Here is a 120,288-nt window from a genome sequence, read left to right on the forward strand (position 1 = left end):
TTTATTGTCACAACACATTACAAGTAACATGGGTGAAATTTGGTTGTGCAGGCACTCATTGCAATTACGGGGATAGAGACGACAATCAGAGTTACACCAGCTGCAGCCATATTTCGGCGCTGCTATATACTTCTCATAGCATCATCATAGAAAAAGAAGAAGAATGGGGGTGGGGGGGGGGGGGGAGCATAGAATGGGTGAGGGGTATTGACAGAGGGAGGGGGGGGATGGAGACATCAAATCACATACATTTGCATTGTGCAGGCACGGAACTTGGGAGCGGGGGTGGGGGGTTGGATTTTTGGATCTGCAACAAAATAAAAAAACTCTGATCATCACACAACACCTCGATAAGAGCGGCTGTCTGACGGCAGGAAAAAAAATTGTTACACTCGGGCAGCAGGTGGAGGGGGGGGGGGGGGGGGGGGGTTGGGTATGTGGGTGAAGGCGGTGTGTGTGGGTGTGTGTGTATGGAGTTCATTGTCTGTAAGAGTTCTTGTTTATGTAAGCGTATCCTGGGTTGCTCTCGTATCTGGGGCCCCGGGGTCGCGCTGTCTCATTCCAGATAGTAAAGGAATAACAGCCATGCTGTGCAGACATAGCGGCCTTGGTTCTCAGGCGAAAACTCCACAGTGGATTGTGGGAGAGGGAGGGTGGAGGGGGGGGGGAAGCGCGGGGGCACGTGTATCCTTTCCGTTGCCTTTCGTTCAAGAGCCGAGTTTCAGATTATGTCGAGAGAGAAATGTTTTATTTTCTCACTCATCTTTAGAATTAGAGTTCCACATTAGAGTTCCTTGTATTCCGGCCTGCCTTTCAAGACAGACCTCCAGCCTCTGCTCCACGGCCATGAGTCTATCAGATAGTCTTTGCAAGTTGATATCCATTTTCCGAATCAGCTCAGTGAAAGCCATGGACAAGTTCCCCGTCAGTCTCCCAAGGTCATCTATTGTGGTGAGCGGCTTCGGAGTCTCACCGACGTTGTCGACTGCTCCCTTCGAAATTTGGGCAATTTTCCGGTAGATCAGGGTGCCGCCTAGGCCACAAAACAGCCCCTTCACCACCATAATTCCAATGATCCAGATGTCCTCAACGTCGACCACCGTCAGTGCAGTCAGACAGAGGATAGACCAATTATCCTGATAATGGTCTCTGACATAACCAGCAGGGTAAGATCCCGGTGGGCATGTTGGCTCCCCAGCACCGGAGTGCCTTTCAGAAATAATTTTGTCGAAAGCGCTCAAGGACCAGCTAATAAGATCCATTTTTGGTCAGAGATCAGACGAGAGGCAGTGCAGAGGGGCACGCGGTGAGGGAGAGAGATAGGGTTGTAGAGAGAAGAAAAGATGCGACCGCCTCCTTCAGAAGCTAAGACATAATATTGATACTAGGGTAGGGATGTCATGTGGCATGTGTTTGGCTCCCGATCCGATTCCGATCATTTGAAAATGATGTGATCGGCCCTGATTTCCGATCACCCGATCCGATCGGGACATCCCTAGCCGAAATGTATAGGGTGGAGTGGTTACTTTTGTAATAATTAGGGATGCACCGAAAATTCGGCCAACCGAAAATATTCGGCCGAAAATGGCTAAAAAAATATTTTCTGCCTATTCGGTTTCGGCTCAAATAGGCCGAAAAAATATCACAGAATAGTAGTAGTGGTCCTAAAGTTGTGAATCGATATAATTCAACTAAACTGCGGGAAAAACACAGATGTACAAGCCCAAAGCGCTGTGCATTGCGACGGGTAGATAACTTGAAGATCTGCTACTTCCAGCGCAGGAAGGGCGCATGCTTATGACGCTCTTTGACTATGCATCAGCAGCCAGCGACGCTGCGACAGTCACAACACACGAGCAGCAGACGGGATGCACAGACAGATCCTGCTGCGTTTACACGGGCAGACACAAAGACGAATGGGAATATCATTTGGAGCTTTAACAATGAATGATAGACTGTATCGTTGCGTCTGCCCGTGTTTAATGGTCAGGGTTTCCCTGTCCACAGCAAAACTATGCACTTACCAAAAGTCAGAGACATGCCACCACCTACACTCCTACAGTATAAATTCAAACCCACCTCTGGAATATTGCAATCTCATTCCACTTTAATTTATTTTATTCCATAGTCTTAGTTTTTCTCTAATAAAGTTGTTTTTATTTGTCTCCTTGAAAAGTGTCTTTAAGTAATCAGAGAAGCATTATATAAATAATATTATTATCACTATTATTATTACTACTTGTTTTATTGCCTATGCTTACGTATGTAGAAAAAAAAAGCTCACTGCTCAGGTCAAATAGGCCTATTGATATGCGATTAAAATGTGATTAATTGAGATTAATGAATCACAAAGCCTCCAATTAATTAGATGTTTTTTAATGGACCCATAAGTGTTCATAATTTAAGTTTGGTTTTGCCATAATCATGTCTTTTGCCATAATCAGGAAGCTTTACAACAAAGATCTATTCGGCTATTCGGTATTCGGTTTTCGGCCAACTGTTTCCTATATTCGGTATTCGGTTTCGGCCAAGAAATTCCCTTTCGGTGCATCCCTATAATAATTACACCCATGTGAACTGAGGGGCGCTCTTATCATCATACGTCATCTCATTCCGGCCAGCCATTAAAAGTCCATAGTCTTGGCTGCCATATGAATGATGTCATTTCCGAAAGCCAGACCTTGGAGGGGCTAGCGCCGCTCAAAAATACCTCAAAACTATACAGTACTTGATGAGTAAATGTACTTTAATTAATTTAAGTTTACACCACTGGTACCTCCAAAAGCCCTTTCACGTTTGACCATAGGGGCGCCACAAAAGTTGATCCTGACAACTGCGACCCATAGCCAAAAAACATTTTCCTTACCTCATTCATTCTCATTCTTGGACATAAATCATGCAATTTATGAATTCCTGTTCTCATTCCAGGCATAATGAATGTTAGGAATTAATATCAAGCTAATGCACAATGCTGCCACCTCACCACTTTGTCTTGTCATCGTGTTATTGATAATTATTTTTATTGCAGAATACTACGAATGGCACTATAGGGCATAACAAATTAGAAATGCTGTCCTACAGGGACCTACCACGGGTAACAGACAAGGTCAGAGAGAGCAGGATTAGGCTGGCTGGGCACTATAGCTGCGGCAGGCAACTGGAATTGGTGGCAAGCAAACCGACACTGTGGGCATAGCCAGAAAAGGGAAGAATCACACCACCACCTTTTTTTACGGGGTTTTCTAGGTTTTGCCCAATTGCATTCTTTGGGATGGAAATGATTTGCTCATCTGGCTCATTTGGGGAGCATGTGGTTATGAGTATGACTGTTAAAACAAAGCACCATGACTCCCAGGCTGCTTGTGAACAACAGAAGCCGAAAATCTCATTCCACAATTTTGTAACCCATTTTCACCCCTGTGTCAATTATCTAATGCAGGGATATTCAATTGGCGGCCCGCGGGCCACATGCGGCCCGCGGAGCGCCCCCTTGTGGCCCCTGGAAGAATTTTGGAAAAATTATTGGAGAATAATAAGAGGGATAATAAAAGTTACAGGTGTGTGCGATATTAATTGTTAGATTACCATAATGACGGTAATCATTAAAGGACCACTTTTCAACCTATCTTCATATAATAGGTCCTCACTAATAATCATGATAGAATGACACGTTTTTTTCTACTCGGTCTGTGTCACATAGGAGGGCTGTGGGCAGTTCAGAAACCCACCCAACAGTGACATCAATGGAGAATCCAAGCTAATAGAAACTGCAGGCTTTCTAGTCCTGAAAAGTTGCAATGCGAAAATGGAAGCCATCATTCTCACAATAATAAACCCTGTTAGGGTCCATTTGGTTCCATTTGTACACTCTCAGAGTTACAGACCCATAAGGGTCCATTTGGTTCCAAACCATCATTTCCCTGGGGACCCCCTGGAACTGCCTCCAGGACCCTGGGGGTCCCCGGACCCCGAATCCCACTTTGGGAATCACTGCTCTATGTAATCTGATCTTTATAGTCTGATAAACTATTCTCACGTAAATAAATCTTGTTTAAAAAACAATCTGCCTAACGATGATGTCACTGGTGGTCGTGGACGGGTTTCTGAACTGCCCACAGCAGAGTGAGTGTGTGTGTGTGTGTGTCCGTCCAGTCGTTAATGTCAAAGCAATGCTGTTTATGCACTGTCAAATAGGTCTAGGCCTACATCTATACTAAGGTGGCATATACCTGTATAGACATATTATCCTGCTCATTACTGTGCGGAAATATACATAAATCTTCGTGTTTGAGCACAAAAAGCATTTTGAGAACCCACAAATTTCCGCGCTTCGCACGCACACTGTGCGGCCCCCCACACACAATCATTCTACAGTTGTGGCCCCCGGCCTAATCTAATTGAATACCCCAGATCTAATGTGATCCTGGGTTCTGCACACCCTCCGCCAGCCTAGTCCCCATATATGGGGGACATGGGGAGAGCAACGGACTTGAACTCATGCTTCCTTCATGCCTGGGTGTCCAAGTTGCTCCTTTGCACCTGATAGGGGGTAGTTTCCCTGGTTGGACCTAGCGCGTGGAAGGAACACGTTATTCCAACCAGTTCCTTTCCCCTCCATCAGTCGCCCTGGCTGGCCAGGGGGAGGCAGTTTAGAGACCAGGATTACTGCATGTTTTTTGTGGGGGTACCTACCTACCCTAGGGGACACGGGGAGAACATGCAAGCTCCACACAGAGGGGCCCTTTCGCCAACCCCGCCTCGGGTATGGACACTGATGACGCGGAGGAGGAGACACGCCGCCAGCACCCACGACGTCCCGAGCGGGAATCGAGCCCAGGACCTTCTAGCTGTGAGGCGACAGCACTACCAACTATGTCACCCTTTGGGCCCCTTTTAATGTTACATTGTGGATGATGAACAGACAAAGGTCAAAGTTACACTGAAAATATAATTCAGAGAATGACAGTCATTAGAGAATGACAGTCAACCAAAAGTCAATGCTACTATATGGATATGTAAACGAGGACAGTTTTCGAGTGACAAAAAGCCTCATTAAAATATGTTTTGTGGGTGGTGTCAGGTGGTACTGTCATTTGGTTCACTGAAGTTCCATGTCTTCTGTCATGTCTGTCATTATTTCACCATCTTACTGCACCCTAGCTCCTGCATCGTTGAGATAATGTCTCTTTAGACCACTTTTTTTGTTATTCTATGTGGTTACTTCTGGGTGTCTGTGTATATAAATAGTAAATACACCTTCAGGCAGACATCTGTTGCTGGCACAGCGCTGTTGGTTCCTTGTGTTGAGTGAAAGCCTGACAGAGGCTGCCATAGCTTCAATGTGTCAGTGGGGACTCATTAACTGAATAAATCATGTGTCACCATTTCATTGTCCAACAAAAGTTCCATGTAACAAATGAGTGGCAAGTAAACAAAGGACCAAATGATCCCACCCAAACAATCCACTAGGCTAAAGATGGATTCAAGTGTGTATGTGGCCAACCATAGGACAATCAATTAAAGGACCACTTCACCACTTTTCAACCTATCTTCATATAATAGGTCCTCACTAATAGAGCACCGAAGTCCTGACGTAACTCGCTCATCCCGACCATTCCCCTGGTTCGCGGAAGTGATTTCTCTATGGAGAATAACATGGGGTGATCTTAATATCGTCTACTATAAGCGTTGTGGTCCAAACATAAACAAGCTGTCTCGGCGTTATTGTCAGGGAGGTGTCTCTGTATCGTTTGCAACAGTCAGTCACTCATATATGATACAGTCTGCTTCTAGCGAAAATGTAACTAATTCAGTAGCAGTAACATTAGCGTTTTCTCTCAGTCAGTTGATTCTTCATATCCATATGAGTGAAGCGGCCGGGGTGACATGTTTATTTTTCAAACACAGTTGTTATATGAGGCGATGTCAAATCGCCTCAATGGGGATTACAATGCAACTAAACAAATACATGAACCTGGGGACTGACGCCCTCTACTGAAAGTGACGTCAGACTTCGGTGCTCTATAATCATGATAAAATGGCACAAGGGCTGTGGGCAGTTCAGAAACCTGTCCACCAGTGACATCATCATTAGGCAGATATTTTTTAAACAAATGTTGACATTTTTATTATCGTGAGAACGATAGCTTCCATTTTCACATTGCAACTTTTCAGGACTAGAAAGCCTGCAGTTTCTATTGGCTTGGATTCCCCATTGATGATATCACTGCATGGTGCCCACAGCCCTACTATGAGACACAGACTTGAGTTGAAAGAAATTGTGCCATTTTATCATGATTATTAGTGAGGACCTATTATATGAAGATAGGTTGAAAAGTGGTGAAGTGGTCCTTTAAGAGAGAGGGCTGGATTTACTAGATATATATAAGATACTTGAACAGCCCGCCCATCTGACCTTTACCAGTACCATAAAGAAAGGCTATAGCCATCGATGGTGCTCATGAGCAGTCCTTAACCACACCAATAAACGTAATAACGGTGCCTAACTTTAATTAAAAACCTATTAATCCACACCAAGCCCATGCCTAACCCTAGCCAGCTGCAAGCCAGTCCAAAAATATGGCACTGATATTGATGGTTCAATATCCACAACGTTATGAAAGAAATGGAGGCAAGGACAGCCATGATGGAAGGAAATGGCAGAGGGTCAGAGGCAAGACATTAATTTTCTGAAATGGAAGCGTGTGTAGTGTCTTGTAAAATGCACAGTGATGCGGTTTAAAGGTGTTAAATGCACATTGGGATTGAGTTGATAAGTTAAATGTCACTCGTCAATCACATCCCAGTGTCTTGTTGGTTGAGGTCTGTATGATTTATGGTTGACATTTCCCTGCACACTGAATTTGACTTTTACTCGAGGCCAAGAAACTCATTTATGATGAGACGTCAACCCTATTCAAACACTGAACTTGAAGAGGCAGCTTCCACCAGCGATGTGGAATGTAACGCTCTTATTGTGGGTTTAGCCAGAAGTTATTTAATAGTAGCCTAGTCACGAGGAGAAGAGAGGCATTATTGGAAGTGGTGGAAAAAAGTACTCTGATTTTTTATTTTTACTTAAGTAGGCTAAAAGTATCAATATTGAAATACTCTAGAAAGTACAGAAATTCTACATTTACTTGACTAAAGTACAAATGTATTGGCTTCAAAAGTACCAAAAGTACTCCCATTTAATGTTTTCAAATGTATAATAAACTTTAGAAAAAAGCAGATCTACAAACTCACAATGTGCCGTGATGCATTGTATTGTGAGCTTGTAGATCGTCAATTTTCAAATGGGCGAAATGTATATACCAATAAGGCACTAAGGGCAGAAGTGGTTAATGTATTTGTATTTTTACTATTTGTGTTTTGTAATAATAATCCAAATCTACAAAGTAACTAAAGTTTTCAAATAAGTGTAGTGGAGTAAAATAACAATATTTGTCGTAGTGGAGTAGAAGAGAAAGTACTGAAAATTGTAAATACTTGAGTAAAAAATACATCAAAATTGTACTCAAGTACAGTACTTGAGTAACTGTACTTCGTTACTTTGCACCACCGATTATTGGGCATCTCTGACATTTTCCATGATCTGGGAATGTTGGAATGACATTGCTGATACAGACAATCATGACTGGAGAGGATAAATTATTCCCAACATCACATTGCTAATGCAGATAATCACAACTGCAGAGGATCAATTATTCCCAGTGATTCTCACTGGGATCGGCAATAGGCTATTAGTTGAACCAATTTAAACCAAGCCAATCTACAAGCTTGTGTCGTGACATGTTGTGAGCTTGTAAATCTGTAATAACCAAGCCAATCTACAAGCTTGTGTCGTGACATGTTGTGAGATTGTAAATCTGTAATTAAAAAAAAAACACATCTTGTATGTGGGTCAGCCAAATTGCAGCAAATTAAAATACATATATCAATCTGGGGGGTCCTTGACATGAAAACATTTGAGGACTGCTGAATTTTACTGATCATTCTTGATGCAGAGTATAAACAATTTGGAGGCGATCAATCATTTTGATCATTTCCAACATCACGTACTGATGCAGCGAATCTGACTGGAGGGGATCAATTAGTCTCTCACAACCCTCTCACTCACAGACTCAGGCCTCTTTTAGACGGCGACGATCTCCATATAACACGTCAAAGTCCCGTTGCGTTCTCATTTTTTCTTACCCTTTACACGAGAACGCACACGTTATGATATGATGTGCTATTATGCTATACTGTCGCTAGGTGGCGATAACGGGCTGCCAAATAGACAGGTCACCCACGTACAAGAAGAAGAAGCCCTTCAAAGCAGCGCAACACTGCTCTGGGCGCGCCACGGGATGGTATATATTTTATAATACATTAGGCTACATAAACGCTGCTGCCGCGGCTGCCGTCTATCACAAGGCTTTTTATTTACATCATGGTTTTACATTCAACATCGCTGATGAGCATCACTTTGTAGGCGAGGAGGGAGGCTTGTTCAGGAACTCCATTATATCATAATGATATGGCTCTGCATCAATGTAATAAACATATGCGCTGTGAGCCAACGTGAGCCATGATGTCATAAGTTTTGCGGATTCACCGTTTTGCCTGTTTATATGGAGACCAGAGGGAACGGCATTCTCAAAGATTTCCACTCTGGGAGGTGGTTTCACTTCGTTGCGTTTTCATCTCCTGAGAACACGGTTCTCGTCTAAATGACAGCAGCAAACGATACTTTATTTTGACGTTTTATATGAACACCATCCTCGTGTAAATAGCACCTCAGTTAGGCCTACTGCTTGTGACGTAACGTTCCGCCAGAAGGAATCTAACTAGCAACTGCTTCTGGCGGAATGCTCCATCTGATAAGCTTTATTATTGATATCAAACCGGATCGCTGATTTCTATTTTTTCATTATTATTTTGGCTTGGCCTTTTCTTCTTTAGCGATCCTAAACTGGGTTGCGCAACCACGCTGCCGTCAACCGACCGGACGCCGACAGGCTGACTAAAAAGCTGAATAACTCCTAATCTACGGAGCTCTCCATGGTTTGGATAAAACGTGCGATGTTCGGAGGTCTTTGCTGATTATCCAGGTGGTCTAGATGGCGCTTCCTAGAGCAAGGATGGCTATATTTTAGCTCGCCAGCCTTGACGTTATTTATTTAGCATTAAGATGGACGCCCAAAACAGGATATGGGTCCTGCGTGTGCAGCCCTTAAATCGCCTCGGCAGTCTGAGGTTGGCTGTGCGTCCAGCAGGTGGCAGTATATGAGTTAAGAGATTCTTTATATTGTACCTCTGGTGTTTTCTATTTTTCCTCTTCTCCTCAATGAAGAATGTTAATGATGCAGTCAAAGCTACGTATCAGAACTCTCTCTCTCTCCCTCTCTCTCTCTCTCTAAGCAGGGAAGTCGTGGCAAAGTAAATAGTGGATTAATTACATTCTCCTCATCTAGCCTGGCTCTCTTATTACTCAGTCGTCCGCAGCCGCAGTGTCCTTGAGCAAACACGGAATACATTATTAACTGGGGTCCCTGGGTTGTTTATTAGGTCTCACTTCAACTGTGTGTGTGTGTGTGTGTGTGTGTGTGTGTGTGTGTGTGTGTGTGTGTGTGTGTGTGTGTGTGTGTGTGTGTGTGTGTGTGTGTGTGTGTGCGCGCGCGCGCGCGAGCGAGAGAGATATTGTATACCCATTACCCACCCGGAGGGACTATCTGTCACTCACGATTCAGTTCATCTGTCACGATTCATTTCATCTGTCTAGTCAATCTTCCTGTTACGGCCGCAGGCCTATAGGTATGTCTTTGCGTGCGTGGTGCGCACAGTGCGCGCCACCTTTGCCTAACCCCTCCCTGTAGATCCGTCAGCGCAGCCATTGGTGGGGAGCATTACCGTCTCTCAGCTGTTGGTCGCCCGCTCCGCACCTCGCTCCTCCAACCGACGTCTGCACCTGCGCCCACCTGACGGCATAAAGCCGTCCTGCAGCCTTCACTCACGGCCGCTGTCCAACAGTCACTCCAGAGTGGAGCAGACTAGAGGCAGCGCGCCCTCCGTGCAGAGAGAACATGCACGGAGTAATGTAACGTATAGCAAGAGTTGCTACATGCGTGATGAGTTTGTGTCACTTCTACGTTCTGAGCACCTGGCCACGGAAGCCTGCTTTTTGTACAGTTTGTTAGATTAGAGTAGAGTAGGCAATGGTAGGGTACTGTTGTCACTTTATTTTCGGTTGTTAGTCAGTGTGTCTAAAACTTAAGAGGTTAGTTTTAGTACGCTTTTGATTATTTCCCTTAGTTGCTCCGTGTGTCATTTATGTTTGTCAATGATAATGTAATTCATATTGAATACACTTATGTAAATATATATATTGTTCCACCATAATTTGTATGCCACGGAATAAGCAATAAAACAACTTTGGCATTTTACCACCTTGCCTTCTTAACCGTCCTAGACTCGGTGAGTCGTAACATATGGGGGCTCGTGAACTTAATTGGACCTGGTTATAGTGTTCCCGTTTATTCAAGTGGCATACAGTTGTGGAAACGTGGTGTAGAGTGCTCTGTTTTCTTTTACTTCAAAATATTTCGTAAAAAGCCCGTTGGTTTAATTGGCGCTTGTGCGAAGAGGACTTAAGTAAAATGGCTTTCTATTATAGGATTCCCGTCCCGAAGGTTGCAGGTAAGGGAGTGCTAAAGACGCTCATTTGTTTGGTTTGGTAATTAAGAATATCCTGCTGGTGTTGTCTGTATGGCGATGTGGTGAGTATGTCCCAAGGCGAGACGAATGGTGGCGCTCGAGTTGATGCTCAGAGTGAAGGAGGGTGCCGAGGCGCCGATCCAGCCACAGGTATACAGGTACATGGGGGTGGTCATCCACTACCCGATCCAGATGGATCCAAGGTCCAAGGAGGACGCAGAAGTCTGTATTGCACAGATGAAAGCAAACATGACAAGCTGAGCTTGAGCAATATAGCTCCAGGTAGAGAGACTGGAGATTGAGGCAACACTGCCGTGCGAAACAAATGGAAATGGACGCTCAACGAGGGGCTCACACCGCATCAGATTCAGGTATGTCGGCGGGTGTTTCAACTACTACTCCAGTCATTTTTGATGTATCTAAGCATCTTGCTTTAATGCTGCTTTGGGGATCGAGTCTTACGGTGGATTGTTATTTTGCTTAATTTCCTCTACGCTCAAGTGGACAAAAAGATGCGCTGCTACATAGTGCATAATTCGAGGCCGTGTGGTCATGGCTACTCTTTCTCTATACAGTCTAGGGATATACAGGCTGCAGTATGCAGTATGATTCAGTTAATAGTGACTTAAGTAAAGTGCTTTTGGTATATCCTGTTTTGTTTTTGAGTGAAATATTACAGACTTAGATTTCGTTCTGTCAAGAAATCTGTCGACCAAAATGTGAATATGTTTGAACGTATGGCTAATGCAAAGCTCCTGCGTGGGTGTTTAATTGTTTCGTTAACCAGTCAATCTTGTGTATTCGGCTCATTAGACGGAATATGCGGCAGTATATGTATACTATGAGCGTTTAATTATAGTATTCGTTTTGAGATGATTTGGGGTGTTTGTGACCCTTTTGTTCATTTCTGTCATGTGTGCTGGGGAGAGCATGCAGCAGAAGACATGGGACATGTGTCCTTCAGGGGTCATATATCTGACCGTCCCCCTCCCATCCAGTTGTCATGTATTTGACTGTCCAGTGATTGTGTATCCAATCGTGTGGTTTAGAATGTCCCCTGTTTTTGTGATTAATTAATATGTTCAGGTCCCACTATGAAATGATCGTCAGAGTTTTACATAGGCCTACTCAATTCATGTAGCTTTCCCGATAGCGCGGCTATTTCGGTTATTGTGGGAACATCCTACGAAGGTGTTTTTTTTTTATATAAAGTGGATGTGCTCACCATTATGAACAAATGTTTTGGTATACATTCGAAATTCGTTTTACTTATTACTTTGTATATTTGAGAACTGGTATTTGGCCAGGCCAGCCTTTTACCCTCCATATATAATTCAGTCATGTGTTTATTGGCTTCTGGTTTTGCAATATGCCAACACTTGCCATTGCACCAAAGGATGGAACGGACTAGTTTGCGTGTTTATTTTTCTCCGTTCTATATTATGTTATGCATGCCTGAGCATGTTGTAACAGTATTAAATGCCGAGTGGTAGCCTATAAGGAGAAGCAGATTCTAAACATATTGTTAAGAGGACTATAGAGAGTCTAGTCTCATATTGAACTTGAGTGAGTTCAAATGTGTGTTCGTCGTTATGTTAAGAGGACTGGAGTCTAGTCTCGTATTGAACTTGAGTGAGTTCAAATGTGTGTTCGTCGTTATGTTAAGAGGACTGGAGAGTCTAGCCTCTTACTGAAATTCGCTGTGTTTTCGGTACATGGTTTGTTATACAGAGCGGCTGGATAATCTAGCCTCGCTCTTATTGAACTTGAGTGAGTTCGATGTGGTTCATATTCAAAGCTAAAGTCAAAGCGCTCCTCAGTGGAGATGGAAAGCAGCTCCGCAGCGGAGATAGGGATGTTCTCAGTAGGATCCCTGATAGGATTAAGGAAATGAAAATAATATGGTTTGTTTTGTGTCATCTAACTTTAAGGTATGCATTTGTGTAAGATGAAAATTAAATGCAAACGTACTCGTATGGGTCCCTGACCTTGTATGTTAATTCAGTTTGGTTCTGTTCTGGCAGACGTGCAGCGCTTGCGCCGCCCTACAAGCTATTGTATAGCGTTTCAGCTCGAGGGAGCCGGTGGACCGCAGCGGTCCTACCGTGGGAACGACTGGAGAGAGCTTCATGAGGTGGTTGTTACCAGAATAGCTACTTTAGCTTGAGATTGGGTATGAGAGTCATTATTCGATCTTCCCTTTTTTTTTTTCATGAGGTGATTCGTTAGTATAGCTGTGTGCAGTTTGTATTTGTATTATTCCCCGTGACAGTTGGTCTGAAAACTTAACCTAAATGCTATTTGGGTATGTTTGAAAGGTAAATATTCTATGATGTATTTTTGGTTAGTAGGGGTGCAGTTGGTTTAGAACAAACCAGCTGGTTTGTTTCTTGAGGGTGGGGGTGTTACGGCCGCAGGCCTATAGGTATGTCTTTGCGTGCGTGGTGCGCACAGTGCGCGCCACCTTTGCCTAACCCCTCCCTGTAGATCCGTCAGCGCAGCCATTGGTGGGGAGCATTACCGTCTCTCAGCTGTTGGTCGCCCGCTCCGCACCTCGCTCCTCCAACCGACGTCTGCACCTGCGCCCACCTGACGGCATAAAGCCGTCCTGCAGCCTTCACTCACGGCCGCTGTCCAACAGTCACTCCAGAGTGGAGCAGACTAGAGGCAGCGCGCCCTCCGTGCAGAGAGAACATGCACGGAGTAATGTAACGTATAGCAAGAGTTGCTACATGCGTGATGAGTTTGTGTCACTTCTACGTTCTGAGCACCTGGCCATGGAAGCCTGCTTTTTGTACAGTTTGTTAGATTAGAGTAGAGTAGGCAATGGTAGGGTACTGTTGTCACTTTATTTTCGGTTGTTAGTCAGTGTGTCTAAAACTTAAGAGGTTAGTTTTAGTACGCTTTTGATTATTTCCCTTAGTTGCTCCGTGTGTCATTTATGTTTGTCAATGATAATGTAATTCATATTGAATACACTTATGTAAATATATATATTGTTCCACCATAATTTGTATGCCACGGAATAAGCAATAAAACAACTTTGGCATTTTACCACCTTGCCTTCTTAACCGTCCTAGACTCGGTGAGTCGTAACACTTCCCTCTAGTGTCCAATGCACAGAAATGCATTCATGTTACAGATGAATCGAAACACTCATTTGTAATTCATGTAAAGTGCAATTGAGTAGTACCCTGAAAAGCTACTGAAAAGACAATTCAGTCTTTTCAGTAGTCAGAGAGTGCACACTGAGTGTAGTATATTATTACACCAGCCACACGCTTATAAAGGTGAGTGGCACTGTGAAATGAGTGTTACGAGTCCCAGCATTTCACTTAAACGAAAAAGGTTGACATGCTTCAGATTAATAACAGGTTTGCAGGCATTGGAGCAGCAGGGAGATTGAGACTGTAGAAATGGATGGAGGGGGGAGAGAGAGAGAGAGAGAGTTGGATTTAACAAATATAATATTAAGTATTATGAAGAGCTTGTGACTAAATAATAAGTACATTTGATCCAATGGAACACGTGGTCAGTAACAGTTTAGGACACAGTTTAGGACACTTTTCTGCCCATCAGTGACGATTTGCCGAGTCCATCTGTCCGATTTCAATTCAGGCATATAGCAGACATTCCTATCCTGTGCTACTAACGGGTGCAAGATCGTAATAGGCAGAGTAAGCACGAGCTGTCTAGAGCATGAGCCGACCATACAGGTCTGCCCATTTTCTACTCTGTGGCCTTTGGTTCTTTGAGATGAGATTCTGGTCAGTCCGTTTCATATTACTAGCCCCTCCCTCTCTCTCTCTCTATCGACTAATTGGACCTTGGATGAGGATCATGGCGTCTCTGTGGTGCTCCCGCCGGCTCAGACTGAATTAAAATGGAGGAAGGGAGAAAGTGAAAAGTTCAGTGCTTCTGACGTGCACTCATTAATTGGCGAGCATGTGAGGTCAACCCTGTCTCCCAAGCCTAACGTTCTGTATTAACGTTTCCGACAACATTACATTACATTATCAAGTAATGTTTTTCTCAGTGAAAACGCTGGGGCAAAATTTGCTGGTCTGGATTCATACCATCTCCATAATGCTTTCCTCTCAGGTTGTGACCGACATGGGAATGTTCCAGAGTGAGGGAAGTGATGCTAATGAATCTGCAGTGTTTCTGATGCATGACGATTATGGGATGCAGACCCTGACGCTGAGTGTGCAGAATTGAGGGTTCGGTTAAATACCCAGAGGTGGTGGAAAGTAAAATTTACTTAAGTATTGTACTTACTGTAAGTAAGTACTTTTACTTCTACTCCACTACATCTCAGAGGAATATATTGTAGGCCTACTACTATTATTTGGAAACTTTAGTTACTTTGTAGATTTGGATTATTATTACAAAACACACTAACCACTTTAGCTCCATATATATTCCGGCCATTTGAAAATAGCAGATCTACAAGCTCACAATGCATTGCGATGCGAGGCATTGTGAGCTTGATCGGCTATTTTCAAAAGATTGTTGATACATTTTTTAACTTGTAAAACGGGGCATTCTGCACAATGAGAACTTCTACTACTTTATCCCACGATTTTGTAACCCATTTTTCACCCCTGTGTCAATTATCTAATGTGATCCTGGGCTCTACACAACCTCCGCCAACCTAGTCCCCATATATGGGGGACATGGGGAGTGCAACGACTTGAACTCATGCTCTTTCCGGCACCCCAGAGCTTCTATTTTGAAGGACTCCCGGCACCGACTGTGTTAAAATGGACTTTGAAAGTTTGAAGTTACAATGGGAAGGGGACGGGGCAGCTAAAATGAATATCAAATATCTAAAACTGAATCAACTTAAAAACTGCCTGAGTAGATGATAAAATGACCAAAAGTTTTTGTGAAAGTGAAATACCCTAAAGTACCCTTTACGTAAAATAATGTAGTACTTTTTCCACCACTGCTTATAAAACCCCCCAGGGGTCTGTAGTTCCCCCCCCCCCGCCTTTTTCCTAAAAAAATACCAATCTACAAGCTTCTAGGAGCTTGTTAATCTACAGTTTTTTGCCAAATGTTCACCTATTATAGCATCCCCCCCAAACGACGTGTGTCTCGGCTAAGTATTCTGTGCTGCTGAAAGCGTCCGAGTCTGATAGACACCGCTGTCAGCTGTGTGTTAATGTTTACGCCTATTTTAAGCGATGCTTATGCACATTTGCTGCCAGGTAACATGAACAAATAGCAGCGCCCACTGACTTGTCACCATGGACTTCTTGTCCTTTCCGCAGGGAGGACTTAATTGTGGCATTATAAAGGGAACAATAATTTTCTCTTTCATTATCCTTGTGACTGTATTGATGGTATATTGTATCTGGTTTAAGTCGACTCAATTGACCTTGTGGCTGTGACTGATGGCGAGAAGCCCTTGCTGGTGACAGGGGTTTAGCTATAGAGGTTAAGAAAGAGCCTTTATTATTATTATATGCTCTGTATGAAAGCCATTATCATCAATATTCATGTTACTGGGGAAACTCTCCAGATAGACCAGCTAGGCTTATATTAGATTCAATCTAATTATCAGAATGCATTCATTGCCCCAGACTCACACATATTATCAATCTCTGCTCCTGATGAACAGGTCGGTGCCTTAATTGGTTATATTTCGTCCTCCCTCGCCTCGGTGTGTCTAATTTATGTTATGCCCAAAACCCATGTGTGATTGATTCAGAATTTAACCTTTGTGCTTGCATGGTGCCTACCTTGCTCTGACATTATCTGCCATTTAACTATCAAAGTTGGGACACGAAGGACAGGAGTTGGACATGCGCTAACTTGCACTAAATAGGGCCCCTATAGAGCGTCGCAGTCCCGCCCCCTCGAGAGACCCGGAAAATAAATCCCCGTTCATTTTCCTCATAGACTTTTCAGAAAGTATTTATTTAAAGACGTTTTCGCTGTGGACAAAGCCAACTCATGACAACAAACACAATTTTAGAATTAGAAAGTAGAAAAAAAACACTTTTTTGTTGTTTTTCTTCTTTGTAATTATTTGTTTGGTCCAAAATATTGTGTGTGTTGTCATGATTTGTCACGACAAGATTTGGCTTCATACGACGCTTAAAAGGTCTTTAAATAAATACGTTTTGAAATGTCTATGGAAAAAATGCATTGGGATTAATTTCCTGGGCCTGGCGTCGTCATGAAAGGAGGCGGGACTGCGACGCTCTATACAATCTGACACACTCCATTTTAGCAACAATCTAACAATCTGGAGGGCAGACTTTGGTTAGACATAGCATCACCCATTTCTGACCTGTCTAATGATGATGTCACTGTTAAGCGGGTTTCTGAACAGTCCTCATAAATATATATATAAATAAAATCACACTTGTGTGAAATTAAATACATCATCACATTCCGGCCAATCACTTTTTATCCTCACATTCTGTGCTCAGCCAATCAAATCATCGCTATGGGGTACACACACACACACACACACACACACACACACACACACACACAAAGCTGGCCATAGGAGGGGCTAGCGCTCATCAAAAATGTTACCATTTTATCATGAGTGGGAACCAATTATATGAAGACTAGACCTGTGCCCGTCGGCCACCGCCCTACTTAACTACTACAAATGAACAATGCAAGTTGGGAACCTGTAGTATGCAATACCTATTGTCATAGCAACCGTCTGTCTGAGTCACATAATATGGAGATCTCTGTATCAGTCTGTCTGCCTGTGTCTGAAGAGTGCATTTGACTGTGAAAAGTGGACTGGTTAAGTAATAAAGTTCTGGACAACCGTGTGTCCGACTGACTCAAAGCTGGGCACTGCACTCCCTGTGGGGGTGTGGAACGCGTGTGTCAAATTTGAAGTCGGTGGGGCGAACGGTTTTCGAGTTACATGGATTACAGACGTACAGTACACACGTATGTACATACACAAACCGTTAGTCCGACCTGTGCTGCGGGTTACAAATCAGAAATCACCTGTGCTCGGGGCACCCGCTGGCCAAGTGGTCCAGGCACATGCTACATATAGGATTTTACCTGACAGCGTGTTCGAGTCCCGTTTATGACGACATTTGCTGCATGTCTCTCCCCTTCTCACTCTCCCTCTTTCCTGTCAGTCTGTTTTTTTTAATCTGTCGGACTAACGGGAGATCGAACCAATGCCATGCTGGCCACGGGTTATTAATCCTAGAGGTGCAACGTCATAAGACTGCACCAGGATTCTCTTATGGAGACATATTTATATATAGTCTCTGTCATGGGTGGAAACCTCATATGTCCATTGTCCAAAACTGTTACTTTTCAGGATTCAAATTCAAAAGTAGCTAAAGTGGCCTGGGCCCTGGCTCAGCGGTCCAGGCACCTTGGCCGGTAGTCCGAGTCTGGCAGTGTGCCGCGGGCTCGACTCCCGATCCCGACGCCCCTTACTGCATGTCACTCCCCCATCTCTCTCTCTCCCCCATTTCCTGTCAGCCTACTGACTGACAAAAAAAGAAAGTACCAAAAGTAACAAATCGACAAAGGTCTTCGCTCCGCATTTCGAGCTTGTGGACATGCTACTTTTTAGGCTTTTGTGTAACACTGTACTATGATCAACTAGTGTCATTAATGTACAGGGAGGAAAAAAACACAACAAGTTAGAATATGGAGATTTCTGCAAGACAGCAACGATATGTTTCATTGCTCTGCTGACTCTGTCCGTGAAGCACCAGCAGCTCCATGGAGGTATACAGGAGGACACATTAAAGAGGAACTCTTTAAAGAGTTTCTCCTCCTGTTCCGCAGACCAACAGAACCGTGGCTCATCAGACAAGTCAGACTTGGTACTGGTGCTACCATATTTCACTCCTGGATGATACCAAATACCACTGCATGCACTTTAAACTGAGCATAACCTTTGTTACTGCCTCTTAGATCCTCTAGCTTGAATTTACAAAAGGAAACCGCAAACTCACACATAGGATAATTGAAGTGACAGAGTCACCGAGAGCCACATACAGTACTGTACACAATGTACGTGCGGTATACCTGTCACAACTCACCACCTTCATCAGCAGAAACAAAACAACATACAAACTGTATATTTACCTCAGCATTAAATTCCAGAGCCAGAAACAGTCACTGAACATGTTGCATTGCCACCCAGTCATTGGGTCCCAAAATGACAGCAATAGCTTGAATCACATATACACACACCGCATACAACACAAGCAGAAGCAGCAAAAAAAGGGGGCAAAACAAAGAACAAGGAAAACAAGGAAAGGTTCCTACCTTGATCAGTTGTGTAATATAAGTGATGCACGATCAAACTCCTGGAAGCTCCTGGTGTCAATTGCAGTGACCAACCGACCTCATTCTTCTGGCTGCCATCTTCTCACTCCCAATTGGTAGCCACTAGCTGGTGTAGCTGACTGTAGCACATCAGTGGCCAGGGACTTGACTTCAGGGTCCAGCACTCACAGCCGAATAGGAGAGAAGAAGGTTTTCTTGGCAAATATCACAAGGCAAACCTTATTGGCACACTCCGACACAACTCTGGTCAGGACAGGAGCACTGTGCCTTCTCTACATGGTCAAGCAGTTGCCATCTGTAATGAATAATCTAGGTCTGTTAACAGTAGTGAAGCCAAGTTCTTCCTCCGCTCCACCGACAGTCCAGGACTATAATGAAGAGGAACTTAGGAAGAGGGCGTGGGCTCCTGCCAACACCCCTGCCACATTGTCAAACTCTGCAATGTTGTCATCTTTGGTCATCACCGTGGCTCCTGTAGGAAAGAAAGAAAGAAAGAAAGAAAATAATTCAACCACAGAGCCTCCTAGGGGCTATCAACAACGTACGCAACTTAATGGAGCGTACGCTGTCGCTGTCGACGGGGGCACCAGAAGATTTCGCCATTCATTTTTCCATTTCAAAAAGTATTTAAATACCTTTTAAAGCCTCGGACAGAGCCAACTCAAATCATGACAAACACATTTTTTTGGGCCGGACAAATTAGAAAGAAGAAAAAAATTAAGAAAATAAGTGTTGTAGACTTGTTCGGCCCAAAAAAATGTCATGATTTGTCATCATCCGAGTTGGCTTTGTCAGAGTCTTAAAAGGTCTTTAAATAAATACTTTACTACTATGGGAAAATTAATTGGAAATTCGCTTCCGGTGCCCTCGAAGGGGGCGGGACTGCGACACTATCCTCTATGTTTATTGAAGTATTAGGATTTAGTAGTATTTTAACTTGCTTCTAACAGACTATCAGGTCTGACTACGAAATCTACATTGTGCAGGGGGATGTAGTCTATAGGTGTATATGTGAAGATTTCTCAAAACTTTTAATATGTTGCCTGAGTATTTTTACATTTGATGTTTTATGCATAGAGTAATTGTTATATAAACGTATACCGGTATACACATATACAAAATAAAACGTCTCCATATTTCAATTATATTTTTTATTTTCATAAATTGCCCCACTTTGGTGTCTCAGAAAAGTAGCAAAAGAAGAAAACAGCCTATGAGCGTGTAAATCTGTTATTTCTGCTACATAATGTGCGCACGTGCACACACACACACACACACACACACACACACACACACACACACACACACACACTTTATAGGCAGTTAAGCTCTAGTACAGTACAGTATAGTTTAATGTCATTATCAATCAATGCTATGTTCCAAGCAGAGCTAAGCTAAGAGCTAAGCTAACTCACCTGTCCAGTCCTGCACCAATCAGTTGGAAAGAAAACTCCCTAGCAGTTTGTCATGATGATGATATAGTATAGTGTTGTCTCTTTCAACTGTCACAAATGTGTTTTAACTTTTAGCAGTACGTTTAACTCCCTGACAATAGGCCTATACTGACAGTGACAACTATTCTCACCTTCCATGATGAATGCTACATACATAGGGAGGGAGTGTCTGAAAAATAACCTACATTGACAGACACTCTCTAGGGAGTGTCTGACAATAATTATTTATAATAAATAACAACTAAGAGAAATACTTTGTTTTAACTGAGCAAAGTTTGTTCAATTCTAGGAAACAAAGAGACTTCAGTCAAAGTAAAATAAGACATAATACACTATATAAATTAACTTTGGGGGTGCTTGACGTGTAAAAGGTTTAAGAAAGTAGAAACACTTGATTAATAAGTCTGTTGTCCTAAACTGTGTAGCCTACTAGTCAGCGGCGCAACAAGGTAGGGGACGGGGGGTTTCGTCCCCTCCCAACGTCACATTGGTCCCCCCCAAATGAGTTGGGGGGTCCTTTATCCCCCCTGGCTCCAAAGTTATCTTAGGAGTAATACTTTTGAAATCCTGCGTTCATAAACGCAATATATTTTGAAGGATGTATTTGGTCCACCCCTGTGTAAATCCCAAAATGGTTTGGCCCATCTACCGTGTTCGGTTGTTTGGAAGTTGTTACACCGCCATCAGTGACCCAATGTGCTTTGCACTCTGTGGTGATTGCGTAATGATTATAATAATACAGGAACAGGATTCAATAGGTCACCACATTTGGTGTCACGCACCACTTTTGGTAACACGACTAGATCGATAGGAGATGAATGGATATAATATATCCATTCATCTCCTATCGATCTAGTCGTGTTACGCTACGGCCTGGGCCCATATTTTATCCATATTATGGATAAAATATGGGCCCAGGCCGTAGCGTAACGGTCTGGGCACCGGACTGGTAATCCAGTCGCAGTGTGCCGCGGGTTCGACTCCCGGACCCGACACGGCCCTTACTGCATGTCATCCCCCCATCTCTCTCCCGTTTCCTGTCAGCCTACTGTCTGTCCCTTCAAAAATCAATAAAAGGCGTAAGCCGCAAAAAAAATATCTTAAAAAAAAATATATATGGACAAAGCGTTCCCTGGGTCTAACATGAACGTAAAATGAAGCCTGAAATTCCTTGCACTGTAAGTTGCCATCTTTGAAGATCCGTTTGGGCCCAGCATGGCCATTGGCTGGCCCAGACAACGAGGCGGGACTTCCCCCCTTCTTCTTTGTTGGTTTTTATTTTGACTCGAGCGGGGGGTGGATCGGGTGGAACCCCCCCAAGGGGCCAGTGAGGCACTCCAACGTTGAAGCACTGGGCCCTAGTGGTAAGAGGAAGGACTGCAGGCGGACGGTCGCGGACCCGTGGATTCATGACGAGGAAACCCCGTGCAGCTGGGCTTTAACATTGAGCGCTCGGTTGCACTTCCGCATGCTGAATCGGCGAAAAAAGGCGGAAATAGACGGTCCTTCCGGGTGCTTCAAAACGCCACTGAGCAACTTCCACTGACATGAATAGCGGGGGGGGGGGGAGCTTCGTGCCGGATCAGTCTCTATCCTTTTAATACTCTATCTACTCTATATACAATTTACAATTTACAATTTAGGCATTTAGCAGACGCTCTTAATCCAGAGCGATTTACAATAATCAGGAACAAAAGCATGGGAATACATCACAAAAGCATTTATCATAAAACATGCGTAAGCTAAGAAAGTAACAGTGGAACATCTATATTATGAGACTATACATATAAGCTATATATATATACTACTATGCTATACAGTACATATGTACTATGGCGTGCTATGACTATATACAATGCAATTATAGTGCCGTCTACATAACATGCAATAAGTCTGTATCAGATGCTATCTAAGTCTACAGAAATGCTATCTAAGGGGGTAGGGTAAGTGCTATGGGCCATGATGGAGTCTAAAAAGGTGGGTTTTCAGACTACGGCGGAAGATTGGGAGTGATGCTGCAGTTCTGACTGCAATGGGAAGTGCATTCCACAGTTTTGGAGCCAGAAGGGAGAAGAGTTTGGGACGTGTGGAGCGTTGTCCCGGCGTTTTTAGTGAGGGTACTTCCAGCTTCCCTGCGTTGGCTGATCTGAGTGCGCGGGAGGGTTTGTAGGGTTCAATCATACTTGCAAGATATGGGGGAGCCATACCTTTGGTTGCCTTGAATGCCAGCATCAGAGTTTTGTATTCTGTGCGGGCAGCGACCGGGAGCCAGTGGAGGGAGCGGAGCAGGGGGGAGACATGTGAGAATTTTGGCTGGTTGAAGACCAAGCGAGCTGCGGCATTTTGGATCAGCTGGAGAGGCTTAAGTGCACATGCTGGTAGGCCAGTAAGGAGGGAGTTACAATAGTCGAGTTTTGACAAGACTGTTGTCTGGATTAGGAGCTGGGCTGATTCCTGGGTGAGGAACGGTCTAATTCGTCGTATATTATAGAGTGTGAACCTACAGGATCGAGTGACAGCTGTGATGTGAGCTTTGAACGAGAGCTGACTGTCCAGGACAACACCGAGGTTCCTGGCTGCCTGACAGACGTTACCAGGGCGTTGTCTACGGAGATAGTTAGCTCCCGCATAGGGCAGGACTTAGCTGGGAAGAAGAGAAGCTCAGTCTTGTCTGGGTTCAGCTTGAGGTGATTGGAGGACATCCACTGTGAGATGTCAGCCAGGCATGCAGTGATGCGCTCTTCCACCTGAGTGGCAGAGGGGGGGAAGGATAGAAACAGTTGTGTGTCATCGGCGTAGCAGTGGTAGGATATATTGTGAGCAGAGATGATAGTGCCAAGGGATTTAGTGTACAGTGAGAAAAGGAGAGGACCAAGTACCGATCCCTGTGGGACCCCAGTTTGGAGGGTTCGGGGGGATGATAACAGACCTTTCCAGGAAACCTGGTAGGTCCGGTCGGTGAGGTAGGAGGAGAACCACTTTAGTGCCGTTCCACCGATGCCTAGGTCCGCTAGGGTTTCTAGGAGCAGCTGGTGTCAAATGCTGCCGATAGGTCTAGGAGAATCAGTACTGCAGAGTGGGAAGCAGCTTGGGCAGCATGCAGTGCTTCTGTGACTGCCAGCAGGGCAGTTTCTGTGGAGTGGGCCTTCTTGAATCCGGACTGGTTGGGATCCAGCAGATTGTTCTGTGAGAGATGGAGAGAGAGCTGGTTGGAGACAACACGTTCAATGGTTTTAGAAATAAATGAAAGGAGTGATACCGGTCTGTAGTTCTTGACATCTGAGGGGTCAAGGGTTGGTTTCTTGAGGAGTGGTGTTACTCTGGCTGACTTGAGGGCAGATGGGACGCAGCCTGAGGTTACTGAGGTGTTGATGATGGAGGTGATGAAGGGGAGCAGATCAGGTGCGATGGTCTGGAAGATTGGGGACGGGACAGGGTCAAGAGGACAGGGTCAAGAGGACTCTAACAAACAAACAAACTACAAAGAAATAACTTGTGTGTCAGCTCCGTCAAGACGATAGTTTTGTTATCTTCATACAAGGTCAATTCAAAATTGTATATTTAGACTTAGCGTTCGGTCAGTGTTGCGCCACTGCTACTAGTTATTATAATAAAGAGTGTCCACTCCTGAGTCCTGACCTCCATTAGTGCATGCATGCACTGTGACAACAATTCGAGGCACTACTAGGCTGGTTCATTATAGGCCAAAAAGCAATGATAATTATTTTTCCTCAAACGTCAGTGGTAGAAGGGCACCATGTTGGGGTCGTGGTTGTATTTAGTATTTTTGTCTTCCTGCTCTTCTATAGAGACATTTAGATTGTGTCAAAGCTCAAAGGTCGTGTGCTCATGTCTCACCTACATACACAGGATCTGACCAAAACAAATGACCTGATCAAGAGTCAAGAGTCAACGTATCCCCTGAGCAAGCAGGCAGAGCTCAATGGTAAAACATTTCAGCACTTGCACAGGAAACCGGGTTCAAATCTGGCATAGAAGAGGAAAGTCATATGTGTGAGTTGTTAATGCACACTATGATCCAAAAATGCTGCATCTAATTGGCATTTGATTAAATCATTTTGTTCTGACTTCAAGCTACAGGGAGAAAAATATGTTCTGAAAATTGGAGAGATTCAAACATCATTTCCCAGGGACACACAAATTGAATAAAAGCACATAGGCCTACTGGCCTTTATTAATTTCTATTGGGCGACAGAGGTAATTTAATTCAGCCTGGAGACCATTTTAGATTATTTATGACTGCTGCACTGGTACAAACATGGACTGCAAAAGCCTATTTGATTATGCATGTCTGTGCAACCATGACGACCAATGCAACTATTGCATGGGCGAGCTTGAGGACAACATGCAGGACTACCGTATGTTGTATGAGAGATAAGAGGACTACTTCATCCACTGACTGCTGTAAGTAAACTGTAGGTTGTTGACGAATGGGTCTGTGGCTTCACTCACACCTTCCCATCTAGCATACAACATTGTTGCATGCTAGATGTAAACAAAGGGTAAGTGTCATGGCCACCCCAATGCATTTCCAATGGAAGTCACATGGTTTGACACAACATTTTTGTTGTACGGCTTTCGGCTGTGTTTCGACTGCCCCCCTCCCCCTCATGGTTTGACACAACAAAACTGTTCTGTCAAACCATGTGACTCCCATTGGAAATGAATTGCGAGCTTGCATCAGTAAACAAGTCTCATGCATCAGCTATACAACAATCTGTTGTGATGGTGTGAGTGAGGCCTAAGGCCTGACTCACACGTGCACAACAGATTGATGTATGCTTGTATACAACATCCCTTATTAAATGCTGTTTGAGGTTCCAACAGTACCTGGGCATCTCACTCTGCTTGTTAAAGTTAGAATTACAAACTGTTTATAAAGCTAGTTTAAAACAAATGCTGCAGTCTCTTATGTCAGTTGCAATAGACTCTGTACACAGCTATAAAATTATAAACTGTTAAGGCAGTATTGTTCAAATGCAGGTGATACATTCTTTACTATACATGGAGAAGACTTGTATAGTACTATTGTCATAATGAATAAGTAGTCTCGCACTGTTTTCCTTTCTGATATTCGCACGCATGCACGCACGCACATTCTCATTTATTTCTCTAATTGCATCAAAGTTGTTTAAAAATCAATGCTGAGAACATTTCACTGGGGAGGCTGGATGTTCAGCGGGCCTCATTTCCACATTTATATGTTCACCTCTGTCCTTTCTGTGCAGGATTCAGGTCGCAAGGAAGGTCATTCAACCACTTAAACCCCATACGGTTGAGGAGTCCCTCAGGGCTCTATATTAGTGTATTTTTGTCTCCACCAGTGACCAGCCGAAGGCAATGGGGAGAGTATGTTATGCACTCTGTCTGTGTGTGTGTGTGTGTGTGTGTGTGTGTGTGTGTGTGTGTGTGTGTGTGTGTGTGTGTGTGTGTGTGTGTGTGTGTGTGTTAGGGCTGCACAATATATCGTTATCATATCGTTATCGAGGTATGAACATGCACAATATCAGTATCGCAAAAAGGCAACGGTATCGCGATATAGATATATCGTCGACATATCGATATATTGTCTATATCGACAATATATCGTCCACTTCTAAAGCCAGCCCTCTATTTTAGCCTGTGCCCCTCGGAAAAGAAACCATCACTCGTTTGTCCCTCTGTCCTGTTTTAGCCTGGCTCCAGCCCTGCATCACTAGCCACGCCCATTAAGAAAATATGTTCTGGCGATTCAGGTCTGGAGTCTCTCCCGACGACGGTGTCAGCTAGGGCTGCACGATATATCGTCATCGTATCGATATCGAGATATCTGCCATATATATCGTGATATGAAGTTTTGTCCATATCGTGCAGCCCTAGTGTGTGTGTGTGTGTGCCCGTCCGTCTTTCCGTCCGTCCGTCTGCGGGCAGCTAATCTCCGGCACCGTTGACCCGGTCGATGCCAAACTGTGCACACATACTCCCTGAATGCCAACGACGAACCTCTGCCCCAAATTTTCCAAAACGGCCTGTTATAGCGCAAAACACATTTCTTTATATTACTCGTACACATTTTATCCATACAATACGCACATCTGTATACACAATCTCTATAGTCATGTGATCAACACAGATCTGCTTTCCCATACTCGTGGGAGAGTGGAGAGTGGAGAGTTCTCTTATTTGGCCTGTACCAAAGATACTACTGTATGATCCCTTCAGCAGTAATATTGTTGGCTATCATCTTTTCTTTTCTGTATAGTGGCCAGCTCTCTTGGGAGACAAATTTATTTTGAGTTTTTGTTGTGATTCTGCCATTTCCCCCCCTTTCCAGAAATGACATAAAAAAACAATTGGAAGCAGTACAGCACCGACCATGACGGATTACCTGAGAGGTGCACTGGTGCAGGACACTGCATCTTACAATGGCAATGTGCCAGTGTCCACTGATGTTGCTGAGCATGCATTTTGCCCATTGTGACCTGAGGCCCATGATATGTTGACCCCGATCTCAAAATATTTGGTTGGGATCCCCAGAAGCAATGATTTGAGTTTTTTTTAATTGCTTTAAGCTTTATATATCTGCTATTTTAGCTAAAATGACACATGCTTTCCCAGTTGTAATTCATTAGAACAACAGCTGGCTAACAGAACCTTTGATAATGGAGAAAAATCACATTTAGTTATTGACTTCATTTTATGTCATTGGCCACGCATGCAAATGAATGCATGGTTGCATTCCAGTGGGGATTTTATTACAGTGTTTATTAGAAATGACCTTTATTGCATGAGGGACATTCACTCTATATGAGGAATCTCCATAGCGTTTAATACGTTTAATAGCGTTTTATTATGAATATCATTCTGGATACGCAGGGTTTAACCATACATCTTTCCTTACACTAAGGTACGTCGACCAGTTCCCCTGTAGTGAAAATGGAGCAAGATCCAGCAGGACAAAAGTCTCACCATCTCTGGTTTACTTCCTGTATCTGTGTGAAATAAACTTTTAGGAGACCAGAACCAGGTTCATTGGATTACAATGGAAGAGTGAACTTGAACACAGCTTCTGAACCATTATTTAGCTCCATGCTCACTGAACTAAATATTGGACTTGAACGTCTCAAGCCACACAATATTTCCAAGATTTTCATACAATTTTATTTTTCAGAGGATGTCCCTCAGTGAATGAGAATGACTTTTTTTCGCCAAAACAAGCCCAAAGTTGCTTATTATAAGTGAACATGGCAACACTGAAACATACATGGCTTTTTGAGTGGTGCAACCACTCCTACAACCAGCTTGCAATGTCCTCGTACTTGTCTGTGTGTGTGTGTCTGTCTCGTACTTGTTTGTGTGTCTGTGTGAGCATGAGTATGTGACTTAATAATAGCAGTAGGGGGCGCCAGAAACAGTGAGAGGGGTAGTGACTCTAATGAGAGAGAGTGAGAGAGGTAGTGACTCTAATGAGAGAGAGAGATAGAGAGAGAGAGAGAGAGGTAGTGACTCTAATGAGAGAGAGAGATAGAGAGAGAGAGAGGGGGGGGGGGGAATTGCACCACTCAGTTCACACGTGTGTGATTTTTTTTTCTGTGTTCAGCAAATGTTGTTGTCCAGAATCTGTTTAGTTGCCTTTTTTCCTCTCCTTGAACAATGGAAAGCAGTCAGCATTTACAGGGAAGTGATACATCATCAGTATAGCATTTCAAAAGAAAAGCAAAACCACTTTCCCTGGAACTCTTTACATTGGTCTGTGTCTATATTTTGACCACTGAAATCCATCTATGAGATTGAGACCATAAAATGCTACATTTTGAAATCACAATTATAAACGTTATGAAGGAAAATTATTGAAATGTAGCGCTCAACACACAGTAGCACTCAACATGCTGCATAACTAACCAATCAGCGAACTGGGACAATAGGACATTTACAGTCACCTGTGTGTGATGGTACTTCCTCTCAGGCTGCAAGTAAACAAATTGTTGTCATGTATTACGGAGTGTACCTCCTCAAACAAAACCCTCACCACCAATCAATTTAATGCATTTAAATTATGCTTACAGGGTCCTTCCATCTGTTCAGCGCTTCAGTTTGGAAGTATGCTTGTGATTTCATGGTGTACAGATGGCTGTGCTGTGGGGAAGGGCCGTCCCCTGGGGTTCTATAAACTTGTAGGGTTTTAGGTGACATGATTTTCTGTGGAGGCCGACGCTCTGGAGACAGACACTGACAACAGCTGACTTGACATCATGCCGCGATTACATGGGAAGGGGGGGTAATTGGATTCACAAATCAGCTGACAGATCCTGGTTTATGGTGACACTGGGCTTCAAGGGTCGTACATCAAGCCCTGGTGGGGGGGGTTGAGAGGTGATGGGGAGCTGGAGAAAGTGGGAATCATAGAAACTGTTTTAATCTTTAGAAAACAACACTTGTGAATAATGAGTATACTTTGATTGATTGATTGATTGAAATATTTATTAACAGTTTGCAGAATTTACAGTACATTTCAAGCACAAACTCAATACAAAGACTGTTAACTGTGAGTGGACGACCCAATTAAGCATTACACTTGTTTACAACAGGGTCCACATTGTTCAATTCATCAAAACATTTAGAGACATACAAATAGACATTTCTATGTAGCTAAAGAACAGAACAGGAATTCATCATATAGGAAGCAAAAAGGGAAAAGATACATATACAGTGAGGGGAAAGGGGGGGGGGGGGTGGGGTGGGGGGGATTCAGATCTTACAGAGGCCAGTTTCGAATTGCAGCCATCCATAGGTGCCCTTTGAGAGCGGTTTTGAAGGAGTCAGGGATTCACATGTCTTAATGACTGTTGGTAGGGCGTTCCACATTTTGGTGGCATAGGAGCGAAAAGAATTTAGTCCCTTGTTTGTGCCGAATCTGGGTTGTACATGGTTTGTTGCACTCCCTCTGGTGTTGTGGGTGTGGACTTCGTTTACATTAAGGAAGTATTTAGACAGGTACATGGGTATCTTGGTGGTGTAACGAATCTTGTGGACCAGACCCATTGCAAGATGCTGTACTCTGTCGTTGACCCTAAGCCACTCAACCATAGAGGAACCAGCTCTAAGTCACTGACTGCAACCATAGGCTATCTTTACATAATTAAACCCTTTGTGTCAAGCCCTAGATTAAGCAATAACAAAAAAGCATGGCATACATCACATACATAAAAACTAGTTATCATGAAACATGGGTAAGCTAAGAGCGTAACAGTGGAGTATCTATATAATGAAACTATATATATAAACTATGCATACTATACTATATTATACTATATGTACTATAAAGTGCTATGACTACATAAAATGCAATTCTAGTGCTGTCTACGTAACATGCTATAAGTCTGTATATAAAATGCTATCTAAGTGTACATAAAGTGCTATCTAATAGGGGATTCACACTATGGTCCCGGGTGCGCACTCGGGACCACTTGGCAGATGTTGTGGTAGTGTGAATGATGCATACCGTTCCCGGGAGCGGATCGCCCAACCTTCCCCGGGACCGCTAGGGGGGCGGGTCTCTGGACCGTTGAAGTGTATTCAGATACGGATCGTTCCAATGTGAATGAATGCGTACCTAAAGAAGGAAGTGGACTGTTTTTTTTAAAGAACGTGACACAATCTCTAGTCGACGAGCCAAGCCTCAACAAAAAGAAACACAGCCGCTGCACGACGCGTAACACCAGCGCATTTCTCAACGCCGCCCGTCTCCTGTTGAATCTGCGTATACGCGCAGCACTGCAGTGCACGCTGATCTTATTCTGCGGACTACACGTGGCTCTTGGGCTTTGCTTGGCACAGTTTCCAAAGTAAAACAAAATAATAATAATGCTGAAGTAGAATCCATAGCAAACTAATACACTGGAGCACAGAACTGACTGACACAGTGAATAGCAGGCAGGCTGACAGTGAAGTAGTATAACGGCAAAAAGCCAAAGAGGCAATGCAATGCAGTGTGTCTGGATTTATTTGAGACAATGTCGCACAGTTGATGGTCAGTGTCCGTGCGCGCCAGCCATCAAACAAACCGCCGTCTGGAGGTAAAAGTGTGTAAAAGGTAAAAAGGTAAAAGTGTGTTATGCAAGTGTACCCGGGTGCGCTGTTGAATCTCGGGCAATGTGAATCATGGCCATCGGGGACCAGGCAACCGTATTCGGAAACGGTTCCAATGAAACGGATTCAGTCCGTCTCAGTGTGAATCCCCTATAAGGGTCTAGGGCAAGTCCTACGGGCCATGATGGAGTCTGAAAAGGTGGGTTTTAATAGGGGATTCACACTATGGTCCCGGGTGCGCACTCGGGACCACTTGGCAGATGTTGTGGTAGTGTGAATGATGCGTACCGTTCCCGGGAGCGGATCGCCCAACCGTCCCCGGGACCGCATGGGGGGAGGGTCTCTTGACCGTTAAAAGTGTATTCAGAGGCCCAGGCCGTAGCGTAACGGTCTGGGCACCGGACTGGTGATCCAGTCGCGGTGTGCCGCGGGTTCGACTCCCGAACCCGACACGGCCTTTACCGCATGTCATCCCCCCATCTCTCTCCCGTTTCCTGTCAGCCTACTATCTGTCCCTTAAAAAATCAATAAAAGGCGTAAGCCGCAAAGAAATATCTTAAAAAAAAAGAAAAAAGTGTATTCAGATACGGATCGTTCCAATGTGAATGCATGCAGTCGACGAGCCAAGCGTCAACAAAAAAAAACACAGCCTCTGCACGATGCGTAACACCAGCGCATTTCTCAACGCCGCCCTTCTCCTGTTGAATCTGCTTATACGCGCAGCACCGCGCTGATCTTATTCTGCGGACTACACGTGGCTCTTGGGCTTTGCTTGGCACAGTTTCCAAAGTAAAACAAAATAATAATAATGCTAAAGTAGAATCCATAGCAAACTAATACACTGGAGCACAGAACTGACTGACACAGTGAATAGCAGGCAGGCTGCCAGTGAAGTAGTATAACGGCAAAAAGCCAAAGAGGCAATGCAATTCAGTGTGTCTGGATTTATTTGAGACAATGTCGCACCGTTGATGGTCAGTGTCCGTGCGCGCCAGCCATCAAGCACACCGTCATCAGGAGGATTAAAGTGTGTTATGCAAGTGTACCCGGGTGCGCTGTTGAATCTCGGGCAATGTGAATCATGGCCATCGGGGACCAGGCAACCGTATTCGGAAACGGTTCCAATGAAACGGATTCAGTCCGTCTCAGTGTGAATCCCCTATAAGACTACGGCGGAAGATTGGGAGTGAGGCTGCAGTTCTGATTGTGATGGGAAGTGCATTTCATAGTTTTGGAGCCAGAAGGGAGAAGAGTTTGGGACGTGTGGAGTGTTGTCCCGGCGTTTTTAGTGAAGGTACTTCCAGCTTCCCTGCGTTGGCTGATCTGAGTGCGCGGGAGGGGGTTCGATTATACTTGTGAGGTATCATCTCCGTACGGTCAGAAAGAAGTTGTTATCCAGCCCTACAGTATGAACACATACAAGGACATGTATATAAGCTTTAATCTACAGTTCAAGAGTTATAGGCCAAAACCTGAAGCAAAATGTTATAGCACCACCATGAGGCTGATTCGAAACATTTCGTATAGAGGTTCTTCCTTGACCTACTGGGAGTGTGGGAGCAAAGCTTCACACTGATGGGTCGCCGGTCCTGAATATATAGCTACAATAGGAATAAAAGTAAAAATGTAGCCTAGTTCTTTTTTGACTGTGATGAACAGCTATTGGATAATTGGAGTCTGTCTCCTTTTGGCTCTTGACTTTGACTGTTTTCTCTCTTCTAATCTTCTTCTACGACCTGATAATGAATGGTGTTGTGACAGAGGAGCCGGTGGTCCTTAATGGAGTGGATGCATTTGTTTACACGACTTCCACCTTGCTCTGCTCTGCAGTGTCAAATTATAAAGCCTTCTCTCTGCTGTTAATTCCGCCAACATAAATGAATTAGACTAGAGCTGAAACTCCTGTAGGGGCATTCATTATTATGCTATTCCCCAAGTCTTTGATCAAAATGTATGCGGAAAATGATAGTTTATGCATAGCAAGAAGACCCCGAAGATAAATGGACCGGTTGCCCGGGACCCAAATCCATTATGAATTAACCACTTGTTAAGCACTATATTTAATAGTGAAAACACATTAGTAGATCTGATCTTTTTTTTTCTTTCTATTTTATTAAATTATTCTGAACTAGTCCATATCCGGGGATGTGAGTACTCGGGTGAAAGTAGCCGTAAAAAGGTATGACACAAGTATTCCACCACTATATGGCGTGTAAGTAAGCCAAGTTAGTGTAGCCAGTCACTATAGAAATGTCATAGCCTCTGAGGCTGTAACCATGATGACAGGTCGAAGTCTAGCCTGAATTCCGAATATCCAGTGTATAGGCCTACAAAAAAAACCATTAATAAACAGCTTACTGTAGGTCTACATTCTGGGAAAGTGAAAAACAGACTTTCTCATGGTGTCTATATGCTAATGGTCAATGCCTGTGTGCAAGTTCAGATTGTGGACTGTGACTGACAGACAGGGGTTTCCTTATTTATAGGATAATTTTTGAAAGAAAATGACCCAAAGATGGGTCCCGACCCACTGTTTGAGAAACACTGAGGTATAGTACATGTATACAGTAGGTGTAAATGCATTTGTATTCCTGAGTTCATATTTATAATACAAACTTGACCGTGACAGCAAGACATAAACGAAGACCATTTGCCTGGATACGGTATACATGTATGCTGCTCATCCATTATCCATCAAATTGCTACAGCGACCCGTTCAATCCTCGTTTCTTGACAAGTGACAAAGGTTACTAGGTAGCCTGCAGGGATACAGAGCAGTGTGGAGATGAGAGATCTGCCCAGGGCAGAGCTGTTCCTGCAGGTAACTAGCTGTTCCCCACCGGAGGAACAACCTGTCAAAAACCTTTGATGATATGAGCTGTCAGCCTGTCAACATCAGCTGGGACCAGATTAACCCACAGAGAGGGAACTAGCCCTTTTCCAATGCTGGTGGAGAGCAAACTGAAATTACCATATACCAGATACGTGCAGAGAATGTTGGAGGGAATTTCTAAAGCAGAACTTTTAGCAAAGGCATGACAATAGCTCATCGAAAGGTCCCACGTGACACAATGCAAGCTTGTACCTTGATCAACTATTTTTGCTGCTCAACATTTCTTCGCTCAACCAAATACAAGGACATTTTATTACTGTATACAATAGAGACATTTTCATATCAGTGTGTCGATCGTGAGTTGACCTTTCCAAGTCATGTGATGTGACTCCCCAATCACCCATATTCAGGACAGCTGTGACACCTGGCTGACTGATTAAAAGGGAGCCACAAGCTGGCTGGCTTGTTGTGGTGCGTTGGATCCTATAGGTGCAAATGACAGTATGATGGTATTGGCGGTACGCAGTATTCACAGTTTCATGTGTTTTGGTAAATGTAAAGTTTAGAGCTAAATGTGAGAGTTCCTTAATCTTTCAGCAGACCGGTCTGCTGACAATATATATAGGCTCTCAACTCAACACCAAAAAAACCTTTGTTTCGCAGAGTAAAATGATTATTTTCACTACAGTTTAGACATAGGTAGACTTTGAAAATCTTATCAGTGAGGGAATACATAGTCCCTCACATAGCATTACAGGGATGGACCACAATTCTACAAGATTATAACATTTTAGATATGCAAAACGTTTTTAAAAGGACTTTTTTCCTTTTTAATTTAAATTAATTCTCTATTTTATAATCGATTAGATTGATTATTTTGCCTAAGTCGGTACAGGCATTGTCGTGGGAGATATCGACTAGATCCCGAGGCAGTGGCACACTGGCGACTCCCCCATGGCCGACCTCATGGAACTGTATGCATCGGCCATGTGCTGCGTCAAAGCGATGGCGTACTCCTGCTGTCGATCCGGGGGGCTCTTCTCTCTCTGCCGCTCTCTTCCTGCCGCACAGAGGTAGAAGATCTCCAAAGTCATCTGACTTTGGCCGAAGGCATGGGGAGAGAGTATGTTTTGCACTCCATCCATCCGTCCGTCCGTCCGTCCGTGTGTCCGTCCGTCCGTCCATCCGCCGTTAATCTGGTCAATGCCAAACTTTGCACACACACTCCCTAGATGCCAACTATGAACCTCTGCCCCAAACTTTCCAGAATGGCCTGTTATAGCGCCACCAGGAGGCCGACTTTTGTAAAACATTTTTTTTATATTACTCCTCCATATTTTGTCCAAACATCCGGCAAATCGTTACACAGTATCTCTATAGTCATAATTATGCTCAAGACAGATCTGTCCGATATTTCATATTCCATTCTGATTGGCTAATATTGGCTTTCAAAATTTGCAGGATTGGACCGTTTTGAACAAAAAGCCTCAAATCATGAACTAGGCTGAGGAATATATCCCACCCTTTTTTTGCAAAACACATTTTTGGAACAAAATGCTTCAAATCATCCAATTGCCATCCAAGGCATAAGAAGAAATGACACCCTTTTCACATTGGCTTATTATAGCGCCACCAGGAGGCCACAACCTCACCTGCCCTGGTGGAGACCTGTGCCCCGAGGGGCACTTTTCCTAGTTTAACACTGAAATGTAACTCTGAAAGTATCCAAATTGAGCCCTGAATCTGGAATGTTAATTTTAACACTATACTTTTTAAAGGAGTAAATCCTTAAAGAGTAACTTATTACACTTACTGAGAACCAACACTGGTTAAACGCCTTTTCTGTGACAACCTTGTGTCTGAAGGAAAAAAAATACTAAAATGTAAAATGTCATGGTATCCGAATTGGGTTTGCTGGACTGGAACTTAGGGCTCAGACTCACGGAGAATGACAAGCAGCCGTCTGGCTAGCTCTCTCCCCATGGAAATTACTTCAAACGAGAATGCATTTTCTTGTTGTGCACTTTTTGGCACTGCTGCTAAAGCATAAGATATTGTATCTGCCCATTATTACAAAATAAATATGATTAGTTTTGGGGAATTTATGTAGGCCTATAGGACAGTAGACTGGCAGGAAATGGGGAGAAAGATGGGGAGTGACATGCAGCATGCAGCAACGGTTGACCACCGGCTCCAGGATTGGGATTCGAACCCTCAACACGCTGCCTAGGTGCCTATTATTGACAATGTTGCTAAAAGATATTGTATCTGCATTCTGCACATTATGGACACTGCTGCTAAAAGATAAGTGTATTGCAAGACAAGACCCTAACCCTAACTTTTATTTGTATTGCAGTTAAAATATAAATATTTTGAGATACAGGGGAGGGTTTGTGGGAAGTGCTGCTGGAGTATGGGGTGAGGGGGACCTTGTTGAGGGCCAAAAGCTAGAGCTGTTCGTGTGCTCGGGAGTAGTTGGTTTCGTTTCCGGTGGGGATTGGCCTCCGCCAGGGCTGCACATTGTCACCTATCCTGTTTGTGATTTTCATGGACCAGACTACGGATAAGCGGTTGAAGATGGATGGATGGACAAGGCCCAAACGGCAACGATAATGCAATAGCCTATACTGTAGGAATGAACTATTTTACAGTACAACATCATCCAATGAACAAATTACAAATTACAAATTATTACATCTGAACAATGCAAGATAATAGTGTGCAAGATAGTCATTTCAAGCCAAATCACATAAGGGATTGAAAACATATAAGCCTCATAATGCTGCACATTTATCACAACGTATGTGTGTGTACTTTTACTTTGTTTATTTCGACGGGACATTGCATATTAATGGCCATTACATAGTTTACAAGTTTACATCCGCAGTCCACACAAAACAGGTACTGTAGACTAGACAGTGAAGCACATATTACACTTGGAAACAAAGCATAAAACATACAAAGTACAAAGTGCATATATACGGTTTTGCAGCATTGTTATAGGGCAATACAGATTTGTAACTAAAGTGTGTGTGTGTGTGTGTGTGTGTGTGTGTGTGTGTGTGTGTGTGTGTGTGTGTGTGTGTGTGTGTGCTAGGGGGGTTGGGGTTTACGACTCCCCTCTTCCCAGCTCCAAAGAAACACTAAAATCATTATCTTAAGGTCGCAACACCGGTCATGGTCACCAAATGTTTACCTATGAGATTCTAGGTGAACAACTTAAGGTTTCTACTTCCGTGTGTGCCTCTAAATAAATAAATGCATGAAATTCTGAAAAGAATATCATATATCACAAGAGCTTATAAAGTTTGGGTATTAATTATCCTCAGAATATGTACAGTAGGCCAATAGGCTACTATAAAATCATTGGAAAACAAATTGACATTCATTTTCATTCAGGCTGATCAGGGCCTGCAAGCCAATACACACCCACCCATCTTTAGCCGAAACGCTAAATGGAGCAGCCAGGCCCAGGAGGTTGGCTCGGTACGAGAAAGTCATTCAGTTGTCTTCTGGGACAATCCCTATACATAAACCTACCTGAGCAACTTGATGCTATCACAACAAAATGAAGATATTTACAGACGTTATGATCTGTCACAGTACGAGGCAGGAGAGTTAGGACCCAAACGCAGACAGTCAAGTCGAGACAGAGGAGCTCAAATGCAACCAGTTTATTACCAAAAGTCAGGAACATACAGAACACTGCTGACTACAATAATGATCTGACAAAGGAACTGAAAGACATGGGGAGTATATAAAGGCAGGGAAAAACAGGTCACAGGTGAACACAACTGACAATCAACACTAGGATAGGCTAACAGGCAAACAGAACACAGGTGACTAGGGTTACACTAATACAGGGAGGTGAGTCAAGTCAGGTGACAACAAACAAGGCAGACAGGAAACACAAGGAACAATACTACAAAATAAAAGCACACAAGGGAAACAACAGAAAAGTAAAACACCAACTAAAAGGAACACTATAGAAAACATAACACATGTCTCGGACCGTAACAATTATCAGGAATTCTGCCGTTGTTGAGCAGGTAAGACAAAAACAATTAGATTGCTGTCAGGCAGAAACCCCTTATCTCCTTATTGTAACTTTTTGTGGGTTTTTTTTTTCGTAAATTAGTGGAGGCTCATTAGGCCTATAGCCTACTACAGTGTCACTCAAAAGTAGCAGATCTGCAAGCTCGAAACATGGTGCAAAACGACACAATTTGAGCTTGCAGATATGCCACTTTTACTATTTTTTAATATGAATACTGAAAAGTAAAGTTTTTATGGACATATGAGGTTTGAACCCGACAGAGATGTTAATGTCTTAAGGCACTGTACTGTAGCTAAACGTTACATGCATATATACAGCCATTATGGTCTTAATTGCACAATAAAATGTAATGAAACAGGAAAACCCATTAATAGCTAACACAATCCTATTTAAAATGTAAATTTCCATCGAAAGGTGTCAATCACTGCGGTGTCCTCTCTGTCATTGGATTGTACAGTGTTTTGTATTTGTTGATGACATGTATTACTGTGTTAATTTTTTAATGCTGTGTGCTATGCTATGTGCACTGTTTTCATATTGCTGGATAATATGGATAATATTCATATTTTATATTGCACGTGCATATGTTTTCAGGTTTGATGATGTAGTGCTAGGCCTACTCCTACATGCATCTTGCATCACCTTGACAAAACAAAAAGATCTCCTTCTATCAGCGCATTGCGGTAGGAGAGGAATCGCAGTTGCCGTACGAAATGTATTCATTTTCATTTATTGATAATCATTAGGCTTATATGTTAATTATTTTAAGAGAATAACCCATTTTATCATAAACATAGGCCTAAATGCAACAACACTTTGTTGTCTGAGCCAATCAAAGTGTTGCATCTGTTCGGACAGATTCCCGGAAACACTCTCCTCCGCGTCAGTCAGCCGCGGGGGTGGAGCTTCTTTTCCATACACCAGCTGTCTAAAAAGCCGGAATGACGTCGGGCGTCAGCTTCTTCTGTCCGCGGCTGTGCGCTAAGGTGTGCCTGTTCTGTAATCAATCAGGTGTGTTTAGAAGAATGTGTTATCATTGTTTTGGCTTGGCATCTATTGGTATATGCCCATATGCTGACCACGGATATGCTCTAAAAGTAGGTACAAATTGGGATTCTGAGTGGTAGAAGTTTGGGGACTCCAATCTTGGCTAGGACATAACATGTACAGATTGCAGCTTTGTCTTTTAAGTATAAGTCATATGAGACTTTGCTATCTCTAATCTCTGGCAGGCCGAAAGCATGTGCACGCATGCACACGCGTGCACGCACACGTGCACGCACGCACACACACACACACACACACACACACACACACACACACACACACACACACACACACACACACACACACACACACACACACACACACACAGAGAGTTGTAAACGCATGCATGCACAACTGTGTTTGTGAGGCCTTGGCTAATCTCACAAATACTAAACATTTCCAAAGTCCAGCCTGGGGCCAATCGTGGAAATGAGGGCAGATTTTATATGGCCCGCCATTGCCAACTACAGTATTTATGGCCCACCTGTTAAGGATAACGAAATTATGGACGTAACCTCCTTGCTCATTCATGTTTTCATTTCCGTTCATTCTCAGGCCTTTAAGTTCAATCTAAAAAAATGTTTACTCAACAAACCTGTGAACATGTACATGTCTAATAGTATAGTGCACTTTGACAGCGTAACTTGAAAGCAATACTGCACTTCATGTACAAGTTACCTTAGTTACAAATCTATATTGCCCTATAAAAATGCTGCTAAACGATATAGTAGTAGGCCTATATAGTATAGAATAGATTTTTTTTGCATTGTTTCCTAATGTAATGTATTCCACTGTCTTGTGGTCTGTTTTGTTTTTATGTTTTGTGTGGGGAGTCCCCTGGGGACTGCAGATGTAAATTAGCGTCTTTGCTAAATCCAGTGTATTTATGTTGCATTCAGATGTAATGTCCATAATTACGGGCAGTGTCCCGTCTAAATAAACAAATAAAGTAAAAGTGATCCGAAGAATTAGGAATTGCGCAATAGAATTTGTAATGATTCCTAAGTGTATGCCGTGTTCCTGTTGTACTCATCCTCAAGAAGTGAAAGAATGGCTGTATTATTACTGATACAATTGATATCGCACTGATATCTGTTGTAAAGTGATGCATTACAACTACTGTACTACAGTATGAGTTTGTTATGGTCCAAAAAGGTGAAAGGTGATTTTCACCTTCGATGAAAGTTTGCTAACGCAGACCATAGCAGTTGAGACAAATAAACATATAAGTCCAAACTAATTATCCATAATGTATAAATCATGAATAAGGGGTCAGGGCAGATAGGCCTTTTCGGGGAGGGATCAGAATATACTTATATGTTTATTCATCTCAAATGCAATTGTGCATGTGCTGCCGTTAGGAATTGCTGCCGTTGGAATCCCATTGTCTTGCCTTTAAGGCAATTCTATTCAACATGTTGTATTTCTGTTTAGAGTAGAAAAGTTTGTGAATACTTACTGTGAATACTATTGTGAAGATGTGTACCACTACTTTTATTTTGAAAACTCTATTTAATGAGTCACTTCCTGTTAGCACCAGCATAGAGAAGGCAGACCTGCTCAGAGCTTGGCTTGGCTTGGGAGCATTTTAGATGCAATGTCGTAAGTTGTGCTGGTGAATCCAGTTATTGTAACTTTCTGTGATATGTTTTGTGAATGTTTATTTGGAAGTTTGGAATTCTAAACAATGTTTGCTGCTGTCTGCAGAGCAGTGCATGTGTATTTCATCTTGCTAATTACACTGCAGTGTGTATGTGGTTTAGCCACAGTGATTTTGCTAATTGCCTGGGTGTGCAATGCTGTCAATTTAGAACAGACACTGAATGTTTGTATTGTTTTATTATTTTACAGTTGTTACCATCAAGTCATCAAAGAAGTATGCAAGTAAACTGTCAATTCCAACCTTGATTCTGTCTTCATTGGCTGTGGTTTAGCTTGGTGTTAATTGACAGTCCCATACACTGCTTGAGAACACTACACCCATTATTCTTCACATCATTCTTAGGGTGGCTACCATTTTACAAGACTTTTAAATTCCCAGTTCCTGTTCCCAGTCTGGTATAAAACATTCACACAATGCATTAACCAATAACCAACACCCTTAAGCCTTCACCCCCATTGCCCTGTGTCTTTTCATGCAAGTCGTCTCTGCCGGGTGGAAACATCATTATGTCCAACGTTTTTCAGGACCGAATTCAAATGTAGAAAAAATCTACATGCTGCGTAATTCAAGCTTGTAGATCTACTACTTTTGATGCTTTTATGTGGCGCTGTAGTATGATCAAGTAAGCCGGGCGTTGATTTATGATAAAAACACAAAAAGTTTGAATATGGAGATTTCTGCCCAACAACGGCAAAGTGCACATAATGCCAAAACATAATGTCATCACATGCACCACACCCCGGCTCCACTCTGCACCCCTTTCCAGTTTGAAGTGATTTGACTCACTGAAGACCCGATTGTTTTTGTTTTCTTTCTCACACTGCTGGTGGATAATTGTTTAATCCCCATCAGGTGTGTTACTGAGGTGTTTGGCCTGCCTGCAATCCACACATAATGCATCCCATGTTCTAATCAATCAGCTAACTGACAGGATTAACAGGCACCCCTCAATCAGATCTCCAGGCACCAATCAGCCAACTATACACGTACTCTCTGATAAGAACAATAAAGCGCTTAGTTTCAATATCAAATGACACAGATCATCCCCTAGTATCGCTACTTCAAACTCATGCCATCTGGGTGAAGGGATGGTTTTCTGTGTGTAGTGGAGACTTCATTCATACAGTGTCTTGGTGTTGTGTCGTATGATGTTTTGTGCTATTTGGTTATTTGTCTCATTTTTGAGTTGTGCAACTACTCCTATAGACAGCTATGTGTGTCCCTGGGTCTGTCTGTCTGTCTGTCCAAGCACGAAAAAAGCGTTATAGCGTTTGTTCACCCGCAAGTGTCACTGTTGCACAGCCTAACACACAGACAGACACACACAGGCCAGGGAGGAGGGCCAGTACAGTACAGTACCACTCACTTCAGACGGGTCTGTTGTTATTGTTTTTGAACAGACTGTGGAGACTAATATCCCTTTGGGGAAAATAAAGATTCTTATTATAACTACACAGCAAGCTTCCACAGGCTGCTCCCCCCTATAACAGATGTTCCTGTGCAGATGCTGACTCTAAAGAGTCTCTTTAATAAAGAGTCATGCACAGCAGAATGTGCAACTTCTATGTGACTAGGAATCTACAAGACTTGTAGATTCCTAGTCACTTAGTGACAAGCATAACATGCATTTCAATACTCTGAACTTAAACATATGGGTCACCCATTCCCTCAGGACCCCCATGTTGACCATAAGGATGACGATAAACAACGTGAAAACTGGACGAATAAAAGGGAGTACATTCTCTCTATGATAGGATATGCCGTTGGCATTGGCAACGTCTGGCGTTTCCCCTATCTGGCTTACAAGAATGGCGGGGGTGAGTGTTCATCCTTATTTGTTCTATGTTCCCTACTTACCTACCTTAGGGTTAGGGTAAGGCTTAGGTATAGACCGATTCCGTAGCGGGTCTCATGGTCGCAGCCTACGTATTTCCTGTAGGCGGACTCGACGTAGCTGCGGGGGTAAAACCCTCACCAGGCGCACCTCTTCCACTACAGTGAACGGCAGAGTGACTGATGTTAGTTTGCCTCAAACTTTACTCCTTTACCTGCTTTTTTACTAACACTAACATTACAAAGATGCCCAGAACATCGAGATGAACCTGTGTAGTTATGGCTGCTCCAACAGTAGTGGCAACATAAAAAATAAAAAAAACGGAATGTCTAATATCCACCGCGGTGGCGGAGACCAGAGCCATTGAGTAATGTTTGAGACAAAGCAGTGAAAGATACATAACGCAAGTCTTACCCAATACCCAATATTTCTGTTTTATTAACACAAGGCTGCTGCACTTTATACCTCATACTTTAAATGCTTAGTATGAGGTATAAAATACAGCAGCCTTGTGTTCATAAAACAGAAAGATTGGGTAAGACTGAAATTATGTATCTTTCAGGACCCTTCACTGCTTTGTCTCAACCATTACTCAATGGCTCTGGTCTCAGCCACCACGGTGGATATTTTGACATTCCGTTTTTTTTTTTTTTTTTATGTTGCCACTACTGTTGGAGCAGCCATAAACTACACAGGTTCATCTCGATGTTCTGGGCATCTTTGTAATGTTAGTGTTAGTAAAAAAGCAGGTAAAGGAGTAAAGTTTGAGGCAAACTAACATCAGTCACTCTGCCGTTCACTGTAGTGGAAGAGGTGCGCCTGGTGAGGGTTTTACTCCCGCAGCTATGTCGACCGCCTACAGGAAATATGTAGGCTGCGACCATGAGACCCGCTACGGAATCTGTCTATAAGATATATATTTTTTCTTTTTGTAGGAACCTGAACCTAATTTGTTCCCTGCACCCCTTTCAAACCTCATTGTGACTGGCAGGTGCCTTTCTCATCCCCTATACTGTGATGTTGGTGGTGGCTGGTATTCCTCTATACTTCCTGGAGAGTGCCATTGGACAGTTCTGCAGTCAAGGCCCCATCAACATCTGGAGTGCAGTGCCATTATTCCAAGGTGGGCGTGCACACACACTCTCTCACACACACACACACACACACACACACACACACTAACCACTTATTTCTCTGCTCTAGGTGTTGGAGTTGCCGAGGTTCTGGTGACCGCACTAGTGTCCATTTATTACAACGTGATCATAGCCTACAGCCTGTACTACATGTTTGCTTCATTCCAGTATCCTCTTCCGTGGAGTGAGTGCTTCAGCTCCTGGGCTGATGCCTTCTGCGGTACCGCACCTATAGGTTCGACTCAACTCATCATTTAGAACCCATTACGAGCTGAAATGACTCGCTGTGAGCTTGTCTGCTAGAGTTTTCTGAAAAATATATGTTGCTATATCTATATCAACCCTGTCTGTTGATATAGATAGTGTTCAACACTGATATCAACATATCAACTTTTTTTTAAATGTCTGTTTTAATGGACCTCTGGGACCCCTGGGTCCGATATTGATTGATTCATATCTATAGCTAGAATCTAAAATCACACATGCTCCACGGTTTTAACAGGTTAGAAGGCCGGGTATAAAACATTTACAGTAGGTTGCAGCTTTGACAACAAACTTTCAGGTTTACAATTATTCTAGCACGGTCCAATATTTACTGCAGAAATTATGCCTTCACAAGAACGTTTTAAATTAATGCCTTTGTGTTTTTGTTGTGTGTACTTGATCAGAATCTGCTGTAACCTTGCTGTTGATCGCCTTTTTTCTATTCTTTTTTTTTTTCCTTTTTTTTTTTTTTAGATGTGTGCCATATAACTGGTCAGCCAGTGACCAACGGCACTCTGGAAAATAGCACCTGTCCAGCAGAGAGCATTGGCAGCATTCCAGCTCAGAGTCCCAGCGAGCAATACTGGGAGTAAGAAATAACCCTAACCCCATTACATGCAAGAAAGATAGACAGTACGCCTATATATTCGCTGAGTATTGTCAATTTGTCCATTTGTAATTCTGGGAGTATACAAATATAACCAAATGGACCCCTACCTCCAGTCTTAAGTACATAAAAATTGCTTTCAAAGTCATGCAAAATAAGCTGTAGTTTTGATGAGGGTGCATAGAGCCATAGAAGACTGGTGTAGTTATTATGACATCCAGACTCTGATGACAATGTCATCAAACGTCAGTGAAAGTCACCATAGTGTCATCAGTCAAGATGTTTACCTGCTCCCAGAAAAACTGCTCCCCTCAGGAAATGCCCAAAACAGGGCCTGTTTACAGCTCTTTAAATGAACACTGACTGACTAAGGACCCTTTATGACAATAACAGTTAAGTCTCTCTCTCTCTCTCACTCACCTAAGTCGCGTAACCCTGCAACGATCCAGTGGTCTTGATGACACCGGGCCCATAGTCTGGCACCTGGCCCTCTGTCTGCTACTGGGTTGGATCCTGATCGCAGCAAGCCTCTTCAAAGGCATCAAGTCATCAGGCAAAGTATACAGCTCATCTGCTATCTATCTGAGAAATACGCATGCTGTGTTTGACGTGTGGAGTGAATACAGGTGGATAACCATGTGCTGCTGAGCTGCTGAGTTTATTCATTTGCTCATTGCAAGTATACCTTCCTTGTGCTGGAAATCTGAAAATGTATATAAAAAAATGTATGTAGGTCAATAACGTTGCAGGCTTTTGCACATTTCTCTTAAATCTGCCAGGCAGTGCAAAGTGCGTTTGGAACCTCTGTGCTAGTCCTTGCTGAGAGAACGTCCATCACTTCACTGTATATACATGTGCTTCTCCTCTCCACCACCAGGTGGTGTACTTCACAGCCACGTTTCCTTATGTGGTGCTGCTCATCCTGCTGATCAGAGGCGTGGCACTAGAGGGCGCCAGAGATGGGATCGAGTACTACATTGGTTCTCAGTCCAACATGACAAAACTTGGTGAAGCAGAGGTGATATAGGGCTGCAAATAGCCTTGTTCAAAAGTTGTCACCATGAAAATAGCGTTTAAAACTGCTATCTATTTGCTCTATTGTATTGAAGGTGTGGAAAGATGCAGCGACCCAGATCTTCTACTCTCTGTCCATTGCATGGGGTGGAATCACAGCCCTGTCCTCCTACAATAAGTTCCATAACAACGTGTTTCAGGACACTCTGGTTGTAACCCTCACCAACTGTGGCAAGTACTATATGACTATACTAATAAAGAGCATGCCTATGTAGCAATATGGGCAGTATGTGGAATATGCTGTCCACCATGGCTGAGGGAAGTAGGGGTACTACAGTATGCTATGCTACGGCAGGGGTCTTCAATGTTTTTCAGGCCAAAGACCCCTTAGCTGAGAGAGAGATGACACAAGGGTCCCCACTGGCCCACTGTACCAAACTGTGTAGCAGATTAAACTTTTGCATTGTTTCCGTTGACTGCTTCATAGACTTGTTGGACAGCATCAGTGTAAATTAATGTTCTTTTAATGTGCATTTTCACATTTATCCACTTATAGACACTCAATACTAAAGTAAACGTGATCCTTTTTTCGCCGTACATCAATTCTCTTTTTTCAAGTGGTTAATGTAAAAAGAAAAAAAGTGACTACCGGTATCTCACAAAGATTTGGTGGCCTCCCTGTAGTAACTCTGAGGACCCCCTAGGGGTCCCAGGCCCCCTGTTGAAGACCCCTGCACTACGACAAGGCTACCATCTGCAGCCTCCCAAAATGGTCTTCCTCAAGGAGGTATGAAATAGCCAATAGAATGTAGCAGATCATTACAAGTTATCCAAGGTGGTCATTGTGTCAGTAAAGGATGTTGGTTGATATGATCGATATGATCATAATAACGCCCGATTGTTTTTGTGTTTCATCTCCTCCAAGGAACCAGTGTGTTTGCAGGCTTTGCCATCTTTTCTATTTTGGGCCACATGGCTCACGTCTCTGGGAAGCATGTTTCTGAGGTTGCCCAAGCAGGTGAGTGAATAAAGTATAGGGGGGGGGGGGGGGGGGGGAATGAAATCTTGTCTTCTGGCGGGTCCCTGGCACAAAAACACTTCCAAACACGCAGCCAAATACATATAGTTTTGGGAGTCCTTGGCATGAAAACATTTAGAGAACTATACTAATTTCGAATGCGTTTTGTAGAATTGGCCTCAGGTCTTAATGGGTTAAAATTATGTCCTCATTCCAGCTGTATTTGTGTGCAGGATTTGGTCTGACATTCATTGCCGTACCAGAGGCTCTGGTCCATTTACCCATCTCTCCCCTGTGGTCCTTTCTCTTCTTCTTCATGCTGTTGACTCTCGGTCTGGACTCCCAGTTTGCCGGGATTGGTGAGTTTCACATTTGGCCAATGCATGACGTCAGCTGGAACTTCAGCCATCAGACGTCATTGATCCATCCTTGTCTTTAGTGTGTAGAGAAGAGCAGTGGGTCCCAAACATTAGCTTGAGACCCAAACAATAAATGTGATCTCTCCAGGAGACTCCTTCCGGGTGCTTCAAACACCAGTGAGCAACTTCCATTGAAATGAATAGCTGGGGAGCAGCTGTCCGCTCTCTAGGTTTATATAACTCTGTGGAAACAGTTGACTAGAGTCATTATGAATTGCTTCCTGTCGTCAGAGGTCATCGGAACCTGCCTGCAAGATGCCTACCCGGAATTCTTCAGATCCAGGCGCCCCCTAGTGACTGTGGTGACCTGTACTGTTCTCTTCTTTCTCGGCCTGCCATGTGTCACAAGGGTTAGTCCGTTTATAAGTGCCATTTTATGTCCCCCCCCATATATTGTCATTTTACCCAATACCATATACATTGTGCTCTTTACCTTGTGTGTGCGTGTGCGTGTGACAGGCAGGAATATACTGGGTGACGATCATGGACAGTTTTATTGCTACCTGGGTTCTTCTAGTGGCTGGCCTCTTGGAGATCATTGGCTTCTTCTACATATATGGTACTGTACATGTGAACAGAGGTTGAAGAGATGTATAATAAAAAAGGTGTGAGTGGAGGTTGCACTCAGTGTGTGTTTGTGTGTGTTTGCGTGTGTGTGTGCGTGCGTCCGTGCGTGCGTTATGCTGTCCAGGTGGTAACCGTTTGATTGAAGACATAGAAATGATGATAGGGAAGAAGAGCTTCTGGTTCTGGCTGTGGTGGAGAGCTTGCTGGTTTGTCATCACCCCCGGCATCATCCTGGTGAGTAGAGTACATATAGTATGTCTCTAGTCCCTTTATATTACCGTGTCGTTGTCTGGCAAAACCTTTTGTATTTGTGCCCTACTACTACAGCGTCACACAAAAGCATCTGTACATCTTTAGATTTTTGGACATAAGAGGTTTTGGACATATGTCCAAAACATTGGGTGGAAACCTCATATTATGAGGTTTCCACCCAATGTTTTTAGTTACATTCTATTATACCACAGCACCACAAAATAACTTATCATAGTGCATTATCCCTTATTTAAGTGTCATTGTACTGTAGCACAATTTGTCCTTCCTGACGGAGGTCCTCAGGGATTGAAGCAAAGACCGAGGGCTGTATTTTGCGTGTCTTAAGTACCAGGTCCCGAGTCTCTAAGAGCATGATGGTCTTTAGCATGACATCTGTCTGTTAATGCTGCTCTCTTTTTTCTGATCTGTCCACAGGCCATCCTGATTTGGTCTCTGTCACCGTTCGTTCCTCCTACCTATGGAGACGTGGAGTTCCCAGCCTGGGGCCTGGCGCTAGGCTGGTGCATGGCTCTGTTCTGCATCATCTGGATTCCCATCGTCGCCGTCTATAAACTGCTCAAAGCAGAGGGCAGCCTGTGGAAGGTGAGTTGTGTCGTTGGTGATTGTTTCTGTGCAAAATTAAATGATACAAAAGGGATGTACTGCAGTGGTTCTCAAAGTGGATGTCTGGGGACCCCCATGGGGTCCTTGGGGGCGTACCAGGGGTCCCCAGCAAAATGTGTTTAATATAGCGTCACAATCATTTTAACCACTTTAACCATATTTTATACTTTGGCTATTCACAAATAGCAGACATACTAGCTGATAGCGTATCACTTCGTGCCGCACTTGTAGGTCTGCTATTTCTGAGATATGTGTGCCAGTGTTCCCTGACCTTTGATCTCCATGCTCCCACAGCGGCTGAAGTTTTTGTGCTCTCCGTCTGACGACTGGCATCCCTACCTGGACGTCCATCGCGGTGAACGCTACCAGAAGTACAGCCTACTAACGCAGTAGTCATTGCGAACACAAGTTTCTTCTGTGTGTGTGCGTGTGTGCGTGTGTGTGTGTGTGTTCTCTTTGAAAACAAGATATTTAATACAAGTTTTATAGGTTGATGTCTTTGTGTCCATCTCATTTGTTGATTCATGATGAAAAGATAATCAATTGTATAATGTATTGTAGATTTTAATGTTGGTACAGTATATTGTTTCAAGCAATGATGATCAACACTAAAATGGAATCAGAGCCCTTTATCTTTTCAGTAAAATGTATATGCTATAATGCAACTTACAGTATGCAAGTCTATTACTGCTATGGGAACCGCTCCATGCATAACAGTTAAATATAGCATTCACTGGTGAAAATACAGTAAGGGATGGGTTGTGTTTGAGGCACAAAAATAAAATCATTCATTCATTCATTCATGCATTCATGCATGCAAGAGCAGTAGGAATACTTCAAGGACATTCTGACATTCAGTGCACGTTTTTTACATGCTGTGATCCAGTCACTTTTTACAGCAATGATCAGGACCGACTAGATCACAGGTTTTTGCTGTTTGTTTCAACAGTGGTTCTCAAAGAGCTTGTAGATCTATATTTGTTTGCTTCTGGAGGTCCCTGGCAAAAACAAATGTTTGAGATGGAGGGTCCACAGCAAAATACATAATTTTGGGGGTCCTTGACATGAAAAGGTTTGAGAATTATACTGTATTGTATATAACATGGCACAGAGATAGAGGAATAATGAGATGAAAAATGTGGGGTTAAAAGCTGACCGCAATGGAATAGAGTTACATGTGAAAACGCAGGTAATATGATAGGAAACTGCAGACTGCAGAACTAGATGCCAGCTTAGCTTTATTCAACCCTTGAAACCGAGTTTCAAAACAGATATTTAGCATAATTTGATGATTTATTTTCCCCGACTAGGGGATGGAAAGAAATAAAGAGAAAGCATGTCCTTTATTGGTAGAGACAGTCACATTAATACAGTGTTTGCTGAACCATGCGCTTCCCGAAGAGTTCCATGTTCCAACGACCAGTGATGGATGAAGTACTCACATTTTTGACATAAGTAAAAGTATCAATACTACACAGAAATATTAGTACAAGTACAAGAATTTACTAAAGTGAAAGTACAAAAGTATTGGCGTCAAAATGAATTTAAGTACCAAAAGTAAACTACAAGCTCACAATGCGTTGCATTGTCTATAATGGTTAATGTACAGTATGTTTTGTACTAATATTTAAAATCTACGAAGTAACTAAAGCAGACAGCGGGAGTTTCATAGCTGTTTTAATGACTGGTAGTCCCTTCAGGTGGTCTATGTACCTTGCCTTGCTGAGCTCATATCTTCCACTGGTGTTTCTATTCATCCTTGACAACTTTGCAATTAGAACTGCAGACTCTCCCAATCTTCTGTCGTAATCTTAATTTTAAGTGCCAGGGACGTAATCCCGTATCCGATACGTCTTTGCACTGAGTGCCATGCCCGTAAAGACGTAATTTAAATATATATATATATATATATATATACATTTTTTTTAAACGCCCTCTTTTTTTTATAATGGGAGAATTGGCACTCAGAGCCTAAACTGGTGACCACCAGGTGGCACTGAAGGAGTTTTAAAGACCGTGCTTACTGTAAATCGCTCTTAAGAGCATTTTGTTCAATGCCAAAATTGTAAATTGATACAGAGATATATATGTCTGCACTGTCAGTTTTAATTGGTGGTATTTTTTTACAGCATGCTATCAAGGGTTTTCATGTATAATTCATCCTTCTGTCCACTCTGGCTATATTATTTTAGTCCACTGAGCATCAGCCTTTATACTTGGAGCAGCTACAGGCTCCACCTCCTATTAAGCCTCCTCCAATCGGGTCACCTCCACCTGTATATAAAGCCCATCCAACCCACAGTTCTCCCTCTTTTCTCGTTTTCGTCATCCCTCCCCCCATCCTAATTCTCATCCTACTCCCTCTAACATCTCCTAACAGGTCCCTATAAGGGGGGTTCGTTGTGCCCGGGAGCACGGCGGATCCCCGGAGCCTCCCCACCTCGGCTTCAATTTCCCGACGTCCAGCTGGATGGCCAGACGACCCGTCGCGGGTCATCTTCGTTCTGTTCATCGTTCGTTCCTTCATCGTGTCATGCAACTTTCGTTAATAAAATCTGTTAAATGTCCTCATTGGACATAAGAGATAAGACATTTCTTCCCGACACCAAAAATATGAACACATAGTGCTAGCCAGGCGGGACATGGAGAGAAAGGCTGATGCAGACAGAGTGAAAGAGGTGTGTATGTACGGTGTTCTATGGAACTCCTCCAGACAGGAGCTCTACAGAGACTTCCAGGTGTGGGAACGTACATGCTGCTGCTGGAATGCACAAATACTTAGGAGAGTTACCCATCTATATAATGTCAGAAGAGGCTTTTAGAAAGTCTCATGTCATTGAAACCAAGAAAGGTGGCGCAGACAAGCTGTGAACTGATGTGTGCAGTTAAGTTTGTGGTGCCATGAGGTCAGAGAGACATGACTGCTCATCATTCATATAAAGTATTCAACTGCCTACTTTCAATTGCTTTAGGAGTAAGCATTTATAAAGAAAAATAATAATACCAATGTATTAATTCAATTTCTGTTTTATTTACATAAATTGTGAGAGTGACATTTAATCTCCAAACTTCTGTTTTTTTTAGTGGTGCAACCACTCCTACAACCAGCAATGTCCGTGTACACATATGTACCCATGTGGTTACTGTACCCATGTGGCATGAGCACCATTATGACTATAGAGTACCAGTAGGAGGCGCCAGAAACAGAGAGGGATAGTGCTGCAATGTTGCCTGCTAATGAGAGAGATAGAGGTGGGGGGGAGCTGCACCACTCAGTTCACACGGGTGTGATTTGTTTTCTTCTCTGTATTACAGCTAGGTGTGTTCACTGTGCAGTTGTTGGTACATTTATCATATCGTTGCTGTCGGGAGGAAACCTCATAACTCCATTGGACCCTCAAACTGTCTGCTAAAACATCTAACTCACACCAACACCAACTTTGATGAGGCAGTATTGCTTTGTTTTAAAAATAAAAAGTTTTCTTAATTTCCTGAAAGTTTTATATTTTTCATCGGAGTTAGGTGGTTTCCTCCCAATAGCAGAGATATAAACATTTCCTCAAACTCTGTGCCCTAATTGAACCTGAATACTAACACAAGAGAGTATCATCATTCTAGTATCCCACACTTTAAGCCTGGCATCCTTTTTTTGGGCATATTATTATTGGTAAAAATAGTTTTCAGAGATTTTAAAAACATTTCAAATTTATATTCTTTAAAAATATATATTAGCGATAATAACACTGAGATGCGTTGTGAGCTTGTTGATCTGTGATTTTGTTAATTCGCCCCACAATAAAGAATATAGGATTTAATGAGATTCAAATGTCTGTCTTTCACATAATCTGTTGGATGGTAAAAGAAAATAAAAAATAAAAAACATGCAGCATCCATGTTTGTTTTTTTTTTACCATGAAACAGCTTGTGAAAGACAGACACATCGTATGCTTACAGATCTGGGGGCAGAGTATTAGAACCAGCATACTCTCTATCTCTGGATGCTCGGGGCATGGAGACAAGGGATCTGTTTAATCTATGATTAAAAGGACAGATCTTAAAAGATCTACAAACTGAGACTGGATTGTTCTCATTGGTGTTTGTTGATCAACCTCTACACTCATTGTGAAATGAATAAGAATGTTGCCTGCTTTGCACAGCAGTAGTCATGCGGTAGCATGAACGATAAAACTCTATAGCGCAGGCAGGGGTCTTCAACAAGTTTCGGGTCAAGGACCCCTGCAGCTGAGCTGTGAGAGAAGAAGCTACATACTGTATGTAGTCTTTCCCCCGTGTTGCTGGTTCACAGTCGGTTCGAGCTGGATGAATCAAACCAGGCAAACATATCCTAATCAACGCTGATTGGCTGTCAGGTTGCAATGGGTGTAGTGGGGGGGGAGCGAACGTTGGATTTTTCCAACTGAGCGAAGATAAGCTATATACTCCATGAAGCACAGACAACAAAATGACATGACTAGAACAGCGATTCCCAAGCCTTTTAGCTCAAGACCCAAGATAGAAATGTGACCCAAACTACTGAAAATAGCGGATCTACATCAGAGGTCTTGATGTTGTGTGTCTGTTGGTTGGTGGTTTGTCTCCAGTCTCAGTCAGATCAGGTCCTCTGGAGACTTTTGATGGAGCACCAACTTCATTAGCAGACATATGGATGTAGCTTCGTTAAGGAAGCATAATGGATACATTCATCTCATTACACCTGACCTGACACCTTATTGGACACGTGGGACATCTGCAGATTCTGCACATACACACACGCACGCACACACACACACACACACACACACACACACACACACACACACTGACACACACACACACACACACACGATAAGAAAATATAATCCTTGCTCCATTGTTGGCTTTCTGTCATACAGTTGATGTGCATGAAAGACAATGCAGAGTACTGTGTAGTCGTGACTTTGCCCTGGTAAAAATGGAGGCGCTTAATAAAACAAGGTAATCATTATGTATTTCCCCATAATTTATTTATCAGGGCTTTTCCTTTTTCATTAGGTCTTTTAACAGAGACACACCGATGCATACTGCACACACTGACTAGGACGGTAGAACCCCCCAGATTGAGGACAGATTTATGTATATTGCCTAGCTTAAAATATGTACCAGGGACCCCCTTTTAGGAAGATTTGTGTTAATTTTCTTTTCATCAAAGTGTCTAAGGAATGTGACACATTGTGAGCTTGTAGATTGGCCATTTTTAGTAGCCGATACAAACTAAAGGCATTTTATAGTTTGAGATCTTCAAAAATAACAGATCTACGACCTTATAGCATGTCAAATAACGATAACGAGCTATATGAGCTTGTATATCTGCTATTGTTTGAAGTCCAATAACTCCCACTTTGAGAAGCACTGCAATAGATTAGAAACTAAGGTGACATTCACACCAGAAAGCTTTACTGCGATTAAAACGAATCCTGCTGCACATTGTCAGAAAGTGTGCTTCGTTTGGCAGGTGTGAAACATCATTCGAAACCTAATGCGCATCAAAGAACCGCATTCTACTCCGTCCAAAAACGGGGGTTTCGCTTCGCTTCCAATCGCACTTGATTACGATTCAGTGCAGGTGTGAATGAAATCCGCAGCAAATAAAGGAAATGAAGCAAACAATGTGGCGGGTGAGGAGCGAAACACAGTTGGAGACAGAGAAGGCATATTTTACGCAGCGCAAAGATGATGGTCGAAATGAGGACGAGTACATTAATCAATTGCTTAAGGAAACACATAAAAACACTGCAGTGTAGCCTACAGAATATTGTCTGTTTGTGCGTAAACATCAGCGGCGGAACTACCGGGGGTGTAGGGGGGGTGGTCACACCCCGGCCCGGACCTCCTGAGGGCCCGGGCTGTCAGATGATCGATGGACGATTTTTTACACAGTCACTCACGACTGATAAAACCAGCGGGCCCCCCTGCCAATCCCGCATAGGCTCCCGCAATTAACTAACTAACTCCTCTTGCTTCTGAAGAAGTCGCCGGTCGCTTTCTTCTTTTTCTTTTTTTCTCTGATGTAAAGAGAAGTTTGTGGCAGCGCGAGCTGCGCGCGACCCATGCTGCTGCGGCCCGTGCACTCAGCACATCGCAATTTCGTTTTTTTCTGCTGCTGCAGTTGGAATTAAAGAATGACAAATAAAGCAATCTTGAATCTTGAATTAACCAGATACAGAGCCTATATAGCCTATTATAGCCTACACTTTAACAAAATATCATGTCTGTCTGATGAGAATTTACCGCGCTGCCGAGAGAGTCGCTGTAACTAAGCGGTCCAGCCAGGGCTACAAAAGTGGCAAGACCTGTCACTCATTAGTAGGCTAATCACTCTGTGTGATTCCACAACGGACTGTTTCGATTCTAAACACCTTCTTGTTGCTTTTCCCTGTGTGCGATCACTCAGCAAAGGTGAAACAGAACACAAAGATGAGTAGTAGCCTATTTTTTTTTTTAACACGCAGCACCTCTCTCTCTCTACGTCTCTCTCTATACGTCTCTCTCTCTCTCTCGTGTGTGTGCACTGCTGCGCAATGTCACAGACACAGACGCGATCAATAATATATAGCATAAATAACAGGCAAAATATAACACTTTCCCTCTATCTGTGTCTGTGACTGTGATCATCTCCTCACACACACAACTCCTCTCTCGTTCATGTACGCCTGCTCAAATTAGCAGCAACTGTTAGCGTAAATGGTTTTTTCTTCCCGATCGGGGGAGGGGGGGGGGGGTGCTGTTGGGAGTCATGTTCGGTGAGGCCCGGTCGTGCTATCTCACACCCCGGCCCGGCCCAATGTTGTCCCGCCACTGGTAAACATGGAGTGCTGTCTGTCACTGTGTGGGGACTGGGGAGTCGACTTTCATCTCGATAAACATCTCTATGAACATTTAGCACTGCTGTCTGTTCTCAGTGCGCTCAACGCAGAGAGGTCCAGTCCCCGACGCCACGACACATGCACGTTATGAGTATAATTTTAACACCACAGATTTCACTGTGTAGGCTAGTTTATGAATGGAACACATTGATAAAGGTCCCCCCTGCTGCGTTTCCAATTGCTGCGAATGACAGTGTGAAGGCAAACCGCATTAAATATGCAAGAATCCCAACTTCTCCACCCATTCGCATCGAGTCTACCTAAGTATTAGGTGGGAATGTGACACCACTGGACCTGACAGAGAACTTCCACATCAACTCAAACTCAAGGAAAGACATGGCATTCACACACGACCCAGTTCTTATAGTGTCTTGAGCCAACCGTTAGCCAACCTAGTTCATCTGGTCCTCACAGGTGATGACACTCAGGCTCATCAAGGCTACAGGGAAAGGAGAGTGAGGGGACCCGTTTTCCGCGCCACTAAGGGAGGGACTTTCCCACGAAAGGAGGGGCTGAAAGGAGTGCCACGGCTTGTGATTGGGTGAGACGGCCGTCAGTGGGGTAGGGAGTGCTCCGCTGTGTTCATTGTAGGGGGGCGGGGGTGAGGATTTACTACTCTCCGCCATATTGGGTCGCAACTGAACAGGGCTGAGTCGTCTCGAGCGAACTTGAGCCACGTGAGACACCACCGAGCTAAAGCGAGCGAGTTGCCGCGTTGAGGCAGGGGCTCGAGTCTAGCCCCTTTGATGCACATGCCTGCCCAGCTCACACAAAAGCATCTAAAGTAGCAGGTGCACAAGATCGTTTCAAGCTTGTAGATCTGCTGCTACTATTGCTGTTTTTGAATTTGAATCCTGAAAAGTAACAAGTTTGGACATATGAGGTTTACACCTGACAGACATGAAGATACAGTTATATATGAACTGCTCCTTTCTGATGTAATGATATTATGTAATGATATTATCACAAAGTTGACATCATCATCCGACTCGACAAACTTTGTGGAGGTTCCAAAGTAGAGAGAAGGCTGGCTCGTTCAACTCCATCATTTACTACTTGGCTAGAGAGTGGAGGCCTGTGAGTTATTTTCACCCTGCAGAGTGCAGACACAACATGCTCTGGAAGGACGATAAATAATTAGTTATGAGATGTTTCTCTCTTCATGCACCTGCCCGAGGACCATAGCTGCCATTGTAAAAAATCCAAGCTGAAAGAGGGTAATTTTTCTGCAGCTTTTATTTTTTATTAATCTGAAAAATGTTCTTTCGTTTCAGACCCCCCTGCTTCCCCTCCATGATAAGCCAAAGGCTTGTGGAGAGAGTGACATCTTTGGATTTTTCTTTTCAAGATCAAGATCAAATGCAGATTTCACAGATCTCGCCCAAGCAGCATTTTGTTTGTGTCATAAAAGGAAAGTGAAAATAGGTCTCTATTTTCTCAAAATAGCCTGCAGCAGAGAATATATATGTTCTGAGCTGGTTGGACAGCAATTCACAGCCATAGCCCACAACAGCTGTAATTAATAATTATATCTATGTTCTTCTTATCCTGAATCCTATACTACTAATAATAATAATGAATTGCATTTTTATAGCGCTTTTCCAAGTGCTCAAAGCGCTTTACAATGGTTCATTCATTCATACATTGGGAGGTGAAGCGGCGAACAGTCGACGCCAGCGTCCTCACTTCCCACATTCACACACCGGCGGTGGCAAGCTCACACCGACCGACTCATTGGAGGCAATGTAGGTTCAGTGTCTTGCCCAAGGACACTTCGACATGTGGACAGGAGGAGCCAGGATTCGAACCGCCGACCAAGGGATCATTGGACGACCTGCTCTACCTCCTGAGCCACAGCCTACTATCATGTTGTCTCTGTTTACTTGATAGTGGGGTTTTTTTGAGGGGCGCTAGCCCATCCTATACCCAGCTGTTGGTGTGTGTGCACAAACTTTGTCCTACACAAACATTAATATGCCATTGATGAATGGACAATTTTGAGTGTTAGTGTAAACACAAACATTGCGTAACACCTTTGCGTAATATTGATGACGAAGGTGAGGACGCAAATTGTGATTGGCCGGAATGAGATGATGTATGATGATGTACGATAAGATGTTCTTTTTAGTAGAAAACAGCACTTGAGTACCTAATCTACCTATATACTTAGTTCAGTTAGATAACTCACAAAGAGATTGGACCAATACTGTATATTATTATAGAATATGGCTCTGATAAATTTTTCTCCCTGCTCAGGACAATTATCAGGGAGAAAGATATACAAATGAGCATTTGCGCCTGTCGTAGACATGCGCAGAGCAAGTTCAGTCAGGGAACCTCAGTCAGCGCGCCGGCCGTTAATTGGGCCACCGCAGCATCAAGCTCTCATCCACATGATTCACTCAGCCAATCACACGCTCACCCAATCTCTCATACCGGCTACTTGAACCAGAGGTTTTGCAGTCCTCTGCCTTCTTGCTTGCTTACACTGCTGTTGTATCAACGTGCTGTTGTCATACAACCTGCGCTCAACTCTGCTTGCTTATACTGCTGTTGTATCAGCGTGCTGCTGTCATACATCCTGCACTCATTCTGCTGCTGCTGCTGCTATACTGTATACTCGTGCTGCTGTATACAAGTACTCAATTCTACTACTGCTGCTAATGTCACCAGTTCGCCACTGCTGTGGCGTCTGGGCGATTAGGCTATGCACTAAACGTTGCTTTCATACAATTCTGGTAAGTCAGTGAGTTTAATTGGTTGGAAGAACGTGCACTGCTTTTGTTCACCGACGGAAATAAGTTGAAGCTGCTGCTTAAATGTTCTCTTCTGTTGCTTTTATCGTTGTGCCTCGATCACACCGAGATCGCGTTAGCCAATGCATTTCACGTCGGGTCCTGTCCTGCTCACAACACTAGTCAAGGAAGCATCTTACCTGCCGTCTGCTCTGCTTTCCGCCGTTCTTCACATGTAAATCCAGGCAAAGTTTATAATCAGTTTTATGACGGTGGTCACGCTTGGTGCGCATTCTTGTCTCGGCTGCTTCTAGTCAATATGTGGACGTAATATAGATTCAAGGCAACGGGATTAAAAGCATACATTCGTCCACAGCGTGGAGTAGGAGAGTGGCGACACGCTTTGTATAGTTCCAACATTGTTCCTTTGGCTGGAAGTTGGAACTATCCCTTGAGATAGAACGAGCACTTCCGCATTCCATTGTTGCCAAGTGAGTCAACACTAATGTCGCCACTATTACTAGATTACTCGGGAGTATGTCCGCATCGCGTCTGTCAGGCATGTTGCCACGTCTGCACATTATAACAGTCAACGTTGTTTAAACCCGCGGTTCATTTGAGGCACCCTCAATTTTATATGATGATAAACTTATTTGACGTTGTTGGATTGTTTTCATAATGATTCAAGATAGTTTGTGGCTTGTTTTCGTTGACCCAGCTGCTTGTCTCCTCCATATTGAAGGGTTTGCCGTCCACTAGGGGCAGTATATCTTTAGCTTTCCTGTTCTGTAGAGTGTAGAAGAGAGCCGTCTTGTTTGTTGTCAGTTTCATGTTCACATTCAGAGATGCATGTTGTGTTGTTTGGAGGTTCTTCACCTAATACTTGTAAGTTTGTTTGTGTTATGCATATATATGGAACTATGATATAGTTTTGCCTCTTTCTTTTATTTACATTATGTGAGTAAATGTTTGCTTGTACATTTTCTTATTTTAATTAGCCTGCTTATTTTAGTTAATGTTTTTCTATTATTGTTTGTTTGTACTGCAGTGTATTTTTCTTCACATATGGCAACACAAGTTCTCTGATCAGAATGAAACGTCCAATGCAGCATCAGTTAGAAGTAAATGGAGTTGACCAGAGCAACTGAGAGAGCAGTGAGGTTGCTCTTGGTTGCATAGGCCCACATGGCACCTGGGTCCCAAGGAATATGTCAGTGTGAATTGTACCATATCATGCACCTAGTGTTGGGCAGAGCATGCTGGATATTATTATTTTCATTTTGGCTGGAGGAATCAATATCATGCATTGATTCATGCTAACTACCTATAAACTAATTGATCCTGCTGTTCAAATAAAGGATTTACCTGGCTATAAGGTGGATGCTTGCACATTCAGGGATCTCAATTATTTTTAGTAGGCCTATTATGAGGTATTTAGGATGCTAATTGATAGTGGGTGCCCCCCCGCCCCACTGGCCCCAGTGCGGGAGCGCACTCGTCCATTTGTTTGCATTGCACAGTGCGCTATTTCCGAACGCGCCCATTGTGTCAGTGGGCGCTTCAGGCCTCAAGCACCCACGACTCGATGCCTATGCTTGGAGAAATAGGCGGCATGGGTTGCAGCAGAGCCATCTAATAGAAGAGTTACGATGAGCGGGCAGAAACCGAGCATGTTCATGCAGCCTGAAAGACGGACAAATGGAGTTTCGAATACATTGTTTTCAACGACGGCAGTGCAAATAAGAAGCCATTTAGGCATGTGTGCAACATGACATGTTTTAAAAGTATTATTCAGGACGACTAAAGTCTCTGTAATGTGTTTGTCATACGATTACTACAAACAATCTAAAATAAGGGATTTAAGAATACTAAAGCTGGGCTGTTGCCTGGGTCAGGCATTTCTGCCTACTTCCGCCCTTCTACCCATTTGTAGAAGAAGAGCCACGCCATTGAACTGGCCCCATGAAGTGAACTGAGTTTCGTAACTCCGTCTTACTCTATGGTTCTGTTTTACAGGTAAGTACTTATGGTGCGCCAGGGAAGTGTTTAACATTAAATTAAACGCACGGTCTGTCTTTAAAGACAGGAATTGGCTCATTGCTAACATTTCTGCTATGCTTAGCCCAGGAACAGAGGCGTGGTGTTTTCCTATGCTCAGCCAGGAAAAGAGGTATGGCGTTACCACGCTGCTAACACTGCTGCTAAATGATTGATTTGAATTCTATCAGTGTTACGGCTTAGATGATACTACACCGTGACTGAAGCTAATTTGCCTTAAAGTCAACTTTAGCTATATCCATGTCATTTTAAAGCGATTCATAGCTGTTCTCATGCTGCTTCTGTCTCCATTTCCTGAGCGACAGCCCTTATACTGATGAGATGAACCTTGGATGCTGGGAAGGTCCTCCCTGTGGGTTGCCGCATACAGTCTTCATCGCAGCTGCAGCCATTATCGGATAGGCTCACATTGGTGGTATACGCGGATCTGCTGCTACTGAAACCATGAGGCAGGTCATCAGTTAATCAATCCGCATCTTCACCTAGGCTGCTTTTGTTCTATTAATTCTATATTCACATGCAGTCGCTCAGCCACCTAAGTAGTTTTCGGTTGAAACATCTGTATTCTTGATATGTTGACATGGACGCAGCTCCATCTACGGTCTTGGGGGAAGAGTATGAAGGGAGATGGGTTGCAGATAAATGGCTGAATTTAATACTTGCCGGCAGATGCAAGTCTTCCGTGTTATTTGGGCTACCTTATAAGCAGCGGTAGCATGCTTTTGGTCGGATAAAACCTGGAATGGGAAACGGATCAGTCATAATGAAGGAATCAGCATCACCCATCAATAAGGACGCTCCTCTGTTCCATCTATCGACACGTTACTCAGTGGTATAACTTGGACCTGTGTTATGGTTTATTTTAGTCTAAGAGCTGTTCTAATTCCAGGTTTGTCAACATAGAGATGCTTGTCCTGTTTAATTTCATGTTCTAGCTCAGAGGCCATGCTGATGGTTTCGAAGCTGCCTGGTAACCTTAAATCAAACCATGGTAAATTATTCCTGCCTTCTCTTAATGCAGCTGCAAGCTCATGAGGTTACAGTATGTTGCAGGGTCCTATTCATCTTTCCAAGTTGCTTTCTGTGTATCCTATCATAGTAGTGCTTTTAGTTAATTGTTTAAATCTCAAAGGCATTATAACTGGCGTTCAGCTTACTCCAGATCTTCAGTGAGTAATCTACTGGCATCCTATAATATATATATATATATATATATATTTTTTTTTATACTTTCTATGTGGTGAATCCTATGCATGATATTTCCACTTCTGACTTTGCTTGGATGCCCACCATAAAATCACTCAAAACAACTAATTTCATTAAGGTATATCTGTGACAGAAACTAACACTGGTCTTTGTCCTTTCTCTTCCATGCCTCGTTTTCTGCCATGCTGTCCATCCGCAATGTCATGAGCCCCTATTCATGATGGATTCCGGGAAGCCATGGCCGGTCCTGCAAAAGCTGCTTCTTCTGTGTCAAGGCTGTGGGCTGCCTCCTAATCGCTACACGTCACTCTTTAGGATCGGCTCAGCAGCACCAAAGTTCCAAATGCTACACTCTACAAGCTTGGGCTGGTGGTCTTCTGCAGTTGTTGAAAGCTATGCTCTGCTAAACTCGAATGCTTTTTCAGGCTCAGAACTAATGAGCTCTGAATTATGTTGGTTACATTGCTGCTGCTACATATTTTCATTATTTTGCTCCTTATGCTGCAGGATATTATTAATACTCTTAAAACTGTTTTTCTGCATGATCTTTCTGTTTCTTAGGCCGGTGGTCTCTGCTGCTTACGAAAGCTATGTTAGACTAGTCTTGAAAGATATTTTACAGGCTCAAATACTAACTAGTCGCGAATAGTGTGTTATTTGCTACAGATTTTCTTGCTTACCACAGAAGTACAATTAATTCTTAAAACTGTATTTGCATATTACTGTGGCAGAACTTGCAGCATTGCCGCATCATGATCATGCATGCGATCATGTTGCAAGCTAAAACTTGAAGCTCCAGGTGGTAGACTAACTGGGTACTGATTTCAGATATTAATGATAATGATAGAATGTCCCTTTCGGTGATCCTGGTTGGGTTGGGTTATTTGTGCAGTGGGTCATGTTGGTTTGCAGCGCGCAGCGAACCAGGACACCGTTTAGGACTCCTGAATTTCAGGGATCATCAGGCGCTGTACTGTTGAACACATTGACCTAGTCATCACATAATGCTAGAACAGGCGCTGTACTGTCGAACAGGCGCTGTACTGTCCAACACATTGACTAGTCATCACATAATGCTAGCATGACCTATGTCTGATCCATGTCCTATGACCCTTGTCGCTGCGCGGAATGGATATCGGTATGGTCTTCCTGTTACAGGAAACAACAGGTGCTCTGTTGTACACATGTATAGCTTAGGGTTGGTGATGATCTGCTTTTTGGGGGTTTCGGATGTTTTGCGCTGTTGGGGGATTCAGAGTCCCTATGGTTGGGACTGATGCGCTTGACCTGAGTACCTAAAAGCAGATCCAATACATCGCCAAACCATAATAAATATATTGCATTGATTATCTTATATTCAATAAATATATATTACATCCTCCTTGAGTTGTCTGACTGAAATGAGCATTTGCGCCTGTCGTAGACATGCGCAGAGCAAGTTCAGTCAGGGAACCTCAGTCAGCGCGCCGGCCGTTAATTGGGCCACCGCAGCATCAAGCTCTCATCCACATGATTCACTCAGCCAATCACACGCTCACCCAATCTCTCATACCGGCTACTTGAACCAGAGGTTTTGCAGTCCTCTGCCTTCTTGCTTGCTTACACTGCTGTTGTATCAACGTGCTGTTGTCATACAACCTGCGCTCAACTCTGCTTGCTTTAGCCTACTGCCGTTGTATCAGCGTGCCGCTGTCATACAACCCGCGCTCATTCTGCTTGCTTATACTGCTGTTGTATCAGCGTGCTGCTGTCATACATCCTGCACTCATTCTGCTGCTGCTGCTGCTGCTATACTGTATACTCGTGCTGCTGTATACAAGTGCGCTCCCACCTCCACCCCAGCTACCACCTGTCGTTTTGGATCTACTATTTAGGTACGGGGGATTCAGAGTCCCTATGGTTGGGACTGATGCGCTTGACCTGAGTACCTAAAAGCAGATCCAATACATCGCCAAACCATAATAAATATATTGCATTGATTATCTTATATTCAATAAATATATATTACATCCTCCTTGAGTTGTCTGACTGAATAATGTATAGGTGTCTGGCCTGCCAACGTATGAAATGACAGATACTTTCCAGGTTTAACCGGTTTCCGGTTAATTTTCTTGTTTTTGTTTGGTAAGGTTCTATAATTGATTTCAGACAGGTGGTGAAAGCCAACAGAGTTTAGCACTGGGATGTTTATTTGAATTATTTTGTAACCACCGTGGTCAATTGACATTTCATTATCTTTACTTTGCAGCAGGGAGCAGGGTGGCTGTCCAGACTTTTATGCTGGAAAGTACTTAAACAGAGCACAGGAAGTAGTTTCTGTGACAAAGAATCATCCTACTAGCCTCTTGTGCCATATTTAAATAGCTTTGGTTTCTTGAAGTACCCTACTCAGGCACTGTTTTGACTGGCTTCGAGATAAACAACTACTTTCCCACAGTGATATACAGACACATAAAACAGAGTAATGCAAAAAATCGACAGCCGCACTGCCGACACGATACCTAAATTAGCATCCAGTCCATGAATGATGAGCTCATTAATTCAGTAAAATTGGATACAACCTCGTGGAGTCTGCATGCATACGGCAAACAGTGAATCGTTTTTATTTATGCCGAGCTCTGACCATATTTTTAATTAAAAATCTTCAATGACATGTGATCTAATTAAAATGAGCTAATGAGCATTGTCCACCATAGATAGATGCTGTTCCTCAGTCCAGCGCGGCGGCAGCAGCTCGGCGATGACAACAACCCCCCGTCTCTTTGAAGTGTCAGTTCATGTACATTGTGAAGGCCGCAGGGTATTCTAACATGATGATGTTTGGATCTACACAGCGGTGGCTTTGTTAACAGCCTTTTAACATTCCTCTGCATGTAACAACCTGAGGGCTGAGTTCACCCTCAAGTGTGTTGTTGGTAATAAGGGTCGTTAGTGCCTTCATTGTGGAATGTGGACGTCAAATATCAGCGTCAAATCTTCCTCCTTCAGAGGCTGGCCTCTTCCACGAGGGACCAGAGACAATGGCGTGCAGGCTTTGTGACACTGAGCTGGACTAATGACGATACACGAAAGCAGAAACCATCACTGCTGCTTAACAATGCAAATTAAATCAACGTGCACACACACCCAAACCAGTGGTGGAAAGTATAAGTACAATTACTAAGTGCTGTGCTTAAAGGACCACTTCACCTGCACTTTTCAACCTATCTTCATATAATAGGTCGTTGCTAATAATCATGATAAAATGGCACAATTCTTTGTCTCATAGGAGGGCTGTGGGCAGTTCAGAAACCCGTCCACCAGTGATGTCATCGTTAGGCAGATTTCCTTTTTAAACAAGATGTTTTTACAAAAAAAAATAGATTATTATCGTGAGATCGATGGCTTCCATTTTCGCATTGCAACTTTTCAGGACTAGAAAGCCTGCAGTTTCTATTAGCTTGGATTCCCCATGGATGATGTCACTGGAGGACGGTTTCTGAACTGCCCACAGCCCTCCTATGAGACACAGATCGAGTAGAAAGAAATTGTGACATTTTATCATGATTATTATTGAGGACCTATTATACGTATGAAGATAGGTTGAAAAGTGGGGAAGTGGTCCTTTAAGTAAAATTTTGACATAGGCCTACTTTTACTTTCCTGGAGTATTTCCAAATTTCAAAACTTTTACTTCTATTCCAATACAAATACAAATTTCAAACTTGGTAGATTTGAATTATTATTACAAAACATCCATTAACCACTTCAGCCATATAGCCTATAAATTTCAGACATTTGAAAAAAGCCCATCTACAAGCTCACAAGGCACAATGTGTCGCATGATTCGCATCGCAACCGTAATACAATCAGATAGGACTTTTCTGTTTGGATGTATGGGCTGTCAATGACAAATAATGGCACCCTGCCATTAACTTAATGGCAAGATGGCCACGGTCTGCATAAGGTCTATGAAGGAAGATTTGTGTTAATTTTATTTATCAAAGTGTCTAATTAATGTGACACATTGTGAACTTGTAGATCGGAATTGTTTTAGTAGCCGATATAAACTAAAAGGTATTTACTTGCGCATGCAAGGCGCGAGTTGGCATCTCGAGATTCTCGACAGAGTGCATTTCTAGTTTTAGTTTGAGTTCTTTAAAAATAGCAGATCTACGTAACCTCATAACACACTTTTTTTTTTTTTTAAGTCCACTAACCCACACTTTGCAAACCACTGCTCTAGAAACTAAATCACCACTGCATGAACCTGCTACATCTCACGAAAAGACACAAATTCACACAGCAATCCAGAGCTTTTATAGTGTCTTGAGCTCGTTAGCCATCCTAGTTCATCTGGTCCTCACAGGTGATGACATTCAGGCTCATCAAGGCTTCTTCAGGCCAGAGGAGAGTGGCAATAAGAGAGGCAGTGAGAAAGGTGACAACTGGTCCGTGTGTAGAACAAATGTCCATGGACATTAGTCAGTCACAAGACTTGGCAAATTAAAGATTTAGTTTTTACATAACACCATCATGTTTTGATCATAAGACCTAATTACTGAATGTCATTCTGCAAGTTTTCTGCGCTGATTTATTATGACACTATGACACTATATTAATCTAACAAATAATTTTAGGACGAAATTGGCGCAGAAAAATGCCCTTGTTTGGTGACGAAATTGGTGCTGTGATTGCCTGGAAGGTGTGCCATTCTGCGCTGTGATTGGCTGAGCATCGCATAACGGGTGTGCCATAGGCCCTATGGGATAGGGCCCGGGAACACCCATTACATACAGTATAAGTGGCAGATAGAGTGGGGGTGAGAGATAGAATAGGTCATATCCCCGAACGAGTATAGACTAAACTAGAAATTCACACTGTTGAGCTGCCAACTTGCGCTTTGCACACATTGTGCGCGAGCAGAGCGCGCAACCTACTGCTGACTCCTCAACTTACTGTCCGCCCCTCTTTAAAATATAAAAAATAAAGACGAAAGCCATAAACAAACATTTAAAATAAAACTTTCACCAATAGAAAACTTAATTATTTTCCTACAACTGTTGAAAATAAATACTTAGAGAATTAATAGGTTCTTAATTGCACTTAATATACTTTCCACAACATGTGTTGCATATAAATATCTATACAAAAAGATACTGCAATGCTAGCATGTCAGTCAGGCAAATCAAGCAGGCATATGTACACAAGGCTTCAATATAATATAACTGTCTATATAGAAGTTAGCTCATAATCACTAACTTCTGTGCATACTTCTGTGCATACCCTTTCAGGAGTGGCTTTGCTGTGGGAGCATTCGAGTTCAACGCACTTCTACTACTGTAGCTCCCCTCCGAGTCCCCTTCCTTCCCAGCTGTCTCTGTCCCTTATACTAAACTTGGGTGCGGGATTTAATTGGCAAAATGGGTAAATAGAAACAGACAGTATCAGCATCCATGGACTTTTTAACCTATGTCAAATCAATATAATTTGCCATAAGCAGACTCCAATCAAGTTATTGAAACATCTGAATCATGTCTACTAGACTTGTACGTGCCCGTCCGTCACTGGCCTACTTGGGAATAATGCAACTTGGGAACCTAATAATACCTGTGGTCAACTTGCCATAGTACCCGTTTTAACTATCTGTCTGTGTCCCTTTTGTGCCCATACCAGATATCTGTAGTATGCAATACCTGTTGTCATATCACCTATTTTTATGTTACTGTCTGTCTGTGTCCCACATGGAGATCTCTACAAACATACTACATATATAGTTACGTCATCAGCCAATCCCTGATTGGCCGAGCGACGCCACCAACATACAGAGCCAATCAAATCGGTCGAGGGGGCCACCGACATACGCAAATGCCAACTTGCGCTCCGATTGGCCGATCAGCGACGCCACCAAAAGACACAATCCCTGTCTGATTGGCCGAGGAGGGGACCACCAAAAATTCACAATTCCTGATTGGCCGAAGGGACCACCAAAAGTTCACAATCCCTCATTGGCCGAGGCAGTCACCGACATACGCAGCCGAAAACAGTACTTGCGCCGCTCTGCTCACGCAAGTAACTAGACACTACTGTTCCTGAAGAGCGAGGGCTCGATAGCTCCCTACTCGATGATGATGTATTGACCCACATGAGGTCCCTGCTCTGTCTAACTATTCCCACGTCACGGCCCAGCAACAAAACGGGCCTGGGAATAAAGATGTACGAAAACAATAGTGGGCTCGCTAGTAGGCCTATTAAGCATTTACTTGATTATCTAGTGTCTGTCAGTCAGACATTTTGTGATCGATCAAAATTCAATTAGCAACTTACCAACGATGGTGTCACGCATGCAGACCTCTACGCTCACAACAGTGGCATCCGCGATGCGATGTGAACTTTTATATCAGCTGTTCTCTGTGCGCAATACTGTTGCGCTTTGAAGTATAAATGTCTCCTATAGGGTGCACCTCACGAGCCAACACACAAGAGAGGAGGTTGAATGAATTGAAACCAGCGCTCCCCAAAACAACAGCTTTGGAGATCTGTTGGGAATTGATTACATGAAACAGTCACCTGTTAATTGGTCTATACAACGTGCACAGGTCTCCGCCAGGTCACGTAACCTTATTGTGGCCTCCTGGATCCTGGTGGCGCTAATATGCCAATGTGACAAGGGTGGCATTTCTTCTTCTGCATTTTACGCCAATAGTTCATGATTTGAGAAATGTGTTTTGCAAAAATCGGCCTGCTGGTGGCGCTATAACAGGAAAAGGGTGGCATTTCGGCCTTGTGGGAAATTGTGCACGCACAATTTCATGGCAATGATTTGATCACTCCTGATTTGACAACAACATTACAACATTCATCTAAATCAAACTAATATAGTGTAGGCCTACATGTGTGTTCATGTTTACAGTAAAGCTCTGACTCCGTTGATTTGTTTTTTAACAGACATTGTCGCCCTCATGTGGACAAAAGGTATGCAAGTGGAATTTGTTAAATCCAGTATCCATGAGTATCAATATTATATCCATATCATAATATTAGACTGGAAATTGTCTGTGATTTGGGATATTGTACTATTGTGATATGGCATAAACGTGTTCTATAAAATATAAATATCGGATCGGGTATTGGCAGATGCTCAAAATCAAATGATCGGAATCGGATCGGGAGCTAAAAAGCGTCAGGGACATCCCTAATTGTAACCACTATCAAAAATTGCAGATGTACAAACTGCTAGGTTGTACATCTGCTATTTTGGAAAATGTTTGAAAAATCTTGAAAATGTTTTTTTTCTACAAATCTGATTCTGGGGTCCCTAGCACACAACATTTTCAGATGGGGGTCCGTGACAAGATATATATCAATTTGAGAGGCCTTAATTGGCACAAAACAGTTAAGTGAGTGTACAGTTGATTATGTGACATACTGTACTGATTGAAAAGCCTTTATTTACATATATTTTTAACAAGAAAGCAGGGGTCAGAAAGTAGGCTTTCTAATGACACAACCCGCCTTTGTATTGGTGAGTAGAAAAAAACGTTTTTTATTTACGCTAAAGACGAGAGGCTGGTCTTCATTTATGCGAGCCCCGGAAGTCATCTGTAACATAGCTCTAAATGCAACGGTATTAGAGCTATGGACCAGAGCCAGCTGGTATAGGCCCACCTCAATTTACATATAAATCAACATACAACGTACCTTTAACATATCTTTAACAAATCACACTCGTGTGAAGTGAGGGGTGCTCTTATCATCATACGTCACATTCCGTGCTCAGCCAATCAGCTGAGCACATTCTGTGCTATACAAACACTCAAAGCTGCATAGGATGGGCTAACGCAGCTCAAAAATCTTAAATTGAACTGAGGGCATCTATGAAGGTATTTTATGATCAATTCTACATATTACAATAATGTCGATCGACATAGTACACAATTAAGCCCATGTCATTACATTTATATTGGGATCTACTCTTTCACCATTATTAATATAATCTATTTTTATTTTCAGACGAATGTGTAATCTAATCTAATCTAAGAGATGTTCTGACCCTGTTGAAGCAGTTCACTGGCATTCTCATCGCACAACAGAGTATATGCTTTCAGAGTGCAACTCTCTCGTCATCTTTTTCTTAGCTTCAGCTTTCCTCGCAGGGAAATCCAGCGCTGCATAGTTCAATTCTTCATCGACATCGTTACCATCCTGGAGAAAAGAATTATCGTACCAGAGATCAGGGACCAAGTCTGGGCCTGGCTTGCAGGGTCTGTGTTGTCTGTGTCTATCTAGTGTACCGGTACTCCCCTGTTTATGTGTTTCCACCACAGTCTATTTCAAAAGTGGCTTTCAAGAAGAAGGCTATAATAAATAGTAAGGCCACGAAGGTTGTGGTTCAGGCCTATCCTCAACCCCTGAGCCTTCCTGTACCTCCCCTTCTGAGATTTTCTAAACTTCCTTTTTAAATCAAGAAGAAAAAAGGGTAAATATATACCATAAAAATCACACCTGTGTGAAGTGAGGGTCGCTCTTATCATCGTACATCATCTTGACGTAACAATCGTAACATGTCTATTTGCTCAGACACTGACGTAAAATTATCCATTCATTGGTCACAAAGTCATTGTTTACAGTACACTTTGTTATTCTAAAGTTTAAACTTGACAATAACGATGTGTGTTTTCAGTAACACTAGCTAAACTTAATCCACTGGCACTTACACTAGGAACTAGCATTCTTCTGAAAGTACAGTATGCTTTTTGTGTTATTGAGGTATTACTATTTATTTTATTCACATAATTTGATAAAATAAAATGTGTGTTTGTTTATTCAAACACATGAAATTTTGAATAAAGATCAGTGGGTTTTGACAAAAAAATAACATAGATAACAATAATAAATGTCACAATGAAATGTCTAGGCAGAGCCAAAAAGCGAGTTCTACCTATCACTAATATCAGTACGTATCAGTAGTCGGTATAGGAAGGAAGAAAGAAAAAAAATCATAATGTTACACTAGGCTATTTAATCACTTATTTAATTAAATAATAAATAAATACATAATTTTGTTGATAACAAATGCATGGCCTACTTATATCCAGCTTAGTTCCGTTGCCAAAGAGCATCGCCCCACATGCAGCCACGGCACAATAGTACATCCCAGCGTCAGAGTGGTGGACACTATCCTTGTGGAGGCTGTAGACACATCTCTGTGGAGCCGAACCTGCCACGGTTCTATTTTCACATATCCTGCTGTCTGAAAAAACCATGCCAGGATGGGAACCATTCGATCGGAACCAGAACACCTTGCGTCCTGCAGAACACCGCGAACCGTCTTCTCTCCCGGGGAGAAGCCAGCACTGCAGTGTCAACGGGTCTCCCAGAGGGACTGACACTGGTACCAAAGTCTGGTGGACCGTCCTCTCATGGTCATAGTCTGGATAGAAAAATAATACAAATATACTATGTCTGACAATATACAACATGCCTAAATACTAAATACAAATACACTCCAGTTCATGTGTTTAAATTGTGTGGAAATACAACAGCAGAATTGATGAGACATAAAGTGGTAAAGATATCAGAAGAAGACAGACTGAATGTGACATACTGTACTGTACGTACCGTTTACAACCAGATATGTGCCTTCTTTAAATGTCATTCTAAATAATGTTCCTTCTGCACAGAAATATGTTGCTTCATCGTCTTGGTTGATATCTCTCCCAATCTTCCGCCGTAGCCTGAAAACCCACCTTTTCAGACTCCATCATGGCCCATAGCACTTACCCTAACCCCTTAGATAGAATTTCTGTTGGCTTAGATAGTATTTGACTTAGACTTATAGCATGTTATGTAGACAGCACTATAATTGTATTGTATATAGTCATAGCACGCCATAGTACATATGTATAGCATAGTAGTGAATATGTATAGTTTATTATGTATAGTGTATGTATAGTTTCATCATATAGATATTCCACTGTTACCTTCTTAGCTTACGCATGTTTCATGATAAATGCTTTTATGTGATGTATTCCCATGCTTTTGTTCTTGCCTAAATGTAAGTCGCTCTGGATTAAGAGCGTCTGCTAAATGCCTAAATTGTAAATTGTAAATTGTAATGGTTAAATTGAATTCAGCATTGCTGAAGTCCGAGGTGAAACGTGAGTTGTTAAACTCTCCCTGTAGTTCTGTTTGTAAATGGGCTTCAGAAACCAGTTGGAGCACACGTCCAGGATGTTGCTTATACCAGAAAAGAAAATCTGTTCCTGTATTGCGTGGGCATCGTAAAGTGATGGTTTCACTGATTTTGACAATTCTCAAAGGGATATCCTGGGGAACTGGTATCATGTCTGAAAAACAGAGGGCAATTATAGTTCCCAGGAAAGTAAAAAAAAAAAAAATAAGATTGGAGAAAATAAACATTATTAGTAGTAGTATTTTGTATTGAATTGCCAGTTAAAGCAAACACCAAACAAACAGATAAATAATAATTAAATATAAATGTTGTCTGGTGTCAATAACTTCTCTTTGTAGAAAATCTTTCTTCTATGTTTTTAATAATATGTAATTTACATATAATGTAGTGGAGCTTGTACAGGTACATATGTTAAGTTATCTAAGTTTGACAGCAGAGTAGAATAGCAGATGTACTTACACACTGTTCTAAGAAGAAGGAGAACAAATAATGTTTCAGTCATTGTGTTTAGACGGGAAGCTGGAGTGAAAAGTTTTATCTCATGATCAAGGTTTACTAAGAAGATGCATGCGACTGGTTGGAACATGGGAGGTGCACTTCCTGTGAGACTTGGCCAGCCCAGCACATTGAATAAATTGATTTGATTATTTACACATATAAAACAAATATATACATATACAATACATAAAATACAGGACAATTGAGTAGAAAAACAAAATGGTCTTGTCAACAAGTCATAATTATACCAAAGAGAAACAAGAAGAAGCTAATAACAATCTTGGCTTAAAGCAAAAACCACCACCACAACAATAACAAACAGATATAGATGTAAAATAGTGTGTGTGTGTGTGTGTGTGTGTGTGTGTGTGTGTGTGTGTGTGTGTGTGTGTGTGTGTGTGTGTGTGTGTGTGTGTGTGTGTGTGTGTGTGTGTGTGTGTGTGTGTGTGCTGAAGTATCAGCAGCTAATGCAGACCATCTCACAGCTAGGTTACAGATGTAAACTTTTAGTTTTTATCTTTGGCAGCCTAGGGCATGTGCATAAGTTGGTTGTGATGGGCTTACAAATGGCCGGCCTTTCCAAAAGGAGAGCCAAGCAGTTAGCAAGGTATTGCTCAGTTTCAGCCATTATAGGAAGCCGCTCAATTAGGAGGAAGCGTTGTTTCCTTTATCCATGATTTATGTCTGCTGCCCTGTGTCCGACATGTCAGCTGTACTTTATGTAACGATGCTTTGCCGTCCATGCACGTTTTAACTGGCTGCTCTCCCACTGTCAAACTGCACTGGCAGTGTTTATGTCCTTTGTACAAGGTATTCCTGTACTTCTCATTATGTGGACATAAATAAACATTTTAAATGTGTGTGTGTGTGTGTGTGTGTGTGTGTGTGTGTGTGTGTGTGTGTGTGCGTGCGTGCGCGCGCGCGTCGCTCCTATTTATGTTGATCAAGGGACAAATGCTGTAATTTGACAAACTCATTCTGAAGTAGTCCGGCAGCCGACAGGCTTTTTTATTGGCCTAAAATATTGTCTATAGCCTAATATACATACATTCATTCACTTGCAGTATTGGGCTTTTTTTCTTTTTCATTAACATATATGGCAGGAAGATTTCTCAAAAATGTCAAACTTTCCTTATGCTTTAAGTAGCATGTGACACGTCAAACTAGGGGGTTTTCATGATTCTGACGGCCATAGACGTCATGACAAATGTGATGAGGTCAGCACAAATGTGATGAGGTCAGCACATTTTGGGCACAAGTGGCTATGGCTGTTTACATTCTACTTAAAGCAAAAGGCTGCCATAGGACTTAATGATAGGGTCACAAGAAACCACTACAAAAACATTTGCCCAATATCAACAGCCGGTCAGCAAGTGGATTCATGAATATATATATAGACAATATTTTAGGCCAATAAAAAAATACTATAGGCCTATACCAAATTTCCCACCCGTCCACCTCGACTGCCAGACTAAAGTATGTTTACTCCAGAATTAGGGTGTTTGTTGTGAAACAACTTGACTTCCACTACCACATGTTATATTATACTTGTCTGCAGCAACATAGATGGTAATGGTAATTTATTTCTTGTGCTTCCTGTCTCGGTTATAAGTTTCATGTGAGACTTATACACAACTTTTACACTATTTTATTATATCTCACTCTCACTATGGGTCTATATATGTCTGGGGTTTGAACCCTTTTCATATCTCAAGCTCAATTATTTAATCAGCATTTGAGCCACGGTTCACCATTTAATGAGATTTAAATTAGCCTGAGATTTAAATAAGCCAGCACTTCTCCCCGGGAGAGAAGACGGTTCGCTGTGTTCTGCAGGACGCAAGGTGTTCTGGTTCCGAAATTAGCTCAGCTTTTTGTCCACAATTCCATACTGTATGTGGTGGAGAGATAACAGGCAAACATTGGCCTATTGTAACGGGGGACAGCTCCCACGTGTTACCAGCTGATACAGACAATAAGCCACTCCCGACCTGCTTCTAGTAATATTCCACTTGACTTGTTCTGGAAGAGATCTAGATAAAGAGAGTAACACTGGACAAAATATGTTCCCATATAGATTGTAATTCTACTTATGGGCCTATAGATATTCCTCTTCACATGGGAGGGCATCAGTTTGACAGTAAAAACCCACCATACTCTGGGGGAACGCAGGCAGAATTCAATTTGTCTGAACCCAGGAACTACATGACACTATCATGACTCTCCCTACGCCTACAGGAATCACATCCAAAAATAGCAAAATAAGTAGATCTACAAGCTAAAAACTAGTCACTTCATGCTGTGTTTTGAGATTGTAGATCGCCTATTTTGTTATACTTTTGTGTGACGTTGTAGTATGATCAAGGATTATGAACAAACACAAAAGGTTAAAATATGGAGATACTGAGGTTTCTTCTACAACTCGATAATATGACCTTTTTTCTCAGAGATGTGTATACTCTTGTATTCTTGCAGCACGCGGTATAGTTTGCATGTCAAGAAAGGAAGAAAAGCCATGTACTGTAGCAGATCAGAGACATAGGCTGCGGTTGGACAACTAAGCCACCGAGGCAGTTAACAACCATGCATACACTGAATGTTGTGATGTATAACAGGATGTGTAGCTCGCTTGCAGAGGCCCAGAATGGGTATATTTTAGTCAGGAGTGGTTATACTGTCTTACTGCGTTAGTTTCAGTTCCCAGGGCAGGGCAGGAAAAGACCCCACACGTAACTGTTTGTTCCTCACAGACAGTGGGCTCTAAGCAAGTACCTGTGCAGTATTCATAAAAAATATTGTATTTGCTGTGTGCAGGCATGCATGCATGTGTGCACATGGTTTTGTGCATAACAGTCTCCTAAATTTGGTCTAAAACTGACCAAACATATAAACAAAATATATTGCACACACACACACACACACACACACACACACACATATCGCGCCACCGAGTGGCGCGATACGAGCTTGTAGGTCTGCTATTTTTGAAAAATCGAAGACACTTTTAGAATCTGATCTCAGGTCAGAATGGGTTAATAATGAAACTGTCAGGATGTAATAGACATTTTTAGAATCTGATCTCAGGTCAGAATGGGCTAACTGGCCGTTTCTAGCTGGCACACCTGAACCCGACCATCTAGGAAACACTGGGGAAAAGGAAGTGTATTCACCTTGCCCATCTTTCCCCCCCCAATCTCAAATGTTTACAAATGTACAGAGCTCATAAACGCCCTATTCCCGTGTTCACAGCCACCTACTTTGCCAGAGGAACCGATTGCTTTGGATAACCATGATTCAGCGCACTCCAATCAAACGTCTGTTAGGGCCAGATGGGTGTGTCTCAGTCAGGCCTCCATCTCCTGAAAGGGAAGGGAGGTAAATATTAACTAGGGATATCAAATCATAAAGTTGAACTGTGCTGCTCGTAGTCAACTAGTCACCCAGAGATACATTTCTTCACCACCACACCCTGTTTGTGTGCTTCTATTATAGTAGGCACCTGCTCTGGACACTCCCTCTGTGCTTCTTAGAGAACAAGCACCACCACACGCCTATTTTAAGTTGTAACAACATGGTGATACACTGGCAGAAAGTCCTTGTGTGTCTGTGGTGTGTTTGCGAGATCCAGAGGCGTCATGTTGGAGCTTTCAACATGGACACAGTCACCCAGAATGTGCTGAAGAGGAATGGGGATCCAGGCAGCCTGTTTGGCTTTTCTCTCGCCCTGCATCAGCAACTGAACCCAGTCAACAAGAAACTGTGAGTTGTACTGCTTCGAAGTGAATAATAATATAAGTGAATAGCTCGCTCTGCTATTGCCGATGTCATTGAAGTAGTAATAATATTGAATGGGGGGCAGACAGGAAAATCTCTTCAAAAGAAAAGGCTGTTAATCCGGGGGCGGCTGTGGCTCAGGAGGTAGAGCAGGTCGTCCAATGATACATGGGTCAGAGGTTCGAATCCCGGCTCCTCCTGACCACATCGACGCTGCCATCGACTGTTCGCAGCTTCACCTCCCAATGTATGAATGAATGGACCATTGCTTTGAGTAAGCATGTAGCGCATAGAAAAGCGCTATAAAAATGCAATCCATTATTATTATTATAAATCCTATTACATACACTGCCTTGTGACGTTTTTCCCCCCCAGAAAAGGGAGTTAAAAGTTGTTCTGTAAAGCATGCCAACATCTCACCAACCCACATTTGACTTCTCTGCAGGTTGCTGGTTGGGGCCCCACAGTCAAGGCATCAAAACCAAGGAAATGTCACTGGTGTTGTCTACCAGTGTGGACTGAACGCCAAAACTGAACGCTGTCAACCCATTGAGTTTGAAAATGATGGTCTGTTTGTATATATAAATTATCAAATGCGCATGTTTATTTTTTTATTTTTCAACTCACTGTGGCGCTACTGTGGCGCTACTGTGTAACTGTGATCAGGCATTGTCGACTTGGATATATAATGTATGTATGTTTCTCCCTCAAGAGTTTCTGGAGAGTAAATACATAAATAATCAGTGGATGGGAGTTAGGGTGACCAGCCAAGGTCCTGGGAAAAGTGTAATGGTAAGTAGCACTTTCATGGATTCATTATTATTCATTCATCCATTCATATATCACAGGACAATTGTAAGGTCCCCATGGTTTCGAGCCTTGTAATCCGTACTCTTGACTGAGTTGCATTTGGATATCGATCTAGATGAGAGCATTCATTAGATAGATACTCTACCTAGATATGAAGCCTGATTTATACCTGGTTGCAAACAGGAGTCTTGTACCGGAAATAGCAGATCTACAGATCTTGCTGATTGTATATTTTCAGTAAGTATAACTCAGGCTTTAGGTTGATTGAACAAACATGTTATCCCTTTTACCCAACAATGTTGCCTGTTCTCCCCCCAAAGACCTGTGGACATCGATACCAGCAGTGGAGTCCCAGCCCAACCCTTTACATTCCCCGTCTGGTGACTGGCCAGTGCTACATCTTAGGAGAGGACCTCCGCGTAGGACAGGCAAAGCGGACATGGAGGAGGGTGGTGTGTGATGCTGAACACCTCAACAGGCGTCAGAAGGACCACGAGTGGTTTGCATTCTGCCAGCAGGGTCACGGCGCATCCTTTGCCAAGGACAATAGAACGGTGTTGTTTGGCGCACCAGGGGCTTACCAGTGGAAAGGTACAGTAGTGGGAAGCTTAATAGGAGCGTCCAGGTTTCTGGTTATTATTTTGCATGATGTCCACTTGGTCTTGGACCATATATATACACATACTCTTCCCCCAGGTGTCCATATATTTGGTGGGGAATATAGCGTGAACCTTCACATGTGTAAGTGTTACACTTTCCATGTGATGCTCCTCACTGTCAAGTGGAAAGGAGTAACTGCAAGGGCGTGCACAGACATTTAGAGGGGCAGGTGCTCAAGTGAAAAAAAGGGCACCTTGTGCAGCACATTTTGGTGCTTTAGCTATTGAAAAATAGCAGATCTACAAGCTCATAGCGCGCCACCGAGTGGCGCGCTACGAGCTTGTAGGTCTGCTATTTATTTATTTTAATCGAAGATCCACTGGCATAGAAACATAGCTTTAGATTGTGGGGGGCCTAAATAATATAGTAGAAGCGTTTTTTATCAAGATTTGATCAATGTCACTGCATGGTCCACACACTACAAATTAAGAAAATAAATAAAACTTTTAATTTATTTTAAAGAGCACATTGCCAAAAAGGGCAGGGGGTGCTCTAGCACCCCCTAGTGTCTATCTGTGCACGCCACTGAGTAACTGGTGTATCAGAGGAGCACCCGAGAGGAGGCATGGGGTTGTTTACACTCTACACTACATGCCCCCTGCAGTGCAGTTTCTTTGATTTTCTTGACCTTTTCTTTCTATGTGGATCCAAACAAAGATCCAAGATTTAGATTGTAAACCAATAGTTTATCTTCCTAGAGACCAGGCATATTTTGGAGGCTTTGAAAGTTAGGATAATAAAGATGACTGAGGTAGTTATCACCAGTTATATCGTTTTACCCTCAAAACAGGAATTGTAAGAATGGAACTTCTGGACAACCTGGCGGTCTCCAATGAAGAACCTCGAGAGACTGGTGATATGGACCGATTTGAGCCCAGACTCATCCCTCTGCAGAACAACAGCTATCTGGGTCAGTTTAATTCTGTTGTCACACAAATTGGTTTGCAATGAGACTTAAAAGCCCATGATGTGCCTGTTCGCCAATTAAGGTCTTCCAATTTAGCCCTAGTTTAGTTCCGAAAACAAACCTGGTGAGGGGGTTGGGCCTTTGCAAGTAGGGCTCCCAGGCTTTGGAACAGCCTGCCATCGGACCTTAGATTTGTTAGCTCCTTAACTATTTTTAAAACCAAATTAAAGAAGACCCACTTTTATAGGAAAGGCTTTTTAAACTCATAATGATCTATGTTTTTTTTCTTTTTCACTGTAATTGATTGCTACTGTATGTATCATGATTCACTGTTGTTTTTATATTGTTAAGCACTGTGACATTGCCTTGCTTTATAAATAAATTTTATTATTATATTATTATTAAAAAACACAAGCCAACCATTGTCAGGTTTACAACTTAAACACTTTTTAAATTGCTTTATGCCTGTTTTACATAGTTGCATGCGGATACTGTGCTCCGAAAATAGTTGATCAACAAGCTCACAATGCATCATGCTGTGGCATGTTGTGAACTAGAACTAGTAGATCAGCAATGCCCAACTGAATATAACTCAGGCTTTATTTGCATCCCTTTACCCAGGATTCTCCACAGACTCTGGGATGGCTCTCATTAGGCAGGGGGAGCTCACCATAGTCTCAGGAGCTCCGCGCGGAGGATACAGTGGCCAGGTGACCTTTCTGAAGACGGACCCTCTGGCTGAGAGAAGTCTGTCAGTGGAGCTGGTTCTGTCTGGTCCAGGTCTAGCCTCCTCATTTGGATATGACATAGCAGTGGTGGATCTCAACGGAGATGGGTAGGAGCTTCTTCTCACTATGATGTTGATGTATGTAAAGACATTTTTTCAATAAATAAAAATATGATTTGTTCCTGAAACATTATGGGTTTGCACATTTGTACAGGTTTTGATTGTCACTTTAATGGTGAATATGTTGTGAAGATAAAACATCTTTGCCTGGCGAGGTCACTCCAGACAGAATTGATACCCCTTGTGGCATCGTATTTGGTTGCTGCGGTAGCAATAAATCTTCTTTAGCACTACTGTGTAACACGTGGTCAATGTTTAGTCACAGTGAGACTTATGTTATCCAGGGGTCATCGCCATGCTGACTTGTGTGGTGGACATTTTTGTCAAAATTACATCTTTGCCATGTGAGTGGACAATAATATTACCTACTGTACATCCCTGTGTGAATGTTACCGTTGTTGTTCCTCTGTGCTTCCCTCTGCAGGTGGGAGGACCTGGCTGTGGGAGCACCTGAGTTCTTTGTCAAAGATGGTGAGATTGGAGGGGCCGTCTACGTCTATATCAACAACAAAGGGAAAGACTGGGACCAGCTCCATCCCATACAGCTCACTGGACAAAAATACTCCATGTTTGGCCATGCAGTGGAAAACATAGGAGACGCCAATCAAGATGGTTACCAAGGTTGTTACATTTCTATATTATTGCTATATGTGCATTCACAACTTAAGTTAAATCAGTGGTTCTCAAAGTGGTTCCAGACTGTATGCAGTATATTTACACAGTACATTGGCCATTTGAAAATAGCCTGTTGAGAGCTTGTAGATATGCTATATATTTAAATAAAACAACAACATTGAAACATTAACAACACGTGTTCCCCCACCCCCATACAACACTACCCCCATACAACACAAGTGTTGTATGGGGGAACCTGCATAGAGAATGATCTGATAGTGGTCTGCGGCCAATAGAGGGTATGCGCATGCATAAAGTGAGTGTCAAATCCAGTGTCAAAGTGAGTGGCAAAGTGAGTTTAATGTTGTTTAATGCAATCAAATAGGACTTTTCTGTTTGGATGTTATGGGCTGTCAAGGCCAGAAAGTCGTCTTTTGCCACTCAGTAGGCGTTCACACATAACTTCCGGGTATGGTGATGATGTCATGTGCATATACCCTCGATTACATATTACTGTAACTCCTTGACAAGAACAGGTTTGAGAACCACACTGACATATGACATTTATTTATCCAAATTAGCGACAGTCTTTTATAGGTCTGTGTGTGTGCGCACGTGTGTGTGCGCACGTGTGTGTGTGTGTGTGTGTGTGTGTGTGTGTGTGTTTGTGTCATGTGAGCTTGGATATTAATAATATCTCTTAACAGATATTGCAGTGGGAGCACCGTATGAGGGTTCTGGTCGAGTGTACCTCTATTATGGCTCTTCAGGTGGCATCAATACAAAGCCAGCACAGGTGAGGATGATGTGTCAGAATGCCCAGGTGAGGAAGGTTGACAACTTTCAATCCCCAACCTGGATCGGAAAATCGAGCGGCAAGGACGGAGTTCTCTGTTCAATCAATTAGTAACGCCCAATTCTAAGCAAAGATTATGTGTTAGACGGCCCATCACGGTCCCGTCGCTAGTCGCGTTAGAATTAATCATACCCCCCGTTGTTGTCTCGGGAGTGTTTTGGCTACATCAAGCTACTTCAGCTACATCCGGGATATATAAATCGCTGGGCGCTCTGATTTAATGGATTAAATAACCCCAGGCGTTTGGTGTGTTAAGGGAAGGTGAGATGGTGATGCCCTCAAATCTATCAATAACACCCACCAGGCACTTCCCCAGTTGTGAGTGTGAATTTGAAAAAGCTAAAATGGTGTCTAAATATTACAATATGAATATTATGTTATTATTACAATACATTATGCCAATTCATGTCATGTCCCAGTCTAGGGGTGTCTGAGACACAACAAACATTTTACCGCCTTCCCCCACTCCCAAATAGCCACCCAAACATATCATTCAAAAGAAATAAGTATTTATTTTCCAAAATAGTAATTGCAGTGAATAAAGTGAGGAACATAAATAAGATTTGTGTGATAACTGAGGATGAGCAAAATGAAAAGCCACGTGAATATGGTCTTTGTCTAAACATTCAGCTACAGAACTCCATTGAAGTCTTCTTTGTTGTATATTGTGTGCTGTACTGTAGGTCCTCTCCCCAGGCCAAGGTTCTAATGGAGTAACTCTATTTGGATATTCTCTGTCTGGAAACCTAGACGTGGATGACAATCACTACCCAGATCTGGCTGTTGGGTCACTCTCAGATTCCGTCTTTGTTTACAGGTCATTTTACCCTGGTTGAATTATCTCACTGTCGAGTTGTAGATATAGTATTATTAGGACCAGTTCCAGTTTTTGGGTGGAAGGAAGGCATTTTATGAGGCATCATTTATTTATTTCTCGTTTTACTTAATCACTTTGTGTCATGCACTGAACAATCATTCTACAATAGAGATCATTTGAGAGAATAGAGATTATAAATCCTGTTTTAATGGATGACAAAATAATGGTCCAAAACATACATTCCTTTCAGAACGGCTGTCACTTGAGCCAACGCTACCTGTCCTACAGTATAACTCGTCTTTCTCTCCTGCAGGGCACGGCCAGTGGTCAGTGTCACCACTGACCTGACGCTAACTCCAAGTCAAGTTGACATGGATCACTGTGATAAACACAGATGGTGAGATGTGCCTTTTGTTTGTCACGAAAAATAATCCATGCACATCCACATTCAATTCTAGCTTTCCCGGTCCAGGTTTAGACACCTAGAATGAGACAAACGTCAGGTGAAAGTCATTAACTTCCTAAACTTGTTTATTAATCCTGCATGTTTTGGTGTGCATTCGTACAGCCATTTCACAGCGCGGGCATGCTTTGCCTTCACCACACATCCAGCATCCTTCAATCCTAAACTGAGTAAGTTCTCACACTATCCTTTTTTTCTTGGTTCAGAACCCCTTTCATCTCAATTCCAGGTTGGCTCTGCCTCTGAACCATTGATTTTGCTATACGTTTTATAACCTTGTCAATTAAAATCAAGACTGTTCAGTGTTCAGTTCCCCAGTCTACAGGAGCCTTGTGGAACCTTCTCAAACAAATAAAGGGGACGTTTTTGACAATTTAAACTTGCTGCCCTTATTTTTGGGAATGTCATTATAGGTGAACATTTTCAAATGTTCACCTATACACTCACAAAAGTATAGCCTAGGTCTTATTCGATGCACGTCAAATTTAGAATTAAACAAATCTAGTAATAAATGCTCTATTTAAGCAAATTTAGAAAAAACTAATCTAGTAATAAATGCTCTATTTAATCAAATATAAGTCAGTCCAGAGCTTCAGTACATTAACTCAGACATGTTACTAGCAGTAGCAGTGATGACGTATATGTTTCCTCTCTAGCTCTCAACTTTTCCTTTGAGTCGGACGCTGAGATGAGGAAACAGAGACTTCCTCCTAGGGTGGAGATCACCAGCCCATCCAGAGGACTTGTAGATCTATCAGGGCAGGGCAAAGGAAACTGTACAGAGATCAATCTCAGGCTCCAGGTACTGTGGTCCCTGAATTCTTACCATGTTGTGTGGTTTTGAACGTGGGAGCCACTAGGGGGTGCCAGGGTATCCGAAAATGAATTTCAATCAACATTTTCATTACTGTCATTATTACAAAACATTTGAAAATTTGCAAAATTGGCAGATGTACAAGCTCACAACTTGTCTCATAGATTGTGAGTATTGAGACGTAGATTGACTATTTTCACTATTTTCATTGTAGATAAAAGTTTCGCAATAGGCATGGCATGTTTTTGGAACCATGTGCACTATATATATGGAAACGTCTAATATATACATATATATATATATGTCACCACAAATCATATCAGGAACTGTATACACATTTTATACATACACTGGCTTCCCAACATGTATACAAAATGAGCAAATCTAATAGAACATGAAGTCTTGACATGAATGACAGTGTATTGTGTATTTCATTCATTTTGAATACTTTCTGCACTTTACTTGACTCTGCTGTAGAGAGAGATCCAGGACAGACTACACAGTATTCCTGTCTCCGTCTCGGTGTCCTTGTTGAGTTCCAGTCACACTACCGGGCAGACTAGTGACCTACCCCACATCACCCCTGTCCTCAACCACTTCCAGCTGAATAAGAATATATCTGAGGTGTGTGTCTGTGTTCATGCGTGTGTGTGCGTGTGCGTGTGCGTGTGCGTGTGGCGCGCACATGCATACAAATACTATATTTACTGTACTGGTTTCATTCTCAGATAGTTTTCATAAACAAAGGCTGTGGCAGCGACGACATCTGCCAGAGCAACTTAGAGCTGCAGCACAAGTTCTGCTCTAGACAAAGACAACACAAGCAAGATGTTTTCAAGTCGTTGCACAGGTCAGACGAAAAAACTGTTCACTGAATGGACGCATATATAAACATCTACATTTTGGATTTAATGTGTTATTTATAAAAATATAAATACGGTATAGATACTGTAGCATTTAAACAATACACTGTCTACTGCCAAAGTTAAGATTTGATATAAAATCCTCATACTATATTATATTTAACCATTTCAATGATTTTTACTTGGTCCCTCCTTATTTCCCCATCTCTTTCATGTGCTATTTCTGCCAAATTATGACATGCCCTAAATTGTTATAATACGATTCATGTAGTTAACTCGTTAAAATGTATGTATGGGCCTACCCTTGTGGGTCCATTTTTACACTGGGGATGTCACTGTGTGTAGTGAGGATGGCATGGCTGTGATAACTCCCTCTGATGAGGACATTGCCTTGGAGATCACTGTGACCAACAGAGAGGGAGATGATGCTCACCAGAGTCACCTCATCATCTCACTGCCCGACTCACTGCTATATTCTTCCTTTATCGACAGTAAGGCATCCGTAAGTAATCAGCCCTTTATATATTATAATAACAGCTGATTTATGTGGGACAACAAAAGTAGCTCGAAGTGCTTTACCAATTGCACTAAAGATATTATTAAAACATAGAAACATACAAGTAAAATCAAATCATATTAAACCATACCAGCCAGAGCAATTCCAACATGCCACAGAACAAATATAATAAAAACTAAATACAATAAACCGGGGGCTAACGGCTAAGTGAGACGTTTTCAACGACAAAGTTTAAAATAATCTAACCATACTCTGTGTGCCTCTCTAATGTCTTTAGGCAGGGTGGTCCATATTTTATGAGCATCATTTATATAAAAGCAGCACTCACCATTTTCTTCTGGGTGCCCTTGGGCATACTGAGAATGTCCACTGTGTAGAGGATCTCATCTATAACAGAATACAGATTGACCATTTCAATGTCATGGTGGTTTCAACCTGGAGCCAGCTAGCTACCCTGCTGGCCTGGGATCAAACCACCCTGAAGCCTGATTTTATATTTTGTTGTGCAGCATTGGCACTGTACAGTAATTTAATAGCCAATCTACAAGCTTACACATGTTGCATGAGCTTGTAGATCGGCTACTTTCAGTGTGTTGACAACACCATTGTGTGTGTGTGTGTGTGTGTGTGTGTGTGTGTGTGTGTGTGTGTGTGTGTGTGTGTGTGTGTGTGTGTGTGTGTGTGTGTGTGTGTGCGTGTGCGTGTGTTGTGCCAACAGGAAACAGAAATTAGATGTACAGCTAATGAAAAGGGAACATTAGTAGACTGTGAACTGGGAAACCCATTCAAAAGGAATGCTGAAGTGAGTATTGTATTTTAACGTGTACGTGTACGTGTACGTGTACGTGTACGTGTACGTGTACGTGTACGTGTACGTGTACGTGCACGTGCGCGTGCGCGTCCGTGCCAGTCACTGTATGCAATGCATTATTGATATTTGCTTCCATTTAGGTCACGTTTCATGTGATACTATCAACAACCCGCATCTCACTGAGTACAACACACATTAATGTTACCCTAAAACTTGAAACGTAAGTAGGTACTGTATAACTGACAAGACTTGAAACCTAAACATATTAATGACCTGGGGGTTTGTAATTCTAATAAAGTCTTATTTTCATGTGATGCGCAGGACAAGTGTACAGAGTATAAAACCAATTGAGGCATTTGCTAAAGTTGTATTCGAGCTACAACTTCAAGTATTTGGGTAAGTATCTACAGTATAAACACCATCCATGGCTTGAAAGTCTGGCAACATTTAGCTTTAAAGCTATAATCTGGCCTGTATACCATCTGTATAGCATGGTATAGTTTGTTGATCCAATATAACTGTTCAATTAGGAGATTGTGTGCACGGCCTACCTGTATTTAGGCCAGCTGGATCAAGGCAGGAATCAAGCAAAATAAGTCAAAACATCCACACACTGGGTTAAAAGCTCTCAAACAATTGTTTCAAGCATGCAACAATCATTGGGTTGTCATTGGCTAATGACAATATATAGCACCTGTGCTGTAAATCAGAAGAAAAGCAACCTAGCTGATAATCCAATCACAGGGGAGTTCAAGCTGTCTCTCCAATGCCTGCATAGAAAATAGATTATAATCAATGGCAAATAAATAATAAAAAAAATAAAAAAATGGTGATAGAGGTTTACAAAGATACTAGTACTAGAATGTACGTGCCGCATGAGTGGAGCTTCTTTTCCATCCACCAGCTGTCTAAAAACCCTGAAATGACGCAAAAGACAGCTTCTTCTGTCCGCGCATGGAATCTTAGGTGTGCCCATGCAGACCCTAAGAAGACCAGTTATAGGCCAGAATAAATATTATGTCTATGAGGGAATAAAAGTAAACTAAATAACATAAATAACAGGTGTCTGGTTGGACACAATTGGTTGATAAATGACAAAGTCAATCAAGTTATTATAAATACGCACCGGATTGATAACTATATGACAGCTTTACTGTGTGTGTGTGTGTGTGTGTGTGTGTGTGTGTGCGTGTGTGTGTGTGTGTGTGTGTGTGTGTGTGTGTGTGTGTGTGTGTGTGTGTGTGTGTGTGTGTGCGTGCGTGCGTGTGCGTGTGCGTGCCTGTGTGTACGTGCGTGCTTATGTGCGTGTGTGCGTGCGTGCGTCTGTCTCAGGCTTGCTTCCCCCTCTCAGGTGTCTTTTGGGGAGGACATCATGGGTGAGAGTGCCATAAAGACAGATGATGAGATTGGAACCCTGGTGCAGTATGAATTCAGGGTGAGATTGGAACCCTGGTGCAGTATGAATTCAGGGTGAGATTGGAACCCTGGTGCAGTATGAATTCAGGGTGAGATTGGAACCCTGCAGGATGAATTCAGGGTGAGACCGTGAGATGGCATCTGGAGGATCCACGTCAGTAAATTCCAATAGTTTAGAACTGGGTTCCTCAAAGTGGGTGCCATGATGCATGTCCAGGGGACACGCCGCCAGCGCCCACAGTGTCCCGAGCAGGAATCGACCCCAGGACCCCAGGATCTTCTAGCTGTGAGGCGACAGCACTACCGACTGTGCCACCGTGCCAAAAATAAAATTTAAATCGACACGCTGTGAGCTTGTAGAAAGCATGGACGAAAATAGAGCCCTAAATCTCTTTGCCAAAAGTAGCTGATCTACAAGCTTGTAGAGAAGCTATTTTTGTCTTATTTCCCCCCAAGAATAGGGATGATGGGGTTCAAGTGGTAAAGTCAATTCTAAACGTATTTTCAGCCTGTCCTATAATGCAGTGGTTCCCAAACTTTTTCATGTCAAAGACCCCCAAAATTATACTCATTAGCCTGCGAAACCCCCATTTGAAAATCTATGCCAAGGACCCCCCATAAGAGAAGATGTTTTACGGCTCTAGCAGTGATTCTTAACCAGTTTAATTTCAAGGGCCCCATAGTTTGACCTGAATTTAGGCTACGGTTCCCCATTAAATGGCATTTCTATCTCTGGTACCCCAAGAGACCCATAAGAGCTGGGGACCCCCTGGAACTCTCTCAAGGACTCCCAGGGGTCCCTGGACCCCTGCTATAATGGAAATGGATATTCTATGTGACATACTGTATCTCAGAGTTTTACGTAATATTATAATGTTATCACTTTGTCCTCCTCAATAGCAAAAACAGTGGCCATGACATTTCTGTGCTGTTGTGGGTACACAGCTAAGGGTTTATTTAACTCAGAATCAAATCACAACTCCAGATGTTTTTCTATGTATGTTGTTAACAACATATGGAGATCGCAAATTGAATCACTTTTTCACGGAAACCAACCACAGACAGACCGCATTTTTCTCAAAGTGGGGTCCACCAGGGACCTTCAGGGTTCCTTAGGGGGGGTCCAAATGGACCCTTGCAGGTGGCATGTATACCTCTGCTTTGAGAGTGTACAAATGGACCCACATTTGTACACCGTCACTGTTATGGGGGTTCTTGAAATTAAAAGGTTTGAGAACCACTTGTTTTATAGTAGCCTACACATAGAGATGTAAAGCAATGCTGCCTTGGTCTTCTTCCCTTTCTTACCAGATAACAAATTTGGGCCGGCCGTTGAAATCTTTTGCCAATGCGTCACTTAACATCCTCTGGCCCAAAGAGACCGCCACAGGCAAGTGGCTGCTCTACCTGGTTCAGATCAGCAGTAAGGGAATTCAGCCAGTCTCCTGCTCACCTGTGAAAGAAATCAATCCATTAAAAGACATAAAGGTGCTAATTAAGCTCTCATTTTATTTCTCCTATAACTTTGAGTGGAACATGAAAGCTGTGTAAAATTGTGTAATTGTAAAATGTACTTTTAATTTTTTTGTATTGTTTCTATCAAGGGATGGCATGAGACATTGAGGAGAAAGCGTGAAGCGGAACTCGAAGATTTCTTCTCTGATGGCATCCCATTCCTTTCCAAAAAAAGGACATACAAAATATTGGTGAGTGCTATTTGTTATTATTATAAACGGCAAGTTTACAACACACACACACACACACACACAGTCACACAGTCACACACCCACACACACACACGCACACACACGCACACACACACACACACACACACACACACACACACACACACACACACACACACACACACACACACACACACACACACACACACACACACACACACACACACACATTTATGATTCTCTCTCAGACATGCTCAGATGAGGTGAAATGTGTGGTGATACGTTGCCCTCTGCAAGGCTTGGACAGTACTGCAGTTGTATATCTCCGCTCTCGCCTCTGGAACAGCACACTGGCAGAGGTACTTCTTTTTTTTTAAACACTGTACTCCCAATCTCCATAGCTTTTACTTTGTATCACCATTCAACAGTTGAGGCTCACTGAACATCTATATTTTTAAAGTAAAATGGACTGAAGTAAAAACACTTGAGTTAACTGAGGTCTCTTTTCTGGACAGGACTACAGTTCGCTGAACTATCTAGACATTGTAGTGGATGCCAGCCTTAGCCTCACTGACTCCCCACCCAATATTGAACTGAAACCACAGAAACCAGTAACCCAGGTAAGGCACAAGGCTTCGTTTATACTTTTGGCCAATCACAGAGAACCTGTACATGCATACTGTAGTAATGTATATACTGTAGTAATGTACCATTCAATGTCTTTCTACCTTTTAAAGATTTATATTTAATTATTGATCATTTAATTACACATAATATGTATACATTTACTGACAATAAATATAGTTATATGTAATAAACTAACACAAGATTATGGAACGTTATACACATGTAGCAGTTTAGGTGTTCAGACTTTACAGCTCCATCCCACATTATTACTGATAATATATTTCTAGGTGAGGCTGACTGTGTTCCCTGAGAAGAAGCACGTATACTTCACCAAGGTGGCCTGGTGGATCATTTTCCTCACGGTCATCACATCACTCCTGCTATTGGTCGCACTTGGCTTCCTGCTTTGGAAGGTATCCAAGCATGGCACAAAAACTTAAATCAATCAATCAACCATCATCCTGTTTTACTGAAATCTGCTGTCTGCCCGCTTTTACATGAATGTAGCAGGGGTGCAAATTAAGTGCAGTATATTTGATTTGGTTTGAAATGGTCTGGACTATTATGACACCATGTAAACTATCTCAACACATACATTCGATTCTCCAACTGTGATGACGTCTGTTTTCTGCCCATGTTCTTCCCAGTGTGGCTGCATCAACTGCCCAGAACATGCCAAGAAGCGTGATGAAAATGTAAACACACAGCAGGCACCATAAGGCCTGACAAGAAATGTCATTGAGGAAAGCTGACGGAATGTTTTTGAGACCTGCAGCGCTCCTGTAGCCAAGCTTGAACAAAGGACGAAGAAAGGTGCAGCAGTTTCCCCACATATCTGGTGACACAGTGGGCTGCAATGCTGCATGTGGCGAATGCCATGCACGGGTAACGTCATACCATTGGTTTGAATGCAACTATTGAACTGTGTTGAACATTTGCCTTTGCTTGACCCCTTGAGTTTTGTTTTGTGTGATTTATACTTTTTCATAGTTTGCTCTGTGGTGTTGGGGTGGGGTTGCAGGTTATTGGGTAAAGTAAATTATTAAATTGTGGTGTGTGTCGGTCAATAGTCTTTCATAATTTAGGTCTTCTACACTGTAGAAGACCTGTAGAAGACCACAAACATTTAGAGTTTAGCGTGAACTAAACATGTTTGACATTGTGTGGTAAACCTGTTGCTCCTGCATGTGTTGAAATATACCTTTGCAATTTTGATGTTTGACAGCGGGCATGGTGCATATTTTAACCATCAGTCTCATTAAATCCTAGTGGAAAGAAAATAATTTGCTGAACCACAACCTTTGTTTTTAATGTAGAAGAAAGTCTGATGATTTAATACAAAAAAACTGTTCAAAAAAAGAATTGTGCTTTTCATTACCATGATACAATGTGCTTATAGTGGGATTGGAAGAGATCAAAGTGGTTGTACTGAAGCGTTGATTCTCCGCCGCTCAGTAGGATATAGGCCTACATGTAGTCATTCAAAGTTTATCTTTATCCTGGATCAGATCTTTTGGCAGGCTGCTGTTGGATTCTCACCCAGTGGTGGAGAAACACAGCAGGATAAGTAATGCTCAGTTGATTTATGCTCCGGCATACGACGATGTCTGGCATCGGCCAAACATACCCCATCTACACACTGCGGATGGAACGAGTTATGAGCTTGTAGATCATCTATTTTCAGTGCATGTCATGTCACCATTGTATGACTAAGTGTAGTGTAGTTTTTTGCCGTCATTTGTGGAAGAGTGACATTAGAATTGCCATCTCATACATTCATGTATCATTCCAAATGTTACCATCCATCATTTACAAATATTTGGCATTGACTACTTCTGATTGGTTCTGGCTCAGCCATCATAAGCGATTAAAATACAAAATTCAATTTCAGACAATATTTTTTGTAGCTTTTACATATGAAACAACTAGTATCAGTGGATGCCATCTTTCATATTTCCCATCATGGAAACGGAAAGGCTAGTGATTTAGAATGAAACTTTCCACCAGCTATTCTACTTCGGACAAACATGTAAAGTAGATGTATTACAGACCTAAGAATGCATGCTCATTCAACAACAAATGTTGTTGCGTCACATTTATACATTTTCATTGGATTCTCCATTGGTTTGTTTCTTGCTCATGCGAACCTCTTGACTGTAGCACTTCTTGTCAGTCCCTTTTCCAACAACTTCAGCTGTGTTCTTGCCTTCTTTTTCTTTTCCACATTTCTTTATTCCTTAGCATGTGTCTTTCTCCAACACAAATGGAAAATGAAGAGCCTACACAGCTCCTCATTTTCTTCCTCCTTGATAGCCACCTCACATTGCTATATTCACAATCATTTGATTCAACCCATCCTTCCACCACACTCCATGAGTGCAGCGACGGCTCCCGAAAATTGTGACTGGGGGGGTTATGGGGAGGGGACTTAGGGTGGGGCTAAAATCACCCTTCCACCACCCCCGCCTAACCCAACCCACCGGTGCCGTCCCTGCATGAGCGGCCAACAACATAAATTAAAGTACAAAAGTTTAAGTTGTGAACAGTTACAAAAAAAGACCCCAACACAGTCTCAGTTTACACAACATAGACGAATAATACAAAACCATCAAACACTTGCACACTCACCCCTACACGTATGCACGCAAACATGCACACACACACACGTGTGCTGCTGCACACGCACACACACACACACACACACACACACGACTAACAATCCATGGTATACAATTATTCAAAATACCTGTGGAATAAAAATATAGCTGGTTATGTGGCCCGATATTATAACTAGTTTTCATGTGATTGAGTCAATAACATTCAAATGACATGAACAAATAAAATAATATTCTTCAAATTGTTTTTTCTTTAACAGAAAATTATTTAAAGACTAACCAGCAGAAAAACTTCAGGGCTGTGTTTGGTCACGTACTCCATTCAGAGGATAAGAACACTTTCATCAAACCTTGCCTTTAAAAATAAATACAATCAAATATTACAGAAATATAAATAAATGAAAGGCTTTGTCAATATATTACATGGATCAGTCAGATGTCATACATGGACAGTCCAAGAGAGGGCATCCTATATGTACATTCCAAATAAAGGGCCGTCCGCACCAAGCACGATTCACGACTCAATTATAATAATTATGTTGTCTGGTGTTGACTCTCACTCTTATCAAAAGGTGCCAACCAACGGATGAAACAATAAATAATAAGAGTATAGCCGCACACTCATAGCTGCCGATGCAAATTTTGTGGACACAGTCAGAGACAGAATAGTGATGTTTCGGAGAGACTAAGCTGCCTCCTTCAGTGACTCTCTACCATCCACTTGCGTTAGAATCTTTGTTTTTAAACAATATATTTATGGTTATTGTTTCATTTTCGTGCTTAGTGGGGACAGCCCATAAGGCTTCCACGTGGTTTCAGAGGTGTTTGAGACATGTACAGCAATTTTCCATTAATATTGTGATTGAAACATTAGGTTGCAATGCATGTTTTTGTCTACATAATATAATTTGTGCATGGGGCCCTCCCCATGCTGTTACTTGAGTCATTTTAAATCAAATGAAAACTGTTCATAAGAGATCATAAGAGACTTTGATTAACTGTTGCACACAAATTTCTCTTTTCACATTTTGTGAACACTAAAAGAAATAAACTATGCTCGTATTGCATTTCACATTCCAATCACTATATGTAGAAAAGCAATGCAATGTGAATTTGATCAATGTGGTGCAGCCTGTTGCTTGGGTTGGGGGCGGGGCTGCATTTTACTTACTAATGACACATGACACATCCTTGACTCTGTCTTTGGGGTCTCCTTGGAGCCTCATGAACTCCTGTTCCCACACTTTCAAAGTGTGAAATTATTCTCTAATTATACAACAGGTCGTTTCGAGGAAGCAATCTGATTGGTTGAAACAGCTTCTAGCCGTTCCTTAAACCAGCGCAAAGGAACACCATTAAAAACAAAGATTTCAGCTGTGCTTTTCTCCCAGTTCCCAGCAGACCAGTTTCTTGGGACATTTGTGGTCGTATAGTGACTACATCTTAAAAAAAGAAATCTGCGATTATCTTAGTTTTAAGGGTAACTGTTGTATATTATATTGCAATATTACACTCAAGGGGGTTCTTTGTCATTAATGAACTTCTGCGATACCTTTCAGAACCGCAGGCGTGCATTAATGACGATAAAGAACACCTTTGAGTGTAATATCTCTTAATTATTCCTCCTCCTGAGCATTAATATTACATACCAATTATTATTATATATTTTCTTAATAATCATTTAATTTAATGGATGGCAGTATTATCCCCTGTGGCTTGTAAAGGAGGGGAAAATAAACTATCCAATTTGAATATTGTATGCAGTGAGTGAGCTGGTTGTCTTCAGTTATTGCTAACCCATAAATGTGTCTTTAATTAGCTTGTCAATATTTTGACTTTCATCTGCTGGCGTGACCAAATAGACTTATTTTTAGAAATCATGTGCTTATACCAACAAGACCCAAATCCCCCTCCACCTCTTCACCTTCAATCAACTCTTCTCAAGTTGCAGTAAGCAGCTATCTCCACACGGGGGCAGCAATGACCATGACGGACGAAGGCAACAGCATGGAAAGCACAGACAATGCCAGGCGGCTGCTGGACGATTTAGCTCGTCCGTGGCCATTGTTCCTGTTCCACTTGGAGCTGTTTCTTTCTCTAACACGAGGGGGCTTGCCAGGGTTGGTGGCTGGTGTTCTTGGGGGTTTGTTGTAAGGCGGGGAGTAGGGCCCGTAGCCTGGCCAATCATCGTTGTACCGCTCACCTTGGTCTAGGCCCCCTGAGCCGCTCCCTTCCTCACCTGGAATGAGAATTAAAGAGGCCTAAGACTGCGTTGTGTACACAAGTTAGACACAAATGTTACTTGTACATCGTCACTGCCAACAAGAGTCTACATTGAGGGTCAACAATAGTGGTAGTTTCTCTTTGTGGTAATTCAATAAATGGGGGTTGGAGTAAGAAATAGAATGTATGAACACAGTGAGATATGAGAGCGACCAAGAAGAGAGACAGGCCAAGGAAAGGAAACTCCCTCCATCATAAAAGTTCCTTTAAACATTAGAATGTCCAAATGAGTGACCTACCTCCCTGCACCATTCAGTACACATAATATGCATGCAAGATTACAAAATAAACAAATTGAATCAATAACTTGAGTACCCGACTTTATTGTACTTTTTCCACAGAGGGCAGTGATAATCCAAATATATATAAATATTATATTATTATACATGCTGTCTGCTCGATATCAATGGCTTCTCAGTGTTTTCACCCTTTACCTGTACTATTGCCAACTGTATTTTCTATTTTAAATTACCATCTTGAATCAGTGACGAGACGTGTCAGCCAGATCAGAAACAGTTGATGACTGTGTAATTCATGACATATCTCCTGCTGCCAAATGTATACATACAAAACAAATTTCAATTGTTGTAGTTGGGTGCATGTGCACATTTGTGTGTAAGAGTCAGGTAGAAGAGCAACTAACTGTCTATGAAGTCGGTGTCCTGGCCGGCCTGTGCATGTCTCAGTTTGTTGGTGACCACCCTCAGCTCCATGATGAGTTGCCTGGTCCTGACGTCCGGCCGGGCGATGTCCACCTCCACCTCCGGGTTGTTGATCTGACTCACCAGCCCGTCGCCCGTCACGTCAGGGAGGTACCTGGAGACACACATAGCCTTATTAAATGCATAATTTTTTCTTTTCAAGGACCCCCAGTTTGCATAAGCATTAGACTTTGATTTGATTCGATACCATTTTGTTTTTAAATCTCTGAGACCCCAATCTACACTGCAAAATCACAAAAGTGTTCATTTGAGATGAGTTACAGAGCCATTATGGGTCCATTTTGTCTCTGCTGGTCCCTGCTTCAACTTTGAAAAACAGTAGCATGCATGATGTACAGATAATGCAACATTATTTAATTATGCTCCATTTCTCACTCAGATTTATTGATTGACTGAAATACTTTATTAGCAGTTTGCAAAAAAAGCAGACAAAAGTACAGTTCATTACAAGGTTTGGTAAGATAAAGGCACACGCAAATGAATGCAAAATGTACAAACTGAATTATTCATGCGGTCCTGGTGTTTACTTACACACCCACGCAAGCGAACGTCCTCAAACACTTCCATGTGCAATGCTGTTACCCAGAGCTCTCTCGCTCCCAGCTCTCTCCTAAGCACTCATGGGTGAATGTCAAATAAACCGCATTTCTCTCCACCCGTTTATATTCTGCCACCTTTACTTGTCCCCACCCCAACCCGTATTGCCTCTCCTCCTAATATTCTCTCACACACGCATTCACACACATGCGTGCACACAAACCTCCCACGCGTCTGGCCATTCCAGCAGCGCTCCTCGTTGGTGATATCGGCGGCCATCTTGTCGTCATTACAGATGGTGTGTGGGAGGGACACCCAGAAGCCTCGCATAGGCCGCAGTCGCTCCTTCAGCTCTGTGACCTGGAGAATGGAGGCGGGATGAAGGAAGGATGAACTGCTGTTGATGACTCACAGAGGCTTATTAAATCACTTTCTTGCTGTGTTTGCGGGAGTATGAATGCGTTGGTGCCAAGAATGTAGACAGAAATGACTCTCTCCTCCACCCACCAGTCGATCCAGGTTAGTTCCAGCGGCCGTGGTGGGTTTTTCCTCAGGGCTGTAGGTGTGGAAGGGCCTCCTGTTGGTGCCAGGCTCTTTGGGGGACCGCTTTGACCGTCCCGGAGCTGGCCGGGGGCTTCCACAGCCTTGGAACACCTGGAGGGAACAACAATAGTGGAAAAATATATAATGGACATCGGGGTGGTTCACCACCGTGAAAACTGTGGCTCGAATCCTCCACAGTGAATCCGGTGTGTATTCAAACAAACAAACAGAATTGGCTGGGTAAGGACAGTATGTTCCTTCCTATAACAAAATGTTTGGGATATTTTGGTTGATTGGAACATGGACAGTGATTATTGTCGTCATGGATTTTGTTATGTACGGTATTCCACATGAATTTCAATAGCTAATTAAAGTAGGGGTGCACGATTATGAAATTATAACCGATATCCGATCTCCGATTATTTGCAGGGTCATATCTGCCGATACCGATTCTGACCGATTCCGATATTATACAGAGGACCACAATGGAAACAAGCCTAGGCCCTAGGGGGGGCTTGGCCCAAAGCTTGTTAATAAAGTATTCAATCAATCAATAAATAGGCCCAGGCCGTAGCGTAACGGTCTGGGCACCGGACTGGTGATCCAGTCGCGGTGTGCCGTGGGTTCGACTCCCGGACCCGACACGGCCTTTACCGCATGTCATCCCCCCATCTCTCTCCCGTTTCCTGTCAGCCTACTTTCTATCCCTTAAAAAATCAATAAAGACGTAAGCCGCAAAAGAATATCTTAAAAAAAAAAAAAAATCAATCAATAAATAGCCTATACTCTTTTCCAAGTGTCTGTTTTCACAACTGAATGACTACTGAATGAGAGTACACAAATTAAATGTAGAAAAAGAAAAGGCTTTTCTTCTAGACTAGACTTTTGATATTTTTGACATTTTTCATTAAAGAAAATTTAGCTGGTGAAAAACGATGAAATAATATTTAGTATTTTGAGACTGTTCCGATACCGATATGGCCAATTCCGATTATGCTAACGATTAATCGTGCATCCCTAAATTAAAGACATTATTCCAACCTAAAGTCTTATACTGTAGCTGAGTGCAGTAAAATTAAAATACTGATACAATATCTATATTTATTACAGTTAAATTAAATGTTTACATACATCTACAAGCATCCATTTTGTCTGTTTCCTCATCCGTCCATTTCTCTGTTTCGCCATCCACCCTCCCATGACACCCCATCATCCCCCTCCCTTTTTTCTCTCTCACTCCAACCATTCATCTATTCATCCTTGCCTTTGTAGAGATGGTGACGCTGTTCTCCTGCATGTGCATGATAGCTTCGGACACCTTGACAGAGATGGAGTCTGCAGCCAGCTCAATGTTGAAGGGCCCCTCCAGCTTCTCTGACACCTGGTATAATGCATCTGAGGGAGAGATAGAAGCAAATGTTGAGGGGTGAGGAGAAGAGGTAGAAAGAGAGACGTCTCTCTAGTTTGTTTGCAGTGCAGTAATAAAGCACAGAGAGACAGTATACAGTTAAATCCATACATTTAAAATACACAAGATTTATGTCTTACCCAGGATTCAAAAAGCTAAATAAATGTCTACTGCCGAGCTAGGCCAGAAAGCCTGTTTGGGCAGTGCAGGATATGTATTTTCTTTGAGCTTCATGCAATACCTTTTATTGAGTAGCGGTCCATACGTGACCAAATAACCACCCTGTAAGAGCAGGGAGACAACCTCTAACCACCACAGTGTGTGTAGGTCTGGTCTGTCTGTTTAAGCACTGATTGTCTGTTTGTACCATGACCCACACACAAGGAAGGAGGGGTAATTACAACCCAGGGTCAATTGGTCACACACACACACACACACACACACACACACACACACACACACACACACACACACACACACACACACACACACATAAATAAAATAGACACTTTTTTCTGTATATCGTCCAATTTTATAAACAGCTAGTGTAGTGTCTGAACACAAACATGGATGGAGAATTTACGTCATATGTGTCTGAGCAAATCGGCTGGGTATGTCGGTGGCCACCCTTGGCCAATAAGGGACCTAACATATACAGAATTATGCTAAATAATGCAGTGAAAGACAACTTATGAAAATATCTTACTGCAATGAACAGAGAGATAGAGAGAGAGAGAACGAGAGAGGTGGAAAACAGAGAGAATGAAAGCAATGGAGAGCAGGATGAGTGGTGGAGGGAGGAAGGGGGGCTCATTGGAAATGGAGCCAGTGGTGTATGAGGAGAAGGAGGGAGCATTGTGGAGGCAGAGAGGACATGGAGGAAGGCTGAGCTGTTTGATGAAAGCGCGGAGCAAACGCAGGAAGACGGATCAATTGTAAAGGAGGAGGGAGGCATGAATGTTTAATGAACGGCCAAATCATTAGGGGAAGGAGGACAGACACCAAACGGAGCACACCGAGAATGAAAGAGACAGCACCAAAGGGGATGCTAGTTTCATGTGTAGCAGGGCTCCACACTAACTTTTTTTCACCACTGTGCAAAAGTGAATGTAATCCGTCCCCAAATTATTTAAGTTATTAATTAATTATCATTATTATTTGTTATTTCTAGTGAAATATGCTTGGAAGTCCTTTAAAACGATAAATGACTTTTCTTGTAACCACCGCGCTCTGACTTCTGGTGCGCTATACACTTAGATCAACATCAAGAAATAAAGGTACTGCGTCGCACACAGTAGCAAGAGTGAGTTTTAACTTTTTTATAATTTTTTATGACAGTTTGTGACGGCCTTATCACTTACCAATAAAGTTATTCCATTCAGTGTCAAGGTCAGCCTGATTGGCTAGGCAGCCCTTCATGACGTTGAGGCAGAGGCCGTGACAGGGGCGCAGGGTGGGCATGCCCCGGCACAGCGGACAGTACCACTGTCGCATCAGTGCACGCACACACTCTGAGCCTGCAGTCAACTGGAATAACAGGAGGGTGAATGGAGAAATGTGTGAAATAATGAACAGATGACTAAACTGCATTTAAAGACATTTGGTGACACCGTGACCTCTGGTAGCTACGTTCGCTGTTAGGACGGCGAATCCAAGAATTCCGTTTGAAACAAAAACAGGGACGTACTGCTTCAAAACGAATGCTGCAGGGCCCTACCGCTGAGGTTATTTTGGAAGCAAATGTCAGGGGGCAGTGAAAATGTATATGTGTTTAATTGTAATTTACATAATATGTTGTCTATAACAATGGTTCTGGCAAAGAATAACTAAGGCCTATCGTGTGAAGAGCCAGTAAACAGCAATCAATCAATCAATACATTATTTAAATGGTGCCAAATCACATGACAATTTGTCTCGAGAAAAGAGCAGGACAGTTGTTCTCAAAGATCCAGGGGCCCTCAGGGTCCCTCGACCTTTTAATGCTTGACATTAAAAGGTTTGAAAACCACCAACATTCCCCCATGAGCAAGCACTTGGCGGCAGTGGTATAGGAAAATCATATGGATGATAGATCTCGGCATCCACAAGGGAACAGCTTGGCTCCAATGTGGCCAATGTGACGTCTATGATGTATCTGTAATATATATGACTCTAAATTTGGGCAAGGTTTCAGCTCGATCCAAGCCCCTTTGACTTCCGTTATAAAATGTACATTAGATCAAAATTCAGAAAGTATAAAACCGTGGAAGTGCACTTCTTTGGCATACTGGAAGTGTGCCTATACAAAGTTTGCTTGTGAGATTTCCCCTGGATGCACGCACGCACGGATGAACGCACACACGCACGCACGTGAAGATGGATTTATCTGTATTGTCAGGGAGGAACTTGGAAGATGAGATTAACAATCTCGCCTTTGGTTGTCACTCGCCAACCATGGTGGCATTCCCCTATAACCAACTCAGCCAAACATCCATTACAGATCACCAGACACCACTCGTGGAGCAACGTACCTTTGTTGCTTTGTTCACAATGTCTCGACCAGTGGCTAAGGCTTGAGACAATGCTCTGGCTGCAATAAAGGCCCTGGACACCTGGACACAAATAAACAAAGACAAGAACAAAGACATTCAAACATGACAACAATCTTCTGAGGGAAAAGAGCATAACGGGATTTAATCAATCACAGGTAGAATTGTGAGCGATGAACTGCCAAACAGAAACAGTTTTCAGTAGTTCACACAACATCACACACACACACACACACACACACACACATACACACGTCACACACACCTGTACGCGTAGTTTCCGCGGCACATCTCCAAAAGGCAGCAGCTGTTCAGCATGTTTGTTGACGCACTCAAGGTAGTCCTCGCTGAACTGGTACTGAGGGTTGACTAGAGAGAAGACCCGCTCCACTAGTCTGGACCAGAACTCGGACAGAACCTCGGCCAGACTTACACTGCCCCCTAGTGGATAGACGGAGTGCAAATGAACACGGTGAATTAAACTTTCTTCCTTCTGAATAGGGTCACATAATGCAATGGAATTCTTAGCATATATAAATAAATAATGGAAAAGGTCCATTACTGACACAAACAAAGTCTGTGTTCATGACATGTGGCATATATAGCTCCCCAACACAAAATCATGTCTGATATGCAAGACATGTTCTTTTCAATACAGCAGACATTAAAAGGTGTTTTCATTTTATAATCATTGTGATAATTTAATTATGAGCCAATTCAATTATGTTTCAAATAAAGGCAGAGGGGCTGTTCAATTATGTTGGGCTGTTCAATTATGTTGGGGATGACAATTCAAACTGGTAGCCAGATCCTCAATTGGTACCTATCCATTATGAAGTTTACAGTGTGGGCTCCACAAATAAGCCTACACGTGCTGTTTGGCAGACAGTAACAGGTTGACTAGCAGTAACAGCCTGTGACTAGGCTCGCCAGCAAGCTATCATGCCAAAACAACGCAACCCTGAACTGAAATAGAAACAACCTGGCATCCATGGCTTTCCAAATGTCTATCTTTCCATGGTGTTCTAATTCTCCATGGCATTCTACTTGAAAGACACTGCTGCTACTTTGACAACATTGGTCATTCCCACTACCTCAATAGGGATTTGGAGCAAGGCTATGCAACCCTAGAGAATCTAGCTATGACCATTCCTGGAACTAACAGTCTTTGCTAAATGTTTTAAATAGAATAGAGCACCAAAGACGGTTTTTCGCTGTCATGGTAATTAATTTGCTCTCAGCTAAATTAATATAAATTATAATGAACTTCTACTGTCGCTCAACCTTGTGTCCAAAGTTGGAAAGTGGAAATCTCACCCATCTTGGCAAATTTGTATTAATATGGAAACATAATGCTACTGTTCCAGAATGTTTGCAAATGTCACAGAACTCCTTCCCTTGTAATTACCTTCCACTTTGCACCCTGTATGAGTGAGTCTCACACAGCACTTGAGACACAATGTAATGTGGTGTATGATGGAGGTGTCTTGGACATGTGGAGGATATGTGGACTACTATGGCATCAGGAGTGATGGACACAAAGTCACAAACATTAAGATGTCAATATGTCAACTGATTAACTAACCGGAATAGTAACGACGCAGTTCCACAAACAGCTCCTGGAAGACGTGAGCGTTCTGTGTGAAGAGGCGTCCGTAGGTCTTGGTAAACATCTGGTTCATCGACTTCTCTGACAAGTCAATGAGCTCCCTGAAGAACTCTAACAGAGAGAGGACAGGCAGAACTGAGTCTATCTCCCACCCACTCCGCTCACTTTCCTCACTAACATCCATGCCAAGTTTCTGCATTTCTGTTGTGTTGACCCTAGCTCAACAGCGCAGGGGATGGTTACGTGATAAGGGGTGGATTTGTAAATCAGCTCTCCCACACTCGCTCAGTGTTATATATGGTAGGCCTACTTTGGCATTTTAATGAATCATCAACAGTTCCGTTACATAAACAGATGGAGGAGGGAGGAAAATAAGACGTATTAGAAGGAAGTAGAATTGTGATATTAATAAACATGTAGTCACACTGTAGTCTTTTTTCAACACTGCATTTATGGTATGAACAAATAGTTGAAAACAAGATTCCACTGTAGTTTCTTGTTAGTACTTGAATGAAATTTGAATGAATTCTCTTGAATGAAATTAGCTTTATTTGCAGTCACGGATTAATGTGTGAGTGAATGCTACAAACTTCTCATGCACTCACTAGTTTACAATGTGAAAACTAGCTGTGAACACAAGATAGCTGATAGCTCACTTTAAATTAATATTTCAGGGATTCTGCACATTTTCTCAACCACAGGGCTGATTTATGCTTCAGTGACAAACTGAAGCATAAAGTGTCGCTACTCACTAGACAAAGCAAAATATCTTCAATTGGCAAAAGTGTTGCCTCAAATGCCTCAACGGCCACTTTCACAGTTTTCATTTGAAGTTATGCTGCATAACACAGTCGGGGCCCTCACCATCAAACTTGCGGTGTCTCTGGGTGAAAGTGGTCAGAAGGAACTGGCTGGTATCCTCCGTGGCTTTGTGGAAATCTCTCTCACTCTGCAGGGCCAGCGTTTCCTCCATCTGGCTGGAGCAGCAAGTGTAGTCTTGGGGACACAGCCGCAGGTGCTCACCTGGTACAATGGGAAACCATTAGACCACAGCCCCAACTTCTACAGCCAATATAGGACAACAAAGGCAACGTAGATAATGACACTGAATTCTAAGGTAGTTGATCTTATTGTGATTGTATAGTTGTGTAGACTATTTTTGAGGGGCACTAGCTGCTAGACCCTCCAATGCACGCATGGCTTTTGAAGATAACGTCATATGGCAGCATTTAGAGCACTTATGACATACATTGAATGGCAGCCAAGTCGATGGACTTTTAATGTTTGTTTAGGGCAGCAGTAAAAACAAACATTCACGATGTGAGACGTCATGATGTGGCCGATATAAATACAGTGGGTGTCCCTCACTTCAGTGTGATTTTTCCGATATACAGATTCTCATATTTGAAATTGACAATATGACTTAATGTATGGCAACACAAACATTAAATGCCATTGACAATGAAAGGAAAATGTACGTCATATGCAGACGAGCAAATTGGCGAACCAATCACATACATTCAGCTGTTCATGAGATGATGTATGATGATGTATAATGATAAGAGCACCCCTCACTTCACACGGGTGTGATTTATTTATTTATACTATAGAACCTGCAGCACCGATCCAGCCAATATGTCTGAGTCATAGTGACATCATGCCTAGGCCTATATACAGTATTGGCATATCAGGTTTGTTTATGATTATGTCTGAGTCAGAGTGACGTCAGAGGTCCGCCAGCCCTTAAGCCAATTTTAATATAGGATTCAACACTTTGATACTCATTTAAACATGAGCATGTCACTTTCTACACAGTCGTATAGCACTGCTTTCACTCCCTTCCATAGTTCAACAAAGGACATTCCACTGATTCTTGATTTGACCATTTGGAAACACACACACACACACACACACACACACACACACACACACTTGTATTGCAGTTTTACACAATTAGATAGGCTATAGCCTATACCAGAAGTAAATTGTCTTTATTCTATTACTGATAGACTAATTCATAATTAAAGACTATCATTACGACTATCAGCTCAAAACAGACGTATTACAGCGAAAGTGGGCTCTATCATTCTCTTGTTCATCAACGTGTGCCATTACTGCCAGAAAATCTTATCAAAGATAAGGAAGTAATAGAAATTTGTAATTTCCCTGCATGAATAATTCAGACGCAATCTGTCTTTCTTTGTCAACTCAGGTTGGGCCTTTGATATGTTTGAGGTAATGATATGTAAATTGACAACCAAGTAAATGTCAACCAATAAAGACAACAATCTGGCTTTAGGAGAAGGTATTGCTTGTATTTAAAACATTGTCTGAATTGTAATTGTAACTACTCCACCCTCTGCTTTTTCCCCTTTCTCTGCCTCTTTTGTTCTCTGTGTGTCAAGCTATTAGCCCTCTCTCTCTCATCCCTCAATTTCCATTTCTAAAACTCCCTCTCCTCATCCCTCGTTCTCCTGGCCATCTGCTCCCCTTGCCCACGGGACAGTCAGCCAAGACTTAGAGATAGCCCAACACACACACACACACACACACACACACACACACACACGCACACACACATGCGCGCACACGCACACGCACACACACACACACACGCACAATCAATATTTCATGCTCTCAGACTCAGTAACATACAGACCCAAATCCTTCGACAATATAATCATCATCACATACGCAACACTGCATTGGTCGACTGAAGACTTAAAATTGCTCAGAAATACCACCTGCAATAAAGGCTTATGTCTCTCTTGACACATGCATGACACATGCAATCAATAATGCAATTATCTCACTGACTCATTATAGTGCCAAGCCCTTTAAACCTTTATACTCCTGCCTTACCCTTTGGGGCTTTAGGGCATCAGCTCTCTCCATCTCCCCACCCCTCACATGCGTGCGCGCGCACGCACGCACGCGCACGCACACACACACACACACACACACACACACACACACACACAAGTTCAAGTTAGCATACAAGCACACAAATATGATATGGTAGTCCATATATTGTTAATCCCCATGTTCCTAATTCTGATTATTATCCACAAAAGCCAGGCAGGCATGACTGAATACATATAATACCAGCTACCAGCCAAATACTAATTAGGGGCGAGGTTCTTTGTTGCGCCGGTGTGCACTTTGCTCATCCTCTTAGGGTCCAGTTCAAACAACTGAGGCAGGGGGAACATGCCTTGTCCTTCATTTAAATAAAGCCCACGGAATAATAGCCTTTGGGACGGAGTTCCCCGTGCGAAACAGGATGATGATCATTTCGGAATTTAAGCCGCCTTACCAGAGATTTGAGTCAGCGGAGCGGTGTTCGTGCTGTAGCCTTTCTCCGAGTACACCTGCCGGGTCTCGGTGCAGCTTCTCCCCGCTGTCGCGGGGCCCAAAGTGTGTGACAGGGCAGCCAGCATGTAGGGCAGGACCAGCGGGTACCGGCGAAAGGAAAGCCGGGGCTCCATCTTTGTCAACACTTTAAATCCAGCAGCTGCTTTAACGGGCTATGAGACGTTCGCGAAATAGTGCAGTCTATGAGTCAAGTCAAAAAGCAAAAGTAGACATTAGAAATCACAGAAGCGTCACTTGTAGCCTACTATACACTGTAGTACTAGTATGCCAACTCGTCTAGTTCTCGTCTGTTAAATCTAAAATACGCGTCTAATCATCTCCTCTATATCGCCTCAGTAAATCATTTTCAGATAAATCCACCTCCGGCTTGACGACTGACATATGTTTTCTTTTTTTTTTCCTTTTCTTTTTTGTGCCTATTTCAGTACTCCTTCCCTCTACGAGGCTGCTGTACATACAGGTTTAGACGGGAGCATGGGTCCTCGCAGCATCTCTACATCTACATCTCTCTGTAGTTTGCAGCCTATCAGTCGCGGCAGAACAATGGACCAACAGGGAGGGAGGATGAGCTGCCTGCCTGTGGTGGAGGGGAGGAGGGGTCAGCATGGTGGCGACTGTTGCAGGCATGGGGCAGAGAATCTATCCCAATCCCATAGCCAAGACAAGTGTTGGGTCCCTATGGTTGGGTCACGCCACGACTTGCTAGAATTGGTTGCCAAGCAACCACCATTTAAGGAAAAAATATCAGGATGGACACAATTGAAAATATAATCTAATTATAGTACCAATTAAATAGCTTGAAGACAGATATATTTTTCACAAGAACACTAAAGAAAACAAAATATGCACTGCAAAACCATGAGGTGGATTAATGTCCATAGACAGTGTCCAATGAACAGTGAGTATTTTCAGAAAGTTGATATATTTTGAGAAATGTGACATCCAAGTCCCTATACTAGCCTAGTCTGGAAACACTTATCCTTGTAAATTGTAGGCCTATTGGGCCTATTTGTTCATTGGCATTGTTCAAGTGCATAGCTACCAAAATAGACTACCAACTACCAAAGATAGAGTGGTTGACTGAAATAAGCATTGTCAATGTTGGCATGCAAAATGCAATATTTGTCTTCCCCTTCACAATATTTTTGAGTGGTGCAACCACTCCTACAACCAGCTTGCAATGTCCTCGTACGTGTTTGTGTGTCTGTGTGTGTGTCTGTCTCGTACTTGTTTGTGTGAGCATGAGTATGTGACTTAAAAATAGCAGTAGGGGGCGCCAGAAACAGTGAGAGGGGTAGTGACTCTAATGAGAGAGAGTGAGAGAGGTAGTGACTCTAATGAGAGAGAGAGATAGAGAGAGAGAGAGAGGGGGGGGGGGGAATTGCACCACTCAGTTCACACGTGTGTGATTTTTTCATTATGCCCAGATTATTTGGACAGATTTTTATTTTCCTTTATGTTCTTGGTTACATCCTTGTAAATAATTTTCTGGCCTCTCAGGCTAGTGCATATAGTTTATTTTCTTTATAGTGACTGTTAAAGAAATGGCCACCAGGCCACATTGGTGTTGTCAGAATAAAATAAAGTACTCCATTTTCCCAATGGAGTTGAAATAATGTTTTGTTGGTAGTACTCTGTGTAATCATAGTCATCACATGACTGTAGGCTATACGAGCCTGTATTGGAGTTATAATTAGTGAGATTTGGAGCTATAGCTATACAGCCAAATGCATGTAACAACAACAATGTAACAACAATGTTCAAATTAAGCATTTAAAATATTTCTCAACAACCCATTGAGTTGCCCTCTGATTTCTCTTTCATCATTGAAGCCACCCACAAGACCCGCTCTTCTAGACAGCTCGTCCAAGTTGTAACAATATAGGAGCGTCACACCAGAGGACATATTGCAGCCATTCTCTCTGTTCCATAGTGGTGCGTAAGGCAGAAGGGGGTATGGAATATTGTGAGTTGTGCTATAGACATAATGTTTTAGGAGGGTTATAAATATAAATATAAAAAATAAAAAATAAATTAAATCAAATAAGACATTCTCACGCATCCTACAATCATTATTTGTAATTGTTTTGTAATAGTATAGTCTAAATATACGTACCCACGCACGCACACAGTACACACACATTTTATAGACGTTATAGAAGTGAAGTTGGGGGAAGGTAGGAGTTAAGGAGAGAGGGAGGCATGGTTGAGTCAGAGCCATAGCTATTCTATGGCTTTGGGTTGAGTAATGAGAGTGTAAACAAGGCCCTTAGAGGTGACAATGAGTGTGTTTATCATGCACTGTCAGTAGCTGACTGATGTGACCCAGTGGACTTGCATGGAAAGGATGGGGACACTTCCATTGGGTCAAACAGTTGATTGACTTGCTGGGCTGTTGGGCACTGTTATGTGGTATTGTTTTTTTCAAGATATAAGCTGTTAAGAGTGGAGGATAATGGGTGCCGTTAGTAATAGAAAGGAGAATAGCTTTATAGGCTACAGTAACAGCACAAAGCAAGCAGGGATTCCTTTGAAATACATCATTTGAGCCCTCCATATCTGCTGTATATGGCTCTCTGAAGATATCTGTCAACCACCCAAGATGTTTTACTTTGTTCTAAAAAATAAATAGTATTTATTGTTATAATTTTCGCGCTGACATAGTCAATAAGTATGGCTTGCCTGTGTGTGCACTACTTGCAGTGGTGCCACGTCAAGTAGTTAGGGATTTAAATACTCAATTTACAATAAGAACTGCTCGTCTGTCGCGTTATAGTTTCTGTCCTGGGACGTCTTATCTGGAAATATCTACAAAAATCAGTCTGTGGTATCTTGCAATTATTACAATCCACACTTTTAACGTCTGCACGTGTGTGTTTCTCTGTGTGTGTGTGTGTGTGTGTGTGTGTGTATGTGTGTGTGTGTGTGTGTGTGTGTGTGTGTGTGTGTGTGTGTGTGTGTGTGTGTGTGCGTGCGCGTGGGTGCGTGCATGTGTGCGACTGCGCGAGTGTGTGTGCTGTTGAAAGAGAACCGCAGGGAGCTGATGTCCATAACAAACGGTACCAGTAAATACAACATCATCTCCCAGTGCACAAACTTGGACACACATCATCAGTGTTGTTATCTGGAATCATTGGATGTTTCAGGTCTCGCTCGCTCGCTCACACGCAACGCAACACACAAACACACACACACACACACACACACACACACACACACACACACACACACACACACACACACACACACTATCATTCTCTTTTGCCTATTCTCTGTATATTTAATTCTGCAACCTTTTCCTTCCTCTTTTGTCCTGGTTCTCTCTCTCTCTCTCTCTCTCTCTCTCTGTCTCTATCTCTGACTGCCTATAGTCTATACTCTATAGTCACTCTGTCTTTCTTTTTGTCTGTGCCTATCTGTTATTTGTGTACATCACTATATGTGACTATATTATGTGTGTGTGTGTGTGTGTGTGTGTGTGTGTGTGTGTGTGTGTGTGTGTGTGTGTGTGTGTGTGTGTGTGTGTGTGTGTGTGTGTCTGTTTATCGGCCGGTGGCTGATGGCTAATAATCTCTTGTCAAGCAAATGAAAACCTCTGCTAAGCCCCATGTGCTGCAGCAGATAAACGTGTTACAGCTTAGCTTCCTCTCATCTGTCTGTCTTGGTCGGCTTTTGTGTGTTGTGTGGTTATGTCTGCTTGGGTATTTATTTCTGCATGCATACTGTATGTACACTATATGACCAAAAGTCACTGGACTCTCTTTCTAATTAGTGCGCATTGTTCCAGAGAATGCCGCATTCTAGACAATTGTGTGCTGTCCATGTTTTTGGCAACAGTTTGCAGAAGGGTATTTAATGTGTCAGAATGACAATCCCCCTGTGCCCCCAGTGGCCCCACACACTTCCCCATACAACCCTGTGCCCCCAGTGGCCCCACACACTTTCCCATACAACCCTGTGGCCCCACACACTTCCCCATACAAAAGTTGTTAGTTAAGATCAGTGACGAAAATCTTGCCTGCAGAGCCCTAACCTTAAAGGACAACTTCACTACATTTCAACCTATCTTCATATACATAGTTGCTCTTTCATGTTCATGATAAAATCTACTTGGTCTGTGTCTCATAGGAGGGCTGTGGGCAGTTCAGAAACCCATCTTTTAGTGTCATCATCGATGGAGAATCCAATAAAGTTACAATGCGATAATGGAAGCCATCGTTCTCGCTAGGGATGTCCCGATCAAGTTTTTTGCTCCCGATCCGATCCGATTCCGATCATTTGATTTTGAGCATCTGCCGATACCGATTTTTCCCGATCCAATATTTATATTTATAGAACACATTTTGGGAGTTTAACTACCTCGGCTTCGCCTCGATGGTTGAACTCCTGGTCGGTGAATTATCAACCGACAATGACCACCTAGCCAGATATTATCCCTTACATAAGCGGGGGCAGTGTCTTGAGTGTACAGGGTTTGATGAGGTCTGGCCATATAATGGAGCGTGTCTTGAGTGTACAGGGTTTGATGAGGTCAGATCAACATATGGAATCAGAGTCAGAACAGGTCACCTCCATATATGGATGTCTAAGGGTGGCAATGAGGGCAGTGTCTTGAGTGTACAGGGTTTAATGAGGGCCCAGGTAGGGTCGGGCCTTAATTTTCGGACCTGTTGAGAACTAGTTTTCGCCGACTGCACTAATAACTTTGGGGCGGGCCTGTCTAGACTTTGAATGGACAGGTATCAGTCAAAAGGGAGACATCGAAGTGGAAGGACGGGTGAACTGCAACATACGTCGCAACCAGTAAGACGCCCTGGGGGGGCGAGAAGCGAACCAGTGAGACGGAAGACTGCTGGGCGAGCGCTGGTGCTTTGGCATGGGGGGTCAGATCAGCATATGGAATGAATTCTGTATGAGGTCAGATCAACATATGGAATGTCAGAAGGTAAGATAAGGTAAGGTACATTTTATTTATAAAGCGCCTTTCAAAACAAATGTTACAAGGTGCTGTACAATAAATAAAAATAAATAAAACAAGAGCATCACATAGATCAACAATAAAACGACAACACAATGCAATACAGAGTATAGTAAATACGTGTGCAGTACAGTACATACATAGATATAGACAGTATTACAAACCAAATGGGTTTTTAGCAGCTTTTTGAAGCTATCGACAGATTCTGCCCTCCTTAGGGAAAGGGGTAGGCAGGGGCTACGGACGCAAAAGCTCTATCGCCTTTAGTTCTTTATTTCATTTTAGGAACAGTTGCCGGCCGGCTCCTATATGCAGATCTAGGTGATCTTGTATGGTTATAGATGTGGTCAGTGACGTGATCTTCATATATGGAGATGTCCATATATGTTGGCGTGACGTGTCCAAAGGCTTGATGTCACGAAGTGTGACCATATATGGAGGTGTGGGCTGACTAACTGACGGACGGGAGATTCAGGTTTTCATAAGTAAATGCGACCTATGGTCAAAAATAATAATAATATACACACACACACACGCACACACACACACACACACACACACACACACACACACACACACACACACACACACCATATATCATTTCCAGACAGCACCACAATGCTTTAAGACACCGTCTAAAACATTTGACCTTTTATAAATTACATAAACGAGGTAGATACATATACTGTCATGTACTGCACCGCCCTGCTGTGGAGGAGGCCCTCAGCTGATCAGTGAGAACAGACGAGACAGAATGACCAAGCATTAGACACGCCCATTTGCTTGTGGTTGTCTTGGAAGAGCTCTGCATTTGGTAAACACACAAATGGCTGTATGAGTAATACTTACTGGTGTTTATGCATGTGAATGTGTGGGCGGGCGTGATGCAGTGACAAGACTGAGAGACACAAAAATGGAGTGAGATGAGAAAGACATGGCATAAGTTTGGAGAGAAATAGAGAATGTGAGAGAGAGAGCTTGAGCGTGTGTGTGAGACCGTGGGTTTGGGAGCCACTCAAGCAGATTGCTATGTTAATTGCCTGCTGTCTGTGCAGCTGGTGAGTTGGTAAATAAGACACGTATAGGTAGGGCTGCGGAAATGCGTAAGAGGGATGCCAACACGCTGGGAGATGGACACCTCCAGAGGATTAATCACACAGGTCTGGCAGCACCATGCTGACAAGAGGGCCACTGAGCTGTGTGTGTGTGTGTGTGTGTGTGTGTGTGTGTGTGTGTGTGTGTGTGTGTGTGTGTGTGTGTGTGTGTGTGTGTGTGTGTGTGTGTGTGTGTGTGTGTGTGTGTGTGTGTGTGTGTGTGTGCGCGTGTGCGTGCGTGCCTGCGTGCCTGCGTGTGTGTCTGTCCAAAGCAGGTGGTTTTGGAAAGGATATGTGTGTTATTATGGTGTGCATGTGCACCAACAGTATTTTCAGTATTGGATATGTCAAATATAGCTGAAGCAGTGAGCAAGGTCGTGTGTACAGTCAACCAAGCAAGGTTATTATACGGTAGTTTAGAAAATTCTATTTGTTTTTATTTTTATTTCATGACCTTTTGTTTTCAATTTGAGTTATGTTTGAATTATTTTCAAGTACATTTGCTGGTTTTGTTTAGTGCTACGTATACTTATCTTTTGAAAAGGCTTAGTTTTAGTTTAGGGTTTTAAATTGAATTAGGTTTAGTATTAGTCTTTTATTGTATGGGGCAGATGTCGGGGATTCAGAATTAAAAGATCACACCCATGTGAAGTGAACGGTGCCTTGTATCATGATGATGATGTATAGACATGATATCACATGACGGTAACCACAGTAACCGTGCTGACCAATAGAAACCCAAACACTCAAAGTCACATGTTGGAGCGCAAAAAAACAACATTACAGTCTGAGAAAATGAATAAATAAACATAAGTAATTAATAGCGGTAGGCTGTGAGAGCCTGACATGTACAGTATATGTGCACATGCACGGCGCTGCGGTGCATGCCTGTGTCTGCACGTATGTGCACGTGCCCTGTCCTCTCCAGCCCGTTGAGCTGCTGTGTGACATGTTGATGCTCTACAGTGGGGATTCGGTTCGTTCCATGCAGGCAGACCTCAAGGTGTTGAGCGTCCTTGACCTCAATCCCTCCAGTATGAGATGGCTGGTTTGATTCCTTGTCTCTTATTTACATCTTTCCCGAAGACGACGAGTTCCCTGGTGCATCCACATGCCACAGGGCCATTGCTTCATTTTTAGCCCCTCCTATATACAGGTTTAATGTTTGTTTTTAGTTCAATGTTTGCTTTAAAAACGCAATTGACAATGAAGGGAATATTTACGTCATTTTGTCCCTAACACAAATATTAAATTCCATTAACAATAAAGATAATTTAATGTTTGTTTTGACACCATTTGTTTTACACCATCATTACATCACCTAATCCGAAGTCCCTCTTCGATGTTGTAAGATGATAAGAGTGCCCCTCACTTCACACGTGTGTAATTATTTTCTATTCTATTGTTTATCTTTTATTGCCACTAGACCTGTATGTGCCCGTCGGCCTACCCTACATATAAAGGGAAGACATCATTGCACATAACAACACCTTCACTTAGTAAGAGACCACACCTTCGCTCAAGATTAACAGTTTATTGAAACAGAATGAGATGAATGCATGGAGTGGAGTGAGGAACCCAAGGTAGGGCGAGACTCAGGGTGGGGGCGTAGTCTCTGGAGCCGACGGTCATCTTTGCTCTATACTCGGAATGAGCGGCTGGTCCGTCTCTGCTCCGTCACTGCCCCCCCTGGATTCCTAGAGAATCGAGGCGGAAGGAGGAGGTTGGGGTGGAGGAGGATGGCGATTTTGAAGAGTAGTGAAAATAGCCGATCTACAAGTGCAGTACTCACAACCCATGTTTGGTCTGTCGTGGAGCAGAACAAACAACTTGGTTGAGAGATCGCAGGTGTATTTATGCTGTGGTGATTACACCAGGGATTGGCTGGGTGATAATGAAAGGCAGGTGAGTTGATGAGGAGGGAGGAGTTGTTGATAATGAGGGAGGAGTGGTTAAGGTCAAGCGGAAGGAGGTCTCTTCTCCCGAAACTACGTTGTATAAATACAACTTCCCTTCACTTAGTAAGAGACCACACCTTCGCTCAAGATTAACAGTTTATTGAAACAGAATGAGATGAATGCATGGAGTGGAGTGAGGAACCCAAGGTAGGGCGAGACTCAGGGTGGGGGCGTAGTCTCTGGAGCTGACGGTCATCTTTGCTCTATACTCGGAATGAGCGGCTGGTCGTCTCTGCTCCGTCACTGCCCCCAAAAGAGCTGGCCCACAGGTGTGAATGGCTGGGAGGTAGAGACCGAAGGTATTGAAGCTAGGGCAACGTGTCGCATGATCCACCCTGTTCTTAGCCCCTCAATTGGGCGAGGGAAAACTCCCTCTAAGCTGGGTTGAGGAAAGAGGAAGAAACCTCGGGAAGAATCGCAAGAGAGGGGACCCCCTTCCGGGGCGGACAGGCTGAAGATGATGCGGCACGTTACGGTCATCCTGGATGGGGATGTTGCTACTGCTGTGATTGTGGTAGGTTTGGGATGACCATCGACCGGGGGTGCGGGATGATCTGAAGGGCTCGTGTGGTGTGGTAGGAATGACACCGATGCAGAACGAGTGCCCAGAGTAGGAGTGATGTAGGAGTCAAGATTTGGCTGGGGTGGAGCCAGGAGTGGCGAAACCAGTCTCTGTGCGGAGATGGTCTTGAGTTGGGCTCATGTGGTGTGGTAGGAATGACACCAATGCAGGACGAGTGCCAGAGTAGGAGTGACGTAGGAGTCAAGATTTGACTGGGGTGGCGAAGCCAGTCTCTGTGAGGAGATGGTCTTGAGTTGTAGTGTTGAGGAACATCATGTGGGGATGTGGCGGAGGATGGATTCGGGTAGACTGGGGGGAGAGTTGTTCGGGACCGATGAATGATGGATGAGTGCATCCGTTGATGGTTTGGTAGGAGTGGAACGTGTAGGATGGATGTGGGCAATGAGAAGAGTCTATCGGGGGGAGTATGATCTTGAGTTGGCCTAGAGAATTGGGATGCTTCTTTGTGTCGAATCGTGGCCCCAAAAAAGCATGGCGAAGACTATTGGGTAAGTCTCGAGGAGTACGTGTGCGGAGTGGGTCAAGGTGTTTTGAACTCATGGGCCCGGCGGTGCTGCATGTCATCGGGGATTGTTGTTGTGGAATTGTATACAGTCTTTTGTAGGAGGTGGTGCCGTTCCGGGAGGTAGTACCGGAGTGGGTGGTGAGGGGGAAGGAGAGATGGCATGGTCCTGACGTGCTTGGCTTTGGACTGTGTGTGGGAGGGAAGGGAGGGGGGAGGAAGTGGGCGCGACCGCCGCCTGCGGGGCGTATTACTCGCCCGCCTGCGTGGCGCATTGCCGCACCTGCCAGCGTGCTTGTGGGGGGAGGAGGAGGGAGGGAGAGGAAGGGGGGTTTGAAGCAGACGATGCGTGCGCCGGCGGCGTGTGTGAGGGAGGGGGGCAAGGGGAAGTGGGCCGGGCACGTGTCTGTTGCTGCTGCTGTAAAGCAGGAGGGGGCTGGTGGGCGGAGTCGTGGAACGTGTGGCCCGGGTGGGTGGGGCCGCATCCGGAATGGGGTAGGCCAGCGAAGCAACGAGCAACGCCACCTTCCGGTTGGTACGTTGGAAAGGAATACCTCTCACTTAGACCGGCGACTGTCCGATCTGCCACGGACGGGTGGAGTGTCCTAAAACTGGGGGCGACGGGAGTAATGGAGCGAGGAGAGGCTGAGGACCAACCGGAGGATGGCTGCATGCGGCTGCTGCGGTGGCTGCCTGACGATTGGCCGTTGTGGTCCAGATGAGCATGTGGCAAGGCCTACTTGATCAGGACCGTAGATGGGTTCAGGTGATCCTGGGGGATTCGAGGAAGGGGCAGGTACGTTGTGACAGAGGGGGGAGGCATGATGTGCCGAGTGGAGGGAGCGGGGGCATGATGTGCAGGTCGAGGGAGGGGGCATGCTGTGGTCATCCGAGGGTGGAGAGGATGGATATGCATGGCGTCGGGAGGAGGCTGCACCAGACCGAGGGAGGCGGGGGCACGCTATGCCTATCCAAAGGCAGAGAATGGAGGATTTGCAGGGTGGGGAGGCACGCGGTCCGCTGGGGGAGGAGGCGTGCACGCTGAGCCGAGTGGAAGGGGGCGGAGACATGATGTGCCGGAAGGAGGAGGCACGCTGTGTAGGAGGGGGGGGGGGGGGGGGGGGGGGGTTGTGCCGGTCTGAGGGAGAAGGAGGCGGGTTCCGAGGGTGGGAGGCGCACAACGCCAGTCCGCTGAGGGAGGAGGCATGCACATTGTGGAGATCCAGGGGTGTGGACTGTGGGCGCGTGGGCGTGTGGGAAGAGGGGTGGAGGGGTCATGCTGTGCCAAGTCCAGGGGGGGGCACAGTGTGCCGGGTCCAGGGAGGGGGGCACGTTGTTCCGATCCAGGGAGGGGGGCACGTTGTTCCGATCCAGGGAGGGGGGCACGTTGTTCCGATCCAGGGAGGGGGCACGTTGTTCCGATCCAGGGAGGGGGGCATGTTGGGCCGATCCAGGGAGGGGGGCATGTTGTGCCGGGTCCAGGGAGGGGGGCATGTTGGGCCGATCCAGGGAGGGGGGCACGTTGTGCCGGGTCCAGGGAGGGGGGCATGTTGGGCCGATCCAGGGAGGGGGGCATGTTGGGCCGATCCAGGGAGGGGGGCACGTTGTTCCGATCCAGGGAGGGGGGCATGTTGGGCCGATCCAGGGAGGGGGGCACGTTGTTCCGATCCAGGGAGGGGGGCATGTTGGGCCGATCCAGGGAGGGGGGCACGTTGTTCCGATCCAGGGAGGGGGGCACGTTGTTCCGATCCAGGGAGGGGGGCACGTTGTTCCGATCCAGGGAGGGGGCATGTTGGGCCGATCCAGGGAGGGGGGCACGTTGTTCCGATCCAGGGAGGGGGGCATGTTGTGCCGGGTTCAGGGAGGGGGGCATGTTGGGCCGATCCGGGGGGGGGGGGGCACGTTGTGGCGAGTCTAGGGAGGGGGCATGCTGTGCCGGGTCCAGGCAGGGAGACGACTGTGACCGGTCGAAGGGGGGGGGGCACTGTGCAGAGTCCAGGGAGGGGGCGTGCTGTGCCGGTCTACTGGGGGGGGCGGCGTGCACACGGAGGTGTCGGGGGGGAGTGGTGTTCCCTGCGAGACACTTGGGGGGGCTGAGGCCAAAGTGAAGGTGGGAGCTGACCAGAGTTGTTGACGTCTGGGAGGCGAGGGGGGGTGTGGGGGGAGGTGGAGGGGCGGCCTGAGCATGGTGGAGTGCTGTACGGCGAGGAGGAGGAGAGGTTAGCAGCGGCGAGCCTGGCGCTGGGTGGGCTCGGGATGGGCGAGCGGTGGCGAGCCTGGCGCCGTGGGGGCTACAGGTCGGCAGGAGGGGGGGGGGGGGGGGGGGGGGAGAGCGGAGGCGAGCCTGGTGCTGGGTGGGCTCCGGATCGGCGGGAGGGGGGGGGGAAGGAGGCGAGCGGCGGCGGGCCTGGCGCCGGGTGGGCTCCGGGTGAGAGAGAGTGGTGAGCGGCAGCAAGCCTGGCAGCAAGCCTGGCAACGAGCCTGTCAGCGGCGGCGAGCCTGGCGCTGGGTAGGCTCGGGATGGGCGGGAGGAGGAGGGAGGGGCGAGCGGTGGCGAGCCTGGCACCGTGGGGGCTCTAGGTCGGCAGGAGGGGGGGAAAGGAGGCGAGCGGTGTCGAGCCTGGCACCGGGTGGGCTCTGGGTGGGCTCCGGGTCAGAGAGTGGTGAGCTGGGGCGAGCCTGTCAGTGGCGGCGGGCCTGGCGGTGGGTGGGCTCTGGGTGGCAGAGTGGCAAGCCTGACACCAGGGGCTTGCCACATGAAAAACTGGAACAAAAATCACGGCACTCCATCTTTAAATTTCCTTTTAACTTCGTATTTAGCTGGGAGACCCACTGACTTACTGGCTTACTGTTTTGCATATTCATATCGAACACGAACAAAAGAATCAGAGAAGGCCCCATGGATTAATTACTTCGTCTTCGTGCTTGACACAGTGTAGGTATGAATGTGTAACGGTCAGATAATTCTATCACTGCTACTAATTATTTAAATCACGGGTTGTGAATGATCTCCTCTTAGGACACAACTGATAAAGTGGAATGTAATGAAATAGCCCAAATAAGCAAGCATAAAACAGTCAGAAGCAAAGCTCACGTCAACCTTTTATCTGTAGTTCAAAGCAACAGTTATACAGAGTTGAATGAAGTGAATGAGTAAATTAATGAAATAAAGTGTCCGTGTCTCACACACGCACGCCCGTTCTTATTGTTTCTTATTGTTCCGTGGATGTTTACAACCAAAGTCTGTTGCCCCCAGAGTTCCTTTCACAACGTAAAACTCCCTCCAAAGTAAAGTAAAGGTGATAAAAATAACTTAATCCATCCCCGTAGCGAACGTAATCCAGGTATCTGCTACTCCAAACGAAGAGGAAGAAAACCCTCGGATCCTCGCGGGACGTTGAAATAAATAAAAGACGAACGATCTCACCGGTTGCAGAACGTCTCGCGCCTCTCCCCACCGTGAGCGTTATCGTTCGTGTAGCTATAGCTTTCTTTAGTAGAGATGTTTAGAGAACAAACGTGTCCAGGTCCCTCGTAGACTCCCTGTTTGTTTGTCTGTCTCTCTCCGTCTACCTGCAGGCCGGTAACCGACGCCTACTTTATGGGCGTCAGTCCAACTCCAGACCCATGTCACTCAAAATATATCAAATCATAAACATAGTGTTTAAAACCCCCCAAATAATAACAAAATCACACAATAGACAGCACAGAATTTATAGGACCTTACCCTTGACAGATGGCGTTAATTAGAAATATGAAATAATAGAACATGTACTTTTAAATGTTGCCATTAAAATAAATCATCATTAACTTGTGTGGCAGTTGCTACATAGACCCCCCCTCCAGCCAGCGGCATCTAGGGTTTGGTACAAATACATAGCATTTAATAAATTAATATTTACCACCAACACATAATCCTGCTCATCAGGTGGGCTTTCCCATCACAATCAGATAAGTCTCTGTCCTATTTTTTTGCTGGTCCTTCCCACTCAGGCGCTAGCATGGCAGAGAATGTTTTATTGGCCTGGTGAGAGAGGACGTGACCTGACCCGACTAGGTCTCCCTGCTGAAAGTGGCCTACTTTCCTGCGGGCATTCTGGCCTAGCTTGTCTAGCCTGGTGCACCCCCACTCTCCCCTGACCTCCTCCGCCCACTTCTGCTGTCTCTTCTTCACCAGGAGGTAAACGTTGGCAGGGCTTCTCCTTGGACCTGAACCCCTCTGGTCAAGGCAGGTGTTCGGTAACGGTGATGGCTTAGTGTTCTTTGCCTTGTCCTGCCGACATGTCACACAGGCCTTGGTATGACCCCACACGTCCTTCCGGACACTTGGCCACCAGGCCACCTCCATCACTCTCAAGAGGGTCTTCAGTCGCCCCCGATGACCACCGAAGGGTTTCTGATGAAGGTACCGGAGGAACCCCGGCACCAGAGACTGCGGAACGACCACCTGCCATTTCCCTCCCTGGCCAGGCACTCCTCTGTACAGTACCCCCTGGAACTCACAGAGGCGGACGCGGTCTGGTGAAGATGTAGACTGACCGCTGTCCTTCCTCAAGTCCCTCACACCCTGGTCTTTCCCTTGTGCCAGGGCCAGTTCTTCCAAGGAGGTTGGTAAATCAGAGTAGCTCTCTGTAGAGGCTTCTCTCAGAACGTCGCTGATGATGGGCGTCGGATGAGCGTCTTGTGAAGTCCCGGCAGTCACCCTCCTGTGGTCCACACGGAGCCTATTGGTTCCGTCTGGGATGTTTACCAGAGCCACAGGGGATGCTCCAGCTGACGACGACGACTCAGGAGCCTCGGCGTTGTTGGTCGAGCCACTTCTCACCTCGCCTGGAGTTGATGCGTGGAGCGGGAGCTAGGGGAGGGAGATTTCTAAGTTGACTAGGTAGACGCCCCGTCCCGTGATTGGCTGGCCCCGGGGCTCCCCCGCAGCGGATTGGCCTCGGCCCCTGTCCATCATTCCAACTTCTATTCTAATTCCAACTTGTATTCCAATGAGTCGTTCAATCATTGGCCGAGCCAGGCCGCCGATCGTCCTTCCAGGCTATGGGATTTATCTGGGAGGTATGGGGTCTAATCGCCTCTTGCCTGAGAGTAGCGGCCATTGTTTCCCCTGCGCTCTCTATGGTAGTAGCATACTAGCACTGTCAATTAGCATCGAACGTTTGCGCTCGTTATAGCTAAATACGGTATTAAAAAATGATGAATTATGATCGAAAATCTCAGTTACAATGAAACTGAATGGAGGTGTTTTTTTAAAGGGTAACTGTTCCGTTTTGGCAGAGTCTGACGATCCGCGATGTCAAGACCAGTCACTCCGCCCAGTCAACCCCAGTCATGAAGCCTTCTACCTGGGCATCATTTCGTCTTTATGTCCCCTGTCTGTCTGGTACCATCAGACCATCCAATAGCTATAGCAATTATCACAATTTAAATAAATAAGCATATTTTAAACTATTTCACATTAACAATGTTGGTAAAACTAAGATATTTGAGGGGAAATATATAATTAATATCCACAAATAAAATATTATCATTGATTAACTCCATTCCTCTTATTGAGCCCCTCCTATATTTCATCTATACTAACCAATTATATATTATAATATAATAGTATAATAATAATATAATAGTATATATAACCATACATTTTAATATTAGTACATTTAAACAGAAGAGAGCTAATTAAATAACCAGTCACTTTTATTGTTTGCGCAGCGCAGCATAACAGATGTACAAGCTGTCGACACGGAATGGTATGTACCGTATGGTACACGATGTAAGCTTGTAGATCTGTTTATTTTAACCATGCTTCGCGAATCGCCGCCGCCGTCACGCAAATTATGACAAAGCATGCGATGATGAGACTTCATGCGAGAGTCCTGTCAGAATCTGTATTGTGTCAGTGTGTGTGTGTGTGTGTGTGTGTGTGTGTGTGTGTGTGTGTGTGTGTGTGTGTGTGTGTGTGTATGTGTCGGCGCGCGCTGTTCTCTTCTCTCTCTTGCCCCAAAAATTGTAGACAGTAAAATGACGATTTCCAACTACACTACAGTGCAATCGTGGCATTTCTCGCAGATTTGCGTGCAGGGGGGGGGGGGGGCGCTTGAGGATTGATCAAACTCTTCGGCTCTGTCCTAGGGTGACCAGATGTCCCTCTTTGCGTGGGACAGTCCCTTATTTCCAAGACTTTTCAGGCGTCCCACAAATTGAGACCCTGTCCCACATTGTGACTGGCAGGCAATTGCATTAATGTTCAAATGCTAGTTAGTCCCATAATAGTTGGCCTTCTGCTCTCTCATTGTCTCTCCCTGCAAGTGTTTTAAGCATATTAAAATAGCATAAAAATATAGCATGATTTTTATGATAGCCAATATTGGGCCTATGGTCGAATATGACATCAAGGCTATTAATAGCAACTCATGTAATAAGTTGCTAACCCGGTACTCCAGTATGGCTTGTGTGGGATAAGTGGGACGGGGTCCCCGTCCCACACATGTGATACTTCTGTCCCTCAAATGAACAGTTTGAATCTGGTCACCCTACGATGTCCCAATAAATAATTCGTTCTCAACATGTGGGTCCCCACATGATTTGGCGGTGTCACTTCACTGTCAGTGACAATTTAAGGACTTTTAAGACTTTTATAATACCTCAAAGGCTCTAAAAGAAAAAATACCATTACTGCATCAAAACATTCAAAATCAGCAAAGCATGCTATAAAAAACTGGTTGGCCAGATTATTAAATCAACAATTGTGAAAATAGCCGATCTACAAGTTCACAACGAGCTTGTAGATTGGCTATTTTCACAATATTGCCACAATTCAAATGAAATGGCAAATATGAAAAGTCAATTGAAATAAGAGAAATGCTTTTTAACCTTCAGATAATGAACGCATTTAAGTGAAAATATAATGCAATAGCATTTACATTTCATCTCCAGGTGTGGTCATTCTATGACAGAATGAAAAAGCAAAAGCAAATAACATAGCACAGGGGTACTCAACTGGCGGACCACGGTCCACGACCGGACCGCGGACCACCTCTCTGCGGACCCTAGGCAAAAAAAAAAAAAAAGCTCAGGCCAGGCCAGCCACAGTCAATTTCAATTCAATTGAGGCAGTGTTGCTGCAGCACAACTATACATTGTGTGTCTTATGTTAATGGAGGGAAGAAGTTAATAATATAAATAACATCAGATGGTACATTTCTCATGTGAAATTGCCGCAAAGGCCCCCAAAATGTCCCCCAAGGGCCCCCAAAGTGTGATTTGGATTTGGAGTTCCACTCCGGGCCTGCACTCTGCACCCCATTATTGGTTGGTTGGAAGGGGATCTGATTTGTATAAGCTTGGCTTGACCATACTAAACGGGCATAGAGCCCCGCTCTCCGATGGACGCCGCGCATGGGACCGGACCTCGGTCTTATTCAAAAAAATATTTGTGGACCTTCATAATTTCTAGTTGAGGACCCCTGACATAGCATTTACATTTTCAAATTGGCGTGTGTAGGCCTACTATTTGAAAATGATAATGCAATGCTATTTGCTTTTTCATTTGGTCATAGAATGAGCACACCTAGAGTTGAAGCAAAAGCAAATCACATTGCATTTTCCTTTCCTTTGT

The 120,288-nt window shown here is 43.4% G+C and overlaps 3 protein-coding genes across 3 annotated transcripts; 2 read left to right on the forward strand and 1 right to left on the reverse strand.

Annotated features, from left to right (window-relative positions):
• Positions 1-37,376: 37,376 nt before the first annotated feature.
• Positions 37,377-48,267, forward strand: LOC310873688 (sodium- and chloride-dependent neutral and basic amino acid transporter B(0+)-like; the record flags this gene model as incomplete). The annotated part of the gene is made up of 15 exons (XM_083786237.1): positions 37,377-37,424; positions 41,815-41,959; positions 42,968-43,099; positions 43,180-43,344; positions 43,848-43,962; positions 44,406-44,538; positions 44,858-44,998; positions 45,090-45,229; positions 45,927-46,012; positions 46,246-46,371; positions 46,663-46,781; positions 46,891-46,990; positions 47,123-47,232; positions 47,686-47,853; positions 48,169-48,267. 15 exons carry the CDS (start codon positions 37,377-37,379, stop codon positions 48,265-48,267), a joined length of 1,827 nt encoding a protein of 608 aa, XP_083642363.1.
• Positions 48,268-50,516: 2,249 nt separating this feature from the next.
• LOC310873689 (integrin alpha-6-like) lies at positions 50,517-88,648 on the forward strand (the record flags this gene model as incomplete). Its single annotated transcript, XM_083786238.1, has 26 exons — positions 50,517-50,622; positions 51,190-51,193; positions 68,893-68,998; positions 75,076-75,206; positions 75,667-75,788; positions 75,934-76,013; positions 76,352-76,622; positions 77,482-77,601; positions 78,220-78,433; positions 78,870-79,066; positions 79,768-79,856; positions 80,600-80,733; positions 81,047-81,130; positions 82,553-82,634; positions 82,739-82,860; positions 83,219-83,375; positions 84,109-84,192; positions 84,342-84,421; positions 84,523-84,597; positions 85,534-85,636; positions 86,929-87,105; positions 87,222-87,323; positions 87,551-87,661; positions 87,818-87,922; positions 88,217-88,342; positions 88,577-88,648. 26 exons carry the CDS (start codon positions 50,517-50,519, stop codon positions 88,646-88,648), a joined length of 3,054 nt encoding a protein of 1,017 aa, XP_083642364.1.
• A 3,854-nt stretch (positions 88,649-92,502) lies between these two features.
• Positions 92,503-103,662, reverse strand: gpc2 (glypican 2; the record flags this gene model as incomplete). Its single annotated transcript, XM_083786239.1, has 11 exons — positions 92,503-92,783; positions 93,471-93,643; positions 94,310-94,446; positions 94,594-94,740; positions 95,894-96,024; positions 97,399-97,564; positions 98,548-98,628; positions 98,831-99,006; positions 100,151-100,285; positions 101,039-101,197; positions 103,491-103,662. 11 exons carry the CDS (start codon positions 103,660-103,662, stop codon positions 92,503-92,505), a joined length of 1,758 nt encoding a protein of 585 aa, XP_083642365.1.
• Positions 103,663-120,288: the final 16,626 nt, after the last annotated feature.

This window comes from Protomyctophum parallelum (assembly GCF_964188405.1).
Source record: "Protomyctophum parallelum genome assembly, chromosome: 16".
Taxonomy (NCBI): Eukaryota; Metazoa; Chordata; class Actinopteri; order Myctophiformes; family Myctophidae; genus Protomyctophum; species Protomyctophum parallelum.